The sequence below is a fragment of the Mytilus galloprovincialis genome, chromosome 2 (assembly GCF_965363235.1).
Source record: "Mytilus galloprovincialis chromosome 2, xbMytGall1.hap1.1, whole genome shotgun sequence".
Taxonomy (NCBI): domain Eukaryota; kingdom Metazoa; phylum Mollusca; class Bivalvia; order Mytilida; family Mytilidae; genus Mytilus; species Mytilus galloprovincialis.
In genome coordinates, this window is record NC_134839.1 from 25,424,999 (window position 1) to 25,547,738 (window position 122,740).

Sequence of the window (122,740 nt, forward strand, 5' to 3'; positions counted from 1 at the left end):
ATTTTCTCTGAGAAATGCACAAAAGTGATACATATGTATTATAAATATAGAAAATTGACTATTTTGATCAACAACAACAAAAAATAAAAATATATATGTATCATATACCCAAGCGCCTGTGGACAAAACTACATAGCTGACATGGTTTAAATTAAGTAAGACCACCGATTTCCCGGTACAAAATCATTTGAAAAAAACAACAACAATGTATTGCCATATGACCTTTTACATTAAAGGGTTAAACTTGCATTAAGTCGTGTTCAGACAGAAAATAAAGGAATATGGGGTAAACATGCACGGGAACTTATCGCACACAAAGTCAATGCATAGAAAAAATACAAATGATCAATGGTCAAAAAGTTTATTCCTGTTCTTCATCTTGATAGTTGCTGGAGGGTACTCAATAATAAAAGAATCATAAATACTGTAAAAGAAGGTCAAGATGGTCCCTAGTGTCGAATTAAGCAGTACTAGTACTTAAAGTATAATACTGTACTGTCACTATATTTAAATCTAGACAAAGTCATAAAAAAAAAATCATCAAAGTCAGCACAATACAAGACAAGAGCAGACAGACAGACCCGGTATTAATGATTATGAGAAATACGAATTTTACTTCATCCTACATATCGGTCTTTTAATATTGCCCCTAAAACCTAAAAGTCTTAAATTATAATGAATCTATGTTTCAAAGTTGCATTGAGACCAGAATATTGTCGAAAAAATAGCTAAAGATTATTTGCGTAGTAAAATAACGCAAAATCGTGCATTCTGAGCGTTCCACAGACTCTTTCTTACATTGAGTTTCAATGTTCAATGTAAGAAAGAGTCTGTGGAACGCTCAGACTCGTTTGCGTAGTACTCAAAGCTTCTGGGGGCCTTGAGCGGCCCCCAGACATTTCGCCAAAAGTTTTTCGCCTCGCTACGCTCGGCGAATATATTTTGCCTCATTATTAAAAGAGGCTAGTTACGGCCCTGGGATCTAAAAAATGTGGCCTAGTTTATAGTTTAATTCCCCGCCAAAATGATCTTCCATTGCGCAAGATCGAGTTGAAGAGGAATATAAACAAAGGGGGATAATTCTCTGGTTTACAATGTAGAACGTTGTCTTAGACTTTGAACCATTTAGTACGTGTGTACAGAACAGCATAAATTGAACGTTATCTGGGTTAAAAATATAGGACACAGTTATGCATCGGGTAGTTAGATCTTCTGTGGTAAGTGTATCATATGTATGGTAGGTAATACCTCTGACATTTGTGTTATACCAGTCATTTCAATTTTGGCATTTTTGCGGCATGAACACAGTTTTGTCAAACTTTCATTTAATAAATAAACTATTCTTTAATGTGTTTTTTTTCCTTCTGATTTGGTATTTTTTTGTTCTTACCCATACGTTATTAGATTATAAGATGTTATCCATGCTGCAACTCTTCTTATTTCGTTTTTTTTTTGGAACATAATTTAAAAAAAAAGAGAGAGAATGATGAAAGTAACTGTTGGCTCCGTTGTAAATAAGCATAAAGTTCTAGGGAACTCTAAATTGTTAAGAAGGAAAAACAGTGATGGGTATACTGTACATAAATGGAACAATATTTATATTACCCCTGACTTGACAAAAGAGGAGAGAGATATTAACACTGAGCTGAGAAAAGAGCTGGAGAGGAAGAAAAAAGCAACAAACAATGCAAACTTGGTAATTTTCCGGGGGGAAATCATTGAAAGAAAAGACATTTCTGGTCAGTCTAGTATGACAAATACAGCTAGTAGTGTTGAAAGTGGCGGTTTAGGTCAGACTGCCAGATTTCGACCGTAGACTTTCTATAGAAAAGATCAAACAACATGTAAATACGTTAATTCCAGTTGGTTTTTGTTACAGTTCAAATGTTACAGTTAATTTTTTTAATAACTTTGATAATGTAGAAAATGACAATGCAAGTACATCAAATGTTGATTCAGCAAGTGAATCTGATGAAATATGCGAAAAGGGTGGTGAAATAAGATACAGTACATCTGAGAGTGCTAAAGATAGTACGGTCTCACTAATTAGCGACAACAAGAATTTTAGCGACAACAAGCGTCAACAAGCGACAAGAAACTATTTAGCGACAAGAAAACATTTTTTTTAATTAAAATTAATTATTGCAATAAATATTAAAAGAATATGCAAAAGAAAATAATTTTAGCGACAAGAAAGTTTAAATTGATAGAAAAAATGAAACATTATTTACATAATATTTTATCAGATCTATTATGAATAACAGCCAGTATTACGTTTAATTATTGTATTATGAGATAACTTTTCCTTGTGTTTTAGAACATATTATTTATCTTATAATTTGTTTTTTAAAACTCTTTTCGTGCAATATATATTAAGCTCGCAAAATGAATTATTTGTGCATTGTTGTCCTGAAAATATTGACACAAATTGTGAAATACAAAGAACTGAAATCAAACATGAGGAAAAGAAAATTGAAATGTGAATGTTTTCATCTTTTTATTTGTTTATTGCCTCATTAAACGATATTTATCATGTTTATGCATATTGATTGAAGATGAAGGGAAATTAATGACAATCTTGAGTTTTCAACAGGTGTTCATTATTTACAATGATTGTATATTCTGGCGCGTGCAATTGTATAGTCTGACGCGTGTACAAAGTTGAAGGTGTTAATTGGATGTTATTGTAGCAATAAAACAGGGGACACGTGACTCGTTAATCTCATTTGATGTTTCACATGTTTGCTTATCAAAATGGGACCACCATGTACAAAATGTATAAATATTATGTTAGATAGGAATGTACATATTACTATATAATGACTAAAAATAATTAAAAAAAAAAAAAAAAAAAAAAATATATGGACCCCAAGGTAGAACCACGTCCTCATCGTGGGGTCTGGAAACACGCTTAAATAATATTCGTTTATTCATACTTTGACTTTGATGAAAACATGATACATACATTTTCTTATACATATTCTTCATATTTAAAAATAAAAAAAAAGAAGCTCAATCTCTTTCTTCTTCACAAATGTTAAATTTCTTCATCTACCAATATACTAATATAAACTTCACAATCTCTTTCTTCCTCACAAATGTTTCATTGATTTGTCTATCTATATAATAAAACATTTTAATTAGACATATCTGCTTGTATATTTAAAAAAAACACATTAAATACAAATTTCTTTATATCTAATAAAAAAAATGTTTTCTTGTCGCTAAATAGTCTTCTTGTCGCTTGTTGTCGCTAAAATAATTCTTGTTGTCGCTTCTTGTCGCTTGTTGACGCTTGTTGTTGCTTCTTGACGCTTGTTGTCGCTAATTAGTGAGACCCAGATAGTATGCAAGATAATGCATTTTTTAATAATTTTGATAATGCAGAAAATGACAATGCAAGTGAATCTGATTATATAAGCAATGATGGTAGTGTGATAAGTGATAGTACTTCCGAAAGTACAGAAAATAACAGGCAAAATAATATTGATGATTTAGATCGAAATATTAACCCTTTAATTGTAAACAAAGTAAAGTGTATGTACACCAATGCTGATCAATTACGTAATAAAATTGATGAACTTGAAGCACAAATACAGGTCGTGAAACCTGAGATTTTATTTTTGTAACAGAAGTTTTGCCAAAAACAAATATTGATATAGATTGCATTTCTCCATTATTTAACATTGAAGGCTATATAGCTTATCCGAGTAAAAATACAGGACGGGGAGTTATTATTTATGCAAAAAGTAATTTCTGTGTCTCACCAAATGAATATATGAATTCGCTTTATGATGATGCCTCATGGTGTAATTGGGTAAAAGACAATAAGACTGTATTGATAGGCTCAATATACAGAAGCCCATGAAATCAAAACTCATGTTTAAATATTATTGGACTTTTGAATGAAGCAGCTCGATTGTATAACAATATTTTAATAACGGGAGACTTTAATATGCGTGATATTAATTGGAACTTTTGGACTACGCCTCACTCTGAGGACCATTACGAACATACTTTTATTGAAGCTTTACGCGACAATTTTCTATATCAACATATAGATAAACCTACAAGATTTAGGGAAAATCAGATGTGTAGAACTCTAGATTTAGTTATTACAAAAGATGAAAGCAATATTGACAATATTAATATTGATGCTCCACTGGGACTTAGTGATCATGCTACCATTACATTTGACTTTTTGTACTCTTTCAATGAATATGAAACTGGTAAATCGAAATATAAATATTCCAAATGTGACTTCGAAAAATTTTCTGAAGACTTTAGCAATTTTGATTGGGATAGTTCTTTTGAAGATAAAGACATAAGCGAGATGTGGAAAATATTTTATGAAAAATATAAAAAATGTGTCGAAACGTATATATACCGAAAACTAATCCTAAACCGGGTTGTCAACCTAAACCATTATGGCTAACATTTGATTGTCTGAGCAATATAAAACGCAAACAAAAGGCCTGGTCAAGATACTTGGCTACTAGACGAGCAGTAGATTTTGATTTTTATAAAGTTGCTAGAAACAGGGCAAATGAGAACGTTCGAAAAGCAAAAAAGGAATATGAGAAGTTAGTGGCATCAAAAGCTAAAACTGAGCCAAAACATTTTTGGACATATGTCAAAAGTAAAGTGAAATCAAAATCAGCAGTATCAAACCTCATGAAACCAAATGGGAATTTAACTACTTCCGACAAGGAAAAAGCGACTGTATTAAATGACTTTTTTACCAGTGTATTTACTGCTGAAAATCCAAATAATATACCTAATATTGAAGACAGAAATTTTGAATCATCTTTAGACCACTTTGTGATCAATCAAGATACAGTTGAAAAATATCTACTTTTATTAAATGGAAGCAAGTCTATGGGTCCAGATAATATTCATCCGTTAATAGTAAAGAGTATGGCAAATACATTTTCAAAACCTTTGACTTTGATATTTCAAAAGTCCATTGACACTGGAAAAATTCCAAAAGAATGGAAAGATGCTAGAGTTACCCCACTTTTTAAGAATAAAGGTAGTAAACTGGATGCGGGAAATTACAGACCGGTCAGTCTAACTTCAATTGTTTGTAAAACTTTGGAAAAGGTTATACGGAAGGAAATGATTGATCATTTAATAACCAATAATTTGTTATCAGACTCACAGTTTGGTTTTCGCTCTGGAAGATCATGTATATTACAATTACTTGATGTCATGGAAGACTGGTCATTATATATGGATCATAATATATCCTGTGACACATTATATCTCGATTTTGCCAAAGCTTTCGATAAAGTGCCACATAAAAGATTACTAAAGAAACTGTATTCATACGGTATTCGTGGATCTATATTAGAATGGATAACTGACTTTTTAACTGGACGTCGACAACAAGTTGCGGTGAAAGGGGAAAAATCTGAATGGCAAAATGTAATTAGTGGAGTGCCCCAAGGCAGTGTACTTGAACCTGTTTCTTTTCATTATATTCATAAATGATTTACCAGATGTTGTGGAGTCTATAGTAAAAATTTTCGCAGACGATACTAAAATTTATGCACCTACTTCTAAGTCTGATGTCTTACAGAATGATCTAGATGCCCTCTACGATTGGTCCAAGTTATGGGACATGAAATTTAATGTGAACAAATGTAAACAAATCCATTATGGAAGAAATAATCCTGAAAATGTTTATACCATGAACAATATTGATATCATTAAAGATGAACAAGAAAAGGATCTTGGAATTATTTTTCAAAATGATCTTAAATTTTCTCAACATATATCAAGTAAAATAAATAAAGCCAATAGTATACTTGGGCTAATTAACCGAACTTTTATCTTTAAAGATCAATATACATTTTTAAGACTATACGTTGCGTTGGTACGACCACACGTGGAATATGGAAATACAATATGGTATCCTCATTTAAAGAAAGATATTAATGCTGTAGAAAAAGTGCAGATGAGAGCAACTAAATTAATTCCTGATATACGACATTTAAGCTATGAAGACAGATTAAAAGTACTTAAACTACCTTCCCTAACTCACAGAAGGCGAAGAGGTGATATGATACAAGCTTGCAAAATATTAAAAGGATTCGAAGATATATCTTATGAAAGATTTTTTACTGTCATCAGTACAAATACCCGTGGGCATAATTGGAAATTAGCAAAACCTAGATGTAACACTTCTTTTCGATTAAGACATTTCTCACAACGAATTATTAATGATTGGAATAACCTACCAGTTGAAGTTATTTCATCAAAAACTGTGGAAGCCTTTAAAATTAGTATAGACCGTCATTGGGAGTCAGTCATGTATCAGTTAAGAAATTGATGAGGACACAAATAGTTTTCTATATAACTTTTTAATTGTGTGAAATATTGCACCAAATCATGCAGGATTGATGATTGTATCAGTTTTGAAAGTGTACCAAAATAGGGTGGGCTAAAAAGGATAGGATCCTTCCATATGAGCCCCACAACGATCTTATCTTACAGGTATAATTAGGGGTTACACCATGCACACTAAAAACCCGAAAGTGGACCTGAAAAGCACAGGCACTTGTCTATCCATATATGGATAGTCGACCTTCCTATGGATAGAAACAAGTGCCTGTGCTGAAAAGACCTGAAAATATACGACTAAAATTATTCAAATTGCAATAACTTTTTATACGACCGCAAAATTTGAAAAAATTTTCGTCGTATATTGCTATCACGTTGGCGTCGTCGTCGTCGTCGTCGTCGTCGTCGTCCGACGTCCGAATACTTTTAGTTTTCGCACTCTAACTTTAGTAAAAGTGAATGGAAATCTATGAAATTTTAACACAAGGTTTATGACCACAACAGGAAGGTTGGTATTGATTTTGGGAGTTTTGGTCCCAACATTTTAGGAATTAGGGGCCAAAAAGGGCCCAAATAAGCATTTTCTTGGTTTTCGCACTATAACTTTAGTTTAAGTGAATAGAAATCTATGAAATTTTGACACAAGGTTTATGACCACAAAAGGAAGGTTGGGATTGATTTTGGGGGTTTTGGTTCCAACAGTTTAGGAATTAAGGGCCAAAAAAGGGCCCAAATAAGCATTATTCTTGGTTTTCGCACAATAACTTTAGTAGAAGTAAATAGAAATCAATGAAATTTTAGCACAAGGTTTATGACCACAAAAGGAAGGTTGGGATTGATTTTTGGAGTTGAGGTCACAACAGTTTATGAATTAGGGGCCAAAAAGGGGCCCTATTAAGCATTATTTTTGGTTTTTGCACCATAACTTTAGCATAAGTAAATAGAAATCTATGAAATTTAAACACAAGGTTTATGACCATAAAAGGAAGGTTGGGTTTGATTTTGGGAGTTTTGGTCCTAACAGTTTAGGAATAAGGGGCCCAAAGGGTCCAAAATTGAACTTTGTGTGATTTCATCAAAAATTGAATAATTGGGGTTCTTTGATATGCGGAATCTAACTATGTATGTAGATTCTTAATTTTTGGTCCCGTTTTCAAATTGGTCTACATTAAGGTCCAAAGGGTCCAAAATTAAACTTAGTTTGATTTTAACAAAAATTGAATCCTTGGGGTTCTTTGATATGCTGAATTTAAAAATGTACTTAGATTTTTAATTATTGGCCTAGTTTTCAAGTTGGTCCAAATGGGGGTCCAAAATTAAACTTTGTTTGATTTCTTCAAAAATTGAATAAATGGGTTCTTTGATATGCCAAATCTAACTGTGTATGTAGATTCTTAATTTTTGGTCCAGTTTTCAAATTGGTCTACATTAAGGTCCAAAGGGTCCAAATTAAACTAAGTTTGATTTTAACAAAAATTGAATTCTTGGGCTTATTTGATATGCTTTATCTAAATATGTACTTTGATTTTTGATTATGGGCCCAGTTTTCAAGTTGGTCCAAATCAGGATTCCATATCAAGTATTGTGCAATAGCAAGAAATTTTCAATTGCACAGTATTGCACAATAGCAAGAAATATCTAATTGCACAATATTGTGCAATAGCAATTAATTTTCAATTGGAGTTATCTTTCTTTGTATAGAATAGTAGTTGATAATATATGTTGGAAATTTGCCAGACATGACTATGATGTCATTTTCTATTTTTATTTGCCAATAACTTTATGTAAATAACTTCATTGGAAATTTGCCAATATAAAATGGTGCTGATGAAGCTTTTTTTCCTTATCTTATCTAAAATGTTTTAGATAATGTATGTTGGAAATTTGCCAGACATGACTATGATGTCATTTTCTATTTTTATTTGCCAATAACTTTATGTAAATAACTTCATTGGAAATTTGCCAATATAAAATGTTGCTGATGAAGTTTTTTTTATTGTTTTATACAATAAACAATGTATATTCACTTTTACTACCAACCAATCTTTACCATTCAGTGATAACAAGCACTTTATTTTACATTTTAATATTTTATGATGTATTTAAAAGAGTAGTTATTGTTGCAAACTCCATTAGAAATTTGAATTGATATCAGTTTTGGAAAAAGGGAAACGGGGATGTGAAAAAAAGGGGGGGGGGGGGTTAAATTTTTCTCATTTCAGATTTCATAAATAAAAAGAAAATTTCTTCAAACATTTTTTTGAGAGGATTAATATTCAACAGCATAGTGAATTGCTCAAAGGCCAAAAAAAACTTTTAAGTTCATTAGACCACATTCATTCTGTGTCAGAAACCTATGCTGTGTCAACTATTTAATTTTAGATTTAAATAAGAAGAAATCTTTAATTGATTTGTAAAATCTTGACATTTGTTTTGTGTAAAAAAACCCATGTAATGTCAAAAATTTGATCACAATCCAAATTCAGAGCTGTATCACGCTTGAATGTTTTGTCCATACTTGCCCCAACTGTTCAGGGTTCGACCTCTGCGGTCGTATAAAGCTGCGCCCTGCGGAGCACCTGGTTTTATTATTGGATAGAATTTCTTCAAGTTGGAATTTTATTAATCATGATAATTTAAATGTTTTAAATAAAAAACAAATTTTTGATGCCAAAAGCTGGACCTGAACGGAGAAAAGAAAAGACCTGAAGCGACCTGAAAATCTATGGTCGGACTAATTCTAACTTCAATAACCATGATAACTTTTTAATATTCAATATGGTTATGATCTTTCAACTTTAGATTTTGTGAAACTTAAAGTTCAGTATAATGATAAAATTAAAAAAAAATTATATGAAAAATATCGTTGGGGTGTGAAAACTTAGACCTAAACGGAAAATTTAATAACATAAATTTGCTTGAAAAGACTGCAGTCAGATTTGTTCAAGATCTTTAACTGTTTTCAATCAAACTCCTTGAAATATGAATTTTGTTATAGGAAAGGTGTAATATATCATTTGAATGATAAATAATTTTATCGAAAATATAATGGTTGAGTTACAAAATTCGGACCTTGTCGGGGAAACAAAAGACATGAATGTAGCAAATTAACCTGACGATATCGGGATATGGGTATTTAGTCGGATCTTAACACGTACTTGTGATTTGTTTAAAACCGGTTTTAACGAAGAAATGTTGAAATGTTCAGAACTTAATTAAATCTGTTTTTGGGTAAGATGGTGAAAGCATACAATTTTTATTGCGTCTTACACTTTGAGAAGCGAATAATCTTTAGCTACTTTATTTAAATATTGTGTAAAAACGTTAATTATGAGCTATGAAAGTCAAGTGGCTCAAGCATTTTACTGAGGAAGTTTTAAAAAAATGCAAAGAAATATTTTAACAGTGGGTTAGATTTCATTAGTCTTTACTATCTATAGATTAACAACTGTTGGTTATATTTATAATTTAGAATCATCATTGAAGGTGGAGCGTGATTGCACAGTTAATTAATATATTGATGTACCATTTGTATGCAAGAGTGACATTCCGTTGTATTATGTGCCAATTCGAAAAAGTTATGCGAGTATTGTCTCCCTTTAACAGGTTCATTATTTTATAATTAAGTTTAGGTTTCTGATATCAATCTGAATAGTTACAAAATGTATCGATTCAATATATTTCAGATTTTGTTATTGGTGTATCAAAAACATTGATGTATGAATATAATTTCATAAATTTGAAACTTTTAAAATGATTACATACCAATATAAAGAACCGTTCATCATTTTTGAAAAAGACTATGATTGATAACTGTATTAATTATCTTCCCTTCATGATAGATTGATTGGGGAATGAACCAAAGTTATCAAAGGTAATCACAGAGAGGGACTAGCAAGCAATTTTTAATTGTAGCTTATTTAAGGTTAAAACAACTTTCCACTATAAACAAATGTTATTTCATACGAATATAAGGACCTTGTTAGCTAAATCTACAAATTGTATTAGATATTATGAATTTTTATTACAATAGATTAATATGCTAATGAATGGATCATCATGATCATAGGAGTAGATGTATTTAAACTCACATTGTTTTTTCTATTTGTTTTTACTTTAAACAAAAGTCTATTGATGAGAACAAATCAATTTATATTTATACAAGAACATATTTGGATACAAAATACCTTATTGATGATAAATCTTGGTCTGACATAAAGAAAAAAAAAAAGATTGCCCGTTGAAATTATTCAAACTAATTCAACTTGCTTAAACTGCATTAGAATATATTAAAGCAGGTCTTACACTTTTTAGCTCACCTGGCCCGTCGTCGTCGTTAACATTTTACATTTTGAACTTCTTCTAGAGAACCACTGAATAGAATGAAACCAAACATGGCATGAATGTTCCTTATGAGGTGCTGACCAAGTGTTGTTACTTTGTAGCCGATCCATCATCCAAGATGGCTGGGGAACTTAGTTTAACATATATAGGACCCTATGGGACATGCATACAAATGACTTCTTTTAGACAGTCAGGGATATAACTCTATAGGGTTATTACAGGAAAATAACATACATTTGTTATTGTGGACTAAAAAATCAAAGAACTGTGATAATATATGTATGTTACATGTTTCAAAGGGACAATATACATCATTAGTTCAGTTAGAATGTATAAAAGTTCTATTGATATTACTTTTTAGCTCACCTGGCCCGAAGGGCCAAGTGAGCTATTCCCATCACTTTACATGGGGCGTCAAGCAGGCCTCCCTGAAAATGACCGTCAGAAATCTCTTGGAATTGTGTTGCAGGAATGAGTGTTGTCAACGTCGCTGCTTGAATGAATGTGCTTAAGTCAACAGTTTAGAGACTAACAAACAGATATTGACAATTTGCAACTGCACAGTATAGGTCAAGATCCGGTAGACCAAAAGACCAAAAAAAAATAACCTCAAGGGAGGAGCGCCACTTCGCTTTACTTCAACACGGGACAAGTTTAGTCAGGCCACCAGAGTAGTGCATTGACTAATAACAGCTACTGAAGTGCTTGCCAATCCTTCCTTGATGCACATAGAGCATGGATGAGAAATTGATTTTGAATTTAACACTATGAAAATAAAATTGAGAATGGAAATGGGGAATGTGTCAAAGAGACAACAACCCGACCATAGAAAAAACAACAGCAGAAGGTCACCAACAGGTCTTCAATGTAGCGAGTAATTCCTACACATTTCAGCCTTTTGACCCTACTGCGCCCCATACAAAGAAATTCCTAGTGAATTTGAGTGATAAACATGCATGTTGCTTCTGACATGTCATAATTCCATTTTGTTATTATTAAAATCATATATTGTCAGGATTGTTATGATTTTGTAATAAAATGAAATTTTATATTTTTGTTGCAAAACTTTTTTGGCTCAGTATATATGAGTATTTAATGGCAACTTTTTGATTAATGGACACATTACTTGTGTACTTCCTATTTTGCAGATTCTTTGAATTCTTAATTCTTTGTACCTAATTAAAATGTTCTCCATGTTCGTTTAACATGTTTAATAAACTACTTTTAACCAGAAAAGAATTGTAAAGGGAATGTTCACATATACATGTACATCTCAAACTTCAAAGACTAGCTGTTTACTAGGAAAATGTTCTGACTTAAAAAGGGCATCACCTACAAATTAAGTCAAGTATATATTGTGTAAGGTTTGGTATGGAGCCAACTAAACTTGCTTAAGGAACACTATCATATTTATCTAAACATTACATTTATGCTGCTCAACTATCTCCATTTTTTTCACCAATCATGACCACATAAAACATTAACTTTTTTATCATTTCAGTTAAAAAACATCATAGGAAAACAACAAAAGATGAAGCCTACAAAAGTAATAGGCAGAATGTTTGCCCAGCAGGAATCCTTACCTAAATTACCTGTCCCTGCCTTAGATGCCACACTTCAGAAGTATCTTAGAACTGTTAGACCATTGGTTTCTGATGAAGACTTTGAACAAACAAAAAAGGTAAACGATCTTTCACAAAAACATAACATATGTACGTTTCGGCAACAAAGTTTATCGACAGATTGTAGGTATCCCCATGGTCACTAATTGTGCCCCTTTAATAGCAGACTTGTTTATGTTATGAATCACAGTTTGTGGCTAAACTCAGTAAAGACCTGTCAAAATTGCATTTAATTGATAAATTCAACAACACTTACCGGTATCTTGATGATATTTTTTGTTAAATAATCAAGAATTTTCTCAATATACTGCTGAAATTTACCCCAAGGAACTTACTTTAAATAAATGAAATTTATTCGGTAATAACTGTCCTCTCCTGGATTTAGATATTTCAGTTTTAAATGGGAAACTCCACACTAAAATTTGCGACAAAAGAGACGATTTTTCGTTCCCTATTGTTAATTTTCAATTTTTAGATGGTGATGTTCCTTTGGCACCATCTTATGGTGTTTTTATTTCTCAGCTCATTCGCTATGCCCTTGTCTGTTGTGACGTTTTTGATTTTAACGAACGCAATCTATGTATTATTGTTTACTGTACATTATTAAACCAGGGATATCGTTACCATAAATTACTTAAAACCTGTACTAAATTTTTCCATAGATATAAAGATTTGGTTTTGAAGTTTGGTTGTACCTGTAGAAAATGTATTTCAAACGGGATAGCACATCCTCATTTTTACGGAAATGTTGTTAACCGTGCCCGGAAATTTAGAAATGATCCATGTATACTTGTCGCTCCTTTAAATAAACTTATTCTAAAAGGTTACCTATTTAATACTGTAATAAGATCATTGAATATTGTTTTTATTGGTATAAATATTGATTTTGTTATCAGTAAATTAAAAGCTAACTAAATATTACTAGTATGTTATATATACATAAACATATTCATGGATCTACAATCTGTTGATACCTGTACATGTAGCTTGGCATTGCACAAGGTCATGTTTTTCTCTGGCTGTTTATGACGTCTTTACACTAAATTCATTGGATGTTGGATGTGTACGGATTGATAGTTTAGTCTTAGATGCATGATTTTTGGAAAGTTTGCTATAGCTTGCTATTGCTACTTTCCTTAGGCGTCGGCCTCAAACTTCCGGTTGACAGATTATCGCAATATATTCTACTCCGAGATAGTGTAGTACTAGTGTTTGAGTTCTGATTCTTGGAAGATTCTTTTAAAATTTTGAGTAACTACTGTTTTGACTGAAAAGATTACAGCTTGAATAAAAAGAAATGAATATTCACCGACGATTCAGATGAATTTAACTTCATTTTAAAAATGAGTATTAGGCAGCAACCATTTGATTTTCTGGGGGGGGGCTATGGTTTTTTTTGGAAAAAAAAGTTTGTTTCCAGTTTTTGGAGAAAAAAATAATTTGTCTTTGATTCTGAGAAAAAAAAATTGTTTGTTTCACCCTCAGCTGCCACTATATGTAATGCTAAAATTGAAAGAAAAAAAATTGTTTTCGACTTGTCGCGAAAAAAATAGATTGTTTTTCGCCGCAGGCGAAAAAAAAAGTTTGTACAGAAAAAAAAACCATAGCCCCCCCCCCCAGAAAATCAAATGGTTGCTGCCTTACAAACACTACTTCACGGATCTGCCATGCGCTGTAGAGAAAATCACAAGAAATCTACGCGAGATTGCGTTTTCATTCATTCATGAATATTTCATGAATGAACATTTCCCTGCTCTACTTTTACCTGTGTACTATATGTACGTACGTAAACGTGGTAAAATCCCGAGTGTATCGAAAAATCGGGAATGACTGATTAAAATGCGAGAAGAAGTTGACATTTTGACCTAGCCGTCGGAAAATTGAAAAGTGATAAGGAACTTTACTCGTTCAGCATGCTCAATTGGATCAAACTGACAGCAGAAAAACATTGACCCAACGTCAGTTCTTCTGCCCAACGTCAGTTCTTCTTCAGTCTTCTTCAAATAATTTACATCATACCACTTCTGGTGTATTATTGTAAATTCGTATCATATAGCATCCGTATTAAAAGCAACCGAGTCAACATCTACTTCTTCGAATATTATAGCTCATGAGGGTATCAAGACAAGTTCTATAGAAATGATTAAGGTTCATGATGTGTACCCTTTGGCTAAAATGGCTGCATTTTCACCTCAAAATTTAGATAGATTACAGACAAACCGCGGCCTGTGCATCTGGAAAAGTTTTAAGGCATACAATGCCCTATATAAATAGACTTCAATTGCTTTGTCACCCAAACACAGAGGCAATGATTACCTTAATATATCAAATTAATGGCTGAAAACAAAAATTCTCAAATGTTCTTAACTCATAAGACCATGCTTAATTTCACAACAGCAACTAAATGTGTTGCAGGTTATAAGCACCTCTATGACTCTAGTGTATATAAACTTTTTATTCCTGTGGTCATACTGCTGTTGTTATGCTCCCACCGTATTGAGTTTTATCCTTGTTCTACTGTAAGTATGTACGTCCTTCCCTTACTTGTACGTACATGTACCTCCGTACATCCAAAAATTCGTTTCTGTTCTCTTACTTTAGTTTGCCTGAACCAACTTGTTTGAAACTTATACGCAATGCTTATTATCACAATTCACAAGTCAAGTTTGAATTTTAGTTGCGTCACTTTTACCATTCTAGCATTTTATGCTACTTTACAAATGGGAAAGTTGCTGGAAATTTTAGTTTCTGTTCTCTAACTTTAGTTTGTCTTAACCAAATGCTATGAATTGTATACACAATGCTCATTACCACAAACACTGATCAAGTTTGAATTTTGGTCGCGATAGTTATACTATTTTAGAGTTATGCCCCTTTACATATATGTAAAAAATTGCTGAATATTTTCGTTTCAGTTATCTAACTTAAGTTCGCTCAAACAAATGTTATGAAATGTATACAGTGAATACTTTTAACAAAAAAACAAAGATCAATCTTGAATTTTGGTGGAGTAATTTTTACTGCTCTAGGGTTGTGCCTCGTTACAAATGGAACCAGATGCTCCGCTGGGCACATCTTTATACGATCACAGAGGTCGAAACCCTGAACAGTTAGGGGCAAGTATGGACACAACATTCAAGCTTGATATAGTTCTGAATTCGGATTGCGATCAAATTTTTGACATAATATATAGGTTTCTGACACAAAAAAAAAGGCCAAGATCTAACAAATCTATTGCGCAATACTGTGTAATTAGAATGTTTACACAATGCTTATTACCCCATAACTCAGATCAAGTACACATTTTGGTAGCGTCATGCACATTTACAGTTCTTGAGTTGTGACCCTTTATAACATTAATGCTAGCGGGGGCATCATTTGTGTCCCATGGACACGTTCCCTATTTTTGATAAAAGCCTTTAATATAAATTCACTTTCATTACAGTTGTATTGATTTAAGTTACTGTAACTGTCTTATTTATAAAAAAGGATGTGGTATTTTTTGCAAAGAACCAATGCTATCCAAAAGAGTTCAAAGGAGGAAAATGTATAAATAATTATAGGACACCATATTGTCGTCAATGATGAGAAATATCTGTACCATATACATGCAGAAAGCTATAAAAGGCCCCGATAGGAAACATGTGGAGCAATTCAAACAAAAAAACTTACGTGTTAATTTACTAAAAACAAATATGAAGGATCTAAACCAATAGAAAAATACTAATTCACAGGCCCTTGATGTTGACATGGCATGGGTACTTAAAAAGAAATTATCAGTGAGAGCTTTCTGTATATTTCAATATTTTAGATCTACAGTTTTAGGTTGCAATAGAAAATATCAAAACTTTTTATGACAAACATGAAAAAGGTGATTTTTGATAATTACTGACAAGACAATGATTTAGTTTAAAACATCCAAGCTGTGATGAAATACATTTTTGAAATAATACACGTCTCGTCGGTCTATAATCTTTTTGGAATAACACACAGCTACAGTTGCAAACTTTCCAGAGGTGCTATCCAGCACTTTGATTTTATTAGTTGTTAGTGGCTTTGAACTAGCTGTCAGATAACTGAGAGTACTCTTATATCTGTTCATTGTGCCTTTTTGTGTCGGGATGTATAAGTACCCGGCCACGTCCACTTGTATTTTTGCCCATCTGATGAGTTAAACCACTGTCCCAGGTTAGGGGAGGGTTGGGATCCAGCTAACATGTTTAACCCTGCCACATTATTTATGTATGTGCCTGTCCCAAGTCAGGAGCCTGTATTTCAATGGTTGTCGTTTATTTATGTGTTACATGTACATATTTGTTTTTCGTGCATTTTTTTATATAAATAAGGCCATTAGTTTTCTCGTTTGAATTGTTATACATTATCTTATCAGGGCCTTTTATAGCTGATTATGCAGTATGGGCTTTGTTCATTGTTGAAAGCCGTACGGTGACCTATAGTGTTGTTAATGTCTGTGTCATTTTGGTCTTTTGAGGACAGTTGTCTCATTGGCAATCATACCACATCTTCTTTTTTATATATACAGGAAATTAAAAAAACAAACATTTATATTACATATGTACCATATCAAGTTTTATCATTATTTGTTATATTGGATTTTTTTCTTTGGTAAATTGTCAATAATTAAGCTAAAAGTTTATGTGCATACTTGCTCAACTGTTCAGGGTTTTACCTCTGCAGGAAAATCCGGTTTGCTGTCACTCGACAGCCTCTTGTTTTATTTATTCATACTCATGAAATGTCACAAATGACTATGATGCTAAACATTTCTAAAGAACTCCAACTATACCAAAGGTCAAGATTTTCATGATGTTAGATTTTGAAAAAAAATCCTAATTATTACATTTTTTAAATGCTATTTAAAATACATGTATCAGTGAAGTTGTGATTAATGACTGAATTAATAACACAATATAAAACATAATACATATGCCAGTTAAAAAAACACAGCACTTTGGAGAATTGTATAATGAAAATATACTATTATAATTACACTTATTTTGTAATGTTTCTTTTAAAGAGACCATTATCATGATTATGTAGGTCTGAAGAAGACTGTTGGTGGCATCTTTTTTATTAAAAAATAAGGAGATATGGTATGATAGCCAATGAGACAACTATCCACCAAATTTCAAATAAAGTGGATGTTAGCAATTAATTGGACCATACTATATGGGTTAATCTCATTGTATAAAACCGTACAGTTGTCTATAATCATGATAATTATGTTAATCATGATAATCATTATCATGATTATAGACAACTGTTTGGTTTTATACAATGAGATTAACCCATACAGTACTGTCCAATAGCTCAAATGTCTACCATGTTCAGGTCTGATATTGGAAAGATATCTTGTTGACCAATATACTTATAATTACAGTATGTTGAGGAGTTCAGAAAGGATTCTGGACCAAAATTACAGAAGTTCTTAGAAGAAAGAGCTACAAAGGAAGTAAACTGGGTAAGATGTCGTCATTTTCAATTATAAGCAGACGTTAATTTCTTTATTTTCCATAAACATGATAAAAGGTTTGAGATATAAGTAAAATGTGTAAATCTTCTTAAAAAAGAGTTAGAATAAAAAGATGTGAATGATGGAATTGAAATGAGACAGAAATCTAACACAACCAATCAAATAACATCTCTATGTCAAAATACAGTCTACAACAATAGACAGGTGTCTACAACAGGTGTCTACAACAATAGACAGGTGACTACAACAATAGACAGGTGTCTACAACAATAGACAGGTGTCTACACTATTGATATGTCAAAGGGCTCTCCACACTTAGAAAGTTTGACAGTTTTTAGTCTTTGATCTACATTGTAGTTAGATGTTTTTGTCTTTAAATATTCAAAGCTACGTACAAAAAAAAATATCTGTTCAAAATTCTGTCAAAAAGTCAAAATTGAGATTGAGATTTGATTTGTTATTCCAGAATTGTTAGGCTTGTGACTTACTAACTGGAATATTCTTAAATCAATTAGAAATTGTGTTTTGGATTGGTGAAATTAAAATCCTTTTCAATTTTGAAAGTATTTCATATTTGTACATTACAGAAAGGCAGTGTTAAAATCATTTATTTTATGTTTCAGTTATCAGACTGGTGGGCCAGTGTAGCTTATTTAGAATTCAGAAATCCTGTAGTAATTCACGTCAGTCCTGGAATTGTTTTACCAAAACAGAATTATACAGATACAGCTGGACAACTTAGGTATAAGATAACTATATATTATTAGGTCAATGTCATAAAAATATAATTTTTTTTGTACGAGGGTGAGAAACTGAGAAAGGGTGAGGTTGTGTTGAGCCCGTCCCCATTTTTTTGCTGATACAAAAAAGTTTATATTTTTATGACATTGACCTAATATTGTTTTCATACTACAACTTAAATTAATACATTGGTAGCTATTTAAACACAAATTTTAAACTTATTTTCTTCCCTTATATTGAACCCCTGATTGTAGAAAAGTGCTCCATGATGAAATTGACATTGCTAAAAATAAAGCTATGTTACTATATTTAGGAAATAAACATAACTAGTTGCAGTATAAAAAAAATATTTAGGTCAATGTCATAAAAGTATAAACTCATACATGTCAACCTCTGACAATGGGAAATCATGTCATAACATGACATGACATGTCAAAAAGCGTGTGAAAACGCGTGACGTAGATGCGGACTTGTTAATATGAATGTGGTAATGTTTATAATTTCATACAAATTTGTGAATATAAAAAAACAATATATATTCTACTGTGAACTTTTATTGTATTAAACAGTGGTCTGTTACATGTATGTTGCTTTTAAAGCACCACCACTAGGCACATATTCAAAACAACTGCCAGTTTCAAGTTTAGTTACATTTATTTGATAACAGCACACAATACAAGTGTAACATGGTCAAGTTCTGATCAGAATTCAGTGTCAATATCTTTATAATTGAAAAGGCTCTCCCACAGTAGGAATTGATATTTGACTGAATTAGCTTCATCAAGATTTGAAAGAATGTCATAATGATTTTTTTTGGCAATGTAAAATGTCATCTTTTATCTCTGCCATTGCTCCATTGCTATTGCCTGGTTAAAACTGGGTAGTTCATCAGAAGAAAGCTGGTACTATGAGAGCTGATCCAACAGTTCTGTGATATTTTTATCCCCATGGCCTGTAGAAATCTGTTGCCATGTTGGCTAGATTTGAAACTGAAATTGAAAAAGAAAAATGTTTTATAAATTTGATTTCCATTGGACATGTTGGATAAACATGTTAAAATGCTTATTCAAATAGCTACATTGTATTTCTCCTCTCACATGTATTGTTTTTTGATCATTGCAACATAGAATGCACAAATTATGCGTTACTTGTCACTCGATCATTTAAACTCGAACTCCAAAATATAATTTATAAATCTTGAATCTTGCCGTACACATCGTTTTGGCTTAACAATCTGCACTTTAGACGACGGTACAGGCCCTGAAAGTGACCTCTTTCTGTGCACATTTCCCCTATCCAGTGAATTTGAAAGAAAGTCACAAAATCGTTAAAACTAATCACAAACTACTTACCTTTTACAGTTTCATATAGAAAAATAAACAATACAGCATGAAAAAAACCGAGAATAGCGATATCACTAACGACCAAAAAATGAAAAGACCGAAAAAGCGTGTAAAGTGGTGAAAAGCGTGTACACGCCATGTGACAAAATCCTCGCGTGTAAACCGTTGAAAAAGTGTATTACAACCGAATATCATGTCACTTTTTTGTACTCAGTGCAAAACTGGGGAAGGGCTTGGTAGAAACTAGCTCTTCCCCAGTTTCTCAGCCTCATACAAAAAAGTTCATATTTTTCTTTCATTGCTCTAATATTGTACATAGATTCTACATGACAAAGGCTATAATTAGAGGTTGTTGGTTCAGGTTTATCTTGAAATTGTGCGGTTAAAAAAACCCCTGATACTCATGAATGACAACTGATTTATAGTAGAATGAAACCACAGGACAAAGGGATAAGAATAGGGAATGGGGTCATTATCACACAGAAACCTTTTGACATCTTAGGTGTAAAACAGTGATTCTATAGCTATAGACTCACAGATGTGTGATGCTGTTAGGACATAGAAATAGAGGACATCTGCCCATCTGTCTGTCTGTCCCTTTCTATCATGCCTTTGCAAATATTTAAGATATTGAAAATTACATTATTTGCACTTTCATGTGGTTTATTTTTGGCAGATTTGTATGAAATTTATTTTATAGGTTTATATCATCAATATCTGAAACAAATTTTGAAAATCAGAGTAATGTCCTCTTGGAAATATTGATTTTATAGAAAATTGCATTGTTAGTGCTCTTGTGTACAAATTCTTGCCAGAATTTTATGATGGTTATAAATCTTGTGTAATAGCTTTGTTTCTGACATAAAAATTTACAAAATATGTAACACACACTGGTACAGTTTCTACACTTGAGCAGAAAAGGAAAGTATTTTATTATCATTTATTTATTAATTCATGTTACTACATAATGTGGTAGCAATTTTTATAAAACTGCAAAAAATATTTTTCGTCTTAAAATGCTATCATGTCGTCTCCGTCTGTGTCTTCATTCTCTGTGTCGTCCGAAGACGCATTTAGTTTCCGGACAATTACTTTAGTTTTAGTGAATGGATCTCTACAAATTTTTACCAGATGGTTCATTACCACTAAAGGAAAGCTGGGATTTTTTTAATAGTTTAGGAATAAGGGGCCAAAAGGGGGACCCAAAATAAGCATTTTTGTAGTTTTTGTCAAGCCTGCAACTTTTGTTGCAGAAAGCTCGACATAGGGATAGTGATCCGGTGGCGGCTACGGCGGCGGCGGCGTTAGCTAACTTCTTAAAAGCTTTATATTTTAGAAGGTGGAAGACCTGGATGCTTCATACTTTGTATATAGATGCCTCATGTTACAAAGTTTCCGTCAGTCACACGTCCAATGTCCTTGACCTTATTTTCATGGTTCACTGACCACTTGAAAAAAAAGTTCAGATTTTTTGTAATGTTGAATTCTCTCTTATTATAAGTAATAGGATAACTATATTTGGTATGTGCGTACCTTGCAAGGTCCTCATGCCCGTCAGACAGTTTTCATTTGACCTTGACCTCATTTCATGGATCAGTGAACAAGGTTAAGTTTTGGTGGTCAAGTCCATATCTCAGATACTATAAGCAATAGGGCTAGTATATTCGGTGTATGGAAGGACTGTAAGGTGTACATGTCCAACTGGCAGGTGTCATTTGACCTTGACCTCATTTTCCTGGTTCAGTGGTTATAGTTAAATTTTTGTGTTTTGGTCTGTTTTTCTCATACTATATGCAATAGGTCTACTATATTTGTTGTATGGAATGATTGTAAGGTGTACATGTCTAGCAGGCAGATGTCATGTGACCTTGACCTCATTTTCATGGTTCAGTGGTCAAAGTTAAGTTTTTGAGTTTTGGTCTTTTTATCTAATTCTATATGCCATAGGTCAACTATATTTGGTGTATGGAAATATTTTATGATCTTTATGTCAGTCCCGCAGGTTTTATTTGACCGTGACCTCATTTTCACGGATGATTGCACAGTGTTAAGTTTTTGTGTTTTGGTCTACTTTTCTTAAACTACAAGTAATAGGTCAACTATATATGTTTTAGAGAAGCATTGTTAGCTGTACATGTCTGCCTGGCATGGTTCATCTGACCTTGACCTCATTTTCAAGGTTCATTGGTCTTTGTTTAGTTATCTTGGTTAATGTTCTGTTTGTGTGGTAGTTGTAATAAAGCTTAGCTTTATACTTAGGACTATCAACATAATATCAATGATTAGTAAAGAAGGCGAGACATTTCAGCGTGTGCACTCTTGTTAAACAATAACTGGTGTTTAAGTGTATGAGTCTCTCTGAAATTATACAACAAGTTTCCATACCATGAAGAGATAGTAAGTATTGCCTCTGGGGAGTCATGGCTCAAAATGTTTTGGAAATAGGGGCAAAAACAGGGAAAAAGTAGTTTTTTCTGGTCAATGGACAATCTAGACAAAAAGCAGTGTAAGGGAGGTAATTCAAAAACATTTAACATACAATATAGGGTATGTTTGGTTTACCTCCCTTACCCTTCTTGTAAATTATGTATTAAAAATGTCAGGTTTTAGGTTTTGGACTAATTGCAAAAAAAAAGGGGGTGGTAGTAGTTTTCAATTTTTTTTTTCTCCAAATTTCTCAAATTCCAAATTTTTGAAAAGTTTGAAGAAGGAATCTTTAATTGCACAATATTGCGCAATAGATTTGTAATATCTTGACATTTGTTTTGTGTCAGAAACTCATATTATCATTTGAAAAATTTGATCACAATCCCAATTCAGAGCTGTATCAAGCTTGAATATTGTGTCCATACTTGCCCCAACTGTTCAGGGTTTTGACCTCTGCGGCCGTATAAAGCTGCGCCCTGCGGAGCACCTGGTTCCATACTAATTGAATAAAGAAGTATTTCTATTATAAGATGTAATATTAAACTGACTTTTATTTTAGATATGCTGCCAAACTTGTGGCTGGAGTATTGGACTATAAAATTATGGTTGATGAGTGAGTATGTAAATGTGAACAGACATGCCTTAAAAATCTTCTCCTCTGAAACTACTGAGCCAAGTTTAACAATACTTGACCACAATCATCATTGAGGTATCTAGTTTGAAAAATGTGTGCGGTGACCCGGCCAACTAACCAAGATGGCCGCCATGGCTAAAAATAGAACATAGGGGTAAAATGTAGATTTTGGCTTATAACTCTGAAATCAAAGCATTTAGAGCAAATCGTACATGGGGGTTAAATTGTTTATCAAGGTAAGATCTGTCTGCCCTGAAATTTTCAGTTGAATTGGACAACCCGTTGTTGGGTTGCTGCCCCAAAATTAGTAATTTTTAAGGAAATTTTGCCGTTTTTGGTTATTATCTTGAATATTATTATAGATAGAGATAAACTGTAAACAGCAATAATGTTCAGCGAAGTAAGATCTACAAATAAGTCTTTTACAGTCAATTTTTAACAATTTTCATAAATTTTGTAAATTTTTGTAAATTTTAACAGAAAATTTTCCTCTGTAACTATAGGGCCAAGTTTATAGATAGAGATAATTGTAAGAAGCAAGAATGTTCAGTGAAGTAAGATCTAAAAACACATCATCATCACCAAAATACAATTTTGTCATTAATCCATCTGTCTTTTGTTTAATATGCACATAGACCAAGGTGAGCGACACAGGCTCTTAAGAGCCTCTAGTTTGAAAAGCTATTACTTGTGTATATTCTAACAACAAACATATTTTGATAGGGAATACAAGTGCCCGTGTTTGAATCCCTGTTTCAGACTGTCAGTGAGGTTGACCGCGGGTCAACTTTGGTTCAAGTGTTGATCAGAAAGTCTGAGACCCGTTGAAAGGGGCTGTTTTAGTTCCATTACAGGTACTAGTACAAATAATTATGACGTCTGGCAAGGCTTTCTGGCATCCCAGATTTGTTTTTAAATAGCCTTGCCAGACGTCACTAAAGGGAAGGATCTTTTAACTTGCTGCCAGGGATGGGTGTCATTAATTGGCCTTATTATATAAATACCTTCCCACGGTACCCATTAAGATTTAATGGAACAGAGATGGGGTATGGTGAACAATATCCCAACACAAAATCAGAACATGTATTACTGTCATAGAATGCAGGACAATTAAAATCACTTCAACATTTATAAAAAGGGACAATCACAGGACACTTCGAGATATAAGCTAATACTTATAGCAGTGTAAAATAGCATAAAAAGCCTAAAAAGGACATGTTTTCATGTACCACATATGAAGGCATATGACCTGCAGAGCGCATATGGTATTTCCTCAATAAAATTGTATTGTGTTATGAGGAATTTTGTCACTCCCTGATCTAAATTTGATAAATAAATACACAGAACAAAGAGAAATGCAATTGTAAAAGACACTTCCCTTTCATCAGGGACATTTAATATATATATATCTTCTTTCATCAATCTACATTGACATTTGACTCCTTGTAACACATTTAATTTAAAATAAAACAGCAAGAATTAATACCAAATTATGAAACGATCTGCATACATTGTTAGTATAATACACTATTATATAGAGTAATGTCATTGTTTGTTGTTTCTCTCCATTTTGGTAAAAAAAAACCAGCATTAATTCCAATTTTTATTTTTATTTTTTTTTCGACCTCCTACCCTATATTTTTTCATTATTTTTATTTTTATTTTTTTTCGACCTCCTATCCTTCCTTTTTTAAGAAGAATCCCGTAAACCAACTAATAAAAAAAAGTGGCCTTATCAAATAATACAGAAATAATGCATGTTTATTTTTAGAAGAAATTAGTTCATCAAAAAGATTAGATTTTCACTTTTGACACGAATAGGTCGGGTTGACATTTCTGTCATCGGGGATAATATTGAGATAAATGGAATTAAACTGACTGTCAAAGATGTCTAGAGAAGCACATCTGGAGAACTTTAACATAAATAAGCCATACTTACCAAAATTACTCTATATTAATAAACCCTATGTCAGTGAAATTTCACAATGATTACGATAAACAATTTTGATACTGACGATGATGCTGGTCACGGTTAAATTGGCGCAAAAAAATATTCTTACTCCTATTGCTTTATGTAATAAAGTTTGTATAGAATTGAATTTGACTGAAGTTCAGCATACAAAAAAACCTGGATATGCAGAAGCATGACAATATATATTACTGATAAAGTTTGTATATATTTTTGTTAACGAAGTTGCCTGTATACAGCTGTACTTCACTTGAGCGAAAGGATATCTCTGTTTGTGAATCGGTTTATTAACCCTTTGAACCCAGGGTCGAAGTTGAAGATGTTAACATATTAACGGAAATTTTTTGGGTTGCTTTTACATCATTGAGGCGACCTTTTTTCATTGCGGGGTTTCACTTATTTCAAATGGAATTATAGAAAAAATAGAATGTCGTTAGCAGAATTAAAACAGAAAATGATGAACACTTGATTATTTTTAGCAGTACATAAATTGGATTGAGGGTCTGTGTATTCACATTATTTGTAAAACTCTCCTCAATTATTCCTGTGAAGCGTGTGCTTTATATCGAGGCTTGCTATGCTTTACATCGGCACCACAGTGCTTCAACCAATCAGGGAATGTTTATTTGGGGCATTCGACCTATTCTAACTCAGATTTTTGCACATTTTAATCCAAATTATAGAAAAATGGAATATTGTTAGTACATATAAAATAGAAAATGATGAATACTTTTAGTTAAAGATGAATTGGATGGGGGTTCTGTGTATTTACATTATTTGTACAACTCTCCTTACTGATGCCATATTTTGGAATTTCCGTGACCTACATGTAAATGGTTTGCGAAAATTAATATTTTTATATAGTATAGTAATTAAACTTCAAAAAGTAAATCGGTTCGATTGAAGTATTATACGGCGGCTTCACTGTTGTGCCTTTAAAATACACCTATACTGCACGTACAAACTATGCTAGAGGAAAAACGATGATTTTCCAGTGTTATTTTCAACCCTTTTCAGATGCATAAAGCATTATATTTAGGACTTTTTGGAAATGCCCTTAAATTGTATGAAGATCAAGAATAACTGTATTTACCAATTTCATTCACAAATTATTTCTAGAACGGGTTTGTTGTGACGCCTCCGGGTGTGGGAGCTTCTCGCTGCATTGAAGACCCATTGGTGGCCTTCAGCTGTTGTCTCCTCTATGGTCGGGTTGTAATGGGTCTTTCCCGCATAAGCAATTTCACACAGCAAAATATAATGAACATGTTTACTTTTATATAAGTTTCTTTAATAAGGAAGTTTATTAGTAAATTGAGTTGTTTTCGCATCACTTAAGTAATTACATGTAACGAACTAACATAGGTCCAAGTAATGTGCAGTGGCTGATCCAGGGGAGGGATTTCAGTTGGAACCGCCCCTTTTTTGGGGTGATCAATGCATTTGAATGGGCACATGGTTGGACCCCCCCCCCCTTTCCACAAAATGGCTGGATCCGCCACTGATGTGTTTCAGTTTAGATTAGAGTAACCATTTTTTAAAAGGGGGGCCTCACCCAGGATAAGCAGAGGCGGATTTAGTAATTTTTCAAAAAGGGGGACCTAATTTAAATTGAGTTTTTTCGCATCACTCACTAAATAACATAGGTCCGAGTAGTGTGCAGTGGCGGATCCAGCAGGAGGGTTCCCGGTTGGAATCGCCCCTTTTGTGGGGTGATCAATGCATTTGAAAGGGGACATGGTTGGACTCCCCTTTCAAAATGGCTAGATCTGCCATTAATGTGTTTCGGTTCTGACTTGACTAGCTGACACAGATCCAGCCATTTTTAAAAGGGGATCCTAACCCAGGATAAAGGGTCAGTTCCAACTGATATCCCTATCCAAATGAATTGATCGTCAACAAAAAAGGGAGGTTCAACCTCCGGAATCCCCCCTCCCCTAGATCCGCCACTGACAAGAGACTTAATGTGTACAAACCTGACGTAAAATTATGTACTATTGAATTATAAATAATATCACATTACCTCCAAAAATCACATGTTTCAATAATCCAAAAACGATGTTTATGTAAGAAGTTCCCGCGCAAATGTCATGTGTTACCGAAACGGGAAACACACAAAAGAATTGTAGGTGCATGTTGTCATTCGCATTCCGATTAATTTACACAGTTCAATAAAATATATATGTTAACATTAGTCCGGCGGCTACAAGCATATTTCAGACGAATTGTGCACATCCTGTTACAAGCATGAAATTTGGCATAGACCTTCCTCAACTATTACTCTTTTATTTCAGATAGGGAGGCATTTGAAAAAAATGTCTCACTTCCGGTAAAATCCAAAATGGCGGACGTCATACTTAAATCAGCCCAATATCGAAGGCTAGCGTGTAAAAATGTGTTATTATCATGCTAATATCATAATATTTGGTACAGACCTTTGTTTTTTACTACTTTTGGATAAATTAAATAGATTAGATGTCTTCAGAAACCCCACTTTCGGTTAAAATCCAATATGGCTGACATTGTACTTAAATAAGCTTATTTTTTAGGGAGGGTAACTGAAATGTGTTTTAACGTATTGCTACTATCATTACATTGTGTATGAACCTTTCTTTGGTGTTTCTGATGGATACAATGCATAAGACATATGTCTTAAACACCCTTTCTTCCGGGTATATACAAAATGGCGGACAGAGAAATATCAATTTTTTATTCAAATTTTCATTTTTTTCAATATGTAAAGAAATGATTTTATTTTGTGCTGGTCATTAAACTTTTGGCTTAAAGTTATCCTCAAAACCACTTATTCTAGCATGTTGTAAATATTTAGATATAAAGTTGACACTTCCGGTTAAAAATATGACGTAAATTTCAAAGATGAGTCCTCAATCTATTTCTTCGATTTAGAGTTTTGGATAGATTGATTAAAACAAAATAAAATCACTATAGTACTAAAAATTATTTAAAATTATTACTATTTGGCCAAGAATACATGTTTATTCACAGTCACCATGACATGCACACATCGCAGTGCACGGGATACCCGATTTTCCACATTAAAAATGACCGCGGAATCCTTTCTTACATCCACAATGTATCAGCTTTTTGACAAAATGATGAGGCCTCAAAAAGAGTTTTTCAAAAGTTATCCTCTTTGTCCCCGCCTGGAGTGGGTAGCATTAGAGCCAATCCCAAGCTCGTCTCCCTAAACACCTGCCTAAGTATATTGCATTATTTACATGCTGGAAAAGACTAGACCAAGTTGAGGGAATAGCCTCGAAAAGCCGTCCCTGTTGCGCAAATAGTTATTTTCTTGCTTCGTTAACCATGTTATACCCATCTGCTAAGTTTGTGCGATCTTACAGTAAAACCCCGGTGATTTAGTCTGATTAATCATCATTCTTTTTGTTAAAGTCACATCTTCAAATGCAACCAATGTCTCCCACATAGTCTTTTCCCCCCTTTCACGCAAAGAGAGAACCATATCACAACAGGTAAAGACATGGATAACAATAAGTGTTTCAGATCACCCAGATCACTCATTGCCTAGTGCATTTGAAAGGCCATTGATAGATATTAATCCAAAGTCTTTTGCCCTCCCAAACACAACGTCTACCCCTATGTCACGGAATAGCGAAACAGTATTGACAACATCATCATTAACGACTGTTCGAATCATGACTCGTTTAAGTGCGTGTTTCACTGCATCAGACACATGCACCATGATTTTAGTGTCTGCCTCTAAATGTGAACTTGGTGCTGAACTTGAAATACATTACGTGGTGGATAAGATAGAATATCCTGACCATTTGTTGCTATAACTACCATACGCATCCAAGACTTCATCCACTCGTATTTCAGTTTCAAGGTATTTTATTTAGGTAAGGACATAATACCCAATCAGCATACTCAGTAGGCCGCAATTCACAATCGGAGAGCTGATTTCCAACATTTACAAAGACTGTGGTATTGTTTCTCACATCTTAATAAATTCTGCAAAAACACATATTTTCTTGCCTTGTTAACCTTATCTGTTTCTTTTTTTTTTATCTTCCAACAAAACCACGTATCGTTTTCAATGACATTAAACATCAAATCCATATGGTGATGTTGGCTGGTCAATCATCATTCTAAATGCTATAGTCACATCTTCAAACTCCATTAATGTCACCAACGCAGTTCCTTTTCCAGCGAACGTGTTATCTTTTAATGCCTAGTGCATTTGAAAGGTCATTGATTGATATATATCTTATACTTTTCCCCTTCTAAATGCAAACCAAAGTTTGTCTGCCCTATGTCACGGAATAGCGAAACAGCAATGACATCAGTATCGACTGTTTGAGTCATGACTCAGTTAAGTCTATGTTTCACTGCATCAGACACATCTATCTTGATTCTAGTGTCAGTCTCTTCGTGTAAACATGGTGCTAAACTTGAAACATCATCAAGTGGTGGATAACACTAAACATCCTGAGCATTTGTTGCTTCAACTACCTTGTACTCAAAATTGTATTGAGCAAGCTCCTGTGAATGAAAACTTAAAAGTTCTTTCTTACTGTCGTCATCTCTCAGAAAACTTTCCCATCTTTGAGGATGTTTTTAATCCTGGGTTCGTCTGTGTATTCCCTTTCCCCTAAATGTTGCCCTTGCTTCTTTTCGCAGCTTTAAAACTACCAGTATTTCGCTATTCCGTAACAAAGGGGCAGACGAACTATTGATTGTATTTGGGGAGGCAAAAATCTTTGGATTAATATCTATCAATGGCCTTTCAAATGCACTAGGCAATGAGTGATCACACACTTTTATTTCTGACCAATACCTTATGACGGGTTGTGATACTGTTCTCTCTTTGCTTGAAAAGGAAAAAAAAGACTGCGTGGGAGACATTAATGGTATTTGAAGATGTGACTTTAACATAAAGAATGATGATTGATCAGCCTAAATCACCGGGGTTGTACTGTACAAACTTATCAGATCTAACATGATTAACGAACCAAGAAAGTCAATTTTTGCACAAAAGGGAAATCTCATTTTAAGTGAGGCTATTCCCACGACTTGTTCTAGTCTTTTCAAGCATGTAAAACGTGTAATATACTAATGCAGGTGTTTAGTGAGACGAGCTTTGGATTGACTCTTATGCTACCTAGTCTTGTCACTAATGGATTGCGAAGGGACAAAGAGGGTCCCTTTAAAAAAAAACTCTTTCTGAGACCTCATCATTTTTTCAGAAGCTTGTACATTATGGATGTAAGAAAGGATGCCGCGGTTATTTTTAATGTGTAAAATCGGGTCTCCCGTGCACTGTCTTGTGTGCATGTGGTGGTGATTGTGAATAAGCATGTATTCTTGGCCAAATAGAAGTAGTTTTAAATATTTTTTAGTACTATAGTGATTTTATTTTGTTTAAATCAATCTATCCAAAACTCTACATCGAAGAAATAGATTGAGGACTCATCTTCAAAATTTACGTCATATTTTTACCGGAAGTGTCAACTTTATATCTTAGCATTTACAACATGCTAGAATAAGTGGTTTTGGGGATAACTTAAAGCCAAAAGTTTAATGACCAGCACAAAATAAAATCATTTTCTTTACATTTTGAAGAAAGTTGAAAATTTGAATAAAAAATTGATATTTCTCTGTCCGCCATTTTTGATACTTCCGGAAGTAAGGGTTTTTAAGACATATGTCTATACATTGTCTCCATCAGAAGCACCAAAGAAAGGTTCATACACAATGTAATTATAGTAGCAATACGTTAAAACACATTTCAATTACCCTCCCTAAAAAATAAGCTTATTTAAGTACAATGTCCGCCATATTGGATTTTAACCGGAAGTGGGGTTTCTGAAGACATCTAATCTATTTAATTTATCCAAAAGTAGTAAAACACAAAGGTCTGTACCAAATATTATGATAGTAGCATGATAATAGGACATTTTTACACGCTAGCCTTCGATATTGGGCTGAGTTAAGTATAACGTCCGCCATTTTGAATTTTACCGGAAGTGAGACTTTTTTTTTCAAATGCCTCCCTATCTGAAATAAAAGAGTAATAGTTGAGGAAGGTCTATGCCAAATTTCATGCTTGTAACAGGATGTGCACAATTTTTTACAAAGCCGCCGGACTACATTATCTATATTGGTTTTGAATTTAGTTACTAGATCAGAAAAATGATTTGTTTCTCGCAGACAACACAAAATAATATACATATTAACTCGACACTTAATCTAAACATCCCTACAACAAAATGGGACGACCAAACAGATTTCCTAATTTTGATAAAGGTGAAATATGTAGAATAAGAATTGTGCACTCTGGAATAAGATCATAAATAAAGCCCTATATAGAGTGTAAAAAAAAAAAATAATGTATGAAATCATTGTTTATTACATCTGCTTGCATAATAATATTGAAGTTGAAACTAACAACGATCACGTGTATCCTGTCAACCCCTGAAAAACATAATATTGTCTTCTTGACTACTTCCGCAAACCGTGGTCTGGTAAAATGATATATTGTTATAGTGTATGTTAATAAGTAAGGGGGAAGGAAACCAATGTTTTGTTCTGTCCAGGTATTTTTCTCTGTTATATTTTTTATATCGGAGCACTCCCACTGGGATAAATGGGTTTCATGCAGAAACAAATATTATCACTGATATTTACACAGTGTGGTGGGGTGCTTATATGTTTAATATCGTTATAGACTGTGATTTTAAAAACAAGTGTTAATATCTTTTTACAATATTTACAACAACAAAAACGGTGCTGGAAATGGACATGATTACATTTCCGGATGCGGCAAGCGGGAATATAAAACTAAAAATTTTTCTGTTTTGAAAAAATAGGTGCAGGCGGGTCTGTCGAACAAGGAATCAAATTTGTGTGGCCTAAATGTTCTTTTTTTTGGTGTACAGAACAGCACATCATTATTTTTTTTATATCAATGAATATCCATACTTGTATAATGAAATGATTTAATTACAGACAGACACTAGAAGTAGAATATATGGGAAAGAATCCATTGTGTATGACACAGTTTTATAAAATCTTATCTGCCTGCCGCACACCTGGACTTAAGAAGGATATGTGGGAGTGTTTTCCCCCTGATGAACCAAACCCTCCAACCCATGTTACAGTTATTCACAATAATACAGTAAGTAGTGGATACATTGAGAGGAATTGTTCTGGAATTATGAAATTATCCCTTCTTTGATCTCAAAAATTACATTTATGTGCATAATTTACTTTAAACTTTATTTGAATTTAGATATTATAAGATGTGTTGTTATTGCCAATGCGAAAATTCTACAACAAATACCAAATTTGTACAAATGTTAGGAGCTATTCTAAATACTAAATACCCTTAAAGAATTGAATTCTTTAAAATAGCTAATCCGTTTTGTTCATCAATTGTAACTCATAAAAATAACTAGACTTGTTTTTAATAAAACGAGATAGCAGGTGCTTTTTTAAATTATTTTTTTAATAATTTTTGAAATTATAATTGATCAATTTTATGACATTATCACTTCCATAATAGTTTAATTACATACTGTTGGAATGTCATGGGTATAGCCTACTTATATTTTTTTTACTTTTTATAAAAAAACATCAAGGGTGTCTGTCAAACATGTTGTTCTATGGCATTATCACTTCCATAAGAGTATAATTACATACTGTTGGAATGTCATGGGTATAGCATACTTATATTTTTTTTACTTTTTATAAAAAAACATCAAGGGTGTCTGTCAAACATGTTGTTTTAATTTTTTAAAACGATGTTTACTCATTGAAAATCTCTGTGAGGCAAAATAAATAATGTTGGCATTGAAAAAAACTTTCTTCAAAAACAAATACTTCCCAGTTAGTGAAAAGGTCATGGGAATGTAGGTCTTTTGTTTCTTTAAAAATAAATATTTAATAAATTTGATAAATACTGTCAATTTTCAGACATTTGAATTTTGTTTATAGAGAAAGAATGAGAGAAGAATTAGGTATACATCAATGAGACAACAATCATATTTTATTAGCAGTACCTTTTATATGAAGTGATAGGTTTCTCATTTGCAGTTGGAACTTTCCTATAAATAAATTCCTTATATAACAAGCACTTAATTAAGTTTAAAGTTATCATCAGTGTACAATATAAATGTATGGGGTACTGCTTCTTATTGACAGGCCTGAACATTTTATAATGATTGTTTTGTGATTAACTTAAATATGATTGTTTTGTTTTTGATTTAGTTTTTCTCATTAGAAGCCTATGGTAAAAATCACAAGCCTCTAAGTGTGGACCAGATTTATAACCAGCTGCAGAAAGTAGTTGAAATGTCTAAAAATTCTAGTACACCAGTTGGTATTCTGACTTCTGAGAATAGAAACACCTGGGCTAAAGCTTATAATCATTTAGTTAAAGGTATGTACAATTGGAAATAATCAATATTTGCAGAACTAAAACTGACATTTTAGTAATCCCATCAATAATCATGTAATTTTGAATTTTTATGTTTATATATAATTGATACTTTTTGAATATATTATGGTCACACATTCCTCTCAAATCTACTCTTTACTTAATCTTAATAAATGAATTAAAAAAAGGATTTTTTTTTCTTCATTTTTGCCCATAGCTTTCTTCAGATGAAAATGTAATCTGTCAGAGTCGGTCTGGTTAAACGAGGAATAAGATGAGAGTCCCTGAAATTTCAAAAATAATCCTTCCAAAGTAATGTTCATTTTATATTCAATGTAATATGGGTATATGGTGATTGTTTGGTTTATTTTGTAGTGCAAACATTTTTTGTGATGATAGAGTTATGTCAGTCATAATTATTTAAACACTATTAATTGAATTTATGGGAGTTTTATATTTATGTTTTGGTAAACTTAGGTATGAGCATCTAACTCATGTACTGTACTATTACTTATACATGTATTTTAGATAAAACAAACAAAGCATCAATACAGAATATAAAGAGAAGTATTTTTGTGCTCTGTCTTGATGAACTTTTGCCTGGGGACATGTCTGACGAGAGAAGTGTAGCGGCTAAAATGATGTTACATGGTGGTGGCAGTCAATTAAATACAGGCAACAGATGGTTTGATAAAACTATACAGGTAAGTGGCAGGCAACAATTAGTTTGGCCTGACTATACATGTATATCTTGCCCCATGGTGTTAAATAACTATAAATGAAAGATATTAAGGTTTAGCTGGAATCATCCAATTACCCAAATTTATTTATGAATGAAAAACAGGGATTTGTAAAATCTACCCACTGCTAAAATGAACTTAGCTGCTGAATTAACAGAATATATTTATAAGGGCCTTAGGGCAAATGGTAATGGGCTTCATTAATCCGAAACAATTCAATGCTAGGAGATCGTTGGACACATAGTTTTCATATTTGGTAGGACATATATTGTATTTAGATTCTCTTAACTGTTTGATTTGACAAATTTTACAGGAGTTGTGGAATTATGAATATTTGTGCTAGTATTTTTACAAAGACACTTTATGAAATTGAGTGCAACTATTCTTAGTCTGTTTAAGAGAAATCTCTCATACTTGGTAGGATTGCTTTCAATCATGTTGTCCACCACTTTGACCCTGACCAAACTTACAGAAGTTATATATGGGATTGACTCTTTTTTTTTTAATGATTTCAGTTTGTGGTTGGTAGGAATGGTATTTGTGGTTTGAGTTATGAACATACAACAGCGGAAGGACCTCCTGTTGTCAGCCTCATGGATCATGTAGCAGAATTCTGGTAAGTCACACAAAAGCCCTGTTGTCAGCTGTTTTACTTATGGTTGTTAATATCTGTGCCATTTGGTCTCTTGTAGAAGAAATAGAGATTTTCTTTAATAAAAAATTAATATTTATTTGATTTCATCAGATAAACAGACATACCAATATTTTGACTATTTTATTTATTATGTCTGTTTAGTGTATGCATCATTGTAAATATAACAGAATATGATGAGACTGTCATCAAAGTAAAAGGTTAAGCGCTATTAAACCAGGTTTAATCAACATTTTCCTACATTTGAAAATGCCTGGAATATGACAGTTCTTGTCCATTCGTTTTTGTCGAGCCTGCAACTTTTGTTGCAGAAAGCTCGACATAGGGATAGTGATCTGGCAGCGGCTATGGTGACAGCGTTAGCTAAATTCTTCAAAGCTATATATTTTAGAAGGTAGAAGACCTGGATGCTTCATACTTTGTATATAGATGCCTCATGTTACATAGTTTATGTCAGTCACATGTCCAATGTCCTTGACCTCATTTTCATGGTTCAGTGTCTACTTGAAAAAAAAGTTAAGATTTTTTGTAATGTTAAATTCTCTCTTATTATAAGTAATAGGATAACTAAATTTGATATGTGCATACCTGGCAAGGTCCTCATGCCTGTCAGACAGTTTTCACTTGACCTAGACCTCATTTCATGGATCAGTGAAGAAGGTTAAGTTTTGGTGGTCAAGTCCATATCTCAGATACTATAAGCAATATAGATCTAGTATATTTGGTGTATGGATGGACTGTAAGGTGTACATGTCCAAATGGTAGGTGTCATCTGACTTTGACCTCATTTTCATGGTTCAGTGGTTATAGTTAAGTTTTTGTGATTTGGTCTGTTTTTCTTATACTTTATGCAATAGGTCTACTATATTTGGTGTATGGAATGATTGTAAGGTGTACATGTCTAGCTGACAGGTGTCATCTGACCTTGACCTCATTTTCATGGTTTAGTGGACAAATTTAAGTTTTTGAGTTTTGTTCTATTTTTCGAGTACTTTATGCACTAGGTCAACTATATTTGGTGTATGGAAATATTTTATGATCTATGTGTCTGTCACGCAGGTTTTATTAGACCTTGACCTTATTTTCACGTTTTATTGCTGAGTGTAAAGTGTTTGTGTTTTGGTCTGTTTTCCTTAATTTATAAGCAATAGGTCAACTATATTTGTTGTATGGAAGAATTGTTAGGTGTACATGTCTGCCTGGCATGGTTCATCTGACCTTGACCTCAATGTCATGGTTTATTGATCAATGTTTTAAGTTTTCTTGGATAATGTTGAGTTTATGTGACAGTTGTAATTAAGCTTTATATTTAGGACTATCAACATATTATCAATGATTTGTAAAAAAGGCGAGACATTTCAGCGTGTGCACGCTTGTTTATGTATTTTGTCATTTGATTTTGCCCATGTGATTATGGACTTTCCGATTAGATTTTCCTCTGAGTTCAGTATTTTTGTGATTTTACTTTTTACATACTTGCTTGTGGATTATAGGATTTCTTCAATCTTGATAGCTGAATTATTGAAATTTTACTATCTCAATTTGATAAATCCAATAATCCACATGTACCAATTCAAGAATCTATTTATATTGTATTAAACATAGGGATAACTTGTTGTTGGTTGTATAAATACTAATCTGTGACTGTATTGTAGTAAAACAGATCATGATGAAGGGCTGCCAGCAGAGAATGTCAAACCAGTGGAGAAGCTAGAATTTAACTTGGATAATAAATCTTTAGAGGCAATAGACCAAGCCAAAAAAAACTTAGACAAGTAAGTTAACAAGTTTGTAAGATACGAATGCTTATGGCTGTTCCAGAATTAAGCATATGGAATACGAGGTACTTATATATAATTTCACATGCCATTAGTTATTAATGAAAGTGTCACATCTCAGTTTAGAATGTGACCTAGGGGTAGTTAATCTGACTTAATATGGTTAGACTGATTAAAAAAAAAATTTTGAACAGCTTATTATCTCCGAATGTAGAGTACAGGTGTCCTACATTTGCACAATTTTGAATTTTAACAACAACTCGTTTTATGCTTGCACATATTTATCTGCCTTTTTATCTGTTTAAGGTGGTACCCAACACTTTCCCTAAAAATAATTTGGCTCGTTTAATTTTCATAAAATTTTGACTAAGTATTTACTTTGACCCTTTAACAAAAATATAAAAATTAAAAAAATTTTGAACCAGCCATTTTGTCAGAAAAATTACACTGGTTATATAGCAGTTTGACAAACACCAATTTTGATCATTGAGAAGCTTAATATTTCCTTTACAACACAACATAATTAAAAGGTTTAGCTGACTTTACAGAGTTATCTCCCTATAGTGTTAGGTACCACCTTAACCCTGAAAATTACTGTTTGGCTGTGAGAAAGCAAAATGTTACATTCTGTATATATGTAGTGTTGAACATGTTATAAACTTTGCAATCACATATTTACAAACATAATTTACTGAGATAAAAGTGTCAACAAATGTTTTATTGAAATGTTGTTATTTGTAGGCAAGTTAAAGACCTAGATTTAACAGTAGCCAAATTTACAGACTATGGAAAAAACTTTCCTAAATCTGTAAAATTAAGTCCAGATAGTTACATACAGACTGCTTTCCAGTTAGCTTTCTATAGGTTTGTATCACTCTTTCATAATCAAGTATTCAGATTTTGACACTAGGGGAAAACAATAGAGAAAACAACAGTTTGTTATCATTGTTCATAACACTGATACACATGTAGTTAACATAGTGTATAACTTATGGTGTTTAATTATTTTACAACAAGTATTGTCAGCAGAAGTTTAAAAAACTTTAAATAAACAAAAAACTAAGTGTAGAATTTACATCAGATATCTAATTTTAGCATAAATAGATGGCACATTGATGGCATGTCTAGCATATCAAATTATAAGCCTGGTACCGTTGATAACTATTGAATTGCACATTTTATAAATTCATTCAGAGAATGAAGTACTTTTAAAAGTCTCATTAAAGCATCTGGAAATTCTTTACCTCAAAATGAAATATGGAATTGTGAACATACTCAGTTATTTAAATAAAAAAAAGCCAGCACGAAAAATAAAACAATACTTTTCTCAATTGAGTTGTTTCATATTCTCATGATGGGGACCTCTTTGTTGAAGGCTGTGCAGTTGACTATAATTGCTTACATTCACTTTATTTGGACTTTGTTTGATAGTTGTATCATTGACGATCATACAATATCTCCTTATATTTATATCAATGATTTACACATGTTTTTTAATCTATGACATGAAATTAAAAAGACCAACAAACTCATCTTTATACATTTGCACATGCTTGTCTGTCTATACACATTTATAGTTAGGGTTTATGCAGTCTTCAACAGTCATTCATACAAGTGGCTAGCGGAAGAGATCTATAATGATAAATGAAAAATAACATGACTTGAATTGTCCCTTATACCGCATCATCTTATATCTATTCACCTGTAATTTACCAGTAAAAAATTGGGCATAAATGAAAAAAAATAGGCGCAATTGAAAGAAAAATCAGTGCAAATGAAATGTAGATCAACGCAAAATGCAAAATTGCGACGGAAATGCCAATCTCTCATAACAAGCTCATGCACTGTTAATTGTTTCTTATGGACATCCTGAAATTTAGAAAATGTGTTGAAGTATACTATAAATCAAACCTAAGAATTTCAGTCAAATCAATAAAAAAGAATTTGACAGCAGATGTCCTTTTCACAATATTTTGTAACATTGTTTGTATTATTTAGGTTATATAATGAGCCCTGTGCTACATACGAAACAGCTTCTTTACGGAAATATCAACATGGAAGAACAGACACAATAAGATCTTGTTCAATTGAATCATTAGCATTCTGTAAAGGGATGTTTGATACTAATGTGTCGCAGGAGCAGAAAAGAGAACTTCTGAAGAAAGCTGTCAACTCTCATAAAAATTACGTTAATGAAGTATGTATACTGTTGGACTTTAGATGTTTTTTAAATATTTGGATCTCTAAATTTCTCCCTTATTAATGAAAATACAGCGTCTTTATTATCTTTTGAATTGTATGAAATTGCAAACTTTAAATTTATCCTTAAAAATATTAATTGTTTTGGTTATGGCATTATTCCAAGTTTATGATAGGTTATTATGGAGAGAAAAAAGAGATTTTTTCAGAAAGAAGTGTAAATTTAAAGATATTTACATTTTTTTTTATTGTGAATTTGGATATAATACGTTTGGCATACATAAAATCAATAAAATCTCTAATTTTATTAACCTGATTTGTATGCATTATTTCCTGTTTGACAATCACATTAAAAAAAATACTCAAAATCTGAATTTTAGTGAAGTTAAAGACAGTTTGAAATTGACAACCAAATATCAACCACAATAAAAAAACAGTAACCATGCTGCATCTACCAGCATTAGTGTTAAACGGATAGTTAACCGGATTTTTGTGACAAAAATGTCAGTTATTGATTTGGGAATGTACGGCGGGCGGCCAGGCGGCCGGGCGGGCGGGCGGGCGGCAATCAAATGTTGTCCGTGCATTAACTCATGAACCGTTCAACCAAAGCTTTTAAAATTTTAATATGTTGTTACTGACAACTAAATGAATGTCAAGTTCAATAATGGCTATTTTGACCTTTACCGTTCAGGAGTTATGGTTCTTGAAAGATTGAAAAATGGAGTTTCCAGTCGTTTCCGTGCATTTACGCATGAACTGTTCTACCAAAGCTTCCCAAATTTTAATATGTTGTTACTGATGACAAAATGGAGGTCAAGTTCAATAATGACGATTTTGACTTTTACGGTTCAGGAGTTATGGTTCTTGAAAGTTTGAAAAATGGAGTTTCCAGTCGTGTCCGTGCATTTACGCATGAACTGTTCTACCAGAGCTTCCCAAATTTTAATATATTGTTACTGATGACAAAATGGAGGTCAAGTTCAATAATGACGATTTTGACTTTTACCGTTCAGGAGTTATGGTTCTTGAAAGATTGAAAAATGGTGTTTCCAGTCGTTTCCGTGCATTTACGCATGAACTGTTCTACCAGAGCTTCCCAAATTTTAATATATTGTTACTGATGACAAAATGGAGGTCAAGTTCAATAATGACGATTTTGACTTTTACCGTTCAGGAGTTATGGTTCTTGAAAGATTGAAAAATGGTGTTTCCAGTTGTGTCCGTGCATTTTCTCATAAACCATTCAACCAAAGCTTTTGAAATTTTTATATGTTGTTACTGATGACAAAATAGAGGTCAAGTTCAATAATGACGATTTTGACCGTTCAGGAGTTATGGTTCTTGAAATATCGTAAAATGGTGTTTCCATTCACCTTGTTGCATTTACTAATGAACCATTCAATCTAAGCTTTTCAAATTTTAATATGTTGATAGTCTATAAAATGGAGGTCAAATTTGATATTGACGATTTTCACTTTCAGCATTCATCAGTTATGGTTCTTGTGATATTGCCAGGACACAAATAAATGTTAATAAATCCGGTTTACTGTCGTTTTTCATATTAGTTTATTAAAAGTAGTTTTTGTCATGCCTGCGATGAAAGTCCTAAAAGATGACAGTACCGTGAGACATATATGTTGCTTTTCCCACATTGCAAATGAAAATTCCTGACACAATCTTTAGCTCACCTGGCCTAAAAGGCCATGTGAGCTTTTCTCATCACTTGGCGTCCGTCGTCATCATCGTCGACGTCGTCGTCTGTTGTCGTTAACAATTTTTCAAACATCTTCTCCTCTGAAACTACTGAATGGATTTGAATGAAACTTAAAACGATTGTTCCTTAGATTATCCTGCACAAAGTGTGTGCTTCGATTTTTGATCCGTCAAAAAACATGGCCGCCGTTACTTAAAATAGAACATAGGGGTCAAATGCAGTTTTTGCCTTATATCTCAAAAACGGAAGCATTTAGAGCAAATCTGACATGGGGTAAAAATGTTCATTAGGTCAAGATCTATCAGCCCATAAATTTTCAGATGAATCAAGCAAACCATTGTTGGGTTGCTGCCACTTAATTAGTAATTTTAAGGAAATTTTGCAGTTTTTGGTCATTATCTTGAATATTATTATAGATGAAGATAAACTGTAAACAGCAAAAATGATCAGCAAAGTAAGATCTACAAATAGGTTAATATGACCAAAATTGTCAATTGACCCCTTAAGGGGTAAATGTCCTTTAATGACAATTTTTCACAATTTGTTCATCATATTTGCTAACTTTAAAAAATCTTCTTCTCTGAAACTACTGAATGGATTTGGATGAAACTTAGCATGATTGTTCCTTAGATTATCCTGCACAAAGTTTGTGCTTCGATTTTTGATCCGTCAAAAAACATGGCTGCCGTTACTTGAAATAGAACATAGGGGTCAAATGTAGTTTTTGGCTTATATCTCAAAAACTAAAGCATTTAAAGCCATCTGACATGGGGTAAAAATGTTCATTAGGTCAAGATCTATCAGCCCTGAAATTTTCAGATGAATCAAACAACCCATTGTTGGGTTGCTGCCACTTAATTGGTAATTTTAAGGAAATTTTGCAGTTTTTGGTCATTATCTTGAATATTATTATAGATAAAGATAAACTGTAAACAGCAAAAATGATCAGCAAAGTAAGATCGACAAATAAGTTAATATGACCAAAATTGTCAATTGACCCCTTAAGGGGTTAGTGTCCTTTAATGACAATTTTTCACAATTTATTCATCATATTTGCTAACTTTAAAAAATCTTCTCCTCTAAAACTACTCAACCAAATTCAACCAAACTTCATTTGAATGATCAGTAGGGTGTATAAAATAAAGTTTGTGTTTTATTTTCTATTTCGTCAAAAAACATGGCCGAAGGCATTGTTTACCAGGTGAGCGATTCAGGCTCTTGAGAGCCTCTTGTTTTAATTCCGATATACAAATGTAGACTGTAAACAATGATATATTGTGAATGTTTATCACTCTGTTTAGGTGCATACGATACAGTTTTGATCCCGTATTTAAAATTTGATAAAAATTTGCATGTAGGCTATTTTTTACCTGATTAAATCAAATATGTAATAAAAAATCTGAATCTAGCTAAAATTCCCGTCAAATCGTTTAACATCCGCGGAACTGATATGAGACAATCGTTTAAACTAGCCTTGTGAGGTGATTCGTGACAACTACAATCATAGACTATACATATAGGAGTCGTAGATGAGTCCTTTTTTACTGCATGGTGAGGAATGTAGTGAATTCTGTTTGACTGGTTTCCATTTTCTGTTACCCGCTAAATGAACCCTCGGCGTTTTTGGCCCTTAATTATGTCGCCATACATTTTCAGCATGTTGGTATCCTTTTTGAGTCTATCGATCATATTACAAGTTCTGCGTAAAGTGACATTATAGTTCGTAGGTAACTCATTGAAATCATTTCTCCATGGCAGTTTTGCGGTATAGCGATTATCTTGGTAAGTTATGCATTTTGTTTCGTATTCATCATTGAAGTCTTTCATGGTGGTTGTTTCTAATTCGTCTGCTTTGACACCAATAGATTCTAAATCCCAAAACTTTTCCAGGCCGCTTTCCTCTTGCTGATGTTGAATCAGTACATTAAACATTCCTGTTGATGATTGTTCTCCTGTAAAAGTATGCATCGGTCCTGACAACAAGTATCCCAAACGGGATTTTACGGCCGTTGGCCCATCTCCTCTGATCACGTGATCCTGCACAATACTCCAATAGTAGTCCGCTCCAATTAAAAGAGAAAGTTCAAATTTCCTATCCTCTGTGACTGGGTTAGCTAATCGTAATCCTTTGAGATATGGCAGTTTTGAAGCGATGACATTTGTAACATTACTGAGGGGTGCTGCAATGCGCGGTACTATCAGTACATCCATAGGAATAAATCCACCAGTTTCAATTTCTAAAGTAATCTGAGCCTTATCCATGTGTCTCACGTTCTGGTTGGCGTTTCCAAAAGTTGATAAACTAATTGTAGAATTTCCACAAGGTTTAAGTTGTAATTGTGCTGCTAAATCTTCTGAAATAAATGATTTCTGAGACCCTTCATCTAGTAAAATGTTAGACATCGCGCTCCGATCCTCGAACCATACAGGTGCTACTGCTGTCTTAAGAAGTATCTCGGTATGTGCCTGTGCTTGTGGTGTTGACGTGTAAAACGCTGACATAGGGTTACTTTCTTCTCCATTAACATTTACTGTATTGACGGCGACGGCATCAGCGGGAGGTACAGGTGCTTGAGTTTCCTGATTACATAGAGCAGTGTGATGTCTCTTGTCACATTTACGACATTTATATCGTGATCTACATTCTGATATCTTATGTTTACCAAAACAGTTGAAACAAAGTTGTTTTTTCTTGACTATTTCGTAACGACTGGCATTATCTTTAATCTCTGAGCAATCAACAGCTGAATGGGATTTGTTGCAAAATATGCATGGCTTGGGTTTATTCGATTCAGTGTTGTTCCTGGAGTTTGTGTGTACTCTATTGACTTGTCTATAATTTCCTTTCATTGTAGCCTTTGTTACAAACGATGCGGTAGGGGTTAAATTATCTGTGTTCATAGCGTGGCCAGCTTGTTGAGCGCGCAGCTCCTTACCTATAGCCTTCCGTAGTAAGTCTATGGTCCATGTACTTGTATCATGCTCTCTTGTCAATGTAGTTCTCAATTCCGGTGGTAGTTTTCTAAAGATGATGGGTGTAAGTACTGTTCCAAAATTTGTTTGACACTGTCCTAGCGATTCTAGGCCTCTAATACTAGTTTCAACTTTGTCATAGAATGTTCTGAGACTGTTTAATGACATTGTGGGGTTTGGCAAATCGACTAGTTTTTGCATATGTGCATCAATAATGATTCCTTGTTGACCATATCGCGCTTGTAGTAATGAAATTGCTTGCTCATAGTTTGCGTGTGTAAGTGACAATCCCGATATGCAACTTTCCGCTTCTCCGTGAAACTGGGCCTTCAAGTATGTGAAACGTTGTACGTTTGTCAATGATGGGTTTGTATGGACAGTAGTTTTGTACGATTCCCAGAAAGTTTGCCATAGAAGTAAATCTCCTGAAAAAGTCGGCAAATCTAGTTTTGGAAGTTTGTGATAGAACTTATAAGTTTCATTTTATGGCGGATCTCTGTTGATCTCATATTCTCCTTGTGAGTTTGCACTTGTCGATGTTTGCATGTGCTGATTTGTATTCTGATTGAAATTATTTGAAGATGAATGCGTTGTACTAGTATTTTGTACGATACTTGAGGTTAATTGACTCACCGAGTCCTGAGGTGTACTTGATCTCAACTCCAAATCACATTCTTTGTAGCGGCGAATATTAATGTCTATATGCTGATTAAATTCGTCTGCATCCAAAATTTCCTGTTCCACACTTTCTGCATCCAAGGAATCCAATATTTCAGCGTCTAGTTTCTGCAAAAGTTCATGTTTCCGTTCAAGGTTTTCAATGGCACTATGAATGTCCCGTCGGGTGATCTCTCCTTCGTTGATTTTCTCGTCAGTTTTGTGAATCTGTCTGGTTACGGCACTTCTGTGGCCTCCTCTCACTGCTTTCAGCTTATCCATCGGTCACGGTACCAATATGTAAGATGCTATGATGCTAGGGTTAGTACTTCGCTTTTGTAGGCAATAAAAAGACGTTGTGTTGCTTTCAATTCTATAATTCAGATTCCATACAAGTTTGCGTTACAATAACGTTACGTCAACAATAGTAACGTTGGGTACGTTTGAACAAGGTCGTGAATCTTTGACAATACCTTCATGTGCTACTTTTTGAGTAAATTGAGGTTCAAATTTCAGATATTTCCTCAAAATACGAATTTGTGGACTTATTTTTCCATTCGATAGAAATACATAACTTTTTTGTTTTAAAAGATAAACACGATCTTTTTTTTGTTAAATTATTTGTAAATTATATGTTATATAAATATTGCATAAATTTGTACATTTTATTTTTAGCTCACCTGGCCCAAAGGGCCAAGTGAGCTTTTCTCATCACTTTGCGTCCGGCGTCCGGCGTCCGTCTTCCGTCGTCCGTCGTCGTCCAGCGTTAGCTTTTACAAAAATCTTCTCCTCTGAAACTACTGGGCCAAATCAAACCAAACTTGGCCACAATCATCATTGGGGTATCTAGTTTAAAAAATGTGTGGCGTGACCCGGTCAACCAACCAAGATGGCCGCCACGGCTAAAAATAGAACATAGGGGTAAAATGCAGTTTTTGGCTTATAACTCAAAAACCAAAGCATTTAGAGCAAATCTGACATGGGGTAAAAATGTTTATCAGGTCAAGTTCTATCTGCCCTGAAATTTTCAGATGAATCAGTCAATCGCTTGTTGGGTTGCTGCCCCTGAATTGGTAATTTTGAGGAAATTTTGCTGTTTTTGGTTATTATCTTGAATATTATTATAGATACAGATAAACTGTAAACAGCAATAATGTTCATCAAAGTAAGATCTACAAATAAGTCAACATTACCAAAATGGTCAGTGTACCCCTTTAGGAGTTATTGCCCTTTATAGTAAATTTTTAACCATTTTTCGTTAATTAAAGTAATCTTTTACAAAAATCTTCTCCTCTGAAACTACTGGGCCAAATTAATCCAAACTTGGCCACAATCATCTTTGGGGTATCTAGTTTAAAAAATGTGTGGCGTGACCTGGTCAACCAACCAGGATGGCCGCCACGGCTAAAAATAGAACAAAGGGGTAATATGCAGTTTTTGGCTTATAACTCAAAAACCAAAGCATTTTGAGGAAATCTGACAGGGATAAAAATGTTTATCAGGTCAAGATCTATCTGCCCTGAAATTTTCAGATGAATCAGTCAATCGGTTGTTGGGTTGCTGCCCCTGAATTGGTAATTTTGAGGAAATTTTGCTGTTTTTGGTTATTATCTTGAATATTATTATAGATAGAGATAAACTGTAAACAGCAATAATGTTCAGAAAAGTAAGATCTACAAATAAGTCAACATGACCAAAATTGTCAGTTGACCCGTTTAGGAGTTATTGCCCTTTATAGTCAATTTTTAACCATTTTTCGTAAATTAAAGTAATCTTTTACAAAAATCTTCTCCTCTGAAACTACTGGGCCAAATTAATTCAAACTTGGCCACAATCATCTTTGGGGTATCTAGTTTTAAAAATGTGTGGCGTGACCTGGTCAACCAACCAAGATGGCCGCCACCGCTAAAAATAGAACATAGGGGTAAAATGCAGTTTTTGGCTTGTAACTCAAAAACCAAAGCATTTTGAGGAAATCTGACAGGATAAAAATGTTTATCAGGTCAAGATCTATCTGCCCTGAAATTTTCAGATGAATCGGTCAATCGGTTGTTGGGTTGCTGCCCCTGAATTGGTAATTTTGAGGAAATTTTGCTGTTTTTGGTTATTATCTTGAATATTATTATAGATAGAGATAAATTGTAAACAGCAATAATGTTCAGCAAAGTAAGATCTACAAATAAGTCAACATAACCAAAATGGTCAGTTGACCCCTTTAGGAGTTATTGCCCTTTATAGTCAATCTTTAACCATTTTTCATAAATCTAAGTAATCTTTTACAAAATCTCCACTGAAACTACTAGGCCACAATCATCTTTGGGGTATTTAGTTTGAAAAATGTGTCCGATGACCTGGCCGTTCAACCAAGATGGCCGCCACGGCTAAAAATAGAACATAGGGGTAAAATGCAGTTTTTGGCTTATAACTATGAAACCAAAGCATCTAGAGCAAATCTGACAAGAAGTTAAATTGTTAATCAAGTCAATATCTATCTGCCCTGAATTTTTCAGATGAATTGGACAACTGGTTGTTGGGTTGCTGCCCTCCAATTGGTAATTTTTAAAGAAATTTTGCCGTTTTTGGTTATCTTGAATACTATTATAGATAGCGATAAACTGTAAACAGCAATAATGTTCAGCAAAGTAAGATCTACAAATAAGTCAACATGACCTAAATGGTCAATTGACCCCTTAAGGAGTTATTGCCCTTTATAGTCAATTTTTAACAATTTTCATTAATTTGGTAAATTTATGTAAATTTTTACCAAATATAGTTCTCTGTTACTAATGGGCAAAGTTCATTATAGATATAATTGTAAGAAGCAAAATCGTTCAGTAAAGTAAGAACTTCAAACACATCACCATCACCAAAATACAATTTTGTCATGAATCCATTTGTGTCCTTTGTTTAATATGCACATAGACCAAGGTGAGCGACACAGGCTCTTTAGAGCCTCTAGTTACAAATAACTCGAATTTATCAAATGTTCATGAATGTAGGAAAAAAACGTAATTTTTTGCTGTATATTAATCAAATTAAAAAAAATTGCACTATTTACGTTTTCATGAAAATTGGTACGCATAATCTTCTTAATTAGTTAAACCAAATGTCATTTTAAAAAAGAGGGGTCCATGAACTCGTTTTCAAGATAAATCAGTTTGAATGATAAAAAATCAGCCGCAAACTGCATCTTTTCCCGATAAGTCATCGTTTGACGTCGCGAAAATAACAATTTACGTTAGCAACGTCATTACCTCCCCTGTAACTGTATCGTATGCCCTTAAATAGTGAAGTGTATACAACAACAACAATTTTTATTTGTCAATCAAGTCGCCCTGAGGAGCAGTACAATTACAGCTTAAATTAAAGTGTACAAATAATTTTGGTGATTTTTTTTTCATTCAACTATTTTAAATTACAATACATGACAATAAAACTAAAACTATATAAAAGAAGGGAGACAACAAACACAGAACATATTCACAAAGATAATGTGTTTAAAAAGTGGGAAAAACAGCTGTTTTATAATGAGATTTATTTTACAGGCTATAAATGGACAAGGAATTGATAGACATTTGCTAGGATTAAAACTTGCTGCAATAAAGAATGGAATGAATGTTCCTGATTTACATATGGACCAAACCTACAGTACCAGTTGTCATTTTAAATTATCTACCAGTCAGGTTGTTACATTTTACTTTGATGCTTTTAATTATAATGAGTTACCAATTTAAAAAAAAACACCAACAGTTACTTGTGTTAAATGTTTTTGTACTGTATAACAGGGTGTTTTCTGTCGTTGTTTTTAGGGGGTTAATGAGGATTTATCAAAAGAAGTGTTCTTATTTCAATAAATTTTATTATCTTTATTCGTAAATTTATACAATGTACATGTATATTGTTATTTGATAGTGTGTAAAGATTTTTTCAAAATAAAACTCAGTCCCCAAAATTTAACTGTTTTGTCTTTAACCATTAGCTTAGAGTAATATTATTGAATATATAGATTTTTTTTTCAGAGTTTTATCAACACTCCATATAGTAGTACATTGTAGTACAAGGTCATTGAACAAATATTGGTGATCTTTATAAGTATATGCTTATATCAGAGTTAGGTTATATTATCTGTACCCCCTAAACTCTATAGGTCAATTATCATAATTTTGAATAATGCTTTTTCATATATTTGCATCAGTAAAATTAAGATCTGTGTAAAAAGAAAAAATCTTTCAGATTTTATGCCAACACCAATAATTCATTTTTGATTTCAGGTTCCATCAAAAGAAGAAGCTGTTTTAGTATTTGGTCCTGTAGTACCTAATGGCTATGGACTGTGTTATAATCCTCAGGAATCCCAGATTATATTTGGTGTGTCTGCCTTCAACTGTAGTCCAGAAACTGACTCTAATAAAATGGCTAACTCGGTTAGGCAAAGTCTGACAGACATGAAAAACCTTATGGCTGGATCTGTACAAGCAAAATTGTGATATATTTGTTCATATTTACCATTTAATGTGATATGTACCCTCATCATCATCATGTTATTCCTGTTTTCTAGCTCAGAAGCAAAATACATGTGTATGATTGTAAGGCATGAATAGCCAGTCTTATGCTTTTGCTGGATTAAGTGTGAATTATTCAATCATTGCTAAGCATGTATGTGTATTCTATTTATAATATGTTTGATTAGCTTTTAAAGATTTTTAATAAGTTATGAAGTGCGTTTATATATCTCTTACTTCTGAATTAGAAATATAAACCCTTTGATACTATTTCTAGGCTCTTAGAACTTTTTCAAAATGACTCATGACTATGCTTTATTTCTTCAAAGGATGAAAATAATGAAACTCCCGTATTTCATTTGACACTGTAGTTGACCCACTTATTTGCAGAAAAAAAGTATATATAGTAGAATACTTGATAAGCTTTCTAGATAATCCTTGCCAACTTTGCTAAGTGATGCTTTGATTTTTTATAAATGTCAACTGAGAAATTCCAAAGAAAAAGGAGATTTCAATAGGCTTTTGAATTAGAAATTTAAGAATTGTTGAATGAATTCAATTAAAATTAAGATCTTGATAAATGAATGGGAATTGTTTTATCATGGACACCATTAGACATGTATTATAAACACATAATGACATATATATCAGTGTAGTAGCTAGTCGATTTAGTATTTAACTTTTTAAAAACATGAGGACTTTAAATACAGCAGCAATAGGACAGTTTATTTATTTGTGATGATTTATTGTCTTTCAACAAACATATATCTGTTATATTAACACATTAGCATTTTGTTGAATGGGTTTAACTTCTATAAATATTGTCATTGAAAGCTGAGCAACTGTACATTCAAGCAGAGATGTAGCCTTGATTTATAGATTTTATTTTGTTTTGATTTGTCCAATATGGCAGTTATGGTTATAATAACTGTATGATTATACTGGTATAATTAAAGGTGCTATAATAAAAAATATCATGTGTATTTATTCATTATTTGTTTTCTGACTGCATGGATAAACTAGATGTGTCAAAGCGACACGAATGACCCTGTCTCAAAAACTTGAAAAAATTTGCCATTTCAATAACACATGTGGACGCAAACATGATGGAAGACTCACATATAAAAAATCAGCTCAAAATGTGGAGGCGTATAGAAAAAAGTCTATATAACTGTGATTTCCAGCAATTTTTAAAGTTGTAAACCCTTAATTTTGGTAAAAGTTAGCGGAGCGGAACAAAACTTTTAACTTGATCTGTATCTCATCATGGTTAGCTCACATACCAAAAATCAACCCAATATCCGAAAGCATTTAGAAAAAAGGTCCATATAACTGTGATTTTCAAGTATTTATATAAGTCCAATTTCCCAAAATTGAAATTACAGCAAAAATTAGCCGAGCCGAATGAAACTTAAACTTGATCTGTAACTCATCATGGATAACTCACAAACCAAATATCAGCCCAATATCTGAAGGCATTTAGAAAAAAAGTCTATAACTGTGATTTTCAACAATTTATCTGTCCATAGCCTGTAATTTTCAGAGCATAACAAAACTTAAACTTGATCTGTAACTCATCTTGGTTAGCTCACATGCCTAAAATCATCCCAATTTCTAACAGCATTTAGAAAAAAATGTGTCTATAACTGTGATTTTTAACAATTTTTCAAAGTCCAAAGCCCGTAATTTTGGTAAAAATTAGCGGAGCAGAACAAAACTAAGACTAGATCTGTAACTCATCATGGTTAACTCACAAACCAAAAATCAGCCCAATATCTGAAGGCATTTAGAAAAAAGGTCTGTATAACTGATTTTCAACAATTTATCAAAGTCCAAAGCCCGTAATTTCAGTAAAAATTAGACAAGCGGAACTAAACTTAATCTTGATCTGTAACTCATCATAGTAAAACTCACATACCAAATATCAGCCCAATATTTGAAGGCGTTTAGAAAAAAACTATGTATAATGGTTTGTTGCGGAATGACGAAATTATGGAATTTCAGATTTTCGGTATTATGGACAAGGGTAAAACTATATGGCACCGACAGCTTTGTTGCGGGGCCATAAAAAAAGTGGATAACATTTTCAAACTACATGAACTGATGAAGTCAGACAGATTGTGTTGCTATCTCAACCCCTTAATTTGCTATTAAACACCACTATTATGCTATTTCTTGGTGTTCTGTTTTTATTGGTCGAGGAAGCTTGAATACTTGGAGTGAACCACCAACCTTCGGTAGGAAAAGTCAATCCTGGTCAATTAACTTCCTAGAGTAAAACACACCTGATATGTACCTAATAACTCCCTCAGTGTTGACAGGGTAGTGATACTTAGAACACTCACCCCAGAAGCACCTGCATTTGATGAAAATATTTTATGGCTTGATAATTGCAAGAAGTGAAATGTATACAAATATATTTTATTAGTGTTATCTGACAATAGATTGACTGTGTAATTGTTTTATTGTCACTTCTTGATGATGAATATGTTCTTGGTTTATCTCCTCTCGACTTGGATGCCACAGTTTGTGGATAACTCTTTCTATGGCAGGGGCATATACAGAGTGGGATGCTATAGAACTTCTGTGTAGCTGGAAATGAAATAAAAAGAAAATAAAACAAAAATCTGTAACAATGAGAAAACTCTGAATAGAGCATAAATATTCCTTATATAAGTGTCAGAAATAGTTTTGTATCTTGTTAATTAGTGAAAATGAAGGTCAGATTACCATGGTTTCAAAAAGGTGCAGCCTAGAAAACACTGAAGAATACTTGCTCAATAAAAAACAAGAGGGCACACCTTGAAATGTTTCTCCTCCTTTATTGACCATTGATTTTATGTTGAATGTCTAAATGATAACAATTTACTTAAATATCTCATAAACTTAACAATTTTAAAGATTCAGGACAATGAGGTCAAGGTCAGAAAAACTCTGCCAGACAGACATGTACACCATACAAATATTCCATACCAAATGTATATGACCTATTACTTGAAAACAGCTCAAAACACAATAAACTAACATTGACCAATAAACCATGAACATGAGGTCAAGGTTAGATAAAATCTGCTATAAATGATTTGAACTTTCAGATTATAACTATTCAAAAGAGAAAACAAACAGCCAGATTTATGCACAAAACGTTGAACCAAATGCAAATATAATATACAGCAACAAAGGACAACCACTGCATGAATTACATACCTGTAATGTTTCCAGCAATTCAAACAGAGTTACTGGCCCTTTACTAGTAGGAAATTGTGCTGTTGATAACTGTTCTGCAGCCTGGGCACTACCAATATCAAAAGGTGGTTTACGACTGGGAATGTGGAGTGCGTTTGCTGTTATTGATGTGGCCTCACTACCAACAAAAAGTAAAATATATTTGTATAATAGACAAGTGTAAGAAAGCATGTAAATTCTGTACTTTTAGCTTGCGTTTAGTACCTGCAAGTAACTTGTGATAAAAGTTTTCATTGTTTCCTACGACTTGTTCCTGTTTTTTATAATATGAGAACAGTAAGTGCTTTATTTGAACCAATATTTTTTTCATAAAACTTTCGTCATGCTTCTGATTAATTTTAACAAATGGAGGGTTTAGTACCAAAATGATTTGCTTTTTAACTTTCATTTTGAAAAATTGTTTTCTTCAGCAAATATGGTGTCAATTACAATGGTAGATTTTTTTTAAATATTTTGGGTGATTACAAGATTCAAATTGTTGATGACCGTATGTAGACCTCTAGGTGTCTTTTGGTTTTTCTGTGTTCTTGTTTTTTTTACATTGACATATCATGCATATATTTATACAGAAAAAAATCTCATATGAGAAACAGTCTGTCATTTATCATTATCCTTAAATAAAAATATATTTTTCCATTGTTTAAAATGGTTCAATTATTCAATAGTGTCCTAATATTTTTGTCAGCTGCCCATTATTCTTTAGAACATGTAGAATGTATAGATGAGAGTATGATTTCTTGTGATTCTCTGGCAAATCTTTGATGTAAACAGAGATATTTTGTTAAAGTTTCTCAATCATTCAATACAAACATTCCTAACTTTTTGCAAACCTGTCTTATCTTTGAGAAGTGGACTAATGTTGGCAGTAAGGATTTGTTACGTGTATAAAAGTTAGATGTGATGTGATTGCCAATGAGACAACTCTCCACCAGATTTCATACCTTTCTGTTGAAGTGTCGTCTATCTGAGAAGTATGTCTGAGATAAGGATTTAACACTTGTGTTCCCATGGCATATTTAAATTTCTTCTCTCTCACTTTGTATCCACTTCTTTTAGATAATACCTGTGATATTATATTCTTTAATTGGTTCTGAAATAAAAGAGGAAACCTTTCACTTCCTGAATTAATAGGAATTTATTTTTGAAATATAATTTTTCAGCTAAATTTTGTTGCTACTTTTGATATGGAGCTCATTTTCTTAAGAGTTTATTGAATATTGTGCAAAGAGCAGCAATAGAATATCACATCTCTTCTTTAAAATTATTTTGATCAACACTGCTTAAGTACCATGAATTTGCTTTAACCAATAATATGTTTATCAAACTGCATACCCCCCTCCCCCCACTTTTTACCTTTATTGCCTGGATTATAATTATATCGACTGCTCTATCTGATACATCTTCTAACCCTGTTTCCCTGGAACACACAAACCCCCCCTCCCCTTTTTACCTCTATTGCCTGCATTATAAGTTTGACCGCTGTATCTGATCCCCCCTCTTTTACCTCTATTGCCTGCATTATAAGTTTGACCGCTGTATCTGATACATCTTCTAATCCTGTTTCCCAGGCACACACTAACATTCTACCTTGGACCATAGATATATCTGGAACAGCTAATTCTCTTGTGGCAAAATCTGCAAAATAAACGGGTGGCATAGATATATGAATTAAATATTAATACATTTATTGATTAATTGTTTGTGTTTAATACCACTTTCAGCACTATAAGCTATTTCCAATCCTCCACTTTTGAAAGGTGGAGAAACCAGGAGTAACCAGAATTTCACAAAATTTTGTCAAGTGGTTCAATAGTAGTTGCAGATAGTTAAACAAAAAAAACCCAGTGAAGGGATGGAATAAAGAAGTCTCTATAAACTGCCTGCTTTAGAAAGAAAAGTACAATAAATAGATACATATACATTGTTAATAGTTTGCAAAGTGTGTTGTGATATTCTAACAATGGATGTAGACACACTGCACAGTAAACAATACTGACAGTACACAAAATTTGAAGAAGCTCTGTTATGAAGTTCCTGAAAAAGGGTTTTATAGTAGGAACAGAAATACTGATGGAACCAAACAGGCAGACAATGGGTTAAAACGTATATATAATCAAAGTGCTTGTACACACTGAATGGTAAAGATTGCTTTAATTTATCAGTGAGAGTAAAATTAAATATTGCATTGTATATAAAGCATTGGTTGTAGTTTATTCAGCTAAAATTCTGGACAATGGGAGACAACTCCAATTTTAAAGATGACTTTAACAATGACATCATTTATATTTTATGAACAGATATTAAATTCCTGCAACTTGCTAAAGTAATGTAATTTTCTCTACAGGTGCAACATCATTTTGTGACTTGCATATCTAAGCATATATTACATTGATTAAATTCTTTTAATGTTCATGGATAGGATGTATAAAATGTTATGATCAATGCACTATATTTTTTGTATCGAAAAGGTAGTGATAAGCCTTGGAAGATTTAGATATCAAGTCAGTGACATAGGGTTTTGATTGCATTTTATGTAACCTTTACCCAAAAAGGAAGATGTGGTATAATTGCCAATGAGACCACTGTTCACAAAATACAAAAAGACACAGAATTAAACCGCTATAGGTCACTGTACAGCCTCCAACATATCACTTAGTCAACTATAAAAGGCTATCCCCTAACCTTGGACAGATTTTCAATGTTGATGTGGATTCAATTGTTTCGTTTATATTAAAGCATTACATTTTGACAATTGAAAAACCTGTTTCATCAATTTGTTTCTTGATTCAAAACAGTTGATATAGAATTCATGTTTCATCTGACAAATAAGAAAAAATTCAATATAATGTACCAAGCACTTAATATCCCCAAAACATTGAGAATAATGTTATGCTTGACTTACTTATTTCTTCACCCCCTTTATAAGTTGCTTGTGGTGCAAAGTTAACTGGATTGGAAGGAACAAATTTCTGAAAAAAGAATACATATCTTAATTAATAAAATTATATCCAATAATATAGCATTCAAAACTTGAGATAAAATTCTACTCCCTTATCAGTGAAACTCCTCTCAGACCTTGTATCAATTTGAATTTAATTTTAGATTGTTGTGGTGCTTTGTTGCTTTCGATCTTGTTTCATTTAGGTTTGTTGTGGTGCAATTTATATGGTTACATGGGTAATGGCAATGTTGCCATAAATCCGAATTACATGACAGGAAAGATAATCAAAAGTCTTTTAAACAATTCTGAAGATTTTCCAAAATTGTAGCAAATATTCTTTTGGGCAAGTCTGTGGCTTATTTATACATGTAGGTTTAGATCAGATCTGAAAATTACGCCAGACTTTTTTTGCAGCTATTCCTTTATAAATATAAAAAGTTTGAAGGCAAAAAAGGAAAGTGAACATTTGACTACTGTAATCTAAAACATTCATAATACTTCTTCAGTTTTAAATTCAAAAAATGGTCAGAAAATTGACGTTGCCATTTTTCTACTTTCAATACTGTTTCAAATGCACCAATACCAATGCACGATAAAGAGTATAAAAAACAATAATCCTTGAGGCTATTAACTAAAGCTCTTGTATCCAGATCATGATTAAATCTTAACACAAACATGACAAAGCTATGAACAATAGCATAGTCTTACAAATCAATTTACAGTTGCTAAAAAACACTTCATTTGGACTCTGGTGGAAAGTTGTGTCAATAGCAGTTATATGACATATATCTTGTTTTATTTTACAGACATTACCCGTAGACATTTTGCTGTGGAGATATTATATTGGTGAAAGCTAGGGCATATTTTACTCTGCCCTCCCCAAACTTTCTATCCTTGCTATATGGAACAGACCTGTAATGTACTCCTAGAACTGGTAGATTTTCTCCGTAATTTACTTTTTTGTTTAATTCGAGATTGTTCAGACACACGTCCAGATACGCTGCTCTCCCTTGGAACTGAAATGAACACATGTCTATTTTATATTGCTATAATACACATGCAGGTACATAAACAGTGCTACAAGAAGAGGACTAAATAGCCAATTAAAATACATACTTTATTCTGTTCAACTAATCAACATCTGCAGAATTGAAATACCTCTACTCTTCTTGTAAAATTTGAAAGTATTTACATTTATCATTTTGAAATTCATTTAAAGGATAATTTTTAATAAAGTTTGTACATACCTAATGAAGTACTTAAACTCTGACATCTTGACATAATGGCCAACAGGAACTCATTGTGGAGATGAACTGAAATAAATAAAGAAAAATATTTTATATCTTGGGCATGTGTTGGGCTAAGTTGGGTCATCTTAAATGACTTCAGATCAATTGTGCTAGCTTGAGCAAAGAGGATGAAGAGAACAGATTATTATTTTTATTTCAACTCAATCAGCAAGCGCATAAATGTGCTATGTATGTTATTTTGTTCTCAGGTTGTAGCATACACAAATGTCATGAATGTTGGAATACAATATAGATATATTTGAAAAATGTATTTTGAATGTGAGTAGCAGGAGAATTTGGAATGAAAGACAACAAAATTAAGATATTGTTAGATGGATTCAGTTACAAAATCATATCAGGTGAGCATGGTGAGGTTTCCCTTCTTCTGCAACAAAATTTAACCAATAAATGAACAAATCATAGTTTCAAAAACTTAAAAGCATTAAAACAGAAATGATTAATGAAAGTTTAAAATTAAGGAGGCAACTGCTACACTTTCAAATTTATTAATAATAAATAAAGCTACATGTATGAAAGCAAATTGAATTATTTCCCCTCTAAAAAATGAATTTGAGATAACATAAACTTTACAAATTTTGAAGTTCTGCCATGCTACAGAAATTTAAGAAAACATTTTTGCCTATCATAATTCATGTAAATACCTGTACTTTCTGTCAGTAACTTTCTGGCTTCTAGATCAAAATCTTCTTTGGAAATCTGTAAGATTTAGGTCATTAATATCAAATTGATAGTTCTTAAAAAAAAAAATATCTTAGCACTGAAACATGTGAAAAAACAAATGAAGCTTTTGACAATGTTTGAAAAGAAGCAGAAGATACAGGAAATATTTTCCTAGGCTCAAAGGTTGAGATACAATTTGATACAAGAAGCTCAAATAATGACATACAAGAGGATAAAAAATTGACATAAAAAATCTAAAGGCTCATAACAACCAAAATGACTTATATCTCAATGAACATGAGGAAGAAATAACATCCATATATATAATGAAGCTTGAACAAAGGATATTTTTATAACAGATATCATATTCGTGGAAAGATGCCCTTGTGCAAAATTTATTCAATTTTCTTAGCAATAAAATTGTGATCTGTCAAAGAGACAACAACCCGACCATAGAACAGACAACAGCAGAAGGTAGGTATGGCTATACACATCAAATATTTGTATAGTAAATCCTTGTACATGTTGTTCACATACACATTATTTGGTCACTTGAATGTTCAAGTATACAAGTAAAAATCATTAATGATTAATGTATAGAATGTTGTGCTCAACGAACTATGTCATAAGTAGTGATAAATTCTGGAAAATTCATAATCATCATACCACCCTCATTAAGTTTTTCTTGCATAAATGGAATCTTTTATTCAAAAATTATTCTCCCTATCAAGGTTCAATAAACCATTGAAATTCAAAAACCTTGCCAATTCTTTCACAGTGTAAGATACACTCTTATAATGAGACTAATGACTTACCTTTTGTTTAAACCATAACTTTAAATTCTGTAGATATCTGCAATATAAATATATATTGTAATGTAATTTGGAATTCTTACAGAAGTAAATGTATAGTCATTATGATTCGGAAATACATTGTACTTTTGTAAATAGCTAGAAGCTGAACATTTAATATCGGTTTATTAAGACTGTTATGACAATCATGACAATATTACAAATAAAGTCAGAAAAATGTTAACTTTTAAGTATGAGGCATTTTAAAAACTGGGGAAGGACAAGGTTCAACAGTTTTATTCTAAACTAAAGTTTAAAAAAAGAAGATCAATAATTAAATGACATTGATCAAAATTGATTTTATATTGCAGCTAAAATTATAGTTGATTAAAAAGAAGAGGTGCAAACAGATATTTTTTACTTTTTTGTTATATATACTTTTCTTTTGACTACATGGATGTGACTTTTTTTCATTTTATTTTAAATTGACAATCACCTTTCAATATAAAACCATTAAGTTGTAACACTATCATTAGTCAGAGATTACTCTGACATCCAACAAGCTGGGGCTGTGGGACGTCAGAGCTTGTCCCATATCAAAAAGTGGATATTTGCCCATCCAAAATAAATGCATTGCTTCGTCGCTTCTGGTGCCGACAAACCGCCTTGGAATTATATAAATTAGGTATCAATTTGTTCATTTTTCATTTATCTCTTCATTTATGAAAGCTTCACCTACCTGCCACCCTTTCAGTCGGAAACCAGGTTGAAATAGAACAAAAGAATCGAAGCTCTCTATTAGACAAATTTTTAAAAAGTTAATAGAAACAAACAAAACTGCAATTTTCTTCTCAATTACGAGGTCTTTTATTTCAAAAACACCATTTGCATAAGTTTTCAATTTATCTAGTACATAGTTAAGCAGAACAATTAGATATCAAGTCGACGACATGGGTATCTTTCAAGTTGGATGACAAAAATGCATAAACTCCGATTTTTTTGAAAAAATTACCACGGACGGAAAAGATATCAATCTATTAGTTCAGTAATTTTCGTGTCTGCCCTTCCATTATGTGACTGAAGAAAAAATTCCAAAAAATAGGTAACAATTGTTTCGAAAAGAGAAAATCGAGTGCACCTTTTTATGTTAGGGCGTGTTTGAGTTGAGTATTTTGTCTTGATATCGTTCAAAGTAAGAATATTTCATACATCTTCTCGCTTCAGATTCTATCATTTTTATAAATTAAAGCTACAGGTTGACTTTATAACACAAAAAAATAACAGTACTAAAAGATGAAATATATGGGTCAAGTGAAATACCTATCTAATGAGTCACACAAACAGGGAAGGTGTGTTCGAATAGCTATTTTTTTACTGAAAGTACTTGACTAAAGTCTTACAAGTTGGATGATGAAAATGCATATCTTTGAAAAATTCTAATTTTTTGTGTCTGATAACTAGGGTTTATAGTCTTCAACCACTAAAAAAATCTAGTCTGCCCTTCCACGAAATATTTAATTAGATTTTTTTTAAATGTTTATGATTTTTCGAAAATTCCACCTAACAACCGATCAGACAATAGTTTTAAGTTGAATCAATGCAGACAAGATCATTAACTGATGCTCATTAGCTAGTTGATACATTTGTCTTTTAAAATATAACTGACATATAAGGATAGTATTGGTGCAATGTGGATAAATTTATCGGTTTCCAAGAGCAAAATTGGTAGCGCGTCATCGCTACAATGGCTTCCATTTTTTACGATTGTGAAAATGAACTGGCGTAATGGGGAGATAATTTTGACGAAGTAGGATCCTGACTGCTTTATTTTTCCATATTCAAACAGTTTTCACAGTGACCAATCGATTCAGACATTTTTACTTTTAATTTCAAAAGTTACGAGAGATTAGCACGTGACCACGAGAAAAAAGTGATGATTTATGCAAATGACCATAATACACCTTATCGCTATTTGTCCGCCATTACTGGATATCACACAGGTTCTCGTAAAATTATGACGTCATAAAACAAAATAGCTGACGCCACAATGAAAAAGTGATTGTTGTATGCGTCAAAAGTTCAAGCGGCCGGGTCAGCCGATAAGGTGTATCTAACACCTCGTTCATTTACGATGCAAGTAATCTGAATGTCTGAGAGCTTCCAATTGTTATCGTGGTTGGCACTAAATGCTTAATACCAATCTCAAGGTTCGAAATCTCTTGTAACTTTTGAAATTAAAAGTAAAAATGTCTGAATCGATGGGTCACTGTGGACAGGCAAATATCCACTTTGATATAGCTCTGACGTCCCACCCCAGTTTGTCTGGCAAAACAGCCATTGAACATCAGAGTGATCACGGACTACACTATCATAATCCATAAAGGGTCAAGTCCCAAATGCAAAGAAATCTGGGGCGTAGCTAGGTCCTTTTGAAGTGCACGCCAACCAGGGGCGTTATGGGGAATCCCCCCCGCCCACCCCAGATTTGTTTTTTTGGCTAGACGCAAAAGGGTGCGTTCTGAGGGCCTAAAATTGGTTTGAATAGCAAATTATTAGGACTGTATTTGATCATTTTTATTAGAAACATCCTGAATAATTTTCAAAAATCTGCCCTTCGCATTTATAGCTGCAACAAAAACGTCCATGGTCTTGTCTAAATTGACCTCAAAATCACGGTGGATGTCCATAAAACCCAAAGCAGATAATCTGTCATTTCTCAACAGGTATTGTATCAATAGACAGATACAATGCGGGGTTAACTATATCAAGCGTTTGACACAGTGTTGTCGGCACTTTATCACTAGGTAGGATTCGACAGCGAGCTCTCCAGCGTTCAACCTCTCTCTTGTAGTCTTCTAAAGACAACCCGATATCTATCAGGTATGTCTGATGAATTGTGACAATTTGGTCATTATTTATTGTCAGACTATACACACGGAAGAAGATACTGTGCATGAAAATGGTTTTCTGAATTCAGAAGTCGAGAATCAAGTTCCGTCATCATATGATCCAGAAACGGATAGTAGAGTAGAGAGAAATTCGCCAGTAATCCTTAGGTGTTTCGGCTGGATTGCTAGCTCTCGAGGTTTGTCTTCAACACCGCCTAGGAACATTTTCAACTATATCAAAAGCCTCTGCTTTTTTAGAGCGATTTGGTATAGCTCGTTCCAAACACTCATTATCATCATTTCGCTCGGAACGCAACATTTCAGTAACGACACGTGTACTGCGGAATCGGATGAAGTCTTGAAAGGCTATTTTATTTTATTTTTAATGCATTAAGGCCTTATTTCGACAGGAAGGTGTCAAAACAGAACAATATGAAGTAGCCTTTCAACACAATGATTTAAAGAGGGAATTCAGATTAATATTTACCATTATCGTAATTTACATATAAAAGAGGGGCGAAATATACCAAAAGGACTGTCAAACTCATATAAAGGTTATTGTAATTCGTTAAATTGTTCAGGGTTGGATCAAAAGTTGAGAGATAAAAATGAAACAAACGTCAGTTGGTCATTTTTTGCCAAAATTATGTACGAAATTTACAACGGCCTCATCCAAATAAAAACGTGGATTTACAACCCCTGCAGTCCTGTTAGTTCAACGACGTGAATTACATTTTTTTATTGAATATACCTTGTCGGAAATTTGAAGGTGTGGACATCTTTCCATTTGTCAGTCAAAAGTTGTAACTTTACATTTTTTCCTAATGATTTCGAATCTTTCAACGAAGAAATATCTGGATAAGATGGTCCCAGATTTTTTTGTACTGGCTTTGACATTGACACTGATGTGGCGCTTATCCTACCGGTTCATCGTAAACCTTTGACGTTTCAGAGTCTATATTGTCCTGATTTGTTGCTGGTTGTGTTTCTGCATGCCTATCACCGTTGGTACTGTTAGTAGGCATTTTGGTGAAAAAATTGTCTAAAGTTTGCCCTTTCGGCTGGTCACGCTTTGAACTGCTCATGTTTACGGCTGCTTTTTTACTTTGAGTACCAGAAAAAATTTTATTTCTGTCAGGGTTGATATATACGGAAATATTATTGTGACGTTATTAAAATAGTTATACTGTATCGTTGTCTACGTTTCTTGTTTAAGTTAAATTTTATATTTTTTACTCGTTTGTATTTTTATTTTATTTTTCGGCGTAAATTATTTTTTTAGACCCCGCGATGTGCACGCCATGGCGTGACAGCGTATATGGAGCTACGCCCCAGGAAATTTCAAAAAAGGCATACGCTGTCATATCATCACCAAGAGTGTCCTGAAGTTGTTTTCTAGCAAAGCTCAAATCCAAACTCCCAGACATTTTAACGGAAGCCCTTGCAGTTAACTTCTCTTTGTTTATTTTTCTTTCATTCCACAAGAGGGCGCGCGATGCAAACGTGGCAAGCATTCCATTTAATAATTTCACTCCTCTGTATAAAAAAGGAAAATGATGTAAAAGATATGATTTACATCATTCAACATAAAGCATTTTAATGCAGCTGTTGCAATAAAATATTTATATGTGTCTATATCTATGTTTATGACACTTTTACTTAATAAGAAAGTATTTTTCTTATTTTTTGGTTAATTTTCGTCTGCAAGTTTGATTCTGTCAATGATGATAATAAAGAGTACTTCCGGTTAATTCATGGGGGTACGTGGCTGAGAAAAATCAGCAGAACTTTGGTGCTTATACCAAAATGCCACGCCAAGGAGAGTTAATGGATAGAGCAGAAGATGTAGCTGATCAGGTATTATTAAGAAAAGATGGTTTCCCATTTAGATCTTAATCTTTTTACATGAAAATGGGCAACCGGCTCAAAACACTTTCAGTTTCAGATGTTTCAAAGCATCCTCAGGCTCTTGGTTTTACATTAGTTTTGCTACCAGATGCATACATTTATTAGCAACAACTAAAAGTTTTATTTATATGAAAGAATATACAAAATATTAAATTAAGCTCTCTAATAATTTAGACAGGTTCTGGCATACATTTGTTGAATTGGGATAAATTGTGATGATAATGAGAATGTAGGACAGAAAGTCACAGGACAAAAAGTCACGGACAAAAAGTCACAGGACAAAAAGTCACAATTCATTTTTTCTGATTATTTTCTTTGAATAAAAAACGCTTATTTTTACAAAAATATTTTTGTATTTTTCTTGATGTATTGTATATTAACCAACTTTGTTAGCAAAATTTATCAATAAAATATCAAAGATGATCAAATAATTGTTAAGAAAACAAAATGTCAAAGTAGATTGGCACTCAAATGGCTTCATGGTGCCAAGAAATATGTCCTTTGCATGATTAAAATAAAATAAATCTTCATTTTTCAAGTAAAATGATAAATTCCATTAACTTTAATATGAATATGTATTAAAAAGTAAATATTTCAAGATATTTCTCTTATATATTCCAACAATTGTCAAAAAATTATTTGTGACTTTTTGTCCTGTGACTTTTTGTCCTGTGACTTTCTGTCCGTTTACCGATAATGATACCTTAAAATTTCAAACAATCAATACACTGAATTTTTCCATATGGTCTGAAATATTGTACACATAAAGGTAAAATCTTCAAAATTGTATGAATAAGTCGTGTTACAAAATGGCTATACTTTCACTGTATGGTCATGGGATCAACATACCGTATATCATATTGGAACTAATTATACCCATGCTAACAGAAGTGTAGAGAGGTTGTAAAATCTGTGTATGATTTACATAACATTTTAAGACAAGGCCAAAAATAAAATATTGTTTGTTTCCCCTCACACGACCGACCAGGCAAAATCACCGCGACCCGAAAAATTTTATTGGCCATTCTTGTCCACTATTTTTTTTTTTTTTTTTTTGCTATGTTGGTTATTGGTGATATCTTTCCGATGCTGTAGTCAACGATCGTTGGGTTTTGGTGATACCTTTCCGATGCTGTAGTCAACGAGCGTTTTAAATCAAGGTATTTTTGCATTGAAGCGTCTACATGATTCGGAATCAAGGAAAACAAACAAAATGCTTTCCACACGATTTGTTTGAGTGCAAGGGTGATCTTTTTTTGAAAATAAAAAAAATACTGAAGCATCTTTTAACCCGCTGAGTGCATCTTGATTTGCTTTGTGTCTAACCTCTGTTCCTGTTTAAAGGATAAAATCTTAAAGACTTGGAGTGAAAATGGTCTGACTCATGCTTTAAAATCTATCTACTTTGTCTTTGAACAGGTTGGGCACAAGTCGGGAAATGTGGGATACATGTATTCCCTGCTTTCAGGGAACGTCCCTGTTTTCTGGTGTGAAAAAAACCAGTTTAAATGGGATTTCATTTATGGCATGAAAATTACAAAAGGACACGTATTAACGTTATAACTGCATCAGTAGAATTCGTAAATACTTATAAGTATTTTAGGAAATACAAAACATGAATATAAAGTGAAGCCTTGTTTCTTCTAGAACTTGAAAAAACATACAAATCTTTGTTTAGGAATCAATTGACCAAGCTGCATGATCCAGGTGTAACTGAACATAACTGAATTATGTTCACTTCTATTGAAAATTTTTATTCATTGAATTTTAATTCCCAAGTGATTAACATACATGTATCTTTTTGTCATCTCATAATTGATGATCAAGGTATGAATTGGTGAACAAAGGAATTGTTTTGTTGTGAGTTATGCATCAAATTAGACTTGAAATAAGCTTGATTTTTTAACTAAAAAAAACACTTGCTATCATTAAGCATTGTTATCACAAGTAGAATGTGTGCTTTTGTAGATTTCATTACATTAAACATGTTAAATGAATAGGGAAAAAAAAGAAGGTCCCTATATACTGTTTTTTTTTTTACACCAGAAAACTGTGGTGTACACTGAATTAGAATACAGGGAAAACCCCACTTTTCTTGACTTGAGCCTTACCTGTTGAATTTTGTACTTTCAATATAGAAATTCATATCAAGGAATAAAATAAAATAATTTGCCTACCTACCTACCCATACCCTAACAACTTCAGTCGGGAGAGGGGAAACAAAGATATTTTTAATGTTGGCCCAATTCATGAAAACTATGATCTTGCTTTATCATAATGGGTCATAATTGAATAATAGAAAGATATACCTAAGCATATTACAACTACTTTTTATTGAACTGATGTATTTGGTCTTTTCCACCTTATTTGGTCTTTTCCACCTTATTTGGTCACAGCTAGTTTAAGATACCGTATACATGTAAGCATGATAAATATCCCAACATTTGCATTTAGTTTAACATTCATGACATACAGACATAGAAAAGTAAATTAAAGCCAGAAATTCAAACAGTTCTTTAAAAACAAAAATTATAGAGAAGAAAAAACACAGAACTTTTCAGTCTTGGTTAACTCTTAAGATCGACATTCCTAATGTCATATCTTGTACTTGGATTATGATTTATTTTTGTATGATGTTTACCAATGAATTAATACATGTATGATGCGACTGTTAGCTGCTTTCAGCACACAAAAATAGAAATAGAATATTTAATTTATATTTTTAGGTTTTAAGAAAAAGTAAACATATATTACCACATGTTGCAAGGTTTTGTTTAATCAGCACATTTCTTGAGGATGGGATAAGAATGTGGACACAATGGGGAGAACAAAGAGACTACATGGACTCAACATGGGGATGTGGCTACTTTTTAGCCACCCTGTTTGTATTGCTGAATTTGTTTGGCCAGTTAGGAGGATGTGTTATGGTACTTAGTCGACAGAAAGTTCCAATAGCGTGTGGAGTTTTATTGGGGATAATTTGCTTGCAGGTATAAACTTGTCGTTTTATTTATCATGTGTACATGTACATCATATTTATATTATATTGAAACTCTCAGAAAAACATACAAACATAGTATGAAATGTTACACTTTCTGCAATTGATAGTATTTTAGACAAAAGAAGTTGCAATATACATGTTAGGATGATTATTTTCTCTCAAAGTTCTGTTTACATGAAAAAAGTAAAATCACAAAAATACTGAACTTAGAGGAAAAAGAATTCGGAAAGTCCATAATCACATGGCAAAATCAAATAACTAAACTCATCAACAACAAATGGACAAGAACTGTCATATTCCTGACTTGTTACAGGCAGTTTGTTGCCTGGTTTAATTTCTTTTAACAATGTTTAAGATGCTGCTCATTTCAATATTTTAGTATTCATGGTATTTAGGATGAATCAATCCTTAGAATGTGTAATATAATTATATTGTGGCCATGAGAAATATTCAGTATCAATGTAAACTTAACCTGATTCAGAGATTGTTATAAAGAGTTAAAGAATTCCATAATGTTAAAAAAAGATAAGGTACAATGTATGATTGCCAATGAGACAACTATCCACAAAAGACTACAGAAATAAACAACTAAAGCTCATACCGTATAGTCACATGTATGTATATTATTGAACCACTGTCATGACTGTAGCATTCTACACTTTAATTCGGATTATATACTTTTTGTACATATGTCAAAATGTGTTCTTATTTTGGTTTTACCATTGGTGATCATAAAAAACTGAAATGATAAACCATATTTTACTTTGTGTAGGATTGCTGTCTCGTTGATGTATATATATACCACTCATTTATTTTTACTCATATAGATAGTAAAATTACATTGAAAATATAGACTCTTTAAGATGTTAAGTGCTTATAGTACATGTAGTATGCCTTTGTTAAAAATCTTGTATTCTCTTTTTTTCAGACAATAGCTTACAGTATATTATGGGATGTAAAATTTCTTCTAAGGTGAGTAAAAGGGGAATAATTCTGATGCATGTACACAATTGTATAACTAACACCATACTGTCTATGTCAGTCAAAGAAATGTACAATGTACATGTATGATTACGACTGAGGGAGATAACTCTACCTCCAAAATAATTAAAAGTCACTTGTTATAAATATAACACCTTAGGCTTAAATTAAAATATTGTTTGTATGCCCTTTACCGACCGACCCTGTCAATCATGTCAATTCGTTCCGCCTGAAAATCTTTTATTTGTATTTACCAGCAAGATTTTATTTTAGTTTTTCGTTCCTACCAAAAATCTTATATTTGTATTTCCCGCTCTAAACTTTTTTACCAGAATCCTCTGGTTTTATCTTTCCCGTATAAGGTCTAGTCCAGTTGCTATCATGTGAGCGTCAGCGTTTGACATGAACACTTGCATTTAGAGTTTCAAAGCATTTGTTTGACAATGTTTGAAATCGATGTTGATATACTTGAAGAGCAGGGTTCATTCAAACAAAGTTCGTCCAATACAAAGTTATCAATGTGTGTACAAAATATTTTGTAAACGGACACTGTATCCTATGTAGGGATGGCCTTTTGTGATCCATAGATCAGGATGATTAAGTTAACAATGCTTTCAACCAGCATTGATATATTATTTATATCTGACACAAACCAAAGGTCTGTAAAGTGGAGAAAATTGCCAAGTTTTTCCATACAGATCATTTATAAATGCGATGTAAAATACGTGACAATTGAGTTTCAAGTCTTGAAGCATTTTTATTGGAAACACAGGCACACACGAACATTTAAACACTTTAGGGACTTTTTCTACTAGTAATGTATGTCTGCTGGACATACTTTATCAGGACAAAGTTATCTCTTACAGAAAACCTTTAGGTCGAGGTAAGCGTACAAGGTACGTTGTACAGAATATTAGTGCAAGTTAAAACTTTGAAAAGCATGAAAAGTTCCAGGCATATAAACGTTGAAAATATACTGCACAGCCCTATATTTTGATATTTGAAAACAAAATAAAACATTGTAGTAGTTGATATGAAGTTGATATGAATTAACTTCACATTCTACATGATAATTTTTTTTTCAAACTTCCTTGGAATATTATATATACTAATCATCTAATAGTCTCAGAAACTTATTAGCATAATAACTTACACAAAAGCAATAAAAACAAAAATAACATCATGCAGATTTAGTATAGATCTATAAAATAAAATATTATACCTACCTGCCTACCCATGACAAACAAAAAATGTTCCGATCTAGGTTATTTTTTGGGAAAGAAAAATAAAATATTTAACCTACCCTGTTTCAAAACAAGGTCGATAAAGGGCAAACAAACAATATTTTAATTTAGGCCTTACTGCATACAAAATCCTGTAATCTTTCTTAAGCTGACTAGCAAGTACATGTCAACATGGTAAATAAATGAATCTATGTGCATGCTGTGCATGAATCAACATTACTCACATATATAACTTTGAAGCTTTTGATTTTATACATGCAATATACATGTATTTATATGACATGTATGAAATAAATGTGAATTAATGGAAAACTCAAATGTTACTATTAAAGGATTTAATAAGCAATGTCTTAAAAGGAAACAATGCTTGAAAAAAAATACATGTACATGATATAATGTTAAAAATATTTATTTTTTTTGTCTACATTTACATACTTTTGGAAGCACAATGGGGAGTTCATGTATCAAAATTTAGTTCTGAAATTGAAATGTTGAGCATACATACTACAAATGTACTACATACATATGTAGATATAGGAAGTTGTGGTATGAGTGCCAATAAGACAACTTTCCATCCAAGTAACTATTTATAAAAGTAACCCATTATAGGTCGAGGTGCTGCCTTCAACATGGAGCCTCACATATTGCATTAATTCATCATGTACATGTATACAAATAATCAAATATGCTGGATTAATGCAAATTCTCTAAAATCTGTCTTTAATTAAAGTAATAAAAAAAATGTATGTAACAGTATTTCCGGATCTGAAATTTGTGTATATTGTACATACATGTATGCATTATGCACAAATTTAAAAGATGATGTTATATTCTTATGATCATGGCTGGGCAATATTTTCAAATCAATACAGATGACAGTCTGCAATATTGTTAGTCACCAGTCTTGTGGCCCAGACTAGTAAATTTTTATTTGGACTAATTAGTTTTTGCAAAACTTTGTTTTAGCCAAGGCCAAATAAAATAGTATGTGTGGTTCCAGTAAGTTAGGGTAGGTAGGTCATTGTAGGTAGGGATTTTTTTTTTTTTTTTTTTTTTTACATTGAGTCTGACTTTAACAGTGCTTAATGAAAAATGACAATAAAATCTTCAGGGTAGGCTATTTTTAAGACGAAAAAGGAGGGAAGGTAGGGTTACTGTAACCACACATATATTTTTATTTGGCCTAATAAGGAAAATGTCAGAATACTGACTAGTAGTTTGAAAAAATTTTGGTGCAGACTGAGATGATATACAGTGAAAAATGTCAAAAATGAAACAGAAAATATTTTAATCCTATAATCCTATTGACATGATTGATCAATTGATATTTAATGTATTTCAGGAATCTGGCTTTAGTTGGTGGAGTTGTACTTCTTTTAGCTGAAGATAAAGCTGAAGGAAAGAGTCTGTTTGCAGGCCTACCCTCAATTGGAGAAAACAACCCAAAACAGTATATGCAGCTTAGCGGAAGAATTCTATTAGTTCTTATGTTTCTTACTTTGTTAAGATTAGATTTTGACTTTTTCCAAATTATTCAAAATTTGGTTGGCACAGCGCTTATAATATTGATAGCAGTAGGTTACAAAACAAAATTATCTGCCCTTGTATTGGTAGCTTGGTTAACATGTATTAATGTTTATTTCAATGCATGGTGGAATATTCCTTCGTACAAACCTATGAGAGACTTCCTGAAGTATGATTTCTTCCAGACACTGTCGGTTATTGGAGGACTACTTTTGGTGGTTGCATATGGTCCCGGTGGTGTTAGCATGGATGAACACAAAAAGAAGTGGTAGTTACCTATCATTACAATAGTGACTGACATTTAACATGTATATGTCTGGAAAGGGACTGTGTTCATTACACAGACTAATATGTGTATGTGTTTATTGTTATTGTTTACAAGTATATAGGACAGGTCTGAAGTCAAGAAAATAAAAGAAGTCCTCATTTTCATCTTTACTCAGAGAGAGAAAAAAATCTAAAATCCTGGCGAAGTAATGTAAATGTTGGTTTTTTTTTTTGTGAATTTAGAATTGGTGATAAAAATCCTATCTTAAATTGATATTCCAATTATTTCAATTTTAATTATTAAAACAAACAAATTTTCATTAAGATGAAGCATTAGTTGATTGTAAATTTTAACAAGCTTGAACATGTTGAAATACTTTTGGGTTTCAAACAATGAGAAATTGAGAATCAATATATATAATAAATTTGTAGCTTTTGTTCAGATTCTAAATGGGTACTTATTATTTTAAATCACTAAATTTACAAACCCAATGAACAATGATGAATCCCAAATCTTTTAACCACATGAAAAAGACAAAGAATCTTTTCAATGTCATGGAAATAGGTTCCATCTACTTACATACCGTTGTTGATCATATAATTGAACAATGCACAGATTTTTTTGCTTTTCTTTTCCTTTTACAGAATTATGGAAAATTTGGATCTGTATGTAATTGTGTTCACTGAAATTACAAAATTATTACGAGATTGAAAAGCTATCATTCACTTTTATCAAATACTTCATACATAATTGAAATGTAAGAGTGGAAATGTTTGTTAATTTGTAATTTCTGTTCAAGATAAATTTATAATGAAAATGTTACATATTTATAAAGTTGTCTCCCAAAGCTTGTCCAAAGACACTTGAACCATGATATTGAGTAGAGAAGGTAACTGTTATTTTTTAAGTCCAGCTTGTGATAGTGTTGTCTATATGGTAGTTTGTGAAAGACATGACAGATGTATATATGAATCATTTAAATGTTCAATTCTAAACCATCTACTCCAATCTTCCTGTCCTGTATTTTCAGTTTTACATACAATGTATATGTTAAACAGCAGTTATTATTGTTTTAAACCAAACATACAAATACACCTCAAAGAACATACTTATATGTTTGAAATTCTAGTTCAGTTTAAATACTTAACAGTTAAACAGATTTACCACACAATATTGTGTTGTGTATGGGATGATTGTTTAGGGACATTGTACACAGGTTTTTTAAAGAAAGGTAATCATTACAGTGGCGGATCCAGAAATTTTCATAAGTGGGGGCCCACTGACTGACCTAAGAGGGGCCCGCTCCAGTCAAGCTTCAGTGATTCCCTATATAAGCAACCAAATTTTTTCCCAAAAAAGGGGGGCCTGCCCCCCCCCCCCCCCCCTAAATCCGCCTCTTCATTAATAGTTTTAATTGTTTCCTATCCAATTGATGTTTATAGAACAGAGAGATTGTGATATGTAATCTATTACATTGTAGTGATAATGGATTATTATTCAAGTAAACTAGTCTTTTGTTTTTCAATGTATCCCATTTTTTTGTCTTGTTGAATACATTGTTAATTTGTCATGTTTTCAGAAAAATCTTGTACTGAAAGATTAAAAACAGCTGTTTTTAAATACTTCTTTGAAATAGCTTTCATAATTACATGTAGTTATTTCAAAATATGCAAACATTATATGTTTAAATTTCTTAATATCTTATGTTTTTCTATGTTTAAATGTAAGCAAAATGAAAGCACCTATTTATAGTTTTTGGTAATGGTTTATGTTTATAAAACCTAATTATTTTTTTATTTGTTGTAAAAGCAGCAAAATCAAAGAGAAGTATTTGAAAGACTGTCTCTAAAAAGGAAGAAATAAAGTTTTAAGGTATATGGGTTCAGTTTTAATGTTTAAAGGAAAAATAAATCAGCACAGAGAGTATCTGTATGTAAGGACATCTCAATTGTTTTGTGCTTTGTAATGTGTAGCATGTGTGGTTTAGGCAAAATATGGATCCTTTTTAAGCTATCTTTTGAAAGAAATGTATGCATTACCCATTTCATCTATTAATGGTAGCCAGGATGACATTGTATTTGAATAGTTGGCAAGCTAAGGTTGTTCTATACTTAAAGCATTATGTTTTATTTGCAATATGTTTATTTTCCGTAAAATATTTGATAATAATTTAACCTACCACATTGTTCAGTTGTATATACATGTATAATAACTGGCTTCAGTTTCAGTTTCAGACATTACCTCCCCATGATGTATTTATGACTGATCTTATGACTGTGGTTCATATTACTTAACAATCTGACATATTGCCACCATCATTTGTAAAAACATATTTTTTTCACCTTAATATCACTATAACATTCTATACTGTAATCCACTGCTCTTAGACCAAAGATTCAATATGTAAGACCGTCGTATAGATTGGTGCTTTATGTTTTGCGTATTATTTCATTGCCATTTTATTTGTTACTTATAAAAATCAGTGTACATTTTGTTTGTACCAATACCCCTTCCTATTTGTTATAGTGCATGTGTTGAAAGTGCTGTATAAATATTGCAAAAAATAAAGGTGATTGAATGTTGGGTGTTTATTTGTTTGTTTCTGAGTTTCCAATGGTGTAAAAGGCATTTTGTAAATTTCAAGTAGGTAATATTTCTTTTCCCTTACAATATTGAATGAAATTGGGGTATTTCTAATCCAATTAAAAATTGGTGATTTATAAATAATCTATGGAAATGCAGTTCCTCACAATTTTGGATAAAATTAATATTTAGAGTGTTGTGAATGTACATGAGATTTCACAATCTGTCAACAGCAATTTATTCACTAAATGTAGTAACTGCCAAAAATATAATCAATTAGTGTTCAAAGATTGGAAAAAAGGATATTTGTAATAGGGGATTTCAATTGTTATAATGTGTCACTTATCTCAGAGGACAGAACAAAAATAAGAATTCAATAAAGTATACCTCTGTTCGAAATTCATAAATCGATTGAGAAAAAAACAAATCCGGATTACAAACTAAAACTGAGGGAAACACATCGAACATAAGAGAACTACGACACAACAGAAACTTCAACAATTAATAGCAACTTGAGGATGATCACAACGGATTATTTTTTGAAAAAATAATGTGTTTGTCCATTACTGTTTTGCATTGTATACATTTTACTTTAATTATACTGAACATTTCTAAAGACTAAAATTTGAATTAAGTTAACTCAGATTATTCATCTGAAACAAAAGTGTCAGCATTTAGCCTCAAAGTATGATTTTAGTTGAATTTGACATCATTTATGATAGTTACAAAACATCCAGATTAGTGTTTCACATGAAAAACAAAAACCAAGAAAGAAGGATGGTTACATGTATCTCCCTTAAATTCCAAAGCTTAAATTAAACTATTCCTGAAACTGAAATTCTATAGAAATAATGGAGGTCATTATATAGTTCTCAAAAAATACCAGTTTTTGAACAATAAGTTAATACTTTTGATCACACAAAACCAAAAGTCCAAGCAAGGGAGAAGTAAACAATGCTGCTTCAAAAAAATGCTGACAGTAACTGAAAGCAAACCATAGGAAAATCGGCTGATATGAAATCATGCTTTCATACTGGAATGTTGCAGAAACAACAAAGGTTGAGCCTTGGAGTACATATTATATAGAAACATTAAAAAGTACATAAATACCTGATATTGTGCGATTCTAATTGTAATTTTATTCAGAATTTTTATGCACAACACGAAAATTGGTCAGCATACAAAGTTCCATCTACCCTGAAAATGTTGGAATAAAATAGTTACAAAGGTACCAGGTTTGTAATTTGATACGACAGACACGCGTGGCATCTACACAAGACTCATTAGTGACGCTCAGATGAAAATGGTCAGAAACCAAACAAGTATAATGTTGAAGAGCATTAAAGGGAAACTTCGCAAAAAAATCAAAAATTGATATTATGTCCATTCTGTATAAAAAGGCTCAAATTTATAGATATTAAAGTTTTATTCCGCTAGATAAGAGATCAACATCGATTTTAAAATTTGAGTATCAATTTTCTACGCTCCGCCATCTTGTCATCTTCTACGATTATAATCACGATATGTCTATAAAACACAAAGGACCAAAACTACAGTAACCGATGTAGTCGTAATTGCGTGTCGATATCTTGTCAATCGTACGATTGTTTTATCTGACTAACTATAAACTTGATACGGAAAATGTTCTTAGTTTTTTTTTAAATGACCATTATTATATATCTGTTATTTTTAAACTGTTAATATTGGAATTAGTTAAAGAGTCACAGTTCAAATAATAAATAAGTGTTCCGTGAAAATTGTTTTCAAAAATCTAATTCGTTCATAATTCTTTAAAGTAATAAACTTTATTCAAATAAATTCGGATCTTTCCTCATCTGATCACCAGCATGGCTAAAGGTATTACTCCCAAAGGTATTGTGAGGGGCGTGAGGACTCAGGTGACGCGTCCGGGTATTCAAGCGATTTCCTGTCGGGCTTGCAAGTTCATGCATCGTTTCACTTCTGTAGGTATTGATCAGTGTACACGGCAGACTTATAACTTTCCATTTTGAACTATCAGGTGTATAATACACATCTCTGTCTTGTGTGTCCGAAAGTGATATGATGCCAATAATTTAACTCGTACGCTTGTTTATAAATAACATTTCTGGTGTAAAGAATATTATTTATGAAAATATAAAAAATACCACAAAAAAAAAAAAGATTTGAAGAAATAAAAATCTATATACATATTTTTTCCGAGGGTTAATTTGGGAAAATGTAATTTGTCAATTATAGTAAAGGACAGACTGGTACATACCAAAAATATTGATTTAAAAAATGTACGCACTTGTCGATGTTGGCTTATACGCCTGGATAGAAAGTTACGGAACTATAGTGCAATTTAAAATATATACATGTATCAGACTATATTGTATACCAAAAGAAGAAGAAGAGAACCAGTTTGATTTAAATACAGGTCGATATATATCTTGCTTTGGTTCATCGAAGTGATGAACATAGTAAAATCCCAGTTTTATGTATCAATTAGATTGTTCTCGAATAAAGGAAGAAATTCGTCATCATCACAATTGTTCCGACATTCATGTAAAATATATGCAACTGGACGTACACTAATAATCCCAAAGGGGTGTGAGTATTTTCTAGGAAAACTATTGAGTATTAAAGTTTCAAATCAATTTCGGGATTTATTTTCTTTCTTGCCGTGATATGATAGCAATTTAAAGAATAAACTGCTTGTTCGCTTTAGCGGTATCAGAGACATGTATATATGTCTCTGGCGGTATTCTTGCCAGTTGAACAGCCTTATAAGTTACATTCAAAAATAGGGAAAGATGACATAAAATTCGCTGTCTTTTGTTTTTGAACATCGTTGGTCAAATAGATAGAGTATTATACGTTGTGAGACGAGGACTATTTCAACAAATACTATAAATACAAGTGGAAGTTTTCGTTTTTTGCAATTTGAGAGTAAATGATGTATCAAACGTTCAAGAATACGCATGTAAAATGTGTCACTGGATATAAAAAAAAATCAATCTCAAAACCTACTTCCGTATGGAACTTCCCCTTTCAGTGACCTGCAAATTTAACAGATGATACACTTTATAAGATTTGCATGTCCAACAACGACCCACTACTCTACATGTGTTACTGACAGCCTAAGATAGTAATTCTTCTGTTAGGTCAATTCTCTTTCGAACAATACCAGAAAACATGGAAAATAAGTTCTTTAAATTTTGACTCTGGAATTAACACCATTTTTTCGTGCGACAAACTTTATTTCTGGCGATGAGCAGACATGGACGGAAAACAATAAACAGATAGGTTTAATATTTGTTCATTCATTTAACATGTATAATATGAATACGATTGTACTTAAAAAAAAACTTATATAGTTAGTTTCAAGAACAACCGGGTTCAGACAAACTGTTATGAAATCGATGCTGTTACTTATGCATTCACCCAATTCAATATTACGATCAAAGAGAGTAAATTAGTGGCAACATAGACATTCCGTTAATAACGGCATAAGTATGCAGTTAGTACACGAACACCAATCTGTGTTTTAAAAACTAGCGATGGTTGCTAAGGATATCTTGATTTCGGGAACTTTCTGCAGCTTCCATTTTATGGAGCTCTTCTTCGGTATACCCTGGCTCTAGTGCGTACCCAATATGACCATACTCGTCAAAATCTGACTCTTTTGACTGACTGGAACCACTGTTATAGTACTATCATTCTCCGAACAAGATATTTTTATTTATGATTTTATGATAAATTTTTGGACCATATATAAACTGTTCTATAAAAACAAGCACGTAAAAATCATAAGATAGAAATATAAGTAATATGTGAGTAAAGTTAATTGAATCATTTAAGTTAATATCCTTTGGGCTCGAATGTAGTTAACTAATAAATGTGTTTTATAGGATAGCTCAAATCCTCATCCAAATAATATAATCTAGTATATGTAATAAAACCCTTCCTACTACACCGAGTTTTAATGCCAAGCGGTAGACATATTTTAGGTACCAATTAAGTAATTGAATGAGTAATAGATAACAATAATTAATCATGAATGTGCAAAGATTTAAAAACAAAAGTATTTTTCTTTGTTCGTACATATTATACTCCGCTTCGGTAGATTTATCTACTTATCTTCAGATAGTTTCAGATATACATTAATACATGGCTTTCAAAAGTCTAAATGTAAGTGTTCTCGTACATTTTTTGCCTAATAAAGAAAATCAAAATGCTTTGGTAAAGCTATTTCTAATTCCCCCTTTTTAATGAGACATACATCAAGGACAAGAGGTGTATATCATTTCATTCTGACACATGAATTAAGTTTCCCGTCTTAACCGAAAATTGTTTAAATTTTATTACTTAGTAAATTAATTTATTTGAATTGAAATAAATGATACAGCAAATATAATTAAATAATTCCACGGCGATCTATTTTTATTTGTAACAAACTTGAAACTTGAATTAGTATTATAGATGTGTATATTGAATGCTCCCTTGTTTTATAATCCACTGATCCGAATAGACAGTCACACCTGGCAAGGTGTGCCCTAGAGGCGTGGTTAAATACCGAAGTGCAAATAACAATTTACCTTTCAACAAGCCATCTAAGAGTATTCAATTTGCCACAGAACCGTGAATACACACATCGTATAAATCTAGTCAAAGCAGAGATAGTAAAAGGTCAATAAGAGTACACCAACATATTGTCTTTACAGATTATTGTACTTTAATTTGTTCACCTTATATATCAGTCCGAAAATGCATTAATTAATAAATTTATAACTTTTTTGGTTGTCTACTAAAATAATTCGAATATATACGTTTAACATAGAAAATTTATCTCATGAATGTGTACAATTGCACGTCTGTGCGTCTTATCTTCTTATTATCGGATGTTTATTAGATAAACCATAAGTCATCGGCGCGCTTACGATTACGTTTAAATATCATTAAAAACCAAGACTTTTACTGATTGTATTTTAAATCCCGGCATGCAAAAACCAGGAGAAAACGTCACGACCTACAGGAAGTAGTTAAAAAAATTTCATTAATTGTTGAATTTCTCCTTTATTATTGGACATATAGCGATAAAACTTTGTGAATATATATATTTTGTCATAATGAACATATTTAAACCATAAGTAAAAAATCGCGAATTTTCCCTTTAAGGACCCAAAAGTTGTGCCAAATACGACTAATGTAATGTATACCTTGGATAAAAAAAAAATCCTTAGTATTTCGAATTGGCCATACTTTTGCAAGAGTTAAAATGACCATAAAATTGATATTCCTGCAGCACAGAAGTGCCGACTACTGGGCTGGTGATACCATCGGGGACGAAAAAACTATCCACCTGTTTTGAAGTTATGACTCGAAATGTTGATTTATCACATTTTGGCATTTCCTTGCCATTATTTCAAAATCTATGAGCTGTATTGAAAGTGTAAATTGCAAAAACGACCAGCATGACGATATATCAACCCGAAAAATCTTATCACTTATTATGGAGTAATTGCCCCTAGAAATATTGATTCAATTTTTAGAATTGGTGATTGTTCAGAAAATTAGTGTAGCTAGGTTAAAAGTTTAAAATACGAGAAGGATCAGCATATCTAGATTTATCCGCTCTAGAAATTTGGAGCAAAATCTTGATCTGATTTGGAGTTGCTGACTCTAAAGAATGGTTTTATAGCACTTTTTTTGTTGTTTCCTGAAAATTACTTGTGTGAAAGTATATGTATCTTTCTGAAATTGAACCAGTAGGTTCTATATTACAAAAGATAGGCTGGGATTGAGTTTTGAGGTAATTGCCTTAAACGCACATGATTTGATAGAAAAACAAGCATTTTTCTAATTTCCAGACAATAAGTTGTGTTGATGTGTATGGATCTATCTGAAATTGTTATGCAAGGTACCATACTACAAATTGGATGCTGGGGTTGAGTCTGGGAGGAAATTGCCCCAAACGTTCAGGTATTCAGGCCAAAATATTGTCCGGCGTCCGTCCGTCTGTCTGTCCAGCGTAAACATGTCTCACTGTAACTTGAGAACGACGTATCCAATTTTCATAAAACTTTATATGATAGTTTTTTATGATGGTCAAATGATCTATACTTTTTGGTGAAAATAAGATCAACCCTTTTTGAGTTACAGGACTTTGTAACTAAAACAAGAGTGTGTTTTTTTCAAATGTCGCGCCGTATCTCAAAAACGATTTATGATTATTGCTAAAAACTTTACACACTTCTTAGTTATATTAATCTTAAGATCTGTATACTTTTTGGTGATGATTCAAAATTTCATTTTGAGTTATCGAGTATTTTGTAAAAAAAGGGGGAGGTTTTTTTTAACATGTCGCGCTGTATCTCAAAAACGTTTTATGATTATTGCGTAAAACCTTACACACTTCTTTGTTATATTAATCTAAAGATCTGAATACTTTTTGGTGATGATTCAAAATATTATTTTTGAGTTATAATTGAGTATTTTGTAAAATAGGGGGAGGATTTTTTTACATGTCGCTCTATATCTCAAAAACGATTTATGATTATTGCTTAAAACTTTACACACTTCTTTGTTATATTAATCTAAAGATCTGTATACTTTTATGTTTTGATTCAAAATTTCATTTTAGTGATATTTATTTTTTTGTAAAGCAAAAGAGGGTGGGTTTCACATGTCCCGCCGTATCTCAAAAACAATATATGATTATTGCTTAAAACTTTTCATTCTTCTTAATTATATTTATCTCAAGATCTGTATACTTTTTGATGATGATTCAAAATTTTATTCTAGAGTTATTGATTTTTTTTGTTAAAAAAAGTTTTTTTTTCACATGTCACGCTGTATTTCAGAAACTATTTATGAATTTTGCACAAAACTTCCACACAAGACGACGGGCGTTACCATGCTTATATGTAAATCAGTACAACAAATCCCTATACGATAGCATTATAGAACAACATAATAAATCAAATATAAGAGGTTTGCGTTTTGAACAAAACAAAAACCAAGAACATCGATCGACAAACCTTTATGTATTTATAATTACTGCAAAAGTTATGTTTGACACAAAAAAATAAACTCGTATAATTAGTTATCAAAGGTACCAGGATTATAATTTAATACACCAGACGCGCGTTTCGTCTACTCACTCAGATCAAAATAGTTATAAAGCCAAACAAGTACAAAATTGAAGAGCATTAATTATTATATGAAGTATTGTGCAATACTAGTAGCAGGACATCTTCGATGCATAGTTTTGCGCAATAGCAAATAATATCAATTGCATAGTATTGAGCAAAAGCACAATAGCCAGATATCTTCGATTGCATAGTATTGCACTAGGGTTGGCAAAGTATTACCCGCCCGGGAAAGACAGGGTTTTCCCGGGCTGGGCAATACTCCAAGAAATGGGTAATAGTGGGCAATACTCACAGAAATGGGTAATACTTGGCAATAATCCCAGAAATGGGTAATACTGGGCAATAATTGGCAACATGATTTTTATACGACCGCAAAAATTTTTATTTTTCGTCGTATATTGCTATCACGCTGGCGCCGCCGTCGTCGTCGCCGGCGTCCGAATACTTTTAGTTTTCGCACTCTAACTTTAGTAAAAATGAATAGAAATCTATGAAATTTTAACACAAGGTTTATGACCATAAAAGGAAGTTTGGGATTGGTTTTGGGAGTTTTGATCCCAACAATTTAGGAATTAGGGGCCAAAAAGGGCCCAAATAAGCATTTTCTTGGTTTTCGCACTATTACTTTAGTTTAAGTAAATAGAAATTTATTAAATTTTGACACAAGGTTTATGACCACAAAAGGAAGGTTGGGATTGATTTTAGGAGTTTTGGTTCCAACAGTTTAGGAATTAGGGGCAAAAAAAAAGGGCCCAAATAAGCATTTTTCTTGGTTTTTGCACCATAACTTTAGTATAAGTAAATAGAAATCATTGAAATTTAAACACAAGGTTTATGACCATAAAATTTTTGGTCCAGTTTTCAAATTGGTCTACATTAAGGTCTAAAGGGTCCAAAATTAAACTTTGTTTGATTTTGACAAAAATTGAATCCTTGGGGTTCTTTGATATGCTGAATCTAAAAATGTACTTAGATTTTTGATTATTGGTCCAGTTTTCAAGTTGGTCCAAATCGGGGTCCAAAATTAAACTTTGTTTTATTTCATCAAATATTGAATATTTGGGGTTCTTTGATATGCCGATTCTAACTGTGTATGTAGATTCTTAATTTTTGGTCTCGGTTTCAAATTGGTCAACATAAAGGTCCAAAGGGTCCAAAATAAACTTAGCTTGATTTTAACAAAAAATGAATTCTTGGGTTTCTTTGATATGCTGAATCTAAACATGTACTTAGATTTTTGATTATGGGCCCAGTTTTCAAGTTGGTCCAAATCAGGATCCAAAATTATTATATTAAGTATTGTGCAATAGCAAGAAATTTTCAATTACACAGTATTGAGCAATAGCAAGAAATCTTCAATTGCACAGTATTGTGCAATAGCAAATATTTTCAATTGCACAGTATTGCGTAATAGCAAGAAATATCTAATTGCACAATATTGTGCAATAGCAAGAAATTTTCAATTGATTGGAGTTATCTTTCTTTGTCCAGAATAGTAGTTGAATCAAATTAAATCATTGTTTTATACAATATACAATGTATATTCACTTTTACTACCAACCGATAAATTAAAACAATCTTTACCATTCAGTGATAACAAGCACTTTTTTTACATTTTAATATTTTATGATGTATTCAAATGAGTAGTTATTGCTATTTCTTAATTTTTTTGGAGAGGATTAATATTCAACAGCATAGTGAATTGCTCAAAGGCAAAACAAACATTTTAAGTTCATTAGACCACATTCATTCTGTGTCAGAAACCTATGCTGTGTCAACTATTTAATCACAGTCCAAATTTAGAGCTGAATCCAGCTTGAAAGTTGTGTCCATACTTGCCCCAACCGTTCAGGGTTCAACCTCTGCGGTCGTATAAAGCTGCGCCCTGCGGAGCATCTGGTTTAAGCTTATTTTAACACAAAAGTTTAAAGACTTGTAGTTTCATAGTAATTTAGCTAAATATATACTTTTTATACAGATAACAATTGAGAGTCATTTCTATAAGATTAAAAATTCAATTTATTTTTCTTCTCAACTTATTCTGTGTAGGCAGAATACAAGATTTGCATATTTTAGGATACTTTGTAAAAATCCAAGCATTGTTTCAATAAATAATTTATCAAAAGTTTGATTGCAGTGTTTTAGTGAATTGTAAATTTCAATTGTTATGCAATCATATATATTGCTAAATGAATAGCCCAAGGAGACGTGCACAGGACATTTGCGCATTTTTACCTGTAAAACGATAAGACATTTGCGCTTTTCATTTTGATTCACCTGTATTAAATTGACCGTACATTTGCGCTTTTTCCTTATAGTCGTCTACCTGCAAATGAATTTAACTTATTATATTTATCAATTGCTCATTAGTAAGACAAATGGTCCAGAATCCTTCCATGCCCACTATAATGAACAGTTCTACTCGACTCATCCAATTTTTTCTTAGATATATATTTGAAGACTATCATTTAACAACAGTCGGCGAATCACATTAAGATTCGTTCTTATGATGAACAGGCACCCCAGTCAAGAACTGAGAAAGGGAAACTTTATTATTTATTTGAAATGGTGGCGCAATACCAGTCAGAACAGATAACAAGGGCTTAATTTGTTCACTCTTTTGACATCAGATATCAAGCGAAAACTGACCTGTGATGACTGTACGTGATTTATAAATGTCTTTAAATGTTTTCTTTTAGCTCTATATAAACTTTAAATATATATCAAAGTGCTATGACATGAATGTGCTATGAAACGTGCTATGAAGTGATTTTGAAAATTATAACCATAAGGGAAAATATGACTTTAACGCTGCCAGGTCAAACCTGCAAGTTCCAAGTCCGGATAAAAGACGATGAATAGTCATAAATATTGCAAAAGCGCAAATGTCTTATGTAAAAAGCGCAAATGTCCTATGATTTGAAGCGCAAGTGTCCAAATAAAAAAGCGAAAATGTCCTATGAAAAAGCGCAAACGTCCCGTGCCGCAGGGGACATGCCTTTTAACACTTATAGAATTGAAAAGGCTGATAATTGTTACATAAACAAATAGGTGTTATAATCTGAATAATTACTTATTAATAAGTCAATTGAGTGATGTACATTATTTTAAAGTAATGTTATTGCTAACATGGTTAAGCCTTTATATAATGTAATTTAGTTATAAAAAAATTATATATTTGATAAAAAAAAAATGAATTCTGTTGCTAAAATATTTTAACATTTCGACCAATCTAGACAAATCAAAGTATGTTTAAAATACTTTATGTCTTAAATGTATTGCATTTGTGTTTGAGCACTGATTCTCTCTTAAATTCATGCCAATATTTTTTATTATCCAGTATTGCCCAGTATTACCCTGTAAAACCCGGGTTTTCCCAGTATTTCCTACTCGGCTGGGCAATATTCATAAAACCCGGGTTTTTGCCAACCCTGTTAATTGCACAATAGCAAGAATCATCAAATTGGACAATAGCAAGAATCTTCCATTAGAAATTAATAAAAATAATTCAACTTTTTTTTTAGATCTTTCACTACATTTATTTTGTGTCAGAAACCTATATTATGTCAAAAATTCGATCACAATCCAAATTCAGACAGTATCAAGCTTGGATATTGTGTCCAAACTTGCACCAACTGTTCAGGGTTCGACCTCTGAGGTCGTATCAGGTTGAGCTCAGCGAAGCATTTAATTTAATTTATAATATGAAACTAAACAGTCCTAGAAAATCCAATAACACGAGTTCACTTTCTATTCATATCTATATATAAAAAAGAAGATGTGGTATGATTGCCAATGAGACAACTGTCCACAAGATACCAAAATGACACAGACATTAACAACTATAGATCACCGTACCGCCTTCAACAACGAGCAAAGCCCATACTGCATAGTCAGCTATAAAAGGCCCCGATATGACAATGTAAAACAATTCAAACGAGAAAACTAACAGCCTTATTTAGATAAAAAAATGAACGAAAACAAATATTTAAGTAAACACAAAAACAAACGACAATCACTGAATTACAGGCTCCTGACTTGGGACAGGCACATACATAAATAATGTGGCGGGGTTAAACATGTTCACGGGATTTCAACTCTCTCCTAACCTGGGACATTGGTATAACAGTACAACATAAGAACGAACTATAAAAATCAGTTAAAAAAGGCTTAACTCATCAGATGGACAAAAATACAAGTGTATATGTATGTATATATCGTTTATATGACCATTGGAGGAATTCGGAGATCAACTCGATAGTTAATTTGATGGCGTTTAGAGACTTAAATACACAAGAAACAAAGCTACATAAATATATTACACTTAAAAAAATTCTGAAATCGCAGATTGTTTCTCTCCACTCTTTGATGTTTTGAAATATTAAGAAGGTTGGTTAAAATGTTTACTGCAACAATGGTGATGCCATGCTATAAGATCTATGTACTATGAGTTTAAAATCTTTTTCTGAGTGTTTTTTCCCCCTGAAATGTAGTTTTTTTTTACTGTTTTCCCCATGAAATGTGTTTTTTTCCCTGTCCCCCCCCCCCCAGTTTTGGCTGTTATCTTAAAACAAAAAGAATATATTATTATATAAAATGATCAATAAACAGCGAGAGTTACATTATGATGTTCTATTACAGAACTGTCTCATGTTAGGGAAAGGATTGTGAACCATGAAATCAAATATCAACCAAAATATGAATTTCCCTCAAACCACGAACATTGGTATTCACGAACAGTTTGCTTGATATGTGTCGGTTGAATATATTTGTCAACCTTTCATTATAAGATAGATCTTGGGCATATCCGCAATAACGTTTATACGTTATACGTTTTGTATTTTGGTTGTCTTTTTTAGGTCTCTCAGTATATGAAATTATTATGCGCATGCTTTCATTAGAAGTGGGACATTTAAAGACGTATCGTATCCGTATCTGATACGTTGACGTATCTAAACGTATATATGGGTTATTATTCAAATGATTATTTACGTGCATAAATAGTAATCGAAAAAAGGGGGAAAAGGAGAGGGCAATGTTTAATCTATTTCATTTTTAATGTATAAATTGTTCTTTTATGATATTGAATAATTGTTTAATTTATATATTATTTGTGTATACATACTCGCGTCTTGTATGTCAAAATCTGTACTTTATTATATTTATTGTCCTAAAATGATGTTTCTACTATATTTACAGTTCTTATAATACAATTATGAAAACATTGCATGGACGACATCAGAAGCTAACATTTACACACATTTAACAATCACGTGGTTTTCGTGTCAATCTATTTACTTGTTACAGTACATCATTCTACATGTTTTAAAACTTGATATTTAAATCATTAAACTACCCTGGCGTGAAGTTGAATTATAAAACAAATAAAGTTAGCGATATGTATATACGTAATTTAAATTTGCTAATAAAAGGGAATTGAATCATCCATATCATATGAATCGAGTTGATTACTGATATCAATAAAATTAAATTTATAAATTAGCAGGCAATCCTTTTATTAAAATGTGTACCCCGAGTACACCATCTAGGGTGCGTTCGACTTTGGTGACTTAACACGACTTTCATTTGAATGTACAGGTTGGTATGTCTTTTTGTAAACAATAAACGCTAGCACATAAAACGAGTGAGTAAACTATGTTTATTTTTTTTCATTAAAAAATAACTTAATTTTAAGTCTGTTGTAGATTTTCAGTATATTTGCCACCAAGTCCCGATTTTCTGAACGAAGTGTCCTTTATCGAGTGCCCGGTTTAGATATAAACGAGTATTCATAAATTGAAAATTATCATGTAATAAAAAGACTGTATCAATGGTATCAATGATAGAAAGATGTCTAACATAGCAAAACACATATTTAAACACGAAAATAATCTATGAAATGAATAACACATAGATATCTTCAGATACGTCAACGTATCAGAAACGGATACGATACGTCTTTAAATGTCCCACTTCTATTATGATGCACAGGAAGTTAAACTTAATTGTCAATTGAAGTTTTGAAATGAATTTGTCTTCGAGCTCAAAGCAAAGCTGATAGCAAGGTAGGTTACACTTATTCCTTCTATTATTTTTTTTTTATATTAAAAACACTTCTATTTCTGCAACTGTCAACTTATAGTATAGGTATATCTTATAGTTAAGGTTCATCATAACCTTTTGGCTAAAACGGCCGTATTTACACCCCAAATTTTACTCTGAGTACAGACTAACCTATACACCTGCAACAGTTTTAAGGGATGGCAGGAACTAGATATATAAATTCTAAATGCATCTTATGTTTCAGAAAATTATAAACTTTTCTAGATTTTGCTATCCATTTTTTTTCGTTCCTGCAGAAGGTGCAAAAATTAACTAAGTAGTGAAAACGATTGAGAAGCTCCCCTCATATAATCAATGTTGTGAGTAGTATTGATTTAACTGGACAATAGATGGACAATAGACACCTGTAAACAATAGGTGATTTAACAGGTTTAAACTGTGTAACTGAGTGGACCGTATCAAATGAAACTCGGGTGTGTGTTTATTTTGCTATCTTCTGCAGACTGGAAAAAAAATGAACATCAAAATCCAGGTAAGTTTTTAATTTTCTGAAACGTAGACTTCATATAACTTTTATATATCTAGTTCCTGCCATGCCTTAAAACTTTCCTGGATGTACCAGTTTGTGTGTACTTATAGTAATTTTGGAGATGTAAACACGGCCATATTTTTCAATTCCTTATGATTAACCTTACTCATGTTAAAGGGAAACTTCGCAAAAAAATCAAAAATTGATATTATGTCCATTCTGTATAAAAATGATCAAATTTATAGATATTAAAGTTTTATTCCGCTAAATAAGAGATCACCATCGATTTTAAATTTTGAGTATCAGTTCTCTGCTCTCCGCCATCTTGTCACCTTCTCCGATGAAAAACCCGATATGTCTATAAACCACAAAGGAACAAAACTACAGTAAACGATGTAGTCGTAATTGCGTGTCGATATCTTGTCAATCGTACGGTTGTTTTATCTGACTGACTAACTTGATACGGAAAATGGTCTTATATTTTTAAATAACCATATAGTCTGTTATTTTTAAAATGATAGTATTGTAATTAGTTAAAAAGTCGAAGTTCAAATCATAAATAAGTGTTCCGTGGAAATCGTTTTCGAAAATCTTAATTCGTTCATAATTCTTTCAAGTAATAAACTTTATTTAAATAAATTCGGATCTTCCCTCATCTGATCACCAGCATGGCTAAAGGTATTACTCCCAAAGGTATTGGAAGGGGTGTAAGTTGACACGTCCAGGTATTCAATCGATTTCCTGTCCGGCGGGCTTGCAAGTTCATGCATCGTTTCACTTCTGTAGGTATTGATCAGTGTACACGACCGTTACTTATAACTTTCCATTTTGAACTATCAGGTGCATGTATAATATACATTTTTGTCTTGCGTGTCCGAAAGTGATATAATATACTAGTCATTACTGAACTCATACGCTTGTTTATAAATAACATTTCTGGTGTAACAAATATTATTTATAAAAAAAAAAAATAATACAAAAAAAAACAAATTGAAGAAATACAAATCTATTTACATATTTTTCCAAGGGTTAATTTGGGAAAATGTAATATATACTCGTTGTCAATAGTTTAGGACAGATTGGAACATACCAGAATTATTGATTTAAAAAAATGTGCGCACTTGTCGACGATTCGTGTATACATACGCCTGGGTAGAAAGTTACGGAACTATAGTCAGTAGCGCAATTTAAAAAATGTATACATGTATACATTGAACATAAGAAAGAAACATACATTTTGTGTAAATTGTGGTAAAAGTTTTGTAAATAGACTAGTCCACGTATGCCAACAGTATGTAATCAACGAATTCGATAGACTATTGTATACCAAAAGAAGAAGAAGAAAAAAAAGAAACAATTTGATTTAAATACAGGTCAATTTATAACTTGCTTTGGTTCATCGAAGTTAAGAACATAGTAAACTCACAGATTTATATATCAATTAGATTGTTCTCGAATAAAGGACGAAATTCGTCATCATCACAATTGTTCCAACATTCATGTAAAATATATGCAACTGGACGTACACTAATAATCCCCAAGGGATGTGAATATTTTCTAGGAAAACTATTGAGTATCTATTTCGGGATTTATTTTCTTTTTTGATATTCAATGACAGCAATTTAAAGAATAAACTGCTTGTCGGATATTTGTCCGCTTTAGGGGTATTCTTGCAAGTTGAACAGACTTATAATAACATTCTGATTCAAAAATAGGGAAAGATAACATTAAATTCGTTGTCTTTTAATTTTAAACATCGTTGGTCAAATAGTTATTTAAGTATATATATACGTTGGGAGACGACGATTATTATAGTAGTCTCAGATTTTAATAAGGACGTTCCCGATTATGAATAAATTTGGTTGACGTTTTTCACACTTGAAAAGAATATCTATTCGTAATTTTTCGATTCCATTCGAATACAAAAGTATTTTTTCTTTATTCGTACATATCATATTCCGCTTCGGTAGAGTTATCTTCAGATAGTTTCATATATTAATTAATACATGGCTTTCAAAAGTCTAAATGTAAGTGTTCTCGTACATTTTTTCGCCTAATAAAGCCAAATAAAAATGATTTAGTAAAGCTATTTCTAATTTCTAAGTCCCCTTTTTTATGAGACATAAATCAAGGACAAGACTTGTATATCATTTCATTCTGACATGTGAATTAAGTTTCCAGTCTTTAACCGAAAATTGTGTATTTCTTAGTAAATTAACTTATTTGAATTCAAATAAATATTAGCACCAAATATAATTAAATAATTCCACGGCGACCAATTTTTATTTGTCACCAACTTGAATATGTATTTTTAATGTGTGTATTAAATGCTCCCACTGATCCGAATAGACAGTCACACCTGGCAAGGTGTGCCCTAGAGGCGTGGTTAAATACTGAAGTGCAAATAAGAATTTACCTTTCAACAAGCCATCTACGAGTATTGCCACAGAACCGTGAATACACACATCGTATAAACCTAGTCATAGCAGAGATAGTAAAAGGTCAATAATAGTACACCAACATATTGTCTTTACAGATTATTGTACTTTAATTTGTTCACCTTATCAGTCCGAAAATGCATTTATTAAAAATAAATTTATAACTTTTTGTGTTGTCTACAAAAATAATTCGAGTATATACGTTTAACATAGATAATTTATCTCACGAATGAGTACAATTGAACGTCTGTGCGTTTTATCTTCTTATTATCGGATGGTTATTAGATAAAGCATAAGTCATCGGCGCGCTTACGATTACGTTAAAATATGATTAAAAACCAAGACTTTTAATGATTGTATTTTAAATCCCGGCATGCAAAAATCAGGAGAAAACGTCACGACCTACAGGAAGTAGTTGATATTTTTTCATTAATTATTGAATTTCTCCTTTATTACTGCACATATAGCGATAAAACTTTGTGAATATATATATTATGTCATAATGAACATATTTAAACCATAAGTAAAAAATCGTGAATTTTCCCTTTAAGGTTCATGTGGACCCTATGGCTAAAATGGCCGTATTTTCACCTCAAAATTTACTCTAAGTACAGAAAAACCTGTGCATCTGTAAAAAATTTCAGGCATAGCATGCCCTAGATAAATGAATTTTAAGTATTTTTAATGTTTTAGAATAATAAAAACTTACCAGGATTTTGCCGTGCACTTTTTTTCATTCCTCCACAAGGTGCCAAAATAAACGAAGTTGGGAAGCAGGTTTGAGAACTTCCCCACAGGTAAAAATTAAAGTCAGCATTTTTAATTGAAATAGACCATAGATGGACAATAGATACCTGACAATAATTGGTTATTTAAACTGTGTACCTGAGTGGACCATATCAAGGTAAACTCAATAGTTTGTTAATTTTATCATCTTCTGCAGAGACGAAAAAAGTGTATGGCAAAATCCAGTTAAGTTATGAATTTTCTAAATCATACAATGCATTTAAATTCTATTTATCTAGGGCATGCTATGCCATTAAACTTTTCCAGATGCACAGGTTTGCCTGTACTCAGAGAAAATTTTGAGGTGAAAATACGGCCATTTTATCCATATGGTCCACATGAACCTTAATATGATAAAGCAACAATTAATCAAATCAAATCATTAGTGTATTTCCTAATTAAAAGGGCTGCTAAGTGTATATCAATTACAAACAGGAACATAAGACTAAAGACAAACATAGACACATTTACCCATTATAATGTTAACTGTGTCTAAAATATTTTTCACCAAATTTCCACTTTCAAATGAAATTAGCTTCTGCAAAGGTATCCCTAGAGGGTTGATTTTATTATATGTTGTTCCTATGGCCATTATCTACAAAAAGGTGTCTCAGATTTCAGATAGAATGAATAGAACAATCTTTACACCTAATTAAACATTATCTTCTTTTATGTGGTTAGGATGTTTACACTAATTAGAGATTTATGAGAGAATGGAATACCATAGAGACAATCTGAGACACCCTTTTGAAGCCCATAATGTGTTGATTAAGATTTCGTTAAAATTTTCTGTATAGTTAAAGAGATGATAGAGGTAAATTCATTCAAGTGAACTTACCCAGATTTTGCCACTAATTACATAATAATTGATTACATAATGATTGCATGATAAAAATATTGCATTCATTTAAAAGATTATTCTTTTATCTATTTATATATACCTCTTTTATTATTTTCTATGCATTTATAAGAAAGTTACATTATTTCAAAGGTTAGTGATTGGAAGTAAAAAAATCTTTGTATTGTGATACCTTAAAAGGGTGTTTTGAATGTGACATTTTTGCTGGATTTACGATTTGAATCTATATCACTACAAATCATTAACAGTCTGATATGGCCTATATCAGTACTCGACTGTACTGATTTGTACTCGACAAGTCTGAATGGTCTGAATTTTACTTGAAATTACTCGACCAGTCTGAATGGTCTGAATATTTTACTTGAAATTACTCGACCAGTCTGAATGGTCTGAATTTACTTGAAATTACTCGACCAGTCTGAATGGTCTGAATTTTACTTGAAATTACTCGACCGCAGTCTTAACCTTACTTGACTGTACTGATTTGTACTTGACCCTTTGACATTGAAAAATAGTCTGAAGTACTACTCGACCAGTCGGAAACAGTCTAAACCTGTTCTTGACCTGTTCTTGACCTATTTTTTTCAGTCTTAACCATACTCGACCAAAGGTCTGAACAATACTCGACATGTCTGAACCATACTTGACCAAATAACCTCTACTTTTTTTTTTAAATTTTAACTGTTAAAATAAATATCTTTTTAACTGAGATGACAACAGCCACAGTAAAATAAAGATCTATATATATCAACAAACCTTTACATCCTCACATGATTCTGAGATTTATCAAAAAGAGACGATTAAATCAGATGATCGTAGATAATACTTTTAATTTATTAATTTTTAAGTTTGAGATTTTCGTTAAATAAAAGATTTTCTTTTACCTAAGAACTACACTTATACTGAGGGTAATAAAACCTTATTAAGGTGGAGTCATGTTTTTTTTTTATCTTAATTAGGGCTCCTCCTTTAGGCGGGTCGCCCTATAGTGATCAGTCTGTCCGTCCGTCCGTCCCTCCGATGATTATGATTTCATACTTTATACTTTACATGTTTATTAACCACCACCAGAGGGCGTGTCATGATGTATGTACAACTTCCTATGTCAGAGGTCAAGGTCAAAAAACTTTTTTAGGCGGGTCGCCCTATAGTTATCAGTCCGTCCGTCCGTCCGTCTGTAACACTTTAACTTTGTGACCGCTCCATATCTAGAGAACCATTATGATTTCATACTTTATACTTTACATGTTTATTAACCACCACCAGAGGGCGTGTCATGATGTATGTACAACTTCCTAGGTCAAAGGTCAAGGTAAAAAAACTTTGGTTTCAGTTGACAACCCTGTGTCCTGTGGTGAAGATCGTGTCCGCTCTATATCTTGAGAACCGTTATGAGTTTAAAGTTTAAACTTGACATGTATATGAACCAACACCAGAGGGTGTGTCATAATTTATGAACGACTGCCTAGGGCAAAGTTCAAGGTCAAAAACTTTGGTTTCAGTTGACAACCCCATGTCCTATGGTAAAGATTGTGTCCGCTCTATATCTTGAGAACCGTTATCATTTGAAAGTTTATACCTGAAATGTATATAAACCAATATCAGAGGGTATGTCATAATTTATGTACAACTTCCTAGGTCAAAGGTCAAGGTCAAAAACTTTGGTTTCAGTTGACAACCCCATGTCCTATAGTAAAGATCGTGTTCGCTCTATATCTTGAGAACTGTTATCATTTCAAATTTATACTTAACATGTTTATAAACCAACACCAAAGGGTGTGTCATAATTTATTTACAACTTCCTAGGTCAAAGGTCAAGGTCAAAAACTTTGATTTCAGTTGACAAACCCATGTCCTATGGTAAAGATACAATTTTTTAATGCACATTATTCACAGCGGGGCCCACAGAGATGGCTCCCATCTCAATGATATCTAGTTTTCCAAAATATCTAAATAAAAACTACTGTACTGTAGGTTTCATGGTTACATACTATAGTAATATAATTATATTCTTAATGAGGTACATATGTAGCAACAGCCAACAAAATCCCTTAAATTGTCCAACCTTATATTAGAAATATATCTTTTATTATAATATGGGATATATTATGTGATATAAATCAAATTGAAAAAAGAATAAAAATTTAAAGAAATTAATAAAATTGATAAACTTGTTCCTTTGATTAGTGTATAAATTAATACCTCCTGCTTGGGGCAAACTCGTTGAACAGATCACACCTGGTCAGAGAGTATTAAATTCTAAATAACATTCATCCAAAATTGCAACATCCTGTACATCTTAAATCGCAAGGCCTTTTGAATTCACTAGATAAGTAATACACGAGTTTAAGAAAAGAATGGTTTTCTTTATACCTGTAAAACATACAAGTACTGATGAAATTAAATCTTATTAAGTGCTTCTTGTATGCCATGCCTTTAATTTTGACAAAAAATATTTAAATCTAAATGAAATAAATTTGTATTTTTTTTTAAAATAAATGTAACTTTAGAACACATTTCCTTTTTTAAAAAAGGTTATCAAGGATTGGTAAGTTTATTTATAATTCAGTTTTGAGATAATTTGGTCCGCTTGCTTTATTCTTATCTTAAAGGTTGTGTATATGTGTAACTGTTGATAAATATGGTGTTGAAGTAATATTATGTTTATTGTGAAATTTTGGTTTAAATGCTATAATGATTAAATTTATAATTTGAAATTGGTTTTTTTTAATTTCCAGTTCCTAAATTGATAAAATACAATGTATAGATACAAGAAATAGGTCTAGGTTGGTGAAAACTTGGTCAAGTATGGTTCAGACTAGGTCGAGTATGGTTCAGACTAGGTCGATCATGGTTCAGACGCGTTTAAAATGGTTATGTTCAAGTTCAGACTATTAAGTATGGTTCAGACTACAGTCAAGTATTATTTATTAAATTTCAGACCAATTCAGACTGGTCAAGTAAAAATCAGTACGGTCGAGTACATATATAGACCATTTCAGACTTTTACTGGTTGGTAGTGTATATAGAATTTGTCTTTTCCTGGATTTTTGTTCTTCAAATTAATGTACTACTTCGTCCTATTTGCAGGTCTTTTCATTTGTAAAATGCCAATATTTTTCTGGCGTTTTGTTTTGCACTGATGTGAAATCAGGTTTTTACAATTTTCTACATAAGTAAATACCTGTACCAAGTCAGGAATATGACAGTTGTCTCAATTCCTTTCTTGTGTTAGAGCTTTTAATTTTGACAGTTAAAAAAGACATTTTGTTTGAAATTTTCCTTGAAACTCCGTCTTTGTTATTTTACTTTTTCCTGACTTGGAAGGAACATTAACATGGATCTAGATGATATTCGGGATTACAATGCCTTCCTGTTAAATCTCGATTTGAAAATTAACAAAGGGTAACTCAGTTTCAAAAAAACGTGACTTCTATAGATAACATCTATCAATAAGCTTTTTGAATCTTTTATTCAATCAGTAAGTGATATTTACTCACACATGCGCAAAGTAATACCACATTAAAGCCAATCATCTATTTCGATTTTCCTGTAAAATAAAGTAAATATTTGATGGTAATTCATTATAAAATGTGGTTACACAATAAATTAAATACTATTATGCCATATATATATATATATATATATATATATATATATACGTTATTTTGGAAAATGAAGATAACTTTTACATTTTTTGTTTTGATACAGGATACTATAATGGCTTCACCAGCTTTAAAAGAGGAGCACATGTGCATGCCATGTAGCTTTAGAGACCTATCACAGGAAGCTTCATTTTGGTGTTTCGTTTGTAAAGAAGGTCTATGTTCGAGTTGTAAAAAACACCATTTATCAATAAAAGCTTTACAATCACATGATATACTCCCGTTCGAAGAACATCAATCAATACCAGAATTTCTTGAACAAGTGCAACAAACGTGTCTCGAGCATGGTCGAAAATTCGAATTGTATTGTTCCGACCATCGAGAACCGTGCTGCATAAGATGTAGCAGTTTGAATCACAAAGGTTGTCAAAACGTTTGTCTTATTGAAGATGTCATTGCAAATGTACAGTCTTCTACTGCTGCTAATCACATTGAAGAGGGAATAGATGGGATGATTTTAAAGTTACATAAGATCATTGAAAAGAAAGAAGAAGCTTCTAGTTCCTTCGAAAGTCAGGTTAAAACTGCGAAAAAAGATGTTGCCGTCATGCAGAAATGCCTCGAAAACAAGCTAGATGATATATGCAAAACTTTAAATGAAGAAATTGATGAACATAGCCTAGAATATGATCAGGGTATTTCAAAGCAGTTAGGTTTACTACAAGAAAGGTTAAAGAGTATTTGCGCTTTGAAATCGAGTATTACTTTGACCAAAGAAAAAGGAACTAATCTTCAATTTTTCATGTGCTTGGAAGTGTTTGAGGAGGCCTTGTCTAAACAAGAAACTTTCCTGTCTACAAGCACCGAGAAGGGTGAATTCAGTAATCGGGAAATTCTTTTAAAGCTGTATGATGATATCAAAAATGCTTTAAAAGTTGAAAACTTCGGTAAAATTGAGATCAAAACAAACCCTCTTGAGTTGTTTTCTGGTAGTCTTAGTCAGTCGCCTAAGATTATGGGGAAATCAAATGACAATTTTACCGTAAACATTGACAGTATGAAACTCAACAAGAAAAAAGAAATAAAGTTTTCTGCTGAAAAGGTTACAAGCTGTGTAATCTTGACAAACGGTTCGTTTCTGTTGACAGATTTTTCAAATAACAATAGGTTAATGCTATATGATGCAAATTGTATGCTCTTACGATACATTCCTACTGAATGCCCCCCATTTGGTATAGCTATATTGAACCCATCAACAATAGCTACAACTTTGTCTACGGCAAAGAAAGTTGTATTCATCGAGTTACTTTCGAACGAAGATAGAGTTATGAAACAGATAAGTTTGATAGGCGAATGCTTTGGAATAGACACTTCCGGAAATCGCCTAGCTATCGCAGTGAAAGGGTACGGTATCCAAATATTTAGTGTCGACGGTTCACTTTTAAAAACGATACAATTTGCATGTACTGTTCTGTCCTTTAATGGATCGAATATATACTACGTTGAGATTAACACAACAAAACTTAATTGTTGTGATTTGCACGGGCGTAGTATTTGGGATATCACACTGCCTGTTCAAACGTTTAGTGACTACCCTTCTCTTTCAATCGATGATGTTGGAAACGTATATATTTCTGAGCGTTACGATGACAAATTCTTTGTGGTATCGGCTGATGGAAAACGTTATAGACAACTTTTGCAAAAATCTGATGGACTTTATAATATAGGTTGCGTTTATATGGACAAACAGAACAAGCAACTTCTTGTGTGTGTCAAATGGGACCAACTTGCAGTGTTATATGAATTTTCTTAGATACACGGGTAGTAAGGTCGTCATATCGAGGAGCGTTTAGTACAGTGATTTTGTCATAGTTTGGATAAGTTTGACATGGTTAATTTATGTTACTTTCCTTAACTATTGCCTCAGTTCAATTCACACGAGCAGATGGAAAGCAAATAAGATCTTTGAATCTGTATTGGAGGTCAAACGATCTACATTGGAATAGTTGTTTAACGAAATTAATGCAGAATAAGCAAGATATCGGATTTGCTATGGTTTGGTTAAGAGATTGACATGGTTCGGTTAAGAGTCTAGAAATTCGTCATGGTTTTGGTCAATTTTGTCATGGTTTAGATCGAAATAAATATATATGTGTTTCACTTTAATACTAAATATTTGTTTGATAGCGCCTGTTATTGAACGAAGTTACACTATATATTAACTGCCTAAGAAGAAAAAAAGCCTGTTTAACCAAATTAAGTGGGTGTAATTGTCAAAGCGTAAATCAAACATGTCATGTTACTTTTCGTAAGTTTTCTACAATGTAATTTTAAAATTCACTGCTCTTTTAAACTAGCTTTCGGTATAATTATACAAATCAATACAAAGCGTTGCTTCTGTTTCACTTAGAATTTTTTCTCCGTATGTCCATGCTTGACTCTACCAAGGATATCGTGAGCGGCATCACTAGTCAAATAGCACAAGACTTCTACTTAAAAGTTGCAAAAAGTGGCAGCAAGTCAAAAAGTGATTCTTGTTTTTACATTTTTTCATAGAAAACTATACAATTGTTTGTTTTTCTTTATTTTAAATTTGAATCAGTTTACGATGAATAAAAGAAGATGTGGGGTTATAGTTCCATGATACAGTAACCCAGCTACAAAACTAACCAAAAGATATTAAGACGACATCATAAGTCTTGAAAATTCATCGCACTGCAAACATTCCAGAAATGATTGCACTTTCAGAGATAATTCATCGCAACTATAGTAAAAATAAATAGCATCCAGTCAACGATTTTATGGATTCAGCTGCTTTAATTACACTTTTTTTTGCCTTTAATCTTGTGATTATACATTAAAAATTTATGTATTTTTATTTAATTGTGTTAAAACATACATTTAAATCAATTATTTCGTACTTTCAAAAAGTAAACTAACGCAGTTTTTTCCGTCATCCTTTATTCTACAATAGACATACTCGCATATAACAGTGAAAATGAACAAAGTGGATTCGCACTTTATATACAATGGCAGTAATATTGTATAAATGCATCGTTTATAGTATCACTTAATTCTTTCAATGTTTTACTTTCTATGTAATGATTTAGTATGGTGTGTCCTAGAATTGAAAATATGTATAAATTGTACAGCTCACAATATTGGCAGCAGAATTCCATCCTGAAATTTAAAAGGAAGCTATCTTGGAATCATGATCTTTTAGAATTTGTTGGTGGTTTGAAACTAGGTCCTACTAATCAAGTTGATTTTATTGTAAAAAACCGATCTGGTTAGTCTTACATGTCTGCCATGGTCAAGGCAAAGAAGAGATTGGGAAGCCCGCAAACATGTTTAACTCCGCAATATTTTGTATATACTGTCTCAAGTTCAGTTTCTGTAATGCCGTGAATATCGTTTGTAACTGTATATCATATTTTGCTATTTATATTGAACAGAAATTAGGCTCATGGTTTTCTTATTGGAATTCTTATACATTGAATATTGTCGCAGCCTTTTATAACTTGCTAAAAAGTATGGTTTTGCTCATTGTTGAATGTTGAAGGCCTCTTGCTAACATCTACTTCATTTGCTCTTATGTGGGTAGTTGTCTCATTGGCAATCATATTGCATCTACTTATAACATATTACTACATTGTATGTGCGTTCTTATGCCCTTTTGTGTTTCAAATGAAACAATTGTTGTAAATTTTAATAGTAACTCTTCATTATACACAACAAGAATTACATAACTGAACCATGTCCAACATGAACTAAACCATGACACGAATGAACCAAACCATGACACAGATATTTCAGTAATTTTGAATTGAGTGCAAAAGTATATATTTTTCAGAATAATTGACGGCAGTATTATATCAAGAAGAAATATGTGATGTAACAGACATAAAGATAATAACTTTTTGTATGCACGTTAAACTAATTAGCAACTTTTAAATTTTAACATACGCAAGCTTTGTTCTGTGTTAAATCATTCGCTATATGATACAATTTGTGATGTACTAACATATTTACTTTATACAAAGGTACTTACCAACTTGAATTATTGATCAGAAGTTTCTTTTACAAAATATCTGAATGTTTACATTTTTGCATTAATTGTCATCAAAAACACTTAACACCGTCATGTCAAACTTATCCAAACTATGACAAAATCACTGTACTAAACGCTTCTCGATATGACGACCTTACTACCAGTGAGATAGGTCATTTGTCTAAACTATCAGAATAGAAGTGCATTTCATAATTTCAATTTATTTGGTTAAGTTGTATTTTCAAATAATTTTTATTATAGATATTGATGTCAAAGCAACGATTCATAATCGGAGATGGCAGAATTGAAATCCTAGAAATAAACACAAAGTTAAACATGCACACCTTAGTATCTCGAGCTCATTCAAATGTTTATTACAGATTGATCATTGTTCACCTGTGGAAAATTTTACCATACGATACTATAAATTCATAAAATATGGAATTTTGTTTAATAAATTAATAAATCGGTCAATCATTTACATATTCAGCTTCGGTTTTATACCACCAACATGAGTAAAACCGCCGAGATTGGCTTTGGAATACAAATATGGTATCCACGACATTTCCCATGCGGTAGTTATGCCCACTCGGAGAAAAAACTCGTTGGTATGCTCATTCGGTCAGAAAATTAACTTTTTAGTCGACCCCTAGTGTTGTAAGAGAGTAATGCATCCTGTATGTTAAAACTGTAACGTATCGCATGTGACTGATATCAAATCAAAACTATTTTGCACTTATCATACCGTCTTTTTTATTTGAAGTAAACAATGTTCGCTCTTAACATGCATGTGACATACTTTTAAGAATCTACCTAACTGTTTTTGTGTTCAATTTGTTGTGGTGTGCAATACGTATTGTCGCCGCAGAGGTAAACCAACGATTTTTTTTTATCTTTAAAAAGAATGCCAGTGTTTAAGGGAAAACGGTAGTACTGTATTACATTTTCCCAGCATTAGGTTGGCCTTTTGTGTACCAAAGGCAGGTGAAGGAAGTCAAATTAGGAGCGCTGTGATTGGATATAAGGGTACAATATATTTTTTTAATTATCTATGAATAACTGCAGTGTGTAAATTTACAATATAAATTTTAAAACCTATTGAAATATTTTCAAGAGAATTATTCGAAAAGACTTCCAAAATTTCAAAAATTTGGTGTAAAATGACGGTGGGCATGGATAACATAAACAAGCTCCGTTGGAAATTGGTCATGATACTATTTGGCTTTAATTTTTAAAATAGAATAATAGAGTACTAACACCACACATAACTGTTTTATCCAAGTTTTTATTAGAAAAAGTGGTAAATTTAGGAATTGTTAGTATTGTCGCCTATGGCAGAATAAATAGTACCGTTTTTCCTTAATCAAATACTGTGAAACCTGAAACCACAAATAACCTGAGTGTGTTGATATTTGAATGACGAGCTAAGCATACAACGTGCGGAAAAAAAACTCAATAAAAAATGATGGAAAAGTATATGCTTACATTTATATCAAAACGCTTACGCAAAGTAAGTTAAACGAAACAGATGAGCAAGTTATCCAACTTCGGCTGCTGAAACTTAGTATATATCTAAGGAGGGACATATTCGGATTAGATTATTTAACCTTCTTCTGGATACATTTATGAATCTAATAATAAAACAAGTACCGGCACGATGAAGACGTATCATGTAAGCTGTATGTGCATTATAATTTGCACTGAAAATTAGTCAATAATTATAAAAGTAAATGCCAGTACTTGTACGACAAATACACAAAAAGCGTAAAATCACAATATTTTGTCTATGAAGCTGTAATTGTGAATGATATCTATTGAAGAATTTTTTGGGTTAAATGGTAGAAAAGAAAAGATATGTGGTACATATACAATCAACTCATGCACAATAAAAACATAGAACGCAAGGAAACATCGTTTTAGGGAGCTACCATTTGATTTTTATGGGGGGGGCTAGGATGAAATTTGAAAAAAATAGGCAGGACAGGAGTTTTGAGTAAAAAAAAAAGGCAGGATGAGAAACTTGTTAAAAAAAAAAGCCAGGATGACAATTTGTGTAAAAAAAGTCAGGATAAACTAGTAAAAAAAAAAGGCAGGACCGAATAGTGTAAAAAATAAAAAGGCAGGACAGAGATTACAACTAAAAAAAAAAGCAGGACAAAATTTTTCATCCTAGCCCCCCCATAAAAATCAAATGGTAGCTCCCTTACCCCTGTTATCATCTCAAAGTACGATTGTGGCCTTCAAAATGGAACAGAAATTCTCAAGTCACTGCTGGTGTTAGCCAGTCCTACCATAAATAATAATGAATATAGCACGTTTTAGTTGTACTACAAGTCATTTTAAATAAGGAAACGATGAGTTTAAACTTGGATTGACGTATATCTAATGTATTGCTTAAGGAAGTAAAAATTCGGGTCATACCATATGGAACAACTTCAATTATACCATAATTATATACCTATATGGAGTTATTTTCTTTCAGAACGACAGGTCATTCTTTTTCAGAATCAACAGAATAACTATTAATAAATCATAGACTGCATGTTTATCAAGGAAAATAATGACCTCACACAGGTCTTTTTATAATGCCTTGGAGCATATATCATTGAAACATGGTATCGTCCGGGTTGATTCTGAAAAAGAATGACCTGTCGTTCTGAAAGAAAATAACTCCATATAGGTATATATTTATGGTTTATCCCACAAGGACGCGGTGTGTCAGTGTATCATCACCCCGATGACCGGAGGCCAGAGGGTGATCTAACACTGACACACCAAGTCCGAGTGGGATAGCTATTTTACATTCCATCTGTTTTAGATGAGACGAAAAACCATTTACAATCCATAAAATCTTCTTTAGAACGCCACACAACCATTACAATATACTTTATATATTACTCTATGATGTATACCCTTTATGACCCCCAAACATGATGAGTAGATATCAAACAATGTCAACTCGCCCCACTTGCCAATCAGCCCAAACTATATCGCCACTTTATAAAAATAATCGCCCCACTTTTGTTTACCGACTCGCCCCACTTCTGAAAAAATCAAATTGAACAATGAGTCTGAAAACTTACTTATTAACGAAAAAGGGTTTAACGCCACTGAATAAAGATCAGACAACTCGCCCCCTTATAAAAGATCTTGCTTCCTTTAAGTATGTCAAATTACTATTAGTTCGTATCCAGTCGTCCTGGTATAATGGTATGTGTCGTGGCTTGATATGCTAAAGGTTTTGAGTTCGAATCCCAGCATATTCACTGGATTTTTCCTACGTTTTATAGTGGATTTGATATTCCCGCAAAAATGTTGCAGAACAAAGGAAAGCATGCATAACAAAGACACTCAAACTGGGGTGATCTGGCTTACATCACCCCTCCTGTTAGAACAAAGGAGCTGGGATGTAACTTCAAAACTTTATTCGTCTAATAGTTTTTGTTGACGTTTTGGAAGTTTATTTTTTAAAGTTCAATATATGATAGATGTAAAAGAAACCATCATTGTAGTCCCGCATTTTAATTTTAGAAAAAAATAACGTGAAGTTTTGTTAATTTATCGCTACAATAAAGAAACATTATCATGTCAGACTTTCATAAAATTAATCCAGATTTAACATATTCGTGTGTAAGATTTTGAAAATCATTTTGAGTCAAACTGAACATGCTGAATAGGTTGATTGATTTTTGGTATCTAGCTAAACGTCCAGTGGCAAATATTTCAGGCATGTTCAGAACGATACACACTAAATAGGAAATCATACTGTGACCTACATGTATTTATATTCGTCTTCGTGTCATTTCTTAACTTTTAAAATTTATGTATACCTTTTACTCTATCAAATGCTCAACTAATAAGATAATCTTATATTCTATTGAAAACATTAACGTAACTCACGAAAGGGTCGGGTGCGGAAGGTATATACCCGTACGAAATAAGTAGTAGGATTCAACCAAGACACTAGTAGGAATGAAGTAGGAATCTACATAGAATCAAAGATTCCATATAGAAAGTAGGCGGACATGGCAAATGAACAAAATTCTGACTGGATTTTTTTTATATTCCTACTATCAAAATCCTACTACCTAGGTGGAATCTTAAAAGTCTGTATGAATTTTTTCTGTTTTGAAAATCTGATTTTATTATTCATTTTCCTACTACTTGTACAAGATTCCTACCAAAATCAATTTATGATTTCCTACCAGAAAATCTTTCTACCTGGAATGTTTTAACTTTTACTTTGAACTGAATTCCTGTTTGCTAAATAAGAACACACGCTTTGCAGTGTTAATTGCAAGCAAGTTCCAGTTCACAAATTCAAAAGTTGGAGGGGAAAATAATGAAAAGTTGTTTTGGAACATCTACGTATATTTTTGGCTAATCTTCATGTTCATGTATAACACAATTTCTAGCTTGCATATATTGCAGTCTCCTAATACATTTTAAAAGTCCATTTTTGTTAAAATGAATTTATTCCATGAATTTCCTTTGATCTTTGTTGTTGAGAATCGAACTTAAATCATTGACCCAGTTGTGTACTTGTGAATATACACTTACATTTTGTATATTTTTAGATTCCTATCAGAAAATATTATTTTGGGTGGAATTTTGAAAAAATCCTACCAGGTTTCTGGTAGGAATTTTATTTTCCTACCAAATTATTCCTGCTAACTTGAATATTCCAGGTGGGAATATACAATATACAATATTCCTACTAAGAAATTCCGTGTACATATTCCACCTGGAATATTTCATACAGGTAATTATATCCTGATTATCTTTTAATAAAATGTATTGCTATTCAAAAGACAATCTTTCTGAATTTTTCATTCGTTTCAAGTAAAATTGTTAACAAAATAATCACTTTTCCGCGATAGAAATAACATAAAAAAAAAAAAAAAAAAAAAAAAAAAAAAATATTCCCTCCCCCTTTTCCATAAGCTAAGTGGTACAATAAATTACTTACAATGTGTCTTGTGTCTTGTATTTGTCATACACCGTTATCGGATGGTTACAATACATTTGTGTCTTACTTCATGCAGTTACAGTAATATTTTTATTGTGTATGGATAATAATTTTTAAAAGGTTTATATCTAAATTATTTAGTTAGTTGTATTTCACATTCTAAATGAGCCGCAGGGCGTATTAAAACCTGAACGCATTAGAAAGGAATATCCCACTTTAGTGTTGTTGGTACAATAGGATACTAAATTTTACAAATCTTTATAGAATTAATATTTTTTGACGGTATAAAAGTCAGATAATGCATATTTTAAGGTTTTTCTTGTCGTAGAACACACCTCGGGGTGTTAGGATTTTTCAAAGAAAGACCTCCCTCCGGTCGGTCTTTCATTTAATCAATCCTTACACCCCTCGGTGTGTTCTACGACAAGAAAAACCTTAAAATATGCATTACCTATAACATAATTTGTCGTTTCAATCAGATTCCAGTTGATTTTACTCATGTTTGATTCAACGTGAAAGTTAAAAAAAAATCTTCAAGGCTTGTAAAATATATAGGTTTAGTAGTAATTATAGAATGTTATTAATTTAACCCAACTTCATTTTTTGAAAGTATTACTCTGTTGAATTGTGTTTCAATATTGTTTAACTGACAGAACAGCCTTGGTAAACTTATTAGGTTATTTTTACGCTAAAGTATGATAATTGGTATATATATCAGCGTTAAAGGTAAAAACGATGGACAGACGGGCACATTCTTAGAAGAAAGGCACTCTTTTTATGAGAGGTAATCTTTTTATAACAGATTATTCTTTTACATTGACAAATGAAACTAGCTCCTTTATTATGTTGGATTGTATGTATCCTGAATTGAATTCTGTGCACCATCCCCTAAGTCAAACTATGACCAAACAAATATACAATTGATTTTAATTTGGGTATCTGTAGATCAAAAATAGGCGGAATGGTATAATATAAATACATTATAGAAATGGATAATGATAGATTTGCACTGCAAAGTAAAGGAAGGCTACAAAATAAACAGGTCTTAAAAACTAAAATTTTAGAAACAAAACCACATTTTACTGTTACTGATTTGATTTAATGCAAATAGTTTATATCAATTATAATTTTCTACAAACACCACTAATCAGCTTTGAATTACATACAACATGTATTACAAATAATTCATAAATTTTAGCGCAATAATTTGTTCCTAAAAATGGTTGATTTTTTATTTGATTACACAAGCTTAGTCTTTTTACCCTTCTTGTGTTCTTAATTTCACAAAGCCTAAAGCGATATATTCTTCTGTAGGTAACAGCTGAGCCGCCTAATAAAGCAAATAGATATTTATATACGTATTACTCATTTTGTTAATTGTACGACAGTCAAACGATTGTAGTATGAAATAATGTGAAATTCAATTATTGATTAACCAAAACAAAATGACTAACCATATTTTTTGTTGTTGTAAAGTTGAATTAATACAAAAATACGCTTCTGTTCCAAAGTTCGGTACAAAAAAAAAAAATGAGAATTGATGTGTAATTCAAATCTTTCAGTATATGTATTATGTAGATATGTGCGCATGTCTTCTTTTTGTTGCCCAGGAAGTTAAATTCAAAAATGACGAATAAAATGTCATCGGTCCCTGAGGAAGACAGTTCAAAAGGTAGGTTCATTCGGAAATCATTTGATTGATGTATACATGTTAAGGATAAGCTGAATAACAATCGTATTGCTTGAATTAGGGGACAAACATTTATTTGTGAAGGGATATGGACCTGGCAAATGTGATGGGTTCAAAATATGTATTCGTCCATCGTTTAAAAGTCGTCCGATTATATATTTTCATTCGGATTAGGGCCAGATCATTAAAAATGGCAGACCCCTTCGTTTCTTAGATTAATATAACTTTTGTGATACAAATAACATTTTGGTAGGTAACACAGGCAAACAAAATTAGCAGTCAAATTAAATATATCCTTCGTTATAACCGTATAAACATACTTCTGTATTTATTGTATACCTTGATATTTTCGGCGAGTGAAGCGAACGAAAATTATTTGGAATATTTTGGGACCAGATTTTTTTTTTATGTGTTATATGTAACAAGGCAAAACTAGTTTTTTCCAATAGGGGCCATAGTATTTATTCTGCCAGGTCCCTCAAACCCCGAATCAAATGGTCATTATAGTCATATCTCCTTCAAATTATATTTTTGGTTTCCACCAAATCAGAGTGAACTCGACGTGCTATTCTCGATGTCGTCAGCAGCGTTATCAATTTTTCTCGAATTGGTCAGGTTTAGGATAACATACAAGTCGATCTTACTTATTATGCAGTCATATTATCAATGGTAAATTATTTCTATGCACACAATTCAGATTAATCCTACATTTATAATTCTTTTGACTAAAACGGTTGCACAATGATATGATAAAGTATTTACTAAATAAACATTAAAAACTATTTAGAAAAGAAGAATGAGATCCCTTCCCTTAATGTTTCTGGCCACTTGACTGAGCGAGCGGGACCATATAGATGATTTACTTGGAAATGATTTAACTGCATACCAAATTTCACTGACTTACTTTTATCATTTTCTCGTAAACGGCATTTTCATTAGATCATGTAGATATAAAGACATATATCAACACAAAAAAGAATCACCATTCGTTGATGTTTATGATTTGTATAACAATAACTCAGTTATACAGAAGTTTAAAATTTTCCCTTTTTTAGTATATTTCTAATTCGTTCGTAAAAATATCAGTTGAAAAATGTTGAACTCATCAGATCAATATTTCATTGTTTTGATTCAGGAATTCGAATGGCTTCCACACCTATAATGGATGAAAGTATGTGCAGACCCTGTAGCTTCAGAGACTTATCACCAGAGGCCTCGTTTTGGTGTGTGGTTTGCAAAGAAGGTCTTTGTTTGAGTTGTCATAAACATCATTTATCAACAAAGGCATTAGCTTCACATACTATACTATCTTTAGATCAACGTAGATCAATTCCCAATGTTGTTGAACATGTGAGAGGAACCTGTTTTGAACATGACCGGAGATTTGAATATTATTGTTCTGACCATCAAGAACAGTGTTGTATAAGATGTAGCACTAAAAACCATAAAGGATGTAACAAAATTTGTCCGATTGAAGATGTCATAGAACATGTGAAATCTTCCGTTGCAATTCAGCAGCTAGAAGGGGGTTTAAATGGTTTGATTTGTAAGATGAAAAAATTATTGAAAAGAAAAAAAAATCGACACTTGCCACAGAAGAGCAAATCAAAACTATGAAGCTAGAAATTTCGGACATGCAAAAATGTTAACGAAAAGCTAGACGGATTAATTAAGAAATGCTATGAGAGCATGGATGATATGCAGGTACAACACAACAGAACGACAAGCAAAGGAATAGAAAGTCTTCAGAAAAAAACTAGAAGTCCTTCAAAATATAAAATTAGACATTTGTCAAGCAAAGGAAAACTGCACACATATCCAATTATTCTTGAGTCTATCAGAATTTGAGAGCATGTTGTCAAGAGAAGAAAACTTGCTATCTGTAAGTATGGAGAAAGGGGAACTGGATAACACAGAACTCATGATTAGAATTAACGATGACTTCAAAAACATGTCTTCTATTGGAGACATCTGTAATATCATTCCTCAGAAAACAAAAATACATATCAACCATTTATGTTTCGGACAAAGTGCAAAAATGACACCTCTAATTGAAAACCAAGTTGTAGCAAATATTGATAGCATTCAAATTCAAAAGAAATGTGAAATGAAATTTCAAGACTCCCCTAAATGGGTAACCGGTTGTACAAGTTTGCGTGACGATTCAGTGTTGTTTGTCGATCACAGTGGTAAGAGGGTAATCCTTTTTGATAGTAACAGTCGCTTCCTAAGAAACATTGAGCTTGACTCAAAGCCATACGATATTGCAGCTATGGATGATTTTGCTGTTGCTGTTACCCTTTCTGAAGCAAAAAAGATTTTGTTTATTGATTTCAGTTCAGATCAGGATAAAGTGACCAAAGAACTGGACGTGATTAGTGAATGCTACGGAATCGACTACTCAAACCACAGAATGGCCGTTGCTGTCAAAGGTTATGGTATACAGATATTTGATGATACTGGAATAAAAATAAAAACAATACCATTTGCCAGCCGTTGTGTAGCATTCTCCGATTCAAATATATGCTATACCGATTATAATTCAAGAATGGTAAAGTGTACTGATTATAATGGAAAAAATATCTGGGAAATAACTCTGCCCATAGCAGGAAATGTATACTCTATGACCATGACGGTAGACCATAACGGCACTATTTATGTATCAGATTCTTATGGTGATAAACTTTATACTGTTTCAGGTGACGGTACTCATATCAAGCAGCTTTTGCAAAAGTCAGATGGACTTTCAAACCCAATGGGTATTCATTACAACACCAGGAAACAGAAATTACTTGTGATTACAAATCCTAGCAATACAGCTGTACTGTACAATGTGGTATGATGCAAAAAAATAATACTTAATCCGAAATTTTAAAATCATTTTTGTAAAGGTTGTATTAATTCAAAAACAATCATCATGTAAAATATAATGCTATTCAAACAGGAAGAGGATTCCAAAGTACTATCAATGCCATACGTCGAACAACACGGATCACATTATTTGAACAAGTAAAACAAAATATGAAAAGACAAGCAGCAGTCTTCACAGTTACAGTTAAGATTATGGGGCACGAAACTTACAAAATACACAGTAAACTAGTTAACTTAATATTAATAAAAAAAAGACATGTGCAGTTTCCTCATTGTATTCATAGCAATTTTACCATTTTCTCAGCGATAAAATCCAATGCATCACCGAAAAACAAACAAAACGATAGCCAAAGAAAGTGACGATAGGTCATGACTTAACAGAAAGCCAATGATTGAGCAATAGTAGCCCCATCAACAAACAGGCACGTAATTTAATGCAAGCTACATATATATAAACTTTTTATTTCATTATGCCCTACTTCAAAATAAGGCGAACATACTGGTGTATCGCGATCCGTGTGTCAATCCGTTCGTCCCATGCATTATTCGTATGGCATTTATCTCAGAAATGCATTCTGTTTTTAGAAATTTGGAAGCTAATTTAGTGTTCTTTTAAATTCATCGTTCATCAACAGACTATTTACTGAATATTTATATATGTTAATATATATACGAGTGTAAATTGAAAACTACGTTCAAACCTATGATTGCGTTGGATAAAAACCGCAATTTTTATACGTGTGCATGTTAATATATATATATATATTCATGATACATCCATGTATAAAATTTTCCGCAATTTGTACCCTCAAGAACTATGGAGGTTGTGTTTCTTGCAACATATAATACATTCAGCTGACCTTGAAGATCACATGAAGGTCATCATGATACAAGACACTTGACCTTATAACTTTACATCCAAATGCCAAATATCTAGAACATAGATTAAAGACAAAACAATTATGGTCTATATATATACTATCAGACTTAAAAATGAAACAATCTGACAGTTAACAAATGGTTAAATTGTTATAAATGTGTGCAAGAATAACAGACATGACTGGGACATGATTGGCTGATATAGTTCTGCAAATACTTAGATTTAAAATATAAAAAAAGACACATTTTTATCTTAAAATGTTTGACCAATCATCATGATTATGATGATTATAGTCATATGTGGTCATTTCTGGTTCATCTAAGAACCCGTTTTTTTTTCAATCTTGTAATTAGGGAGATGCCTAGTGGTGATAACCATAAAGTCATGTCTGTCCATCCGTATCAAATATTGTCCACCCTATGAAGCGAACTGTTATTTATGATTTCAAAGTGTACATGTACATGTGTACTTGACATGTAGAGTGGGGTGCTCATTTTTGCCATATCTTTCCATGTTTTCTACAGTTCATGTTCAGGTCTATATGTTTTTTAAGTATACTGATATTTCTATATGAAGATAACTTCAAATGCAAAACATTCCTATGCTTGAAAACATGTTTGTTTGAAAATAATCATCCGTAAAGTTAGATGAAAGGGGATATGAAATTCCCTGATGTTTTGTCAATGGGGGACACATATTTGCCGTTTTTACACATCTTTTTAAAACCAAATAACTGCAGCTTTATAGAATATTTATCAAATAAATTTTATTATAGATGAACAGCAAACATTTCAAAGGTGTAAAAAACAGAACTTTAGGCCAATCAGTCAAAAAATTACTAAGAAAAAAATCCTGTTTTTCATTCAGGAAATTGACCGAAAATCATTGTCCGTTTTTCGATCTTTTGCAGTAATTGCCGTAATTTTGTTTAAGTTTAAAAAATAATCATATTTGTTATAAAATTATAATTTAGTGGCATATTTCTTCCATTTCAGTCATCCTTTGAAGTGTTTACACCTCAAAATCATAAAACGGCAAAATTGTGTCCCCGGCGAATATGGGCCCCCACTCTATACTTACCCACATCATAAACTGCTTCATAATGTACAACTTCCTCAGTCAAATGTCAAAATCAAAAACGTTTGTTGTAGTTGACAACCCCATGTTCTATAGTAAAGATTGAGTCAGCTCTTAATCTTCAGAACATATTAATTTCAACTTTTATATGTGACATGTATACTTATTAAATATAACCAACACCTGAGGACGGACAAGAAATGCTGGAAAATTACCAAAGTGAAAGGTCAAGGTCAAAAACTTTGAAGGACATGGTGTATATCTGCACACTTATATATATATTCTTTCATTACCCTATATATATTTGGTTTTCAATTTAAGTATCGCTTACATAATATAAATGTACATGTACAAATAAAATTTTATTTTCTTCAGACCAGACAAATCCAAACCCTCATGGAAAAGGAAGACACCAGTTAGATATTGATGTAAATAAGCTTCAGCAATTGATGTCTTTGGGATTTACAGTGAAGAAGATTGCAGAAGATGGTTTGCTTGGCGGAAAAATTCATCCAAACACACTGTACAAGCTATTGAAGGAGCATGATCTTCAAGTAAGGTCATCATATAGTACTATTACTGATGATCAACTGGAAGAGAAAGTGGCAGAATACAACAGAGAACATCCAAATGCAGGTTTGTTTTAAAAGTTATTATTTTCTTCTTGCCAAAAAGCATAAATATTTTCGGTATTTTTAAAATATATCCAACTCTGTCATGAGCCATGTGTCTGTGACTGTTTTTAATATTTTTAAAAACACTTCTAAAAGTTTGAACCCTGGCAATAAGTTAAACATGCGTTTCACATACTTTCCAAAAGGTTAATTAATATATTTCTCACAAAAATTCTATATATCATGTATATATTTTGTTTGAAAGGATGTACTTTGGTGAAATATGAAAAATCTAAAACTGAGCTACATGACATCAAAAATTATAAACTATGATTGTGCTTTATTTGATTAAAATATATATAATCATGATAGTCATAAATGAATGACATGAAGATGTTATCATATATACATGATATATGGTAATAAGATTTCAATTTTTACAGCCAATTTGGTTCAGTTTTGTCAAAATAGCTAAGAAATATAGCTGATGAATTATCCACTTACCAGTGAAGAATTCAACCTTATTTAACCCCTAAGCTTGAGATGTGTAACAAGTGCATGCATTGGGAATTTTGATTATTAAAAGGAAATAGAGGTCAAAATATTAATTGAAATTGAAACAAATGTTAAACTATTTGATTGATGGAATGGATCCTTAAAAGCTCATTTTTATATAGATAAAAATGATGATTAACATTTATTTAACCTATAATATGAGATATGAAAAACTCTATTGCACAAGCTTGCTATTTTTCAATGGAAAATAAAATTTGTTTTCTTTTGTATTTATAGGTGCCATGGAGGTCCATTCTTATCTGAAAACCCAAGGCATTTCCATACAACGTGACAGGTGCCGAGCAGTGTTAACTAGAGTAGATTCAGCAGGTGCGGCAAAAAGGTGGTCATGTACTATTCAGCGTAGACAGTATAAAGTACCCACAGCAAATTCTATTTGGCATCTTGATACCCATCATTCTTTGGGCAGGTAAGATTACTTAAAAGATAGTCAACATGATACATGTGTTTTAATTGTTCTGGAGGTATATGTTTTGGACTCAAATTGATATCTTTCTTTTATCATGCTTATCCAGTTATGTTTCTCAAATGGTGTACTAATCCAACATTATTATTGAATAAATGACAAAGAAAGTAACAATTATAGGTTTCCTCACAACCTTCAACAATGTGCATTGCCCTAACTGCATAGTCAGCTATACCAGTCCTCAAAATGATGAATGTCATGAATGTAAAACAATTTAAACGAGAAAAATGACAGATTAATTACTGAACAAAAAAATGAATAGAAAAAAATAGGTAATACACCAACAAAAGACGACCACTGAATATCTAGAGTCATTTCACACAAAAAGTATGACTTGTTCATGACTCAAGACCAATCTTAGTCCTAAGTTTTTTTGTGAAACGAACTCTAGGCTCCTATTTGGGAGAGTCGCATACATACAGGCAGAACATTTTTTAGAGATCCCACTCCTCCCCCTAACCTGATGAATAAATATTCAGACAGATATTTGAGTCCCTGAGTACGAATACATTTTTAAAATGTACATATATATTGTTTTTATCCAGAAATTTACTCCTAACATTTGAAGCTTTAGTGATTAAAATCAAAATCATGCTCTCTAATTCTTTAAATAAATCAACATAGTGTAAACCTGGACTGCAAAGAGGGATCCAAAATGAACCTGTACAGAAATAGAAATATTCACATTAGGCCATTCCAGTTAATTTCTGACAGGTGGGGATAGGTTGGGAGATTTTGTTTTATACGTATCAGAAAAAAACATCATGAAAAACTACCTACATGTATCAGATCTATAAATTATGACCTATCAGAAGTAGAGTTTATGTTCATATTGGGTGGATGGGCTTTCATGGGGAAAAAGACCTATCAGAATTGATTACTGCAAGGATTGTACCAAACAGGACATCTCTAGATAATGCATGATACATGTAAATGTATGCAACTGCCCACATTCCAAATTTAACGCACACATAAGATCTGACATAGGCATTTTTGTAATTATTTACTGCTACAAGACCCTCGGAAGTTTTTATAAGTGTATGTGTCAGATGAAAAAACCCCAAATTTCACTCCCTAAGATGTATAATTTCACACCTTCAGAAAGGACCATCAATCCCCCTTAAACAGACATTTACTGGAACAGCCCATTACCACTTGCTCAACATGGAAGCAGGGTAACAGGAGACTTTATTTGTACCAGTAGCAAAAATTAATTTGGGTGCCTGTTATTTGTACAATACAAGGCTAGCGCTGATTGCATGAAATTTGATTTTTAAAGGAAATTAATAAAAAAAATCACGAAAATAAATTAGATCTTAGTTTCGTAAGAATACGAAGTTTATAAGAAATTCTTCAATATTAAAATGCAATCATGAGTATTAAATCAGTACAATAGAATAATCATAAGTAATCTAAAGTTATCATGATTATTCTAAAGAAAAGTAATCTTATGTAATCATGATTTCTTTAAATTGGCAAAGTAATTGTAAGTTAATTGACCAACCCCATCTCTGGTCATAAGCAAGGCCAACATTAAAAATATCTTTGTTTCCCCTCTCCCGACTGAAGTTGTTAGGGTATGGGTAGGTAGGTAGGCAAATTATTTTATTTTATTCCTTGATATGAATTTCTATATTGAAAGTACAAAATTCAACAGGTAAGGCTCAAGTCAAGAAAAGTGGGGTTTTCCCTGTATTCTAATTCAGTGTACACCACAGTTTTCTGGTGTAAAAAAAAACAGTATATAGGGACCTTCTTTTTTTCCCTATTCATTTAACATGTTTAATGTAATGAAATCTACAAAAGCACACATTCTACTTGTGATAACAATGCTTAATGATAGCAAGTGTTTTTTTTAGTTAAAAAATCAAGCTTATTTCAAGTCTAATTTGATGCATAACTCATAACAAAACAATTCCTTTGTTCACCAATTCATACCTTGATCATCAATTATGAGATGACAAAAAGATACATGTATGTTAATCACTTGGGAATTAAAATTCAATGAATAAAAATTTTCAATAGAAGTGAACATAATTCAGTTATGTTCAGTTACACCTGGATCATGCAGCTTGGTCAATTGATTCCTAAACAAAGATTTGTATGTTTTTTCAAGTTCTAGAAGAAACAAGGCTTCACTTTATATTCATGTTTTGTATTTCCTAAAATACTTATAAGTATTTACGAATTCTACTGATGCAGTTATAACGTTAAAACGTGTCCTTTTGTAATTTTCATGCCATAAATGAAATCCCATTTAAACTGTTTTTTTTTCACACCAGAAAACAGGGACGTTCCCTGAAAGCAGGGAATACATGTATCCCACATTTCCCGACTTGTGCCCAACCTGTTCAAAGACAAAGTAGATAGATTTTAAAGCATGAGTCAGACCATTTTCACTCCAAGTCTTTAAGATTTTATCCTTTAAACAGGAACAGAGGTTAGACACAAAGCAAATCAAGATGCACTCAGCGGGTTAAAAGATGCTTCAGTATTTTTTTTATTTTCAAAAAAAGATCACCCTTGCACTCAAACAAATCGTGTGGAAAGCATTTTGTTTGTTTTCCTTGATTCCGAATCATGTAGACGCTTCAATGCAAAAATACCTTGATTTAAAACGCTCGTTGACTACAGCATCGGAAAGGTATCACCAAAACCCAACGATCGTTGACTACAGCATCGGAAAGATATCACCAATAACCAACATAGCAAAAAAAAAAAAAAAAAAAATAGTGGACAAGAATGGCCAATAAAATTTTTCGGGTCGCGGTGATTTTGCCGGGTCGGTCGTGTGAGGGGAAACAAACAATATTTTATTTTTGGCCCAAGCTATTTCTCACAGCTCAACTTGGATTTCCTCTTCCACCACTTTTAAAATGAACTCTTTCACTGTGGATCTCCGAAAAGGCTTGTCAGATTTTCTTAGGATTATATAATATGTTAGACTAACATGTCTAGGGGAGTCATCAATCTTTTGTTTGTGCATTGGGGTCTGTTAAGGGGTATTTTGAGGGGCAAAAAGAGGGGAGGGTTTTATTATAGAACCCTATGGGATTTTATTTAAAACAAAATTTCAAATGACTATCTTAAATACTGTAAGTGGTAAACACATACAGTCTTCAGAAAAGATCACAGGACAATAAAACAAATCAAATGAAATAGAGGGCAAGTCCCTGGGGGTCACCACCACTCCCTTCAATTTGAGAATGTGCTAATATCTTGTAAACTATACATATCCCCACCCCTAAACCATTTATATATTCTTATACATAGGACAATAAAACAAATCAAATTAAATAAAAGGTAAGTCCCTGGGGGTCACCCCCACCCCTCTTGTTTGAAAACTTGTAAACGATCAATATCCTCGCTCCTAAACCATATATATTCTTGCACAGGACAATACAACAAATCAAATGAAAGAAATGGGAAGTCCCTAGGGGTCAACCCCACCCACTCTTATTTGAGAACTTGTAAACAGTCAAGATCCCCACCCCTCAACCATATATATTCTTGCAATGGAAATTAAAACAAATCAAAGGAAAACAAAGGAAAGTCTCTGGGGTTCACCCCAACCCTCTTGTTTAAAAACTTGTAAACCGTCCAGATCCCCACCCCTAAACCATATATATATTATTGTATGGGACAAATAAACAAATCAAATGAAATAAAAGGAAAGTCCCTGGGGGTCATCCCCACCCCCTCTTGTTTGAGAACTTGTAAATGATTGAGATCGCCACCCTAAACCATACATATTCTTGCATGGGACAATAAAACAAATCAAATTAAAAAAAAGGAAAGTCCCTTGTGTTCACCCCACCCCCTCTTGTTTGAAAACTTGTAAATGGTCGAGATCCCCACCCCTAAACCATATGTATTCTTGTATGGGACAATAAGACAAATCAAACCAAATATAGGGGGAGTCTATGGAGTCACCCCACACTCTAAGATCTTCTGTTAGAGAACTTGTAAATCGAAGAGATCTCTACCTCTATACCTTATATATTCTTGTATGTATGGGATAATAAAACAAATCTAATAAAATATGGGACCATGGGAATGGCTAATTATGGGTGCTTTGTTTGACTTAGTAACAGCATCCTGTTACAATTACTTCTTGTTTATTTAATTTTAGTTTATCATGGTTTATAATAAAGACTATAAAATCTTTTCTTTTCATCATTGTAGATGGGGAATTGTAGTTCATGGTGGAATTGATGGTCATTCCAGACTGATGCCTTTTCTACGAGCTTCGACATTCAACACAGCCAAGGCTGCAGCATGTTTTTTTGTACAAGGTGTGAACCAGTTTGGTTTACCAAGCAGAGTAAGAGCACACCATGGAACAGAATATGTTGACATTGGCCGATTTATGATTGCTGTGAATGGAGAAGAAAGGGGTAGTTTCATCACTGGTCCATCTGTCCATAACCAGCGGATCGAGAGACAATGGAGGGATGTGTTTTGCAAAGTCCTTGACACATACTACAAACTGTTCTGTTTGATGGAGGAGCACAAACTGTTAAATATAACTAACAATGTACATAGATGGATCCTTCATTATGTTTTCCTGCCACGAATTGATTTGGCACTGAGAGAATGGACAGAAACTCACAACAATCATAAAGTGAGAACTGAACACAACCAGTCACCTAACATGATGTGGTTTCAATCTTTACTACTAAGTGATCCAGAAAAACACACAGGGGTCCGTAACATTGAACAACCTCCACAAGAAAGAATCCAGCAAACCATGCAGAACCTAAACATTGACTTTCAGGACGAACAATATTTACATCCAAGAGATCCATGTCCATTCTCTGTAGAAAGTTTAGCAAATCTTCACCAAAGTATAGATCTCAAACGCCATTCCCTATCACATGGTATGGATATATATGGGGAAGTTTTGCAGCTTGTCAGTAATCAAACCAATTGAATATCATTTAATGTACATTGAAATATTGCATGACATGTTATATACCCTTTTACCCTTTGGGCATGTTCAATAACATTATTGCTGTTTACAGTTTATCTCTATCTATAATAATATTCAAGATTATAACCAAAATCTGCAAAATTTCCTTAAAATTAAAAATCAGGGGCAGTAACCCAACAACCGGTAGTCTGTTTCATTTGAGATGTTCAGGGCAGATAGAAATTGACCTGATAAACAAATTGACTTCGTCAGATTTGCCATAAATGATTTGGTTTCAAAGATAAAAACCAAAATCTATATTTTACCAACTATGTTCTATTTTTAGCTATTGCAGCCATCTTGGATGGTTGGCCAGGGCAATGAACACATATTTTATTATACTAGATTTTTTAATGTGCATATTGTTATGCGTTTAATGACTTTTCTACACTGGCTAGAGGTATAAGGGACGGTTGAGATCTCACAAACATGTTTACCTCGCCTCATTTTTGCACCTGTCCCAAGTCAGGAGCCTCTGGCCTTTGATACAGGGTTGGCAAAGTATTACCCGCCTGGGAATTCACGGGTGGGAAAACACGGGTTTTCCCGGGCTGGGCAATACTCTCAGAAATGGGAATACTGGGCATTACTGGGCAATATGATTTTTTTAGCTTATTTTATCACAAAATAGTAAAATCTTGGTGTAGTTTCATAGTATTACAGCTAAATATATACTTTTATACAGATAACCATTGACAGTCATTTCTAAAATAAAGAAAAATTCAATTTCATTCCTTTCTATGTAGACAGAATACAAGATTTGCACATTTAAGGAAACCTTGTTAATTACCAAGCATTGTTTCAATATTAATCCATCCTTTGAAAGGAAAAAAACATTGCAATATATTAGTGGATTGTAAATTTCAAATGTTTTACATTCATATTGCTAAATAAACACCCTATGGGGTCATGCCATTAACACTTATAGAATTGAAAGGGCTGATTATTGTTACATAAACAAATCAGCATTCTAATCTGAATAATTACTTGCTTAGGGACAGTACATAGACATTATTTAAATATAATTTTTCTTACATGTAAGTGTTAATCCTTAAAAGGAGTTATATTTATTTAAAAAAAAACAATTTTTGCTTTATATTTACAGTTTTACCAATCCAGACAAACAAATAAGGTTATTTATATATCTTGATTGTAAAACATTTGTGTTTGATCACTGAATTCTCTATAAAATTCTGACCAGTATTTCATATTACCCTGTATTGCCCAGTATTACCCACTAAAACCCAGTAAAACCCGGGTGTTCCCAGTATTTCCCACTGGGCTGGGCAATACTCATAAAACCCGGGTTTTTGCCAACCCTGCTTTGATAGTCTTGTATTATTTTAATTTAAGTTTCTTGTGTACAATTTGGAAATTTGTATGGCATTCATTACCACTGAACTAGTATATATTTGTTTAGGGGCCAGCTGAAGGATGCCTCTGGGTGTGGGAATTTATTGGTACATTGAAGATCTGTTGGTGACCTTCTGCTGTTGTTTTTTCTATGGTCGGGGATGTTGTCTCTTTGACACATTCCCCATTTCCATTCTCAATTTTAGATACAACAATGATGATTATGGCCAAGTTTGGTTAAATTTGGGCCATTAGTTTCATGCGAAGATTGTGCAAGTTAAAGACAACAGACGTTGGGCCAATAAGTGCGATAATAAAAAGGAATGGAGATTTGAAACACACAAGACATATATTTTCATGACTATATTTTTACTGCAATGAAATATAGGATTAATTTAATTTCATATTGAAAGGAATATTTTTTTAACCCATTTACATATTTTTTCAACCACATGTGTCACCTACTATGTTCTGTGAGGTATATACTATTTTGTCATGGGTATTGAACTGTAATTCTGTAAATATAGAGAGCGTAATTTTCCAAAGAAACTCCATATGTGGCAAAATGTTTAACACTTTTACCATGAAGTTAGTTATAAATGAGAAAATATATATATCCCAGAAACCAAAGTTAATATGCACTACTATTTTATTCAAAGGTGAAAATATAGGGATTTGCAAAATATTTTCAACGTTTATTTGCCCTGTCATAACTTCTAAGACTTTTAACTTATTCTTAAATTCTATAGTACCCCTACGTAAACTTTTGGAACTCCTGTATAAGAAAAAAAAAACTTTAGGCACTACCAAGTTTTTGTGTACTGATAACATTCTCAAGATATGTCTTTATGAGAAGAAATACAAGGATCATATCTGGGAACCAGTACATTAACAAATTTACATATCTACGAATATCATATACCTCCAAAAGCAGCTGAACTTACAAAGTGCAACCTCAAAGATTAATATTGGAACTAAAAATCTGTGAAGTTTCTTTCTTTAAGTTAAAATTTAAAGAACTAATGCAACTAATATTCTCCCAAATTAAAAGTCAACAAGTAAGCCTTTGAAATATTAAATTCAGTAAAGAACTGTACAAGAGAATACAGTATACCGGTACTCTGCCTTTTTCAACATTTTCAATAAGATCAATATTAACTTAAATTTCCGAATCTTCCTAACACCTCTGAATTCAGTTTGTGAATTTGTCACAGCATAGGATTAATTCTGACACAGAATGAATGTGTTTTAAGAACCTATTTTTTTTTAATTGGACATTAACCTTTTAAGTTCAAAGACATATGGTTAGATTCAGCATATCAAAGAACCCCATGCAAGAATTTAATTGTTGATGAAATCAAATAAAGTTCAATGAGTAAAGTATAATTTTTGGCACTTTTGACCTCAATGTGATAACGAATCACAAAAATTAAAAATCTACACACATGGTTTGATTCAGCATGTCATTGAAATCCATATATTTTTGTTGAAATCAAACAAAGTTAAATTTATTTTGGACCCATATATGGACCAACTTAAAAGCTTGGCCTATAACAAAAAATCTTAATACATGTTTAGAATCAGCATATGAAAGAACCTGCAAAAGTTCCAGAAAAAAACCCATTGAAATTGGTCAAGAAATAAGCAATTTATACAAAGTATTAGAAAAGAATTGATTTGACACCTTATTCCTCAACTGTTGGGGCCATAATCCCCAAAATCAAACGAAAACCTCCCTTTTTAGGTATCATAAAGATCCATACACTTACACACAAGTGATGGTCTGGAAACTAGAAAAATGCTGATTTATACCTTTTTAAGCCCTAAATTCTTCAACTGTTTAGTTAAGTTTAAACAATATTTATTAATAAACAATTTCAAGACAAATATTACAATGTTACATAAAGTACAAAGTCTTCAACTGTTTGGAACATAAGCCCCAATATCAAACTTTCTTCGTAGTTTCAAACCTTGTATTTTAAAAAATTTCATAGAGATCCACATCTTAAACTAAAGTTATTGTACTAAAAGTAAGTGTCTTCGGACAACACGGACATTGATGGCAATGTGATACCAATATATGACCGTAATAAATATAAAATTTAGATTATTTGATCTGTCTGATTTACTGCAGATTATAACCAGATGCTCTGCAGGGTGCAGCTTTATATGACTGCAGAGGTAAAACCCGGAACAGTTAGGGCAAGTATGGACACAACATTTATTAGCTTGATGCAGCTCTGAATTTGGAATGTGATTAAATAGTTGACACAACATAATTTCTGACACAGAATGAACGTGGTCTAAGAACATAAGCTTAACTTAAAAAAATTAAATTAGACATTTACCTATTATGGGTCCAATATCCAAAATCTAAATACATAATTAGATTCAGCATATCATAGAACCCCAAAATTCAATTTTTGATGAAATCAGATAATGTTCAAATTTAGACCCTTTAGACCTCAACGTGGACCAATTTGATAAGCGGGCCAAAATATTAAAAATCTAAATACATGATTAGATTCAGCATATTGAAGAACCCCATATATACCATTTTTGTTAAAATCAAACAAGTTTTATTTTGGACCCTTTGGGCCCTTTATTCCTAAACTGTTGGGACCAAAACTCCCAAAATCAAAACAACCTTCCTTTTATGGTCATTAACCTTTTGTTTGTGATTATAAAAACTTAAATCTTTTTTCTGATTTTGTTTTAACCATCAAAGCGTGTATTGTTTTGCATGATTTCAGGTGCTCATATTTGGTATGTCAACATACCCTGTTCAGGTAAACCATTATTTGTGTAATAATTAGCACCCAAAGAGTTTAAAAAGTCCATTACTCTGGAAGGGACAATAAAAGTGACACAACTCAAATTTGTACTTGATCTGTGATTTATGTTAAACAGTATTGTATTTAAGTTTCATAACATTTGGTGGAGACAAACTGAAGATAGAAAATGCAAATGAAAATTTACCAATTTTTTCATTTATAATGGGACATAACTAGAAAAGTAACAACACAAAATTTCAAATTTGATCTGTTGTTTGTGGAAATAAGCACTGCATATAAGTATAATACCATGTGGTATGGGCAAATTTAAGTTAGAGAAAAGAAAAAAAGACATTCACCAATTTTTCATAACTCTAGAACCTTTAAGGTGGTATGGGTGTCTTCCTCCATCTTGGATTGTTAAAAACAGAGAACCAAAGGTCCAGCTTTTCTATCAAGTTAGCAAAATTTGATGCAGAAATGCAGATATTTTATGTGAATTTTCATTTAAAAGAACCAATTTATAAGAATATAACTTATTAATATTGATATATTTGCAAATAATAAATATTTTTGGTTGTTTGAAAGAAAGAAAAAAATAGGCATTTTAAGGGGAGGTAACTCTAAAACAGTGCATTTTCTGAAGGATTCTACATGGAATTTTCCTATTTTGTATTTTAGCCGGAAAAAACGTACGGTGACCCTATCTTTTCTTTTGATATTCTCAAAGCATTGTATGAAAGCTATCTTTTCCTTAAGTATTTAACAATTCTATCATTTTGTTTAGTTTCTAATCACAAAATTGTGTTTTTTCCTGTATAATCCATACAAAATGTTTCATTTTGTCACGCCCTGTAGCTTGAGAAAATGCACGGTGACCTATCATTTTTATTACATTTTTCAACATATATCAATAGATACTACACTTTGGTAAAGTATGAACAAATTCTATCATTTTTATTTTAGACTCCCATACCACCTTAAAGTCATAATAAACGAGTGACCGGTGAAAAATAATGTTATTCCAATTCTTGAACAAATGCATAGAACTATCTAAAACCTAGTCTTCTATGCACAATTTTCTTAGAATCAATGGGCTTTTTTTAGGGGGTGGGGGGTGGGGGGTAGGTACTTTTTTCATTAAAGAAATGGCAATTTTATTGCTTTCGTTGGGACCAATTTTGAAAAAATAATGTGAATATTTGGTATTGTTCATATCTGTTAACTATATTTGTTCATCATCTACCTTGTTTAAAAAAATTCAAACCACAAAAAAGAAAAATATTTGCTAATTTAGCATGTTAAGTCTTATTAAATTTGAAATATTCTTTACCTTGATATGCTGTAAAATCGAATAAATGGTCCATTTTAAATGAATTATGAAATCTAGATTGAAGCATGATATAAGATATGAAAACACTTTTAGAGCTGTTTGTTAAAATATCAAGAATCAATACATTCTGTTGAGTTATAATTTTGTATCAATTTTTATTGATATTTCTGCCATTTTCTGAGTTATCTCCCATTGCAATGCAAATCTCAATTGGAATTTAAAAAAACAGATTTTTTAGTCTGCCTCAAGTTCAATTAGGTTGAACCTGGGAACAGTATATCTGTTAATATATATGTTCCTGGTTGAACTAATATTTTCTATATTATATATGATATAATGCTAAAGATTGAAACTTAAATATCTTCTGTTGATATTTCTACATGGTTAGGGTAAAATTTATGCTATATATATTGCCTGGACTATCTTTGTACATACATAAGTACATGGGTACACTTAATGTCCCCTCTGATACAATGGGGCCTTTAAAAAGATTCATGATGTAAATAATAAATGGTGAATGTGTCCCTGGGACACAGATAATGCCCCCAATGGCACTTAATATAAAGTTATATAGGGACATAATTAAAGAACGTGAAATAGAAGCTATCCAGTTTGTGCTTGATCTGAGTTTTGTGGAAATAATAATTGTCTAAGTCTCATTTAACAGTTGGTTGAGGCAACTGAAGTAAGAGAACAGACACAAGTTATTGTTCTGTACATTAATATGGTTATATACATAGTGTAAAAGTTGCATAGCATTTGGTTGAGGCCAACTAAGTAAGGAAGAGAATTGGGACTTTAGGATGTATATACAGACAGAAGTGCAGACAGACAAGGATAAACCTTTAATTAATGCCCCTCTGCAATGAAGATCCTACAAATACATTCTATAATGACAGATCCACAATTAAAGAGTGGGGAGGGGGCAGGTTCCAACCAGACCCAGACCCCCTAGTCCCCATGGATCAGTCTATGTGATGACAATTTTTTTTTAAATTAAGTTTTATTTTTGTTAATAAATATGAATATTTTGAAAAAATAATGCTGTATATGCAGTTCTGGGGCGGATTCAGCAATCCCAACCCAGGACAAAAGGAGGGGGGCAGGGTCCAACTATATGTCCCCAGCAAATATATTGATTATCCTTAATAAAGGGGGGTTTCCAACCCTGGAACCCTCCCCCTGGATTTGCCACTGCAATTTCAATTTAATGACTAATAAATAAAAAATTGTGTTTGTGAGAAAGGCCTATTTTGATGGGGTTGTAAAATATTTTGTATTACTGAATCGAAGATTTTCTTTTATAAATACTAACATTTATGATTAAAGCCATAAACCAACAAAGATTTTTATTCAAGATAAGTAATATTTTATTCATACTTTGGGAAGCTAACCTAGATCATTACTTAAGCTTTAAAAATCATGTCAAAATAGTTAAAATTCATATCTGAAAACCCAATAATGAGTATAGTCAAATTTGGTTAAAAATAGCTCATAAGTTGAACTAATTTAAAAAAAAACGTATTCATGATGGATAACAGACAAGCTCATACAGCAAATGAAAGCAAAAGCTGACATATATTTAAGTAGGTAACACATGAATGGTTGCTCAATTGATGACTTTAATTAATGCAATGCATATATATATATATGATAACTGCTATTATTGCATAGCAATATAATATTTCCCAAAGAAAGTATAACCATCATCTAGTGAGTGCAATAAATTTCAAAATTCATGACGTCATCAACACCAAAATCTTGGTTTAAACCAATTTTTACTTTTAAATATTATAT

General features: G+C 32.5%; 4 protein-coding genes across 6 annotated transcripts; 3 read left to right on the forward strand and 1 right to left on the reverse strand.

Annotated features, from left to right (window-relative positions):
* Window positions 1-1,077: 1,077 nt before the first annotated feature.
* Window positions 1,078-49,022, forward strand: LOC143063226 (carnitine O-acetyltransferase-like). The gene is made up of 14 exons (XM_076235232.1): window positions 1,078-1,217; window positions 12,191-12,370; window positions 17,713-17,793; window positions 18,429-18,547; window positions 22,876-22,929; window positions 31,910-32,078; window positions 33,170-33,341; window positions 33,867-34,042; window positions 34,594-34,694; window positions 36,386-36,505; window positions 37,250-37,372; window positions 38,507-38,705; window positions 47,600-47,737; window positions 48,326-49,022. The coding sequence occupies exons 1-14, from the start codon at window positions 1,191-1,193 to the stop codon at window positions 48,539-48,541; spliced, it is 1,875 nt and encodes a 624-aa protein (XP_076091347.1). The 5' UTR covers window positions 1,078-1,190; the 3' UTR covers window positions 48,542-49,022.
* A 1,936-nt stretch (window positions 49,023-50,958) lies between these two features.
* LOC143063227 (transcriptional adapter 1-like) lies at window positions 50,959-61,901 on the reverse strand. Of its 3 annotated transcripts, none has more exons than XM_076235233.1 (10): window positions 61,749-61,901; window positions 57,529-57,565; window positions 56,695-56,749; window positions 55,991-56,056; window positions 55,656-55,759; window positions 54,705-54,771; window positions 53,253-53,437; window positions 52,744-52,892; window positions 51,764-51,920; window positions 50,959-51,148 (listed from the first exon to the last, which is right to left on the reverse strand). In XM_076235233.1, the coding sequence occupies exons 1-10, from the start codon at window positions 61,817-61,819 to the stop codon at window positions 50,987-50,989; spliced, it is 1,053 nt and encodes a 350-aa protein (XP_076091348.1). In that variant the 5' UTR covers window positions 61,820-61,901; the 3' UTR covers window positions 50,959-50,986. The 3 variants fall into 3 exon arrangements, with proteins under 3 accessions (XP_076091348.1, XP_076091349.1, XP_076091350.1); XM_076235234.1 differs by having other exon boundaries at window positions 53,307-53,437; window positions 61,749-61,900; XM_076235235.1 differs by having other exon boundaries at window positions 61,765-61,811.
* A 197-nt stretch (window positions 61,902-62,098) lies between these two features.
* LOC143063229 (surfeit locus protein 4-like) lies at window positions 62,099-69,469 on the forward strand. Its single transcript, XM_076235236.1, has 4 exons — window positions 62,099-62,249; window positions 65,027-65,290; window positions 66,230-66,273; window positions 68,869-69,469. Exons 1-4 carry the CDS (start codon window positions 62,199-62,201, stop codon window positions 69,320-69,322), a joined length of 813 nt encoding a protein of 270 aa, XP_076091351.1. The 5' UTR covers window positions 62,099-62,198; the 3' UTR covers window positions 69,323-69,469.
* A 39,742-nt stretch (window positions 69,470-109,211) lies between these two features.
* LOC143063230 (uncharacterized) lies at window positions 109,212-116,911 on the forward strand. Its single transcript, XM_076235237.1, has 3 exons — window positions 109,212-109,491; window positions 110,262-110,454; window positions 114,697-116,911. Exons 1-3 carry the CDS (start codon window positions 109,305-109,307, stop codon window positions 115,442-115,444), a joined length of 1,128 nt encoding a protein of 375 aa, XP_076091352.1. The 5' UTR covers window positions 109,212-109,304; the 3' UTR covers window positions 115,445-116,911.
* The last annotated feature ends 5,829 nt before the right edge of the window (window positions 116,912-122,740 follow it).

Bases quoted from the DNA above. Each gene is read 5' to 3' on its own strand.
- LOC143063229 (XM_076235236.1), top strand. From the start codon at position 62,199: ATGCCACGCCAAGGAGAGTTAATGGATAGAGCAGAAGATGTAGCTGAT. The intron at 62,250-65,026 runs GTATTATTAAGA...TTATATTTTTAG, and splicing joins CAGAAGATGTAGCTGATCAG to GTTTTAAGAAAAAGTAAACA. The intron at 66,274-68,868 runs GTGAGTAAAAGG...AATGTATTTCAG, and splicing joins GATGTAAAATTTCTTCTAAG to GAATCTGGCTTTAGTTGGTG.
- LOC143063230 (XM_076235237.1), top strand. From the start codon at position 109,305: ATGTCTTTGGGATTTACAGTGAAGAAGATTGCAGAAGATGGTTTGCTT. The intron at 109,492-110,261 runs GTTTGTTTTAAA...TTGTATTTATAG, and splicing joins CAGAGAACATCCAAATGCAG to GTGCCATGGAGGTCCATTCT. The intron at 110,455-114,696 runs GTAAGATTACTT...TCATCATTGTAG, and splicing joins ACCCATCATTCTTTGGGCAG to ATGGGGAATTGTAGTTCATG.
- LOC143063226 (XM_076235232.1), top strand. From the start codon at position 1,191: ATGCATCGGGTAGTTAGATCTTCTGTG. The intron at 18,548-22,875 runs GTATAAGATAAC...CTTTTATTTTAG, and splicing joins GATACAGCTGGACAACTTAG to ATATGCTGCCAAACTTGTGG. The intron at 47,738-48,325 runs GTTGTTACATTT...TTTTGATTTCAG, and splicing joins TTAAATTATCTACCAGTCAG to GTTCCATCAAAAGAAGAAGC.
- LOC143063227 (XM_076235233.1), bottom strand. From the start codon at position 61,819: ATGTCTGGGAGTTTGGATTTGAGCTTTGCTAGAAAACAACTTCAGGAC. The intron at 56,057-56,694 runs GTATTTACATGA...TATTTATTTCAG, and splicing joins GTTACTGACAGAAAGTACAG to TTCATCTCCACAATGAGTTC. The intron at 53,438-54,704 runs GTAAGTCAAGCA...TTTATTTTGCAG, and splicing joins TAAAGGGGGTGAAGAAATAA to ATTTTGCCACAAGAGAATTA.